Genomic DNA, 141,526 nt, shown 5'->3' with positions numbered 1-141,526 from the left:
TCCAAAAGAAATAGCAGCAAATAATATAAATAGACAAGTTAGAGAAAATCAAAAAACTTTGAAAGTAAATTTTTTGTTTTAAACAAAAAGTTTTGAAGGTATTTGATCTTTAGAATTTATTCATGCTGCTTTTCATCCCCAGAGCCTCCAATCCTACTTGATCTTTTTTTTTTTTTTTGCGGTATGCGGGCCTCTCACTGTTGTGGCCTCTCCCGTTGCGGAGCACAGGCTCCGGACGCACAGGCTCAGCGGCCATGGCCCACGGGCTTAGTTGCTCCGCGGCATGTGGGATCTTCCCGGACCAGGGCACGAACCCGTGTCTCCTGCATCGGCAGGCGGATTCTCAACCACTGCGCCACCAGGGAAGCCCCTACTTGATCTTTTAATTGCCTGATATCTTTGCCATTTTACTCTCTGGTTAGTTTAACTGGAAGCTGAGTTAATGAGATGCCAGTGTGACTTTGAGCCCCATCAGAATTTGCCACTTCTTGAGAAGAAGAACTGTTTCATATCACTGAACTCTGACAAGCTGCTTCACAAGTGTGTGCCATTATTCTCAGAAAATCTGAGAGAAATGTGGCTGGGTCGTTGCAAACTGCTGAGAAAGCTCTAAGCACAATATCCAACTGATATTGTTATAAAATTATCTTCAAAATAATAGGCATCAGCACTATCAGCCTTGGAGTGACATTTTTCCTTAAAAGTGCACATTCAATTTCCTTTGTTTATTTATTTATTTTTGGCTGCAGCACGCAGCTTGCAGGATCTTATTTCCTCAGCCAGGGAGTGAACCCATAGCCCCTGCATTAACTCTTGACTGTAATAAGAACCATTGTAGCGCTTCCTCGGTGGCGCAGTGGTTGAGAGTCCGCCTGCCGATGCAGGGGACACGGGTTCGTGCCCCGGTCCGAGAAGATCCTAAATGCCGCGGAGCAGCTGGGCCCGTGAGCCATGGCCGCTGAGTCTGCGCGTCCGGAGCCTGTGCTCTGCAACGGGAGAGGCCACAACAGTGAGACGCCCGCGTACAGCAAAAGAAAAAAAAAGGACCATTGTGTACTGAAGTAATTTTAAGTGCTTCACGGAGGAGCTGAGAAGTGCATTTTTCCCCCACACGGCGCGCAGCTTGCAGAATCTTAGTTCCCAGCCTTCGGCAGTGAAAACACGGAGTCCTAACCATTGGACCACCAGGGAATTCCCTCAATTTCCTTAATTTAATACACACATGTGGAGTGTTTAATGTGTATAAAACTCTGTGGTTGGACCCTACCCTCAGGAAAATCATATTTAATTAATTAATTTATTTAGGATTCTGTATCTTTAATATTTTTTAAATTTATTTTTTATTGAAGTGTAGTTGATTTACAAAGTTGTGCTGATTTCTGCTGTGTAGCAAAGTGACTCAGTTATACACACATTCTTTTTTATATTCTTTTCCATTATGGTTCATCCCAGGATATTGGATATAGTTCCCTGTGCTATACAGTAGGATCTTGTTGTTTAAGGAAAATCATCTTTTAGAGAGAAAGACTCAGAATAAGAGCTTAATGGTCCAAGGACAGTGTCTAACTTGGCATCTTATATTCGGTTACTACCCTGTTATTAATCCACAAACTATAGTAAAAGTTGCTACATAATAACTGATACTTATATAGTCAAGTATTCCTTCAGTCAAAATTAAGTGTCTTCTACATACCAGGCACCGTCCTGCACGTTGGGGATTTGATAAGGAATAAGATGCAGTTCTTACTCTCAAGGGATTGGTGAGGAATTATAATTTATAAGACTTTTTTTTTTTTTTTTTTTTTTGTGGTATGCGGGCCTCTCACTGTTGTGGCCTCTCCCGTTGCGGAGCACAGGCTCCGGACGCGCAGGCTCAGCGGCCATGGCTCACGGGCCCAGTCGCTCCGCGGCATGTGGGATCTTCCCGGACCGGGACACGAACCTGTGTCCCCTGCATCCGCAGGCGGATTCTCAACCACTGCGCCACCAGGGAAGCCCTATAAGGCATTTTTATATATATTGTCTTCCTTGATTCTCACAGAAGTCTTGTGAGGTAATCATAAAGAGACAGAGGCTCAGAGAGTGCCAAGAATTGCCCAAGGTCAATGATCAAATAAATCACACAGTATTCACACCGAGGTTTTCAAAGACAAAGCTCATGATATATACAATAAGGATTTAGTATCTGAACTTGGGAGAGAATCGGGAGATCTTACTTAGTTCTCTGTATTTCCTGTCTTGTTATGGTAGGCAAAGGAAAATTTTTATTCTTAGCTGGTAGTGCATTTGTACTTAATTTTTTGGAGAACCAGCAGTGTTCTGGCTGTTTATCTCTTGAGACTACTTAGACAACAATCTTGGAAAGGTCTTCAATGATAGCATAAACGCTCCAAAGTGCTCTCGTTGGAATTTGTGTTGGTGTCATAAAACTAAAGTAAATTCTGTCCAGTGGAGTAGAGATTTCTTACATTTTTCTCTTTGTCTGCAATGTGTAGCGAAGGCATATATTTCACTTTCCCTTGGGGTTACAGCCACACACACAAAAAAAACAGCTTTTATTGCCTTGAGCTTCTGGAGTACAGGAAACTCATCTCATTCACCTCTGCTTTTTACCTCTTTCCCAACTTGGCAAAACGCATAGGAGGTATATGATAGATCTTCGTTAAAACGTCAAGTTGAAAAGAGTTAGGAAAGAGAAACTGAATTATGGAAACTCTCTTTTTGGGTAGACAACAACATTCTTCAGGCTTAATATTTCAGATAATTTAGTTAATCCCATATTTGCAATTTAAAAAATTAGGTAAGGGATCTATGAATTTCTTTCCACATTTATTGAAGACAAAATGGCTTCCTGCGTGTTAAAAAGAGCATTCTGGTTTGGGTTTTGTTTTGTTTTGGTCTTTGAAAAACTCTTCAAGAAGGAAAGAGCTTTGACTGCGGGAAGAGGAGGTATAGAGGTTGAGCAGTGTCGTCAACATGACTGTTTATACTGGCCCAAGGCTTGTCTGACGTTGGCCAACCCAGTAAGTTGGAAGCAGAAATAAATCTGCCTGTGGAGACTTCACTCCACAATAACTATACTTGCCCTTTGACATAAGCACAGAGAGGGAGACAAGGGGCCACTAGATTCCTGAGGACTCTAATCCTGAAACTGAGCAGAGGTCTCAACTGTTGCTGGTTCAGTTTCCCCAAAACAATCAGAGGCCAAGAACCAAATGGCTCATTTGTGGCTTGCAGAAAGTATGAGATATAGTAGCCAACCCTCTTCATAAGTATGTGCAGATATTTGAGTGCTCACAAGTATTTGACAAATATTGGAGTGCTCATATGTAAAGGTTCTAGTGTACCGCAGTGAAAAAAGACAGGCAAGGTCTCTGTTCTGAAAATCCATTCTAAAATTTTAATCCACCTGTGTGCATGTTGACTGAATCATCATTGTCTATTTTCTGTCTCTAAGCACCCTTTTGTCTTTTACTAACTCACCATGGAAAAGAACAATCTGAGAGCAGAAAACATGAATAGTATCTGATTCTAGCTGATTAAATGGATTAGTATCCCTTTCCTTACTTGGAAAAGTGATCACTCTCCTTTCTACTGCCTGGAAAGAATGAACACCAAGAGCTGCAAGTAAAAGCTATATACATGCAACATTAAAGAGTTTTGTTTCTGTGCTTTTCCATTTCTACCATGTGTCCTCAATTGCATTTTGGAATATAAATTCCTTCAACTGTGATTTCTACATTGTATATACCAGTGTGATATCAAGTAGGTAGTTGGCAAACTTTCTGTAAAGAACTAGATAGTAAATATATTAGGCTTTGCAGGCTATAGGGTCTCTGTCATGACTACTCAACTCTGCTGTTACAATGCAAAAGCAACCAGAGAGCCTACCTAGATGGATAAGTAGGATTGTGTTCCAATTTAAATTTATTTATGAACACTGAAATTTGCATTTTATGTAATTTTCCCATTTCACAAAATATTCTTCTCCTTTTGATTTTTTCAACCATCTAAAAATGTAGAAACCATTCTTAGCTTGTGGGCTATCCAAAAAAAAAAAAAAAAAACCCTGAAAACCCCCCCAAAAAAACCAAGCAATATTTAGCCCATGAGTCATACTTTGCTAATCCCTGATATAAAGGACTAGTTAGTTCAGTTAATTAGGACCTGGTGATGAGGCCAAGTCTGTGGATTTAATCCTCATGTGAATGATCAAACCAGCTTTTCACTGGTGAACCTGTAGCAATCTCAAGTTCCACCCTCAGTGCTGGCTGCTGACTTGAAGATGTGGGCACCAGGACAAGCCAGCAAAACATGCCATTTCCTCATGCTTTCATTTCTAGTGTAGCTTGCTGATGATTATTCACACTTTTCCTGTCACTTGAAAGTTTTTTTTTTGTTTGTTTGTTTTTTTTTTTTTTTTTTTTTTTTTGCGGTATGCGGGCCTCTCACTGTTGTGGCCTCTCCCGTTGCGGAGCACAGGCTCCGGACGCGCAGGCTCAGCGGCCATGGCTCACGGGCTCAGTTGCTCCGCGGCATGTGGGATCTTCCCGGACCAGGGCACGAACCCGTGTCTCCTGCATCGGCAGGCGGATTCTCAACCACTGCGCCACCAGGGAAGCCCTGAAAGTTTTTGAATTCCACTTTTTCAGAGTAGGGTGACACAAATTGTAGTGTGCACTTATCTTACCCCCTTCTTAAGGTAATAAAGACAGAAATCCATGGGGTTTTCTTGTTGTCATGTAGGAAAACTGGCTCATAAGCATTTTGGATAATTTTCTGAGAAAGCCCAACAGCTGTGTTGTGCATATTTAATATTAATCTTGAACTTTTTATTGACCAGGATCATTTCATTCTGTGAATGCCCTAAGCAATTCCCTTAATTTTGCTCTTGCGGTAGGGAATAAGAGGAGTACTGCTGTTTCTTGTTTAGGTCAGTTTTGATCAGTTTTGTAAGACCCAGAGTTCTATTTACCTTAGCTAAGCATTGCAGATAGCTTTGCCCTATTTTCTTATGAGACAGCGTTAGCTTTCCTGACCTAGATTCTCATGCCTCTTTCACACCTCTTAATTCTGTTTTTGAAATGGCTTTGTAGTTGAGGTGAAGCAACTGGCCATGGGGGATTTGTGAAGCATTTAGAGCCCTTGGAGGAGACATAAACAAAGCCACTCTTTGTCAGTTATAATTGTAAACTGGCTTAAATTCCTCCAGTAGAAATGATTTTTTTTGATTACAGGTGTAAGTAGGTTCAAGGCTATTACAGAAAAGTTTTCACATGGAATATTCACATGGAATAGTTCCTAAACTTTATGTTACTATTTTAAGGTTTGAAGGATTGACTCCTGCCGGGTTCTCTGTGTGATCAATTATAGCAAAAAGTTTGTGTAAAATATCTGGAACCATGCTTGATACTGTCTTTTGCTTCAACCCCAATCCCATGAAAGAACCCTGTCAAATCTACCTTCAAAATGTATGCAAAATCAGGGCTTCCCTGGTGGCGCAGTGCTTGAGAGTCCGCCTGCCGATGCAGGGGACGCGGGTTCGTGCCCCGGTCCGGGAAGATCCCACATGCCGCGGAGCGGCTGGGCCCGTGAGCCATGGCCACTGAGCCTGCGCGTCCGAAGCCTGTGCTCCGCAACGGGAGAGGCCACAACAGTGAGAGACCCGCGTACCGCAAAAACAAACAAACAAAAACTTAAGTCAGGGTCTTAATCAGAGGAGTGGCAAGATGGCAGAGTAGGAAGACACAGAGCTCACCACCTCCCATGGGTACACCTAAATTACAATTATTTACAGAGCAACTACTAGTGAGAAAGACCTGAAGACTAGCAGAAAACATCTTCTACAGCTAAAGATATAAAGAAGGAACCACAATGAGGTGGCAGGAGGGGCAGAGTTGTGGTATAGTCAAGACCCATACCCCCAGGTGGACGACCCACAAACGGGAGGATAATCACAATGGCAGAGGTTCTCCATAAGGAGAAAGGGGTCTGAGCCACATATCAGTCTCCCCAGCCCAGAGCCTCAGTCACCCCAGCCCAGAGCCTCCAGAACATTTGGCTTAGAAGGACAGTGGGGCTTACTTTGGGGAGAGCTGGAGGGCTGTAGGAAATAGAAACTCCCCTCTTAAAAAACTCACTCATGGGGAGTGGTGGCCTGGTGGCCTAGTGGTTAGGATGCTGGCCTTTCACTGCCATGGCCTGGGTTCAGTCCCTGGTTGGGGAACTGAAATCCCACAATCTGTGTGGCATGGCCATAAAAACAAAAACAAAAACAAAACTCACTCACAAAGTCTTACATGCTCTGAGACCCAGGGCAGAAGCAGTAACTTGAAAGAAGCCCGAGTCAGACCCACCTGCTGATCTTGGAGAGCCTCCTATAGAGGCAGGAGGCAACTGGAGCTCACCCTGGGGACATAGATGCTGGTGGCAGCCATTTTGGGAGCTCACTCTATCACTGGTGCTGACAAGCCCCATTCTGGAATCTTCCTCTAGCTTATTAGTGCTGTGACCCGGCCCCACCCACCAGCCTGTTGGCACCATAACTGGGACACCTCAGGCCAAGCATCTAGCCAGGTGGGGACATAGCCACACCCACCAGCAGGCCGACTGCCTTAGGACTCCTTGAGTTGTCCTGCTGCCCCAGGAACCAGCCTGATCCACCAGAGGGCCCAGGACCTGGACCTGCCCAACAGTGCACAGGCACTACCCCTGGGTCCTTCAGGGCCCTGCAGCCAGAGACTCCAGGACCCAGCTTTGCCCACCAGCAGCCAGCAATAGCTCTGGGAACACGTGGGCCCCAGCCCTGCCCACCAGCAGATGGACAACAGCCCCAGGACCACCTCATCCCTGCAGCCTGCCATGTCAGAACCCAGGCCACCCACCAGCAAGCCAGCATCAGCCCTAGGACCCCCTGGGCCCTGACCACACCTACCAGTTGGCCAATGCCAGCTCTGGGACATTTTGGGCCCCTCAGCCAGTGACCCTGGTATCCAGCCCAACCCACCAGCAGGCAGATACAGCTTCAGGACGCCCCAGACCCCACATCCAGCAATGTCAAGAACTGGCCCTGCCTACCATTAGGCCAATACTAGCTCTAGAACCTCCAGGGCTCTGTAGCCAAAGACCCTGGGATCTGGCCCCACCCACAAGCAGCTGGCAGCCTCTGCACAAGGCAGGGCCTGGCAAGCAACTGGACCGGGGGCAGCCACACCTATCAGACTGCCATATTCTATGAGGCTGGCATCACCCTGTTACCAAAACTAGACAAAGATATCACACACACACACAAACAAATTACAGGCCAGTATCACTGATGAACAAAGATGCAAAAATCCTCAACAAAATATTAGCAAGACAAATTCAACAGTACATTAAAAGGATCCCACACCATGATCAAATGAGATTTATTCCAGGGATGCAGGGATGATTCAATATGTGAAAATCAATCAGTGTAATACACAACATTAACAATTGAAGAATAAAAGATCATCTCAATAGATGCAGAAACAAGCTTTTGACAAAGCTCAACTTTCATTTATGATAAAAACTCTCTACAAATGTGGGTATAGAGGTAACATACATCAACATAATAAAGGCCATATGTGACAAGCCCACAGCTAATGTCATACTCAGTGGTGGTGAAAAGCTGAAAAAACATTCCCTCTAAGATCAGGAATAAGACAAGGATGTCCACTCTCACCACTTTTATTTAACATGTTATTGGCAGTCCTAGACACAGCAATCAGACAAGAAAAAGAAATAAAAGAAATCCAAATTTCAAAGGACGAAGTAATACTGTCACTGTTTGCAGATGACATAATACTATACATAGAAAATCCTAAAGATGTCACCAAACAACTACTAGAGCTCATCAATTGGTAAAGCTCAGAATACAAAATTAATATAGACAAATCTGTTGTATTCCTATACACTAACAACAAACTATCAGAAAGAGAAATTAAGAAAACAATCCCATTGACAATTGCATCAAAAAGAATAAAATACCTAGGAATAAATCTAACTAAGGAGGTAAAAGACCTGTACTCAAAAAACTGTAAGACACTGATGAAAGAAATTGAAGAAAACACATACACACACAAAAAAGAAGTTATACCCTGCCCATGGATTGGAAGAATTAATATTGTTAAAATGACCATACTACCCAAGACAATCTACAGGTTCATTGAAATTCCTATCAAAATACCGATGACGTTTTCACAGAACCAGACAAATAATCCTAAAATTTTTATGGAAACACAAAAGATCCCAAATAGGCAAAACAATCTTGAGGAACAACAAAGCTGGAGTATCACACGCCCTGATTACAAACTATATTACAAAGCTACAGTAATTAAAACAGTATGGTATTGGCACAAAAACAGACACATAGATGGATGGAACAGAATAGAGAGCTCAGAAATAAACCTACACTTAAACAGACAATTAATATATGACAAAGGAGGCAAGAATGGGGAAAAGACAGCCTCTTCAATAAATGTTGTCGGGAAAACGGGACAGCTACCTGCAAAAGAATCAAACTGAACTTTCTCTCACATCATGTATAAAAATAAATTTGAAAAGGATTAAATCCTTAAATGTAAGACTCAAAACCATAAAACTTCTAGAAGAAAACATAGGCAGTATGCTCTTTTTTTTTTTTTTTTTTGCAGTACGCAGTCCTCTCACTGTTGTGGCCTCTCCCGTTGTGGAGCACATGCTCCGGACGTGCAGACCCAGCGGCCATGGCTCACGGGCCCAGCCGCTCCGTGGCATGTGGGATCCTCCTGGACTGGGACACGAACCCGTATCCCCTGCATCGGCAGGCGGACCCTCAACCACTGCACCACCAGGGAAGCCTGGCAGTATGCTCTTTGACATCAGTCTTAGGAAAAAAATTTTGGATATGCCTCCTTAAGCAAGGGAAACAAAAGCAACAATAATCAAATGGGTTGACATCAAACTAAAAAGCTTTTGCACAGCAAAGGAAACTATCAACAAAACAAAAATGCCACCTACTGAATGTGAGAAGATATTTGCAAATTATATAAGGGGTTAAGATCCAAAATATACAAAGACCTCACACAACTCAATATCAAAAAAATAAACAACCTGATTAAAAAATGGGCAGAGGATCTGAAGAGATATTTTTCTAAAGAAGACATACAGACGGCCAACAGATGCATGAGTTTCTTTGCTCAACGTCACTAATCGTCAGGGAAAAGCAAATCAAAATCACAATGAGGGGCTTCTCTGGAGGCGCAGTGGTTGAGAGTCCGTCTGTCGATGCAGGGGACACAGGTATGTGCCCCGGTCCGGGAGGATCCCATGTGCTGTGGAGTGGCTGGGCCCATGATCCATGGCCACTGAGCCTGTGAGTCCAGAGCCTGTGCTCTGCAATGGGAGAGACCACAACAGTGAGAGGGCTGCGTACCACAAAAACAAAACAAAACAAAACCAAAAAAACCCCACAATGAGACATGACCTCATACCTGTCAGAATGCCTATTATCAAAAAGGCAACAAATAATAAGTGTTGGCAACAGATGTGAAGAAAAGAGATCCCTCACACACTGTTGGTGGGAATGAAAATTTGTGCATCCACTATGGAAAACAGTATGGAGATTCCTCAAAAAATTTAAAATATGGGAATTCCCTGGTGGTCCAGGGGTTAGGGCTCAGTGCTTTCACTGCTGGGGCCTGGGTTCAATCTCTGGTCAGGGAACTAAGATCCCACAAGCCACGCATTGAGGCCCAAAATAAAAATTTTTTAAAAAAAATAAATAAATAATAGAGCTACCAACCAAGCAAAGAGGAGATTGGTTCAAGATGGCAGAGTAGAAGGAGGTGTAATCACTCCCTCTTGTGAGAGCACCAGAATCACAACTAACTGCTGAACAATCATCGACAGGAAGACACTGGAACTCACCAAAAAAGATACCCCACAACCAAAGACAAAGGAGAAGCCACAGTGAGACGGTAGGAGGGGCGTAATCACAATAAAATCAAATACCATAACTGCTGGGTGGGTGACTCACAGACTGGACAACACTTATACCACAGAAGTCCACCCACTGGAGTGAAGGTTCTGAGCCCCATGTCAGGCTTCCCAACCTGGGGGTCGGGCAATGGGAGGAGGAATTCCTAGAGTATCAGACTTTGAAGGCTAGCAGGATTTGATTGCAGCACTTTGACAGGACTGGGGGAAACAGAGACTCCATTCTTGGAGGGCACACACAAAGTAGTGTGTGCATCAGGAACCAGGGGAAGGAGCAGTGAGCCCACAGGAGACTGTACTAGACCTACCTGCTAGTGTTGGAGGGTCTCCTGCAGAGGTAGGGGGTGGCTGTGGCTCACCATGGGGACAAGGACACTGGCAGCAGAAGTTCTGGGAGTACTCCTTGATGTGAGCCCTCCCAGAGTCCGCCATTAGCCCCACCAAAGAGCCGGGTAGGCTCCACTGCTGGGTCACCTCAGGCCAAACAACTAACAGGGAGGGAACCCAGCCCCACCCATCAGCAGACAAGCAGGTTAAAGTTTTACTGAGCTCTGCCCACCAGAGCAACAGCCAGCTCTACCCCCCACCAGTCCCTCCCATCAGGAAACTTGCACAAGCCTCTTAGATAGCCTCATCTATCAGAGGGCAGACAGCAGAAGCAAGAAGAACTTCAATTCAGCAGCCTGTGGAAGGAAAACCACATTCACAGAAAGATAGACAAGATGAAAAGGCAGAAAGCTATGTACCAGATGAAGGAACAAGATAAAACCCCAGAAAAACAACTAAGTGAAGTGGAGATAGGCAACCTTCCAGAAAAAATTCAGAATAATGATAGTGAAGATGATCCAGGACCTTGGAAAAAGAATGGAGGCAAAGATCGAGAAGATGCAAGAAATGTTTAACAAAGACCTAGAAGAATTAAAGAACAAACAAACAGAGATGAATAATACAGAGGAAGGAACACTCCCAAACTCATTCTATGAGGCCACCATCACCCTGATAACAAAACCAGACAAAGATACTACACAAAAAAGAAAATTACAGACCATTATCACTGATGAATATAGATGCAAAAATCCTCAACAAAATACTAGCAAACAGAATCCAACAACACGTTAAAAGGATCATACACCATGATCAAGTGGAATTTATGCCAGGGATGCAAGGATTCTTCAAAATACGCAAATCAATCAATGTGATACACCACATTAACAAACTGAAGAATAAAAACCATATGATCATCTCAATAGATGCAGAAAAAGCTTTTGACAAAATTCAACACCCATTTATGATAAAAACTCTACAGAAAGTGGGCATAGAGGGAACCTACCTCAACATAATAAAGGCAATATATGACAAACCCACAGCAAACATCATTCTCAATGGTGAAAAACAAAGCATTTCCTCTAAGATCAGGAACAAGACAAGGATGCCCACTCTAGCCACTATTATTGAACATAGTTTTGGAAGTTCTAGCCACAGCAATCAGAGAAAAAAAGGAAATAAAAGGAATCCAAACCGGAAAAGAGGAAGTAAAGCTGTCACTGTTTGCAGATGACATGATACTATACATAGAGAAACCCAAAGATGCTACCAGAAAACTACTAGAGCTAATCAATGAATTTGGTAAAGTTGCAGGATACAAAATTAATGCACAGAAATCTCTGGCATTCTTATACACTAATGATGAAAAATCTGAGAGTGAAATTAAAAAAACACTCCCATTTACAATTGCAACAAAAAGAATAAAATATCTAGGAATAAACCTACCTAATGAGACAAAAGACTTGTATGCAGAAAATTATAAGACACTGATGAAAGAAATTAAATATGATACAAACAGATGGAGAGATATACCATGTTCTTGGATTGGAAGAATCAATATTGTGAAAATGACTATACTACCCAAAGCAATCTACAGATTCAATGCAATCCCTATCAAATTACCAATGGCATTTTTAATAGAACTAGAACAAAAAATCTTAAAATTTGTATGGAGACACAAAAGACCCCAAATAGCCAAAGCAGTCTTGAGGGAAAACAACAGAGCTGGAGGAATCAGACTCCCTGACTTCAGACTATGCTACAAAGCTACAGTAATCAAGACAGTATGGTACTGGCACAAAAACACAAATATAGATCAATGGAACAGGATAGAAAGTCCAGAGATAAACCCACACACCTATGGTCAACTAATCTATGACAAAGGAGGCAAGGATATACAATGGAGAAAAGACAGTCTCTTCAATAAGTGGTGCTGGGAAAACTAGACAGCTACATGTAAAAGAATGAAATTAGAACACTCCCTAATACCATACACAAAAATAAACTCGAATTGGGTTAGAGAACTAAATGTAAGACCGGACACTATAAAACTCTTAGAGGAAAACATAGAAAGAACACTCTTTGACATAAATCCCAGCAAGATCTTTTTTGATCCACCTCCTAGAATAATGGAAATAAAAACATAAATAAACAAATGGGACCTAATGGAACTTAAAAGCTTTTGCAAAGCAAAGGAAACTACAAACAAGATGAGAAGACAACTCTCAGAATGGGAGAAAATGTTTGCAAACGAATCAAGAGACAAAGGATTAATCGCCAAAATATATAAACAGCTCATGCAGCTCAATATTAAAAAAAAAAACCAACCCAATCCAAAAATGGGCAGAAGACCTAAATAGACATTTCTCCAAAGAAAACATACAGATGGCCAAGAAGCACATGAAAAGCTGCTCAACATCACTAATTATTAGAGAAATGCAAATCAAAACTACAATAAGGTATCACCTCACATCAGTTAGAATGGGCATCATGAGAAAATCTACAAACAATAAATGCTGGAGAGGGTGTGGAGAAAAGGGAACCCTCTTGCACTGTTGGTGGGAATGTAAATTGATGCAGCCACTACGGAGAACAGTATGGAGGTTAAAAAACTAAAAATAGAATTACCATATGACCCAGCAGTCCCACTACTGGGCATATACCCAGAGAAAACCATAATTCAAAAAGACACATGCACCCCAATGTTCACTGCAGCACTATTTACAATAACCAGGTCATGGAAGCAAGCTAAATGCCCATCTACAGATGAATGGATAAAGAAGATGTGGTACATATATACAATGGAATATTACTCAGCCATAAAAAGGAAAGAAATTGGGTCATTTGTTGAGATGTGGATGGATCTAGAGACTGTCATACAGAGTGAAGTAAGTCAGAAAGAGAAAAACAAATATCGTATATTAATGCATATATGTGGAACCTAGAAAAATGGTACAGATGAACCAGTTTGCAGGGCAGAAATTGAGACACAGATGTAGAGAACAAACGTATGGACACCAAGGGGGGAAAGCAGCGGAGGGTGGTGGTGGTGGTGTGATGAATTGGGAGATTGGGATTGACATGTATACACTGATGTGTATAAAATGGATGACTAATAAGAACCTGCTGTATAAAAAATAAATAAAATAAAATTCAAAAATTCAAAAAAAAAAAAAGAAAGGTAAAACACAGGGAGAGGATAAGGGATACACAACAAAAAGTAATTTTTAGGTAAAAACTAAGGTAGAATTTAAGTGTCAGAATGTAGACATGAGAAATGAAATGGGTAGAGGATTTTGAGAAATACAGGAGCATGAAAACAGTGATAAGAAATAATGCAAATTTCTCAACTATAATCTCAGTTAGGGTAGGAACTGGCACAGTTGGAAATAATGTTTATTGAGTACATACTATGTATTTGGTATTTAATTTGTTTTTTTCATATAGTACTTGCAACAAGTATTTAGGTATTATTGGCCTCATTATTTATTAGAAGTCAGGAAATTGAGGCTCAAAGGGCTACAAAATTTGTTCACAGATGATGAGTGGAAGAGCTGAGATTTCTACCCAGATCTGACTTTAAAGACAAGATTATCCTCCTGTTTGGTGATAACTCCCTCCCCTGAAAGCCTACAGTTAATACTATCTGTGCCATTCATCATAACAGAATATTTTACTACTTTATTACTTGATTTTTTTTTGGCCATGCCCCACGGCTTGTGGGATTTTAGTTCCCCGATCAGGAATCAAATCTGGGCCCTGGCAATTAAAGCACTGAGTCCTAACCAATGGACTGCCAGGGGATTCCCACTACTTCATTACTCATTTGATCTTATCACTTCATTATCTGCAGGTTAAGGTCCAAAAGGCAGGTTTAGCTCCCTATGGCATGCAATGCCCTTCACAATCTGACTCTCACCATCTTTCCAGCCTTCTCTCTTCCCATTCTAAGACATCCTTGGTGCCAGAATTATTTTTTTTGGTCAAAATCTAATTCTGGGGTACTTCCCTGGTGGCGCAGTGGTTAAGACTCTGCACTCCCAATGCAGGGGGCCCAGGTTCAATCCCTGCTCAGGGAACGAGATCCCACATGCATACCACAACTAAGGAGCCAGGAAGCCACAATTAAGGAGTTTGAACTTTATCAGAAACGTTGTGGGGTGAGCAAAGTTTTGAACCAGGAGTTTTGATCAGAATTAGATTTTTTTAAAAATATTTATTTATTTATTTACTTGGTTGCACCATGTCTTATTTGCAGTGGGTGGGCTCAGCAACAACAGTAACAGTGATTTGTTAACAACAACAGTAATTTGCCTATTTGCCAGGATCTGTGCCATGTACTTGGCATACAGGATCATAACCTCAGTCCCCAGAGGATCTGGGAGCTTTAAGCAAATCATTCAAGTCATGTAGGTGGTAATGGGCAGGAGTGAATTTTGTACCCAGGTTGTGTAATTTCAAATTCTGTGTTCCTATCCACTCGGCTACGTCGTTGCCATATTGTTGATGCTTTTTGACCCTAGAATCTGACTCCTAGAAAGGAAACCTAAGGAAACACTTTAACTGTAGAAAAACACTATGTTGCAGTGTTAGAAAAGGGAAAAATTGACACCATGTTATTGTCTAACAATAGAAGAATGCCTGTAGTATGTTGCAACTATGTTATGGAATATCACAGAGACATTAAGAAAGATAATGGAGACTCTAGGAATATGAAAAATTTTCAGATAAAATATTCAGTGAAAAAAGCAGAATATGGATGGTTATCAATTGCCACAGCATAAAAATATGTATGTATAGGAAATACAATTGAAGGTATTTGTGGATCGTGGTTGTTCAAATTGAACTGGCTGAAATTTTTTCCCTCAAGACTGTTCTTAGTTTTTTGTTTTTGGTTTTTTGCGGTACGCGGGCCTCTCACTGCTGTGGCCTCTCCCATTGCGGAGCACAGGCTCCGGACGCGCAGGCTCAGCGGCCATGGCTCACGGGCCCAGCCTCTCCGCGGCATGTGGGATCCTCCCGGACCGGGGCACGAACCCGCGTCCCCTGCATCGGCAGGCGGACTCTCAACCACTGCGCCACCAGGGAAGCCCTGTTCTTAGTTTTAAAACAGTTATCGGAAATGAACAATTTTATCACATAATCCCCTTCTCAAAACACTGGCTCCAGTCCAATTTCTTCCCTACCTGTACCTCTTCTGCTCAGAACAACTCCCCGTTTCCATTTGCTTCTGCTGAGCTCTGTAGCATGAGCTCTTGCCACTCAGGTCCATGTGCACAGATTGGCCCAAAAAGAAACTGCACATTTCCAAGAAAAAGAAAAAGGAGAAAGAAAAAAAAGAAAAGAAACTGCACATGTCCAGAAGTCACTTCACCATTTCTTCTGTCTGTTGTGATCAGTAGTGTTGAGCTGCATATTTTTTGAAGAATTTGTTCTTTTTCTTTCCCCACAAAACAGGGTCTTGCCCCCGTCCCTGTTATAACAATATTCCTCTGAGCATAGCTGTCACCTTTATACACCTGTATACAGCTGTTGGCCACAGGGCTTCTCAACCTCAGCATTATTGATATGTCAGCTCAGATAATTCTTTGTTCTATGTGTCCTGTGTATTGTAGGATGCTTAACAGAATCCCTGGCCTCTTCATACTAGATGTCAGTAGCATCACCCCCCAAAAGTGTGACAAGCAAAAACATCTCCAGATATTGCTAAATGTTCCCTGGGGCTGGGGGGCAAAATCGCTCTTGATTGAGCAACTGGAGGGATGTTGGTGGCATAGTGAGAACCTGTAGCTGACTGGTTATGCCCCTATTTAGCCACAAGAGGTCTCCCTAGACCCCGTTATGGTTCTATTCTGAAACATACAGGCCTATGGCCACTACCAACTAGGTTAATTGTCATGACTTGGTGGGTGACGACAGCAAAAGGTTTATGAACAAAAGCATTTGATCAATCTTCTGTGCGGAAGAATTCCAAATAAACTACGTAGATATGCCACTCTAAAGGAGGGGAGCTTAATTCCCATAGTGTAGTTTGTACATACTAATTTGCTGCCAAAGAAAGGGGAGTGTGGAGTAACTGCAGTGGAGAAACCTGACAAACACGACCTCAGCCAGGTGACAGAGGTCAACATCAACACTGAATCATAATGATAGTATGAACCTTTGACATAGGTGATGAAAATGGCACTTTACCCCTGTGGTCCTCCTCCCCAAACCTCATGACCCCAGTCTAATCATGAGAAAAACATCAGACAAATTCCAATAGAGGGGCATCCTACAAATACCTGACCAGGACTGCCCAAAACTGTTAAGGTCATTAAAAATAAGGGAAGTCTGAGAAACTGTTGTAGCCAAGAGGAGCTCGGAGACATGACAACTAAAGATAAGGTGGTAACTGAATGAGATTCTGGAACAGAAAAAGGGCACTAGGTAAAACATAAGGAAACCTGAATAACTATAAACTTTAATTAATAATAAAATGTCAACATGGGTGCATTAATTATAACAAATGTACCATACTAATAAAAATTTTTAATAAAAGGGGAAACTGTGCAGGGGAAGGATTATATGGGAACTCTGTCCTATGCTTAATTTTCCTGTAAATCTAAAACTGCTCTAAAAATTACATCTATTAATTTTTTAAAAAGCACCTGGGGACTTTCCTGGCGATCCAGTGGGTCCAGCCGTTAAGACTCTGTGCTTCCACTGTAGGGGGCATGGGTTCGATCCCTGGTCAGGGAACTAAGATCCCACATGCCATGTGGTATGGCTAAAAAAAAAAAAAAAAGCACCTGATAAAGCCCTGCCTTGGTAAAATAAACGAAGAAAAATTTAAAATGGTGGATTTGCTAGAATTCTGATTTCTGATTTAAAAGGAATCGTTTGATAACTGTAGTGAGAAATGCCACTATCAAGTACCAATCAAGCCCCTCATTTTCTGCAGAGTATCAGGTAAGAAAACCAAAGATTGATACTGCAGAAAACTTTGAATAAAGGACCCCAACTACTTTAAATAATTCTTTAAAAAAAAATTATTTATTTATTTATTTTGGGCTGCGTTGGGTCTTTGCTGCTGCGCATGGGCTCTCAGAGTTGTAGCAAGCAGGGGCTATTCTTTGTTGTGGTGTGTGGATTTCTCATTGCAGTGGCTTCTCTTGCTGTGGAGCGTGGGCTCTAGGCACGTGGGCTTCAGTAGTTGTGGCTCACAGGCTCTAGAGCGCAGGCTCAGTAGTTGTGGCTCACGGGCTTAGTTGCTCCATGGCATGTCGGATCTTCCCGGACCAGGGATTGAACCCGTGTCCCCTGCATTGGCGGGAGGATCCTTAACCACTGCGCCACCAGGGAAGTCCCAACTTTAAATAATTCTTAGAAATTATTTCTATCCTCACAAGTAGGTAAATGTGTCATGATCATATAATGAGAGTATCAACAATTATATCTCACTGATACCCCTTTGAAGGTGGTATTCCAGGACTATATCCGGTAGAGGAAAATTGAGTCTCAGAGAGATTATATATCTGCCCAATATCATAAAACTAATATGTGAGAAAACTAAAACTCAAATTTTTACATCTGATTTTACAATCTTTGCTTTTAACTCCTGTGCAATATTTCCTCCCTGTATGTGACAGCTGAGGTTATGCATGTCACTGTAGAGTATATATTACATAATTTTAAAAGTGCTAAACAGGGGCTTCCCTGGTGGCACAGTGGTTAAGAATCCGCCTTCCAATGCAGGGGACACGGGTTCAAGCCCTGGTCTGAGAAGATCCCACATGCTGCAGAGCAACTAAGCCCGTGCGCCACAGCTACTGAGCCTGCGTGCCACAACTATTGAAGCCTGTTGCAGAGCCCGTGCTCTGCAATAAGAGAAGCCACCACAATGAGAAGCCCGTGCACCGCAATGACGAATAGTCCCCTCTCGCCACAACGAGAGAAAGCCCGAGTGCAGCAACGAAGACCCAATGCCGACAAAAAAAAAAAAAAAAAGTGCTGAACAAAACCCAGAAGTCTGTGTCCTCAGTTGGCTCAGGATACCAATTTCCCTACCAGAAAATTGTGGATAATAATACCTGTCGTGTTTACCTCACTGGGTTATTTTGAGTCAAAGGAAAGAATATATGAGAAAATGTCTTGGAACCTGTGAAGTGTGGCATTGTATCATTGACACATGTTTACTTGTGCAGCTTTTTGCAAATATGTCTGTGAGCTAATTGCAACACGGAATTTGTGGAGATGATGGAGGGAGCTCTAGACTAGAAGCTTTTTTCTAGCTTTAGTTTCGAATAGAATTGTACCAGCCTCAAATCCTCCCTTGGAGGATAAGATCCCAAGTGTGTGGTCTTCACCACTGACTGCACTTATCACCTGGGGAGCTTTTAAAGGCATCCATGCCCAGGTTCCACCCCAGACTAATTAAATCACAATTGCTAGGAGTTCAGCACAGGCATTGCTATGTTTGAAAAGCTCTCCAGGTGACTCTAATATGCAACCGAGGCTGAGAACGCCTGGCAGTCCTAATTGATCTAAAGTCAGCCCAGTTTCATGGGGCCCACCCTACCTTTTCTGCATAGGCTGCTCTTCACTCCTAGAAATTGCTGGAGTTGGAATATTGCCAACAGGCAGTGAGGCAAAAATAAAAGTCTGGTCAGCCAAGCTGCTGAGACAGCTGATGATATTGTCATTTGACTAAAGGAAATGGATCTATGTCAGTTTTATTCAAAGAAGGAAGAGTCCGGGAGGGAGAATGCTCCGGGGGCTGGCTGTGCAATCGTCTAGCAGTCTGCTGCAGCAGCAGGCCAGGAGAGCAGAGAAGCAGCTTGGAGCCTATGTAAACTCAGCTCTGCGGGTCAGTTTATCTTGGCTATTGTGTTGTCTGAAGAGCCTTTGTTGGGAGCCTGGGCCTTGGTGCCTGGCAGACCAAAGCAACAATCAGCTTTCAAGTTAGTGAATTAACACTGTTCAAAAACTGAGAGCACAGAAGAAAAAGCTGTTGAGCAAGAATAGCATTAGATGTGCTACAGAATGAATACAATTCAGAGCTAGAAACTCCCTTCTTTTAGAAACAAGGCCCAGGTTCCTATATGTATTACTTTTCAGGGTCTTCGGTAAAAGAATTTAGGTTACAGCACTTCCAGGAGAGAGTACTGAGATGAAGTCATCTGGGGAAACTGAGGGTCCCTGTCTTCTAGGGTCTGGGCATCACTCTGACAAATCCAGGAATTCCTTTTGTCACAACACTTAGAGGTGAACAGTCTCTCGGGGTTGGACCCACATTAACTAAGCTCACAAGAGTCCAATATTGGAATAATGCAATGACCAGGCATTGACACTGTATGGTACGTTCTCAAACATCTGTAAGAAAGACAACATGCAGAGACACATCAGAACCATAAATTATACTTGAAAATCAAGAATATAATTAAGGGGGGGCTTCCCTGGTGGCGCAGTGGTTGAGAGTCCGCCTGCCGATGCAGGGGACATGGGTTCGTGCCCTGGTCCAGGAAGATCCCACATGCCACAGAGTGGCTGGGCCCGTGAGCCATGGCCGCTGGGCCTGCGCGTCCGGAGCCTGTGCTCCGCAACGGGAACGGGAGAGGCCACAACACTGAGAGGCCCACGGACTGCAAAAAAAAAAAAAACCACCACCAACAAAAAAAGAATATAATTAAGGGGACTTCCCTGGAGGTTCAGTGGTTAAGACTCCGCACTTCCAATGAAGGGGGAGCGGGTTCAATTCCTGGTCAGGGAACTAAGATCCCATATGACGCGTGGCGTGGCCAAAAAATAAAAAGAATATAATCGAGAAATGAGTTAGGAGATCTTACAAGACGGTATCATCAAGCTACAGTAGCTGGATTCATTCAGCCTCTCTGTAGGGGTGACCCGTTAAGCAGAATAAAATATCCCAAATTCTGGCTGAGCACCTTCTGTCTGAACCAGATTGGAGAGTCGCTGACAAATTCTTGCTCTTCAGGGGTCATTTTTTCAAACCAGGGGTCTCCAAACATTTCTGGTTATACGTTCCTAACAGCAAGAACAATAAAAAAAAAGTAAATCCATGTTTTCAAATCATCTGTGGATAATTTTGAATTTTTTTGGTTTCATCTTCTTGTCAGATCCGACAAGAAGGTTATTGCTTTCTACTGAGTAATGTGGCTGACAACTTATATTAAAGATAAGAGGGGCTTCCCTGGTGGCGCAGTGGTTGAGAGTCCGCCTGCCGATGCAGGGGACGCGGGTTCGTGCCCCGGTCCGGGAGGATCCCACGTGCCGCGGAGCGGCTGGGCCCGTGAGCCATGGCCAGTGAGCCTGCGCGTCCGGAGCCTGTGCTCCGCAGCGGGAGAGGCCACAACAGTGGGAGGCCCGCGTACCGCAAAAAAAAAAAAAAAAAAAAAAAAAGATAAGAGAAATGTCAACCCCACCACTTTCTTGCTGGCTTGGGCTTTAATTATTAGCATTATCTTTAATTTGCTGTTTCTTTGCAGGACCCTCGGGATGCTCTTGTCCATTTTATGAGGGTTAACTTAGTGAAAACTGAACACTGTAGTATAATACAATCTGTAAATCCATTAAACAGGGCACATTCAACTGCAAGTTTCCCCAGGCTCTGCTGAGAGGAAACCATTGAGTGAGGTGCCACTGTCAACCCTCCAGTCGTGGAATTCCCATTCTTTGCCGGGATATCTCAGTAATAAAGGAGGCTATTCTTCAGACAATATATAACACAATGCATTCACTCAGAGACTAGAATATTTTACAGCTTTGGATACAACAGCAATACGTATACAATCGTTCTTACTTAGAAATTATGCCCCAATCCCTAATTGGGTATGGACACTCCTAAATCTCTATCTACCCATTTGCTGACGAAGGGAGTCTTTTGTGTAGATTTCCAATCTCTTCCATCACATTTGGGTTCTACTTATTGTTACTGCTGGAGGGGAACTTTACCTGAAGTTCTGAGGCTGCCTAAGGATTGTACTGTTCCACACAGAAGCACAGAGTGAGTATGAGAGAGCTATAGTCATCATCTCATTTTACTACTGGGAGAAGGGTTTTATTTAAACTCAGAAGCAAAACAGCTAAAAACAGAGCTAATTTGGTTGAAAGGATCAGGATGAACTAGCTTCACCCCTCTCTCTTCAGAGACTTCCATTCCTGAAGCTTTCCACTGGCTTTGAAAATTATGGTTCTGGAACATTTAAAAATTGGCTGAGATGGAATTTTGTTGTAATTGGTGTTGTGCTATAGGTGAGTCTGCAGGAACTTGAGACAAAGGAGATGCCATGCACAGTTTGTCTGCGATGAATTAAGAACAAAAGGAAGTCTTCTGATCCATGGCTTTCTCCCAAAGATATCATAGCGTAGGGTTTTAGTGTTTGGACTCTACAGTCATACTGTGTTGGATTGTTCTTTTTATTTCCTCCGTAGAGAAGTTAACTTTATTTTTTAATAGGTAATACATACACATGATACTGAATGGTGAGCCTCCCTCCCATTCCTCACCCCCAGGCTCCTGGTTCTTCTCCCAGCAGCAATCACAGGTACCAGCTTCTTGAGCTTTCTCCTAGAGATAGTAAAGGCATATTCAAGCATACTTCTATACATTCTCTCTATATTTATATTTTTAAAAATAAATGGTGGCATACTTTGTACCATAGTTCTGCCCCATGCCTTTTTCTCCCCCTGAATTCTTGGAGTTTGTTCATTCAATTCATTCATTTAACATATATTTATTGAGCATAATGCTAGATTGAAATATTGTTCTCCACTCCTCATAAGAGGGTTATACATCCTGTTCTCTGCCATGTGACTTTTGAGGCTCTTTCTGTAAAGAAGGTGAAGTATACTTCTCTTCTCTCTTGACTTTGGACTTGGCCATATGATTTTCTTTGACCAGTGGATTGCAGGCCTAAATGATAATGTGTCACTCAAAGTAGAGGCTTTAAGAGGCATTGTATTAACATATACTTCTTATACATCAGTGGTCCCTAAACAAGAAGACACTAGAAGACAACCTCAACCCAGCCTGTGACCCTCAGCCTGGAGCAGTGCCACCATAGCTACCTGACATATCCATGAGAAAATAATAAATGTGTTTTGTGTGTATGTGTGGGTTAGCCACTGATATTTTGGAATTGTTTGTTATCACAGCCAGAAGCAAACTAAGAACACTATGTGCCCAGGCACTATTCTAGGTGCTTAGGTTCATGGGGGAACCAAACACAGATCTTGCCCCCATGGAGTAGCTATGTATAAACCTGCCTCTTTTTAAAGGTTGCATAGTATTCCTTCATGTAGAGGCATTGTAATGTATTCAACCAGTCCTTTACGGATGGATTTAGGTTATTTCAAAGCATTGGTTTTTAAAAGATGAAAATCTTACTTCCAATATAAATGCACAGAAACTATATATTAAAGTTTTATTTAACTCATCAATGAAGAAACCACCAAGATGACAAGTGAGTTCAAAACACAATATGCAAGTTGAAAATCGTAAAGTCAGTGGATAAAAAGAAACTCTGGGGCTTCCTTGGTGGCGCAGTGGTTGAGAGTCCGCCTGCCGATGCAGGGGACACGGGTTCGTGCCCCGGTGCGGGAAGATCCCACGTGCCGCGGAGCGGCTGGTCCCATGAACCATGGCCGCTGGGCCTGCGCGTCCGGAGCCTATGCTCCGCAACGGGAGAGGCCACAACAGTGAGAGGCCCGCGTACTGAAAAAAAAAAAAAAAAAAAAAAAGAAATTCTGAAGTAACTCTGCTAATTTTGGTAGGTAACTGGCTAATGTCCTATAGCGTGAAAATAATAACATTTGAGGTTCTCTTCTATTGAACAGAAAAAATAATCATCCCCCATTATCAGTTTTAGAGCGTTGTAAAATTTCTGGGCTTTAATCAACTGCAAAGTTACATATCCCAGAGAGTCAGAGTTTTTGCTAATACTAACAATGTTACAATATACTTTATTTTTTTTTTTATTTTTTATTTTTTTTGTGGTACGCGGGCCTCTCACTGTCGTGGCCTCTCCCATTGCGGAGCGCAGGCTCCGGACGCGCAGGCTCAGCGGCCATGGCTCACGGGCCCAGCCGCTCCGCGGCACGTGGGATCCTCCCGGACCGGGGCACGAACCCGCGTCCCCTACATCGGCAGGCGGACTCCCAACCACTGCGCCACCAGGGAAGCCCTACAATATACTTTAATATTCACTTTGTGCACATGCGTGAGTCTATCTTAAAGACAAATTCCTACAAGTGAAATTTCTGAGTATATTAATTTCTTATTTTGAGAGAGGTTATCAAATTGCCCTTCATAGAAATTGTACCAAATTACCTTACTGCAAACAACGTATGAGTGGCTGTTTTGTCACATCTTCTCCAACACAGTGTTATTGAGCTTTTTACTACTTTCCAATCTGATAAGATAAAAATAGTACCTCATTGTAATTTTAATTTACTTTTTTTTCTTGTTATAACTATAGCTGAATATTTTTTCACACCTTTACAAGTTATTTCTTTTTCCTCTACTGTGAATTGTCACTTCCTATTTTTGCCTTCAGAAGAATTAGCCCTTAGTCTGTCACATGTGTTCCAAATATTTTTTTTCACAGATTCAGACATATTTCTAACTGTAGTTCTACTATTTACTAGCTGTGTCACTTTGGGCAAGTTACTTAACCTCTCTGAACCTAAGTTACTTATCTGTAAAGTAGGCATAATAATATAGTCCTCAGTCCCATATCTGAAACCCTGGCATAGATGTGTTTTAGATTCTAGAAACTTTCAGTGCATATACCGTATATTACATAAAACACTAGGGAGTATGAGCTCTTCCGAACATTAATATTCCTCTAAGAAACATATGAACATACTAGATGAGATTAATAAAGCCTATGAATGACCTCATGTCAGCTGAAGTTTGCCATCAAATGAGCTATGTCAAATTTTTTTTTTAAAGTGGAGCATAAGAAAATCTTCTATGGTTTATTACATCAATTTAAAAATTGTGCAGGGAACTTCCCCGGTGGCACAGTGGTTAAGAATCTGCCTGCCAATGCAGGGGACACGGGTTTGATCCCTGGCCCGGGAAGATCCCACATGCCACGGAGCAACTAAGCCCGTGGGCCACAGCTACTGAGCCTGTGTTCTAGAGCCCGTGAGCCACAACTACTGAGCCCAAGTGCCACAACTACTGAAGCCTGCGCACCTAGACCCTGTGCTCCGCAACGATAGAAGCCACCACAATGAGAAGCTCGTGCAGTGCAATGAAGAGTAGCCCCCACTCGCCACAACTAGAGAAAGCCCGCACGCAGCAATGAAGACCCAATGCAGCCAAAAATAAAAATAAAAAAATTTTTTTTTAATTGTGCAGAAGAGAGACATCTTCAATGGTACTGTAACTGATTATGATGTAAAACATATTGATTAGACAAATACTGAGACTAGCTCACATGGGAAGGACTGGAAATTAAAAGATCCTCAATGAGAGTACTATTAGTAGCTTGTGAAAATAAAGAAGGAAAGTACAATTCCTTGTATCCTCCCCAATATTTTTTACCCTAAAGATTTTAGTTATTTTATTTTTTATAAATTTATTATTTATTTTTGGCTGCGTTGGGTCTTCGTTGCCATGCGTGGGCTTCTCATTTTGTGGCTTCTCTTGTTGCAGAGCATGGGTGCACCGGCTTCAATACTGTATCACTCAGGCTCAGGAGTTGTGGCGCATGGGCTTAGCTGTTCCGTGGCATGTGGGATCTTCCCGGACCAGGGCTCGAACCCATGTCCCCTTCATTGGTAGGTGGGTTCTTAACCACTGCACCACCAGGGAAATCCCCAGATTTTGGTTATTGAATACTACTGACTTGTTATTGTTCCATATGAGCTGTGTCAAACTTACTTTTAATTTTTAGAGCTTTTTGGATTTTGGAACTGTGGTTAAGGTATGTAGACCCAGTGGTATCTTCCTCATAAGGTTGTTGTGAAGATTGGATTAAGCAATGCATGTAAAGATTGGATTAAGCAATGCATGTAAAGTGTCTGTACCAACTCCTAGAACATAGGAAACACCACGTAAATATTATAGTTTCTATTGTTGTTTTTAGGATGGAAGTGCTAAGCCCTTACACCTCTTGTTTCTGGGCACTCTGAATTTTGCTTTGTTGGGTAGTCTGATGTTTGGATGAGTTTCCTTGTAAAAGGGATTGGGATATTTGAAGAGAAGAGGAGAGAAGCATTTGTTCTCTTTGATGGTGTAGAAGAAAGAGAATGAATGGGATTTGAAGCCAGATAGATCAGGGTTCAAATTCCATAGGATCAGCTTCTTTAAAAAATGGGGGAAAATACCTATCTTGCAGGTTGCGTTGAGGATTAAATATAACAAGATAGTATAGAAACTGCTCTGTCCACAACGTGTTCTCAATAAATTAGAGCAGCTGTTTTGTTCAGAGTGTGTTCAGGAGGGCTGATGTATAACCCTTACCCACTTACAGTCTGAAAAGCACATAATCAGCCACTTCCATGACTGAAAGTGAGGAACTTGGACAAGGATCAGAGAAAGCATTTATTGTACATAAAGAAACAAAGCACTGTTGCCATGATGTGTCTGCAGGAAAATGGCACCTGGCCCTCCTCTGTGATGTAATGTCATGGGACTTTCCTTGTGGGGGGAGATGGGAGTGAAGCCTGGGAGGAGCAACCCCCCCCCCCCCAGACAGGCAGAGGGGAATGTTTTCCCAGGTGGTATGGTAGTGTGAGAGCCTGTAGCCTTTAGCGTTCAGGAAGTTTCCATTGGGCTGTGATTTTAAAATGTAGGCAGCTCCTTTCACTATAGAATATCCTAAAGTTTCAGGTTAATTTTGTCATACTATGAAGTAAGACTGTTATCTGTTAATCAGTGGACTCTGAGGACAGAACCTATCCATTCCTGCTTGGATCCCTACTGGATCCAACTCAAATATAAACCTGGAGGGAGGGCCTGCCATGTGCCAGGTGCTAAACATACAAAGATGATCTGATAAGGTTCCAGCCCAGGAGGAACTGGCAGAGAGAATGGATAACTGAGAACTCTTACTAAGGAGTGCAGAGTGTCCAGTGATGTAATAGAGTTATGAATACAGCGCTATGGAAGGTATTGAGAAGAGAAAGATTAGGTTTTCTAGAGAGGTTAGGGAAACTCTTCCAGAAAAGTGACATTTGATCTGATCTTTGGATTGAGTCATCAAGCAAAAGGCTTTGAGATGGAATGAGGAAAGAGCAAAGAGGGAAAGGAGATAAAGGAAAGTGAAAGAAACTACAGGAGAGGGTGTAGGAGGTGATGCGCATATTCATTAATTTGTTCAGTTATTTATTCAACAAGTATCGGTCGAGTGCCAGACACTGTTGGCTGGCAGTAGGGATACAACAGGAAGCAAGACAGACAAAGTCCTGGAGGCTCTCATGGAGTTTACACTTCAGAGGTGGGTGAGACAGAAAACAAATAAAAACACAAAGAAAGTAATTTCAGGGAGACATATGTGTTATGCAAAGTTGGGGGACTTCCCTGGTAGTGCAGTGGTTAAGAATCCGCTTGCCAATGCAGGGGACACAGGTTCGAGCCCTGGTCCGGGAGGATCCCACACGCCGTGGACCAACTAAGCCCGTGCGCCACAAGTACTGAGCCTGCAAGCCACAATTACTGAATCCAGAGCCCCTAGAGCCCGTGCTCCGCAACAAGAGAAGCCATGGCAGTGAGAAGCCAGTGCACCGCAACTAGAGAAAGCCCACACGCAGCAACGAAGACCCAACGCAGCCAAAAATAAATGAATAAATGAATAAATAAATAAATAAAATTTAAAAAGAAAGAAAAGTTGGGAGTAGGTAGAATAGACGGTATGTAAGTATCAGGGGGACCTCTATGGAGCAAATGTTTGACCTGAAAACCAAGTGGTGAGGAGGCAGCCTTCTGGAGACAGTGTTCTAGGTGGAGGGAACAGCAAATACAAACACTATAACAAGACCAGGCCCAGTGTATCTGAGGAACAGAAAGGTGGCCAGATCGACTGGACCAGCATGAACAAAGGAGCAACAGGGAAAGACCAGAGCGGCTGGCTAAGTAGGGCCTTGTGGCCATTGTAAGGAGTTTGTTTTGAGGAACTACCATCTGGCTGCTGTGTAGAGACTGGAAGCAGGGAGGTGAGTTGGCAGGCTGTTGCAGCATCTAGACAGAGGTGTTGGTGGCTCTGACAAGGGTGGTAGCAGCAGAGACAGACATGTTCAGAGCAAATATATATTTTTGAAGTAGAGTTGACAGGAGCTGCTGATGCACTGGCGGTGGGGGGGTGAGGGAAAGGAGGATGTAATCATGTCAAATGCTATGAGAGGTTAAGATGAGCACATAAAAGTGACCTTTTCACGGTAGTAGTGATGTCATTGTGGCAACAGTAGGAATGTGGGATTGGAGAAAGGGGATGCTGGAAAAGAACTGCTGTGAAGGCTTTGGGAATGAATGAATCTGGTCACACACAGAGGCGACAAGGGTCCTGGGCCACTGACAAAGCCAAGCTGATAACCTGTCTGTGAGGCTAGGAACTTCTCAAACTTTTACTGCTAGGGGACAAAAAAAAGCTCTCTGGCTAAATCTGAACAAATTTACTTACTTCTCTCCCTATATTTTTCCACCTCTTTTTTTGCCCTACGGGATAAATATCTGTCCATTCTCACACACTCTCCCTAGGCCTCAGGGTCACTCCTCTTGGTAGATTCTTCAGAAAACTACCCCAGCCAAGCCAAGCAGGAAATTCTGCACAGAATAGGCCCTGAGTAAATGTGTACTGAGGGGCCATTAGAGGTGCTTTCAGAGAGGAAGAGAAGTTGCTTCTACTACTTTGTTTCACTTCTACCTTCTGGCCTAACAACTCACAGTGCATGGCTCTTTTGACTGGGAGGAGGCACCATCAGCCTTATTACATCCTTTTTTTGGTTGGTTGCCGGCTGGTTCTATTGTCTCCAGGTATTGCAAGGCCCAATGCCTCTTCTAGTTCCCTGCATACACACGGCAGGCCTGCAGGGGTCCTCACATCTCCCTCTTGAACCACCCCACCAGGCTTGTCCTCCTTAGCTCACATTATCTTTTATTTAAACAGAAAACAGTAGCCACCAATCTTGTTACATAACATATCAATATCCTAGGGTGTGAAACTAATGCAACATCTACTGTTGGGGAGTGGTGATCTGGCAACATGAATATTCACTAGGAGAATATTGCTGAAACATTTTAACGAGTTTGAGGTAAGGGACTTTAGAGATCATCCTATTTCAATTTTCTTTGTTTTAAACCGTGGAAACCAAGGCCTAGAGAGACAAAGAAATTTGCCCAAGAGGCAGATGAGCGCAGAAATCAAACTCTAAAGAGTCCACCACCTCTTCATAGATTAAGTATTAAACGTTTCTTGTTCATGATTCTTTCTTACCTGAAAAGAATTTTTAAAAAATCTGTTTTAAACTTTCCAACTTTGTCAACTGTGAACAGTGACAAGGTGTTCTTGCTTACACTGAAACTGCTTACACTGAGACTGATACATGTGTATGATACCGACTTTTGGAGGTATTTTTTGTTGTTTTTACTAACATTTTATTAACATTAGGACTGGAATCACATCCAACCATGCAAGGTATATTAACTGGATACAATTTGAATGCAAAATATATTAACTGAATCAAATATCTATCTATCTCCGACCAGGGATCAAACCCGTGCCCCCTGCATTGGGAGTACAGTCTTAACCCCTGGACCATCTGGGAAGTCTTTGAATCAAATATATTTTAAAGACTGCCGGGTGGAGTTGCGGTGAAGTTTGAGCCACCTGGGGACCTACCCCGTACCATTCTCCATTTATATGGAAACCAGTGGGGAAGGGGGCTGAAGTCAGCAGCACCCCCAGAGAAGCATCTCACATTCTCACAGCAGCTCAATAAAACATCGCATTTCCTACCGCTCTCTGAGGAACTGCAGAACTAACAGTGGCCAGCTGAAAAGGCTGGGTTGCTCTCTGCCCCTGATCCCTGGCAGCATTCTTTCTCAAACTGACCTGTTTTCTTGCTGGGAGATTGCCCCACTCCACCCACCTGGTGCCTCCCTAGATTTCCTGACTGCCCTGGGCTTATTTTTTTAACCTTCTCTTCCTTGAAAAGCACCACTCCACTGACCCAGAACGTGGGCGCCTCCCCTACGATCACTGACCATCCTACTCTCCGGGGCGTATCATTTCTCGTTAAAAGCCTTGGAAAATCAGCAGCAGCTGGGGGCTAGGTACCTTCCAATTCCTGTAATGCCTCGTTCCTACTTTTAATTCGCCAAATTTGAGCAGAGCAGAGAGAAAAGGGGAAATGCCTTGCTGCTGAGTAGGTCCTGGCTGGGCCCCGTCGGGCTGGCACTGTCTTATTGAATTCAACTGCCCCGGTTCCCTAGAGCTTCCTCAGGAAACTTGGACTCTGAGTTAGGGATACCTAAGGTGGGAGGAGGAAGGAGTTAGAGAGTAGAAAAAGCACTATAAAGCTTCCCCCATCCCTACCCCGGGTTCTGGAAATCCCAGCCTTGAAGCGGGGACAAACTCCAAACCCAAATAGACGGTCTCCTCCCGGGCGCCGAGAGCCTACCCATCCTCATCACCCTTTCTCCCTCTTCCTCCGGCCAGTTGCCCTGCTTGGCCAGGCTCCGCTGGCTGAGCCTCATAGGGCCTGGCCCGGCACTCGCCACACTCCCCTCACCCCAGCCCGGCCAGGGCCGAGAGGTGGGGGGTGGGAGGTAGGGAAAGCAGGGGGCGGAGTTCCGTCCTTCGCTGATTGGCTCAAGACGGATGGGCTGCGGCCGGGCCTAGCCAACCCGCGGCGTGTTGCTATGTGCTGAGCCGAGGGGATAGGCGCGGGGGCGCGTCCGTCACCAGGCAGCCCCCGGCCCCGACCCCGAGGGATGCGGAGTGGCGGCGGCGGCAGTGGCGGAGACTGTGGCTTTAAGAGCGCTCCCAGAGCCCGGGATCCGGCCTGGCGGTCCTTTGCTGCGGCGCACCCCCGCGGAGCCGAGCTCGGAGCTGGCCGGACCGGGCTGCCTGCTGCCGGGTAAGCAGACGTGAGCACTGCGCGAGCCGGGCGTGCGTGGGCGTGGGGCGCGCTGTCAGCGCGGGTGCCCGACCCCCGTCACTGGGCGCAGGTCCCGTGGTCCCTGCGGCCCGGCTCCCCCAGAGCGCGTGGCACCCTCTGCCCAGCGCGGCCGAGGCGGTGTCCGGTGGGGGTCACCCTGGGGGCCGCGGGCACAGGGGGCGGGGAGCGGGCCGCCGGGGCCACGTGACCGGTTTGTTTACAAACACTGCCGGGGCCCTGGCGGCGGCCCGCGGCGGGAGCCGAGAAGGCATGGGTTCCCGGGTCGGGAGCCGGGGACCTGTGCGAGGAGCGGGGCTAGTCGGGCGCGCGCGGTTTGGCGGGGCGGTGGGGGGGCGGGGAACCTGGAGACCTGGTCGCTGCTTCTTCCTGAGCATAGTTCCCGCGGTTTCGGAGTCTGTGGGGGGCAGGGTGGGAGCTTCGGGCGTTTTCTGTCCCTGGTGTCGCTGGGTGTCCGCTGGAGACACTGGGTCCGGGGGCGCCGCCCTCGGTGCCCCCGCCTTTGGGGGACTGGCTGCCCTCAAGACTCCGAGGAGCGTTTGGCGGGCCCTGGGCCGAGGTAACCGCAGCCGAGTTCCTGCCTGGCCGCTTCCCGGCGCCTCCCCAGCGCCCTTGCCAAAGGGGTGGGCGCGAGTTCACTCCTGCCCGACGGAATTAAGGGGCCTCTCCAGCGAGTACCTTTCGGGAACTTGCGCTGAGGGGCAGCGCCGATCTCTCACTGCTTCCAGTTCACCCTCCTTGGCCGCTGACTTCCTCTGGATGTCTTTACCCAAGTGGTGGCTTTTCTCTCGTTGGCGGGTGGGGGGAACCACCTGTTCTTTTGGACGCAGCCCAGGAGACTGCCACCTCTGACTTCACTCTCAGCTTACGAGAGCTTACAAAGCCAAGTGAGTGAGTGTCCTCCGTTTTTTTCTGTTATGTACCTGACCCTCCCGCAGTCCCGCGGCTGTGAATGGCACGGGAAAACGCTCCTGGTCTTCGCTGGGTTTTTTGCTCTCTGGCCTCCTTGTCAGCTTGCTCTCCTCGGGTCTTGAGGCTCTTTTCAGTAAGTCCTTGCTTCTGGTGAGTCTGAAAGCTAACAACACAGCTAGCTACCATCTTTTTCCCTTGCCCTTCCTCCCATGTTCCTCTCTTCTGGTCCGGCAAGATGTGCAAGATGGGACTCCCTGTCTTAGAGCACTGGGCAAGAAGGGAAGCTGTCTGATTGCCTGTGCCCCACTTGCTCCCAGAACATTAGCCATGCATGGAACCTAGGGGAGTGAGAGGTTACGAGACTTGCCCAAGGCAACTCATGTCGCTGGTTCTGGGGTGAGACTTGACCATTCACCCTTTCCTGACTTTCCTTTGACCTGGTCACTGCCACAGGACTGCAAAGATGGGCTGAACCTGAGTTCTGTCTATCCCTTATACTGGGACTGAGCCTCCTCTGACCCCCCCACTCCCCACCATGGGGAACATTTTAATTCCTCTAAACGGTGACAATGAGTGGCTACAGGTTCTTTACCAAGGAACAGGTCCAGCTTGAGGAGAGTTGTGCAGATTTCTCTTTGGCACCTTTCCTTATCACCAGCTCCATGATAAGGGTCTCAGGCAGGAGCAGAGTGTCAGCCTTGGGCTCATCCCTCTCCTCAGTTTGGCTTTGCCTTATCAATTTAGGATTTGATAACAGCCTTTCTGTGTTGATATCTTGTGCTTGAACTAAACTCCAGAAGCTTGGAATTAGAGGTGAAAAATGAAAATAAACGCATGTGCAAGAATATCGTTTTCCTTTTTGCCTCTAGAATAGTGGTTTTCAAACTCTGAGTGGGATCCACAGTGAGGAATACATTTTACATCCCTGCACAGAGGTCCACAAGTGCATAAGTTCCCAGAAACAAGAATTGCCCTGACTACCTGCAGTGTGTTCTATTTATAATTTTTTCCTACTTTAAAAAAAAATCAACTGTTGGTCATGACTCATTAATTTGGTTTCTTGACCAAACGGGTCACGGCCCACAGTTTAAGAAACATTGCTGTAGAGCAGAGGTCCTCAAACTTAAATGTGCATAAAGATGACCCAGGTAGTGTTTAAAAATGCAGTTTGTAAGTCCAGTCTGGAGATGTTTATTCTCAGTGGGGCACATTTTTAATAAATGGGCCATGATGTTGTGAGACAGGTGGTTGATAAGAAACCCTGAACTAGTGGGAATTGGGGGCAATGAACAATGAAAGGCATTAACTTAGAGATGAAGAATGCAAAGCCTAAATCAGATATGTGAGCCATACTCTATGCAAACCCAGGATCCCTCATCTGTCACACTAGCCCAGGCTAGTCTAAGGGTATAGTGTTGTTTGATTTCGCTGTCATGAGGCATTGGCCCTAAGAGATAGCCCCCCTTCCCTCCCCACATCACTCCACTCCAGCCCACTTGAGGGCTGCTGTTTATGGTTCTGTGCCACTGGATGTTTCTAGGTGTGTGGGGTTAGGGTCGTGAGTAGTGCTGTTGAGCCTGCTGTATTTTCACGGATTTATGTGAATTTTCACTATTTTAATGATTTTAATGGTTTTGAGTCAATGATACAGTCATTGTGCCTGGGACATTAACAGTTTGGGCAGCAGAAAAGGTTGATTTTAATATCTGGGTATTCCAGGCTGTGTAATCTAGGGGAAGGGCAGACTGTTGATTTTATTTTTGTTAGGCGTGGGGAGGAGAGCTAGGGGCTTGTCTGTCAACAGTTATTAAGAAGAGGTGCAAGTTTCCCCACCTCCTTGCCTGCCTCAGCCCTGGTTATTTCCTGTGTAACAGCTCAGCTCCTGTGTGCAGGTGGATCTTGTTAGTATTCTGGTTTCTGATGCTGTTACCTCTGTCTCTACTTTCAAGCATAAACATACACACACCTGATGCTTCCACATGTTGTATGTTTCCCTCTTAGTTATTGTGTCCAAACATGTTGGTAAAAGAAATTTCCTTGAATTTATCGAAGCTGCAATTTAGCTTCCAAAAGAACTCTAAATTATCCAAATTCAAATTCAACTGTGGTCCTTCCTGCCAAGGGTATGCCTTATATGGGAACACTAACTGTAGGACTGTTGAAATTAACTTTAATAATGTTCAGTTTGATCAAGCAGCTCACATTAACGTTTAGTTTTGAGCCTATGGAAAAAAAGGAAACAACAAAAGGATGGCATATCCTAGGATAGGAAAAGCAGGTAGGATTCAAATTGAGGTCTGGATCAGTTTTCTTTGTAAATTATCTTGGCATTTCCCTAGGGTCTGTCAACCAAACCACTGGTTGCTCTGACGGTTGCATTCCCTTAGCATGATGAGGGGTTATAAAGCTCTGGAAAAGGAAGTGTCTTTTGGAATTTTAGCATCCAATGATGGAAAGCCAGGACCTACAGGCTAAAGGGATTCTGTTAAGAGTTGATAGTTGAGTGATATTATCCCTAACCAAAGGTGATACTGCACCTACCTGAATTTCCCTGGGAGCTATGAATATAGCCCTGGAGGTTTATAAAGTAAATAGGATTATGCCACTCCCATGTTTACAACTTTCACATTGCCCTTCAGAAATAATCCACCCCCTTTCCCTGTAGGCATTGCAGGCCCCCCACCCCCACCCCCGCCCCATCCCATCCTGTCCCAACTTCTCCCACCCCAGGTCCTACCAGTCCTCACCTGGTCCATTCTGCTTCAGTCCAGCTCCAGCTGCACTAGCTGTCCTGAGATTTCTCAAACATGTAAGATTTGTTTTTGTCCTTGGGCCTTTCTACTGGTAGTCACTGGTCTCCAGATTTTTGCATGATTGGCTTCCTATACTTGGGTCTCAGAGAGCCCCTCCCTGACCTGTTATCTAGAACAGTCCTCCATCCCTGCCCCTCAGCCCTTCTTAATCCCCTTAATTTTTTTTTTTTTTCAAAGCACTTTAATACCATCTGGAAATGCATTGTCTACTTGATGGCTGGATTGGAAGCCCCTCTGTCTTGCTCACTGCTGACAGTGCCTAGCAGGGAGTAGCACAGGATAAATATCTAATTGTTGGTGGAATGAATGAATGACCAAGAGAGCCAAGGTTTAGAGTCTTTAAGAGTAAGAAATAATATTTTCAAGAGAAGAGGAGGAAAAGAAATTTTCTCTTTTCCTCGGAATTCCTGTTCCCTTGGAATTACTTTCTTTTGAGATTTCTGCTTTTCCAATATTTTTCATCCTTTTATTTTTTTTATGGGTTGCCAAAGTCTCTAAAAGCTCCATTGTTATTTTGTTGTTGTTAATAACTCTTGCCTCCCCTACAAGCCTTATTCTAGGCTTCACTGTTCTCCTGACAAGCATTTCTATCAGTAATCACATTTCATTAATACTAGGCACTATAAGTAGAGCTAAGAGCCTTGGCTTTGGAACCAGAAAGATCTGAATAATTAGCTCTGTGACCTAGGACAATTTGCTAAAATTCTCTACATCTCTGTTCCTTATTTGTAAAATGGGACTAATAATAGTTACTATCACACAGGATTGATGGGAAGATTAAATGAGAGAATGCACAGGAACCCAGACACAGAGCCTGGCACATAAGCGCTTGGTATTAGCTATTAATAACAAGACTAATATTAATAGTTAGATTCCCTCTCTCACTGGCAGGAATTCCCTATCCATTGATTTGGGAGTGGGCAGTAAAAGAGGGGGAAAACTCCCAAATTTTAAATTAGTGTAAGTAAGTGAAGGCCAAAAATGTCACTTAGATTTATCAGAACTGGAATGGAATTTAGAAGTCATCTAATTGCACACTGCTACCCAACTCTTAATAAACATCCATGTGGAAGAAGTAATATTTATAGAAGTGTTTGGAAGAATATGTTGTCTACCTGGTCTTAGTTTTATCCTTGAATTAAGCCAAGCCAACTGAAAGCTGCATACTTGGGCCATGTTAGCTCAGCCCTTCCAGAATTGTTTTCACTGAGATGAACTTGGGTGTCCTGTCCTTTGCTTTATGGAGGGACACTGTCCAAAATAGCTTTATATAACTTGCTACTACATTTCTTATAAGAATTTATATTGTTGCAGACTTAAGCTACAACTTCACTTAATGTCTCTGTTAAGTTAATCAGAGAAATTGCTTTCAGAACCCAGTGCTAGGAAAACCTTTGCCTCTCCCAAGGAACTGGCATGATTTTTCTTTGTGGACAATTGGATACAACTGATCATATTTCTCTTTTTTTCTTTGGCTGCCAGGAAGCAGAGAAACAAATTTGTGGCTTGACTTTAGTAACTGTCGGGCCCTGCATCCCAATTTTTTCCAGTGTTAAACCTTATAATTTTATTTTCTCTACTTTCAAGTTAATGGTTTATAACTCTCTATTGATTAGATATATGCTGGATTGGGTATTCAAATCCATTTTAGGTGTTACATTTTAGAGATATAAATATTGAGGCTCAAACAGGCAAAGAGGACTTGCTTAGGACAGAACTAATTTGGGCAAAGCACAGACTGTAAACCATATCTTTTATTTCTCAGGTCCAAGGCTCTTACTACTCCTGTACATTCTGGAAAAGTACCAACTTCTGACTTAAACTCTAAATAACCCATAACATCTCAATACTAGGCAAAGCCTACCTTCCCTCTGTGATGGGACAAAGCGCAACATCTGCCAATGAGGTGTGGCACTGCCACTCACATTCCTGTTTCCTGGCTGGGTCAGCAGCACTGAGCTCTCCCGTCTCCTGAGTTGCAGGGCAGTCAGGCTTCCCCCATGGTCTTGAGAATGTAGTATGTCCAGACTTAGTAGGTTTTATGTGAAATTAGCTTGTCTGCTCAGAATGAAATTAGCCTCTAGTGTCTGGAGTTCCCTTGGCTATTTCTTGCCACGAAAGGAAGGCTTGATATCCAGATGGCGTATGGATGCCACTGAGGCTCAAACAGGGTCTGCTGGGTATGAACAGTGGTTGAGTTTGGTTGGGCAGAAGAAAGTGGTTTTATTCTCTCTGATATGAAATTTAGTTATAGGAAGTATTGACCTGCCTAATGATTTGTTTTGTTTTCCCATGGTGTTCTGGGTGGGAGTACCTGGGGCAAGAGAGCATAGGCTTGGAACATATCCTGCCTGAGTCAGGAAAATTTTGATTCCTATTTTGAGATAGAGAAGAGGAACCTCTGGCCTGGGGCTGAAACTCAACCTTGTTTTATTTTATTTTTGTTTTGTTTTATTTTCCTGGGTATTCATCATTCAACAGATAATAAGACCTTTGGGAGAAAAAGGTAAGTCATAATATGGCCCCTGCCCCTAAGAGCATATCCTCAAATAAGAGTGATTAAGACATCTATGTCAATAACCAGAGTACAAGGTAGAAAGAGTTTAAGGTCACTACAGAGATACAGAAAGAAGGGTAGGCATTTTGGAGATGGGGCTGGGGAGAATGAAAATGATTTAAACATGCAGAAACACGCCAGGGGGAAGAGTGTGTACCAAGGCACCAAGGTAATGACATGACAGGTAATGTATGAGGAATGCTCAGGAGGCATATGAGATGCAGGAAGGAGATATTGCTTGGGCTACCATTGCTACAGTTTAGAGGAGCTCCATAGATGTGGACTGTGACTGACATTCACAGTAGAACTCTGGAGGATGAAGGCTAGCCGATGTAGATAATAGGCATCCTCAAAAGTGAGACTATCCCTAGGGATTCTCAAGTCTGGTTGCCTTAAGAATTCCTGGCCCAGCCAAAAGCCTATAAAATCAGAATGTAATCCCTACATTTCCCCCCCACCCCAATTTCCCAGGTTTTCCAAATGCAGACCACCCCACACATGGCTGAGGTCTGGAAATCACTAAGGTAGTTGCTGTCTCTGGCAGATACCAACTACTAAACATCCTTAACCTTTGGCCTCCTTTCCCTTAGTTTCTATTTTTGCCTCTTCCTTTTCTTCTTTTGTTTGTATGTTCCTGTGTTGTCATCCATTATATTTGTTTTCCCTTTAGCTCTTCTTTTATCACCATTTTGGTCTTTGTCTGTTGGGGGTCCCTACCTAAGGTGACCCACCACCAAATGGATCTAAAGTAGAAATGAATTCTCTTTCAGCATTCGCTGTGCTAATGGTATAAACATGTGTATTATGTAAATGTAAATTAGATAGGGCTTTTGGTTAGTTTTGCTTACATGATTCTTAATTTGTTTTCTTTAGGATTTGAGGGAAAAAGTATCTCTGCACATGACTGCAGCCTAAAGCTAAATATCCCATTAGCATGAAGAGATGATAAGAACTGAAAACTAGCTTTTTCTTGTGCCTAATCTGTTGTCCCACCTTCCGGTTCAGGTTATTCCCTTCCCTCATTTGTTTTCTCAGGTTTCTGCAATTAAAAGTTGATGCATTGAGCCAACCCTGACAGCCTGAAGATGTTTTAAGAGAACTTGACATCTTTGTTTTGCATTGTAATTAATTGACTTAGACACTCCCTCTGGGAGATATTCTGCTTGTTTTAGAGGGCTCAAGTACCAAGGATGCACATCTTCAGACCTCTCTCTCATGGCTTGGTTGAAGGATCCCCTGGGGGCTGGAGGTTGAGGGGGGCTGTTCCCAGGATCCCAGTTATGGTACTTTCTAGTAGAGTGACCTTGGGCAAATTGCTTAACTTCTCTTGAGCTTTTTCCTCATCTTTCAAATAGGAGTAATCATAATAATGCCTGCCCCTCGGGGTTGTTGTGAGGATTGAGATAATGCATATCAAGTACTTGGCCCCTTATGGGCCCATAGTACGAAATTAATAAATTGTAGAGTCCTGGAGGCTTCCTGACAGTTGCTGAAGGGCCTCAGATGACTCTCCCTATCTCCTCCCCTCCTTTCCCACCCTCCTTCAACCAACACTTTCTGAGCTCTTAGTGCCAGTGGGGCTTTGGGCTAGCTACGATGGGTGATTAACCAGACGTGGTCTCTGGATGTGGTCAGGAACGGCACACAATCTAGTGGGAAGATTGACCCATAAACTACTAGCTTTGTGGAGGTTTCTAAATTATATGAAAAAGCTGCACTGGCAATGCGCATGGCTCCTCTTAGTGTGCCAGGCCTGAAAGGAAAAGAAGCTGTCTTTCTTATTAAAATCTATCTCCCATTCCCATAATAGGAGAAATCCAGAAATTTGCTCTAGAATCAGTCTGTCTTCCCCACCCTATTCCTTTTCCACTGCTTCAATAAATGGCCACGCTAGATGACAGTTTAATTCTTAGAACGAAATGCATCCATCTTTGGCTTGGTGACGGCTGGGACTTTGGACATACAACAGGCATCCTTTTGAAAGTGCCTCTGCCTTTTTTTTCTCTTGAGTTTTAAGTTCAATTTCCAAATTCCAATCGTGGAAAGGCAGGGAGCCCAGCCACAGATGTGAGAGTCTAGAGTTTTGGATTTATTTGAAATGGGAGATTAAAGTGAGAAAGCCAAAGGCATGCTGACAGCTGAACAATAGAATTGTATTGGCAGATTTGGGGTGGATGGTTTGTAATTAATTGGGGCCCCAGCTGTGCCCTCGGGGAGCAGCAGTTAAAGAGAAATCAAGGTCACACAGTGCCCGTATTCCAAAAGACATTCATTTAGTCAGTAAATAATATTGGATATTTGAGTGTGTGGGACACAGATGACAGTCAAATAATCATCTCAATAAAACTACAACTGTGAAAAGTGCTGTGCCTCTGGAATTGGGGGGCCTGACTTAGTGGGGGTTGGAGGAGGCTAAAGGGAGTGTTCCCTGATGAAGTAACCTGAAGACTGGCCATCTCTTACTCTGCTTTTCAAGACGTTGTTTTCTTGATAGATCTTCTAAGTGGCTGTTTTTACATTACAGTTCAAGTGTAGCCTTGTCTGGGGACAGAGGAATGAACCCAATCTCTCTTTGGGTCCCAGATCATGGGAAGAAAGTATTCGCTTTGTTTTAACCAGGATTATCATCTTCGACCACGGTCAAATACAAACTGCAGGACTGACCTGAGGGTGGCAGTCTCTGAGGGCTGCAGAAAAGGGTGGATCTGGTTTCTTTGAACTGTGGAGCAGAGGCAGGACGGAGGGACCCCTACCCTCCTAGCCTGCATCAAGTCTACCACTGCATTTTCCCTGGCTCAGTCTTGCCTAGAACAGCAGCTCAGACTGCCGTGGGGGGTTCGTGGGGATCAACCTGGAAGGGTTTCTCTAGGGGTCCAGAAGTCACTGCCAGCCTGGGGAGGGTCCCTGGGGAAACTGCCCTAGGTGACACACAGAAATGGTGGGAAGGGCCAGGTGAGACAGAATGGGAAATGTTTCTGCCATCAGACAGCAGCTGGGTAGAACCATCAGAGGTTCCTGTGGTGTGGCCCATCGGAGATATGGCTCCACAGTCCTGAGTTGCAGACTCTACCTGCCAGCCCAAGTAAGGTGACATCATAAGAGTTTGCTAGTTTTCAAACTTCGTGGAGCGTTACTGGTGTGTGAGTCCCACGTAATGCTCAGAAATCAGTATTTTAAATTGTACCGGATAGTGGCAAAGTAAGGAGACTAAAAAAGGTCAGCTTTACAGGGCAGCACAGTGCCAGTGACTATCATTCATTTCACTCAGTTAATTAACATTTATCAAGAATCTCCAATGTGCTGGATACTAGGAGTCCTGGGGAACCAAGGGGGGTAAAGACTGGACTTCCGACTGCAGGAATTTTCCAGTCTGGGAGACACACAACAACGGTGTGTTAAAGTGCCATTCCAGAGAATAGGTTTTTGCATGCTGGAAGAAGGGGGTCCCCAGCTCTGCTTAGGGTCTTATTGGAGCTGGATATTAAGGGATGAGCAGGCATTTACTGGGCAGAGAAGACAGGTGAAGGCTTCGCAGGAGGCTGAAATAACTTGAGAAAAGGTAGTGAACGAGCTTGGTCAGCTGGGGAAGCAGGCTTGGAGTGGGGTGGGAAGGTGATGAGAAGATAAGGAGAATTGGGCCCAGGTTCTCAGTGCCACCTAACGGGTTGGACCTTGTCCTGTAGGCTGCTAGGAAACCACTGGAGGCTTTGAAACACGAGAGAGATGTGATCAGATTGTGCTGTATAAATAGAATTCTAGAATGGGCTGGAGAGGCAAGAGCTGAGTCAGGGAGACCAGCTCAGGAGGTTCAGGATGAGAGAGGACGGGGCTCACACGATGTGCTGGCTGTGGCTGGGGATGGCATCGGGAGGGTAGACTGAGAGGCACAGCCAACTGTCTAGGGGACAGATGGAGTGTGACATAGAAGGGAGAGAGAATAAAGGGTGTTTCCTGCTTGGGCAGCTGGGCCTTCAGGAGGAAGGAACAGAAGGGGGTGAAGGGGATAGGATCAGGGGGAAGGGAAAAGACGGTGCTGGCTTTGGGAGTTTGAAGTGCCTTCCTAGGAGCCAGAAAGAGGCCCCGTTTAGAAAGGAATCCAGGGTTCAGGAGCAAGAGACAGAGGTGTTTAGAAGACTTGGGTATGGGTGAGAATGCTGGGGGCGGGGAGCACTTAGGCATATGGTGGAAGCATCTCGAAGGAGGAGGAGGATGGAAGAGCAGCCACGGAGGTTGAGGCTCAGTCAGAGACACGGCAGAACCCAGAGAGACAAGATGAGGCCCATAAGGGAGAGTTTCAGAGAAAAAACAGCCCATGAGAGAGCTGAATGCAGCACCAGGGCCAAATAGTGTTAGCATTCAAAAGTATTAGTGTTTGGACTTGGCATGTTGGAGGCTGCCCATATTTTTGTTACTCAAAAGCCTGGTTGTGATAAATGATATTCATGGAGCGTTGCCAGAAGGCTCTGTAGCTCTTCCATTCCTCTGGAGAGTTGATATCACTGGATCCAGCCAGACTGTCAGGATCTGGGTCCTTGGGCTGCCACGTCCTTGGGCTGCCCTGATTTGACCCCATGTAGAATCCCTTTTACTGGATTGCCCTTTGGTGTTCATTACGCTGTCCGTTTTCATGGAGGGGCCTCTGAGAAAGTCTTGCAAGAGGGTTACGTGGTGGGAAGGGCTGATGTGCGCTGGGGCTCTGTCCACTGGGGTGCTCATTGTCTCCTGTGACCACCCACAGGAGAAATAAATGTCTCTCAGAAAATCTGTATCCTGAACAACCAAGATGCTTTTATTTCATAGGAAATATAAACCTTATAACTGCTGGTATTTTCTTTCCTGCCTTGGTTACTGGGGAGCTCAAAGCCAAATTTGCAGTTGAAATTCAGTAAATATTAAGCAATTTAATAGTGTGCATTTCTGTGTCCTAACCCTCCTTTTGTTCTTTTATTCCTCCTACCGTAATTTCTTAATCTATTTTAATAGTATAGTATTGTTTATGTTTTTGTAAGCCACCTTAAATCCTTTTTGGATCTTGGAGTTGTATAAGAAAAAGAAGGAAGCCATTGATGAACTTTAGCCAAGTGTCCTTGGTAATAAATCTTCAGACAGATCATTTTTGGTTGAAATTGTAGAAACAACCCAAAGTGATATCTGATCTCTTCATAGCCAGCTAGCAACAGCTACTTCTATGTAATAACTAGTAAATTACATGCAAGTTTCAGAATGTTCAAGGGGAAGTGCCTCTTCTCTATGCCATGTTGTAACAGATGTAAGCCTCGTATGGGGGCCTCGCAGGCAGAGTGCTGAACTAAGGACCATGTGATAAATATATTGCTTTGCTAACAGATGTTGCAAAGCACCGTCCAGCCATATCCAAGTGGACTCTGCGAGACTGGCAGGTCCTGTGACCTCGCTGAAATCAAGGTCTTAACAGAGTAAAGGTGGGTGGGTGGGTACTCAGTTCTGGGGCAGGGTTCAGCTGGCAGAGACATCATTACAACATGAAATCAGGACTTCAGGAGCTGAAGGAATCCTAGAGATCATGTAGGATTATCATCTGATAGATAATCCCCCTGAAATCAAGACTTGGCCCTGTATCCAGCATAGACATGAATGGTTGGTTTTGTTTATGAAAGAGAGTGGTTTCTCTTTTTTTAAAATTAATTAATTTATTTTTATTTGTTGATTTTTGTCTGCATTGGGTCTTCGTTGCTGCGTGCGGGCTTTCTCAAGTTGTGGCAAGCGGGGGCTACTCTTCGTTGTGGTGCGCGGGCTTCTCATTGCGGTGGCTTCTCTTGTTTTGGAGCTCGGTCTCTAGATGCGCGGGCTTCGGTAGTTGTGGCATGTGGGCTCAATAGTTGTGGCTCGCGGGGTCAAGAGCGCAGACTCAGTAGTCGTGGCACACGGGCTTAGTCGCTCCACGGCATGTGGGATCTTCCTGGACCACAGCTCAAATCTGTATCCCCTGCATTGGCAGGCAGATTCTTAACCACTGTGTCACCAGGGAAGCCCGAGAGTGGTTCCTTGACTATCCAAACTGGTTTCTATTATCAACTGGATGGATTTGAAGTACCGCCTGGGTCCAGAGCTATAAAGTTGTTAACTATGAAGTGATAGCATTGCTTTCCCAGTACGTCTTGCACATCAGATCGTGGCAGTTTTGATAGCAGAGTTTCAGTAAAGTTTTCAATAGTGGCCTCATCCTGGGATTAGTAGAGTCAGTGCAGACTGCAGAGGTAACTTCCACTGCACTAAGTGATGGAGTGGTCTGTTGTTTGGAATGATATTGCAATAATGTCAGATCCCCAGCTAAGCCACCAAAACCTACTAAAACCACAGTATACCTTTAAGTGGATTAATTTAGGCCTAATCCTCTAGCCACCAAGAGTCAACCTGGCAGACAGGAGCACTGTTCATTTGGGTCTTGTGAACAGGAACAGTTACCGTGCTTTTTCTCCCTTGCTGGTAAGGATGATCACAGCTAATCAAGGTTATTGAGGACTAATGACGTGCCAGGTGCTATGCTGAATGCTTCACTTGCTTTATGTCATTTGATGCTTTTGTCTCCTCCATGAAGTAGGCACTTGTTATTCCCTTTCAGGCAACTTGCCCAGTGGTGATGCAGCTAGTGAGAAGAACTAAAACAGAATCCAAGTCCATCTGTCTCTAATCCTGTCCTCCTCACCAGTGGACAACACCACCACCCACTTCTCTTTGTGGCAGCCCAGGGAAACTGGGTCTCTCTGCTCCCTGGTCAGAGTCCAGGATTCTGGTGAGATTAGGAATTGGGAAGGAGGACTGCCCTCTTGGGATAGGGGCTTTCCACAGCCATTCTGTCTCTTTTTTGTGTCCAGTCCCAGAAATGGCTTTACCTATCCCCTTTCCACTGCCACCTATTTATTGCCTCCAATCAGGGCTTCTCTCTTTGCTCCTGGAACAGACTGCTCAGTCATGCTCCTACCTTCCTGTCCTTAAAGTCAGCATAAAGTCCTCTTCAGGCTTTCTAAGAGTTCCTACAATAAGTAAGAGATGGGGAAAGCGGGAAAATGGTTAAGCTGTTACCTCAACAGATATATATATATATATATATATGTGTGTGTGTGTGTGTGTGTGTGTGTGTGTGTATCTATATATATAAATATTTACTATAGTATATTTTAACCTAGACCCTGTGAGTGTGAAAAATGGGCATGGATGACAATGACAGGCCTTTGATTAACATCCAGGGCTTAAAAAAATCTTCTGTTGCCCAGAAGAACTGTAGTTATGGGCATCTCAGCACAGGATCTGAGTGGGCTATCAGGTAGAATAGGGTCCCATGGGGCCAGAGTCATTCCGCGTCCTGCCTTGTTACTGGCAGGGTGAAGGGAGGAGCCTCAGTCATTTGTGCTACCTACATGGATGAGTAGACTGGTCTAGTCAGCAGCCCAAGGGGAAGCAGGGGTCGCTCAGTCCAGCAGTGGCTGCTACTGTGTGCTCTGTGCTGCTGAGTTCAGGGGGTACAGAAACAACTAAAATGTGGTCCCTACTCTTGGCACTTACCTCTAGTAGAGGATACGGAGGCAGAAGAGAATAATCTCAGTTTTCAATAGGGTAAATGTTAAGATGGAGGTGAGCACAGAGGATGGGTCAATAAGTCCAATCAATGCTGAGGGGATATTTGAGCTGGGTCTTAATGGACAAGTAAGGGCCTGGTGAGGAGGTGGGAAGGATGTGTCAGATGGAGGGAATGGCATCAGCAAAACCATGGAAAGGTGAAATGCAGGTGTGGTGTATTCGGGGGAACTACAGAGAGTTTGGTTGGCAAATCTGAACACTAAGGAGACTGTTCCTGACACACAATAGACGCTTAAATATCAGTTCAAAGATGGAGTATATAGAGTATTAGAGATGAGTCTCTCATGGATGCCATTCATGGCTGTCAATGGTTGTCAGCAATAATACACACTTGGAATTGATTGTGTGCTTACTACATGCCAGGTGCATATGCTGAGTACTGTATATGTATTAGCTTAGTTAATTCTCACAAGAGCCTTATGAGGTCAATACTAGTGTTCCTAGGTTTTGATGAGGAGAGCAAGGTCCAGAGAGGTTAAGTAAGTTGTTCAAGGTCACACAGCTAGAAAATTATAGAACTGAGATTTGAAACCCTCAGAGTGCGATTTCAGAACCCGTCTTTTTTAAATTCAGTTATAATTAACATGCAATAGTATATTAATTTCCTGTGTACAACATAGTGATTCAATATGTTTATACATTATGAAATGATCACCACAAGAAGACCTGTTACCATCCGTCACCATACAAAGTAATTACAGTATTGTTGACTATATTCCCTATGTGTACATTTCATCCTCATGACATTTATTTTATAGCTGGAAGTTTGTACCTCACCTATTTCATTTGTCCCCCCACTCCTCTCCTCTCTGGCAACCACCAGTTTGTTCTCTGTATCTATGACTCTGTTTTATTATATTGGTTTATTTGCTTTGTTTTTTAGACATGTAAGTGAAATCATATGGTATTTGTTTTTCTCTGACTTATTTTACCTTGCACAATACCCTCCAGGTCCAATTGTGTAGCTGCAAATGGCAAGGTTTCATTTGTTTCTATGGCTGAGTAATATTCCATTTTATATATATATACATACACCACATTCCTATTCATCTGTCGATGGAAATTTACATTGGTTCCATGTCTTGGCTATTGTAAATAGTGTTGCAATGAACATAGAGGTACATAGATCTTTTTGAATTAGTGTTTTTGTTTTCTTTAGTTAAATATCCAGAACCCATCTGCTTACCCACTGTCCCATATTGCCTTTCTGAAGGACATGAAAGTGATGACATGGTGAGATCTGCTTTTTTTTTTTTCCCTCCTCCTTTAGTTCTTTCTTTCTTTTTAATGTTTTTATTGGAGTATAATTGCTTTACAATGGTGTGTTAGTTTCTGCTTTATAACAAAGTGAATCAGCTATACATACACATATATCCCCATATCTCCTCCCTCTCACGTCTCCCTCCCACCCTCCCTATCCCACCCTTCTAGGTGGTCACAGAACACCAAGCTGATCTCCCTGTGCTATGCAGCTGTTTCCCACTAGCTATCTGTTTTACATTTGGTAGTGTATGTATGTCCATGCCACTCTCTCACTTTGTCCCAGCTTACCCTTCCCTCTCCATGTCCTCAAGTCCATTCTCTACATCTGCGTCTTTATTTTTGTCCTGCCCCTAGGTTCTTCACAACCATTTTTTCCCCCCTTTTTTTAGATTCCATATATATGTGTTAGCATACAGTATTTGTTTTTCTCTTTCTGACTTACTTCACTCTGTATGACAGATTCTAGGGCATCCACCTCACTACAAATAACTCAATTTCATTCTTTTTATGGCTGAGTAATATTCCATTGTATATTGAAGATGTGTGACATCTTCTTTATCCATTCAGCTGTTAATGGACACTTAGGTTGCTTATGTGTCCTGGCTATTGTAAATAGAGCTGCAGTGAACATGGTGGTACATGACTCTTTTTGAATTATGGTTTCCTCAGGGTATATGCTCAGTAGTGGGATTGCTGGGTCATATAGTAATTCTATTTTTAGTTTTTTAAGGAATCTCCATACTGTTCTCCATAGTGGCTGTATCAATTTACATTCCCACCAACAGTGTATGAGGGTTCCCTTTTCTCCACACCCTCTCCAGCATTTATTGTTTGTGAGATCTGCTTTTTATTTTTTATTTTATTTATTTATTTTTTTGTGGGCCTCTCACTGTTGTGGCCTCTCCCGTTGCGGAGCACAGGCTCCGGACGCGCAGGCGCAGCGGCCATGGCTCACGGGCTTAGTTGCTCCGCAGCATGTGGGACGCGGCATTCCTGGACGGGGGCACGAACCCGTGTCTCCTGCATCAGCAGGCGGATTCTCAACCACTGCGCCACCAGGGAAGCCCAGATCTGCTTTTTAAATACATAACACTGGCTGAAATGCAGAGGGTAGATTTAAGGGGGGAAGGAGACTCAGGGGTCTGCCAGGGCTGTGTGAATCAGAGATGCTGTGTTCCTGGCAGTGCTTAAGGACCTTTGGGAGCATGGCCACTGGGGAAGCCGCCTCTTAGGGGGATCCTCCTATGGTTCCTCCAGTGTCGTCATCACCTTGTCTTACCTTGAGAAGAGAATTCTAGGTTTAGAGAAATGCCATCCCAATAGTACCATCTACCTTGCTTAAAGACAAGCTAGAGAGTCCTAATGGAAGTGGCAGGAAAACTATGTATGTCTCTGCACTCTTTGGCCTCCTTTTTCTTTTTCTTTTCTTTTAAGTAGCAACATATATTTTTAAAAATTCATTCACCACTAAAAATAATAATAGCCACAGTTTTGGTGTGTTTTGTGTGCCAGCACTGTGTATGTACTTACGTCAATCTCATTTAATCCTCATAACCCTGTGTATGTTGGTTTTCTTAGAATTGGGGAAGCTGAGGGTCAGAGTGGTTGAATAACTTGCCAAAGTCACTCAGCTAGAACGGAGTGGAACTGGCTTCTGATTCCAGAGCCCACTTCTTTTCCAGACAGTCTTTACCTACCCTCCTCCAATACACCCCACAAAAACAGCAACACTGAGGCACATGTAGGGGTGGTCCTGTCCTGTGGCTGGAGGTGTCACTTCCCCTGGCAAGTTCTGGCTGCTCGGTTTCTGTGGCTCCGTGTGTGGCGGTACGATCTTGTTCCCACATCATTTTTCCAGTTCCTTCCTGACTTATCTGAGGAATTCGTACCTCCTACCCCTCCATCCTGGGGACACTCCGAAGGTTCTGTTTTGAGTTTCACCTGCAATTGTGGCTCCTTGTGGAAAAGGCCAGTCCGTGAGGTGGGATGGCCAGGTTTGCCTATGTGTTTGGCTCTCAGAGTGGTGTATATAAGGTCTTTGTTTTTAATCATAATAGTTCACATCTTTGCTTTCCATGCTGCCCAGCGGGAGCCAGCTGGAGGTGGTAGCAAATCTTCCTTTAATTTCCACTGTGATGGATTATTACTTCATTTAAAATGGTGTTTAATTTGTACACGTGCCCTGAGGCTTTAAAAAAGTGAGCTCATTTGATTATTGTTGGAAATCAATTTAGACTCCACAATATGTTCAGCGGGTTGGACTCATGAAGCCCCATGGAGCCTGTGGCCCCATTAACAGGTACCAGAGTCCAAAAATTAAAATGTGGTGAGTTCTACAACCCCATACCCTTAATTTCTTCCATAAAAAAACCCCAAAAACATCTGTTTCATCTTCCTTCCTAAAAACTGATTTCTTTTTTACTTCCTTTTAAAAAACAGACTTCTTTTTAAAGAAGCAGCTTTTAATATTTTCCCTTAAGAGGGAAGAAGACAGTAATAGGTGATTATTTTTCGGTCCCTAGCTCTCACCTTTTTTCTCTCACTCAGCCCGTTCTCTCCTTTATTCTCAGGCACAAGGACCCCCTCTTGGTCCTCCTTCACTTTGCTTTGCACTTTCCCTCTCTCATTCCTTCTTGATTGCCCTCTACCAGTGGAACAAGATTCATATTTCAGCAAGCCACTTTTTCTTTTCTTCCTTCTTCGGTAAGGAGTCACTTTTGTGGGTGCCTGTCAATTCCTAGGAAACAGTGAGAGGGACGGAATGACCAAAGGGCAAAGTCCAAGGCCTGCCTGCAGCCTAGGCTCTCTGGGGCTTTTCTAGCACCAGGCATCCTGGGATGTTGCTTGCATGGTCTCTTTTTCTCTCTCTCTCTTTTTTTATTTATTTATTTGCGGAACGCGGGTCTCTCACTGTTGTAGCCTCTCCCGCTGCGGAGCACAGGCTCCGCACGCGCAGGCTCAGCGGCCATGGCTCACGGGCCCAGCCGCTCCGCGGCATGTGGGATCTTCCCAGACCGGGGCACGAACCCGTGTCCCCTGCATCGGCAGGCGGACTCTCAACCACTGAACCACCAGGGAAACCCTCTTTTTTTCTTTTTAAGTTCTGAGCTGTGGTGTGCAATGGATGTGTTTGTGACATACTCACATTTAATGCAGACTATGAATGCTGATTTCTCCAAAGGTCGCTTTGAATAAGTTTTGAGATTCACATTTGAAGCTGTGCATAACCAGAAACCCCTGCCGGTGAACTGTTTTTGGGTTTCCTACAGAAGAGAAGTGAGAAAAGAAATAATTCTACTCTGAGGAAAGGCATAATTTAGAAGACGTCTGCATGTGTAAGAAAACAGACTCTGTGGCTGCTCTATAAACCCAGACTGGCAGCCAAGGCTCATTGTTTCCTTTCCTTCCTTCAGTGTTTGTATAAGGCGAATGGGGGCCAGTGTCCCTCCTGCTCCCCACCGGGCAGCTGAGGCTGTGGACTTCAGAAGGGGCTGGCCTGGGGCAAGCCTCCCGCTCGCTTCCCCTGCCTCCGTCTTTCCTGTTCCTTACCCCCTGACCTATCACCCCTTCCTTTCCTGGAAATACTGTCCTTCCTGAGAGTGGAACAGGAGTATTGGAAGGTTCAAGGACATTTCAGGAAACCCCAAGTGGGGTATTTAGGTCTTTCTACCACCTCTTACACTTCAACCCCCAGCAACATTGGTCTACCGTGGGCTTTGGTTTTGACCACTCACCTTCCACTTCCACTGTGTGCCTGGGTGAGACGCAGGGGTTCTGATCCCAGGGGTCGTGTTATCTCTTGTTATGGCCAGGCCTACCTCCGAGGCAAAGCTGGGGAGGTTAATTCTCACCCCCGTATTCTTGAAGTATTTCTGTGATGTTCAATTTAATCTGATTACTCATCTTTAAAATTAGCGGTGGGAGACCGAGCAGGGAAGACATTATGCCTAGGCCCCTCTAGGTCTGAATCCCTCCAACAGTTGGACATCTTGTGTAATTGGTCACCCTGGATGTGGAGCTTGCTTGGCTCAGTTCCCCAAGGGACATGCAGGGTAAAGGATAGTGACCACTGCTGTCCTTCTTCAGCCTAGTGCTGGCCAGTGGTGTTGGCCACTCAGGAGGCTATGCGGAGTCCCAGGGGCACAGTGGCCTTCAGTGACATTATGGTGGGAAGGATGTCGGGGAAGAGGGCAGCTTCCCTGCTGAAGATTTGGTTCCAGTGAGGTTCAGAGGAAAAGGAGGACTGTGATTTGTGGGCTTTCTCCAAACATCCAGATGGATCCCAGGCGTAATCCAGCAAGGAAGATCTGATTTTGTTTGTCTTCCTCCCCTGTCTCTCTAAATAATTTTATCTTCAAAGCATGACGCAGGCGTTAATTAACACTCTGGCTCTCCTGGGAGGTAGGCAAGTGGGAACACCACCCCCGTTAGTGAAGCCCAGGGAATAGGTAGGTCCAGAAGCCTCAGGTATGTGAGCCACAGAGAAGCGGAGTGGATTTCAGACCTTGGGGTTTTGCCCTCAGACCTTTACTTGGACATGGTGGCCCTAGGAGCCACCCCTCTTATCTCAGTGTCCTTCTTTCCCATTAGAATAAAAAAGCTGAGGCTATGGAAGGAAAAATGCTTGGTACTGTGGGATGAGTAATGGAAAATTTGAGAGCTGAAGAGAAATTCTGGTCAGATTCACTGTCGTTGTGTATTTTAGATGCAGGGTCCTGATTATGCCATTAGTTTCATTAATTTACTTGCTTAAAAAAAAAAAATGTGCTGAGCATCTACTTCTGGGTAAGGTATTACAAACAGAATCACTTCTAGAAGTACTGGCTAGCCATGAGGGATCCTGCTGGTTGGGAACTTGATCCTTTGTATCCCATGCTTAGTTCATAAGCAAAAGATGGTGTGGGGTTTGTTGCCTCTTCAGATGGTGGTTTCAAGTGCTGGAGGACTCCTGGCATCTGGAAATGGATGAGAAATCCACTTGTGATTCTTGATGTAGCAAATCTCTAGAAACTAAACTTTTTAAACCATTTATCTTGGTTGAATCAGGAGAAGAGTACCCTTAGAGTCCTCTCCCTGGGGTTGGAGGTAGCATATCTTTAAGCCTGGCCTTTTCTTTTTTTTTTTTTTTTTTTTTTTTTTTTGCGGTACGCGGGCCTCTCACTGTCGTGGCCTCTCCCGTTGCGGAGCACAGGCTCTGGACACGCAGGCTCAGCGGCCATGGCTCACGGGCCCAGCCGCTCTGCGGCATGTGGGATCTTCCCGGACCGGGGCACGAACCCGTGACCCCTGCATTGGCAGGCGGATTCTCAACCACTGCGCCACCAGGGAAGCCCCGAAGCCTGGCCTTTTCTAGGGCTCCCTAAGAATGGTGATCAGGCCCGTTTGCTGGATGTTGGTAGGGTAACTCCTGAGAGCCCTGAGTTGATACTGAAACTCCAACTCTAGAATTGCAGCAATGTTGGGATCTCCATTGGTTTCTTTCTTATTCATGGGGCATCTTGGCACAGTGTAAGAACAGAGAAGGGGGGTCATTTTATCCTGTAAATGTTGCCCTCTCTCGGGTGGCAGTTGGACTCTACTTGTACTGGCTTTGCAGGAAGCCCAGCTCCATCAGCTAATGATATTCCTTATCTTGGCACTGCAGGCTGCTGAGAACCAGCCCTAGACCTCTGCTTGAGTGTCCTTCCTCTGAAGACATCACCAGTGTGTGGAGCCCGCCCCACACCCACCCCCTGCCAAACCACGGCCTTTACCTGTGTCTTCCGGTGTTTCCCGTGCGACCCATCCTGTGGGAGTGCCTCGTGGGCCGCCCCAGAGTTCACCCCACACTCAGCAGCGCCAATGGTGAAGATGACGAGATCCAAGACTTTCCAGGCATATCTGCCCTCTTGCCACCGGACCTACAGCTGCATTCACTGCAGAGCCCACTTGGCCAATCATGATGAACTTATTTCCAAGGTACATGTTCCCTGCAGGCCTTCCTTGCCTACCTTGGGGGAGGGCACTTCTGGCTCCTAGGTTTGCAGACGTTTATGAGTTCTGCCAAAGGGCCCGGCACATTTGTATTCCTTCTTTTGTCCAGGGAGGGCTGACCCAAATGGCTGTCTCACTCAGCTGAGAAATAACTCAGAGTTAGGGGGAGAGTGTACTCATTTAGTCTGTAACTTTAGAAAGTAAATGTCATCCCTGTTGAATCTGTGGGGGCTGGGGGCTCACGAGCCGGTGGGGAGAGGGGCTGAAAAGGGATTGGAGCCTTGCGCGCTGCTTGCCTGGGCTGAGTTGGCAGATGCATGCGATGTAGGGTCCTGCCTGCCTAGAAAGGAATTCTGAGAAAGGTGGTGTCTCGTAGGGGAGGTTACTGGCTGAAATGAGAGAGGGGAATATTGCTTTTAAAGCCCCTAGGGAAGGTTACCAGATGGTTTAGTTATTAAAATGGGTGGCCTTTGGAGGACCAAAAGTGGCTTGGTGAAGAGCTGACCCACTGGCTTGTCGGGACCTCTCGGGCTTCTACGTGAGGTGAAATGGCATGACGTTTGGTCACAATCAGAAGAAAGAGTGGAACCCCATTTTCCCTGAGGAGCCTTGGCACCTGCTTCCTGAAGTTGGGGTGGGGGGATTATTAACAAATAAAGAAACCTAATGTCCCGTTGAGCAGTCCAGACACTGGCTCCTTCAGGCAGCATTCAAAGGGGAGCTGCTCCCTCCTGGCCCCAAGCTCCTTGCCAAGGGAGGAGAAACAGCTTTACTAGGCTGCAGGAAAAGGAGAAAGAGCTCCTGGGGGACTTTTCGCTTTAAAAAGCATCCTTCTTCAGAACCTGGACTCCATGCCATTAAAGTAAAAAAAAAAAAAAAAAAAAACCACCTTTATGCGAACTCGGACAAAGTTTAAAAAAAAAAAAATTTAGTGTTCTTGATCTGTTTACAAGAACTGCTAGAAAAGGTGGCATCACTTTCCCTGCCTCTGGCCCGGTAGCCCCGGGCAGACCCGGAGGAAGGATCAGCAGTTACAAAACAGTCCTGTCCAGCTGGCTGATCTGACAGGAAGTGGAGAAGCTGCTTGAACAACCACGTCTGTTAGTGGGGATTCTCAAATCAGGACTGCAGATGGAAGAACTCCTCCTTCTAAAGCCTCTTCTAGGGTATAGGGTTACCAAAAGGCTTGAACCCCGCAGCCCTCAGAGTCCTGGTCTCTGGCCCACTTTCCCTTCTCTAGGTTTCTGCTAATTACTCTCCTCTATGCTATTTGTGTTCCAGCCAGCCTATAGCTTCCTTCTCTGTCAGCTAACTCATCTTGTCTCAGATTCCTCTTGGACCTTTGGGGAACCCCTGGACCCTGGAAGTTTGGATGTGGGGAGGCTATGTCAGTGAGAGGAGAGGGGGGTCAGTCCTCTTCGCTTTGGAAGCTTGGAGGGAAAATGTGAGTTGTCCTACTTCTGGAAATCTCCAGAGGAGTAGAAGCCAAGACATCTTTTTAATATCCAGAAGTACTGTGGGGATTTCCCTGGTGGCGCAGTGGTTAAGAGTCTGCCTGCCAATGCAGGGGACACGGGTTTGAGCCCTGGTCCGGGAAGATCCCACATGCCGCGGAGCAACTAAGCCCGTGCGCCACACCTGCTGAGCCTGCACTCTAGAGCCTGCGAGCCACAACTACTGAGCCCACGTGCCACAACTACTGAAGCCCACGCACCTAGAGCCCATGCTCTGCAACAAGAGAAGCCACCACAATGAGAAGCCCGTGCACCGCAATGAAGAGTAGCTCCCGCTCGCCGCAACTAGAGAGAAAGCCCGCGTGCAGCAACAAAGACCCAACGCGGCCAAAAATAAATAAATAAATTTATTAAAAGAAAAATAAAAAGCACTGTGTATCGTAAGAAGTGGAGGTAACCATAAACTGTATTTAAGCACCTTCTGTGTACTAAAAACTGCTACTTAACACTTTATAAATATTATCTCACTTAACCCTCATAAGAAGCCTTTAAGGTAGGTGATGTTAGTCATATATTATATGGATGGAGAAGCTGAGACTCATACAAGTTGTCCAAGAACTCAGGTCTTGAGTTCTCAAAGAAGAGAGAGCAATTACTTTGAGCGTGTTCAAGAAAAATTTCTGGAAGAGGTGGTATTTGAGCTGTGCCATGTGAAATGGTCAGAAGGGAATATGTGGGGATGACAATGGCCTTCAGAGTTGATGTCTTACCTCTTTGGCTTGGTACACAGGGCCTTGGATGATCTGGCAGAGCCTAGCTTTTGAGTTAGGGTCCCTGCCGCTTCCTTGCTTTATGTTCCAACCACTTGGAACTAAGCAACATTTCCCTGAATATGCAGATAGGGGTGTTTCGGGCCTCTGTGCTTCAGCCCAAAGCATCTGTTTTTCTTTACCGCCTTCCTCTCTCACAGGAGCTCTTACACATCTTTTCCTCCTGGGGCCATGTCCTATTAGCTTTGTATCTCTGGGTCAGAATCTGACCATGGCAAGAGCTCAATAAATGGTCAGGTAAACAGATGGATGGCTCTTGAGCCTTGGGAGAAGACAAGTGATGAGCAAAAAAGACTGTTGGCCTCATGTCCTCCTTTCTGCCCCTTTTGGGGCAGAAAGGCTCCTTCACAAGTCCAGGCCAAAGTCAGCACAGGCTGCAGTTTCATCGGCTACAACCGGTGCACAGATGGGGTGCATTAGAGCTTGATGATTAAAGAGTTGTGTTAAATGCCTGACCGTGGGGAGAGAGTGAGGGAACTGTGGCTGGCATTGCACAAAGATTCCTTTATTTCATTCCACAGCCACCCCCAGCGTTAAATAATCTATAGATTCTTATGCAGGTCCACTTAATGGAAAGATCATTGCCCCAGCCCCCTCCTTGGAAAATGGGCCTTTCATTTTGTTCCCCTCTTCCATTTAAGAAAGTTCAGGGAGAGAATGTTTCTCCTGTTCTCCCCTCTTGACATAATCTCCTATGCGGTTTCAGAATCCACCCAGTGGGAGTTAGGAGCTAGGAAGCAGCTAACTGGAGCAGCAGTGTAATTAAATGATACTTTGTACTTGTAACAGAGCCTTTCATCTGGAAGCTTGACATTCCATTGTTTGTTGTTTTTTTTTTTTTTTTTTAAAAAAAGTGAGTCTGCCTTCATTATGGAGAAGCCAACACAAAGGTCCAGAGAACTAAAGCTCAGAGCACGTGGCTAGCAGAGAACTGGGAACAGAATCAGGACTTCGGGCTCCCTTCTTATCAGCATGGCTAAGCCGCGGTGGAAATGTGTAGTTGTCAAGTTTTAAACAGTTAGGGTCTGTACTGATGTGGTGGAAAGACTCCTGCACTAGGCCTTCTGTCTTCCCAGCTTGCTTCAGATTCCTAGAGGCCTGGAATCAGCTGTCCAACCTCTGAGTCTCAGCTTCTCACTAATAAAATGAGTTAAATAATATTTGCTGTGTCTAATGGCTGGTAGTTAGCACTCGTGTGCTTACCCTGTGCCATGGCCGGAGCAGTCCTAGGAGGTAGCCCTACCTCATTTGAGTGTGGGGGGAGTCCGCTTACCTCATTGGGTTGTTAGGAGGCTGGATGAGATCATCCGTGTGTGGGTGGCTTGCAAATCACAAAGCTCTATGCAAATGTAAAGTAGTGCCTTTGCTTCTTTTGGCCTTGATGTCCAAAAAAAAAAAAAAAAAAAAACAAGGAGGTGGGGTGGAGGGGATTGTTACTGCCTAAGCAAATTTACTTTAGCCAAGATAGTTTCACTTTAGAACCTGGAGCACAGGAGTTGGATTTGAGAGAATAAGGCAATGGAAGAGAAGGACTTCCAAGTTGTGTGTGTTGGCAGAAAGGTAAGAGCATTTGCTCTGTAGGACGCTGGGGGGTGCGGGCCGTTGGGGGTGCTTTTTGAATCGATGACAGAACTATCTAGGGAATGTGCTGAGGCCTCCTACAATTTCTTTCTTCGGGGATGCTGTGGTCTGAATGCTGAAGCGTTTGCACGCAGAGGTATTTTGAGTTGGCACGAGGAATTGCTCATGCTGTTGTTTCTCACTTAATGGTGCAAGTCACAGTATAAAAATATACTTTGGTTATAAAATAATAATAGTTTCAATTGGAACAGTTAGTTGCCCCCAGTGAAAACAATCTAATGCTCATTTCAGTGGATACTATCTATTATGGAAACCTGGATCTTTGCAAAACTTTCCATAAAAATTATCTGTAGTCAGTCCTTCCCTTGCCTCCCTCCTGCTAGCCCTTCAGTGGTGTTGCAAGTAGGCCATTGGGGGCTTCCCTGGTGGCGCAGTGGTTGAGAGTCTGCCTGCCGATGCAGGGCACACGGGTTCGTGCCCCGGTCCGGGAAGATCCCACATGCCGCGGAGCGGCTGGGCCCGTGAGCCATGGCCGCTGAGCCTGCGCGTCCGGAGCCTGTGCTCCGCAACGGGAGAGGTGAATTGGATTAATCTATCATGAACCCACAATGGGAACGGTGGCTTCATTCCAAGACACGGGTTGCTCTAAGTGCCCTGGGTCCTTCGAGGGAAGGTGTTGGAGGCTGTGGAGTGGGCAACTCAGTGACAGCTGAGGTTACACAGCCTCAGGGCCGGGCTTCTCTGCCTCACACCCCTCAACTGTTGTCTGTGTGAGGAGCTGGGCCTCCTTCTGAGGCTGCAGTCTAATTAGGGGGCAGGTTCTTTTTGTTCCCTGTGGGGTTCCATTGGGCTCACAGTGGTGACGTTTTTGGTTTTTCCTTCCTGCCTAGACATTAGCTGCAGCGTAACTTTGAGAAAAGCGTCAGGGAGGAAGATGCTGTGAAGCCTGAACACTTGTATTGATCTGGTGGCTGCTGAGAGGCCTGCTCTGCCCCCGGCCTCCCACCTCTGCTTCTGAGCACTAGCGTTCTACACCAGTGACTCTCAAAAAGTCTTGTGCCCCAACACAGTGACTTAGAGGTTGTGGACAAAGAGGGAGCACCATTCCATCCTGTCAACTCTATGTGTCAGGGATTTGTTTCTCTTAATCCCCACCACCCACCAGCTTGTCTTCACCGTGCAATAAAACTAACTTTCTAAAATATTAATGCAGTTATTTGTGTCCTGAAAAAACTTCATGAAAAAAATAAATACAGGAACAGAACTTCTAAAAATCTACTCATTTCTTTTCCTCTAGGTGCCTTGGGAAATGTTACAGTGAGCATTAGATTGTATGAGCTGTGTTAGTGACCCTCTGTGTCACATTAAAAGGCATAATTCCTAAAGAACGTATCCAATAAGATACGGCTTTTGAAGATAATTCTGTGAGCTTATCTATCTTGCAAAATATATGTCATATTGTAGTTTTATTAATTGAGAGGTTTTGGTATCCAGTGGATGACAGTTATTTTTACAAAAACCATAATTCAGTAAAATTAGTTCTTCTATTCTAGCAGGAGGGGAAAAAAGTCCAGATTGCATGTAAACCTATAAATGTCTGTCTCATTAGAAGTGTCCATTTTTTTGTTTCCAAAATAGTGGAAACCTAGGGCCAGAGTGATTGTTGGGTTTTAAGAAACAAAAGGTTGAGAACAATCACCGTTGCAGGACCCATACCATATAGCGGGCACCTTTCTGCTTCTTTTGCAATGTTTGCAAGACACTGTTGTGTGTTTGTCAGTTTCCTAAAGAGCATTTCTGAGGTGCAGTAAAGGCAGAATTAATAAATTATGGAAGAGTTCCAACATACACCAATAAGCCCAGTTTAAAAACGCATTCAATCAATTTAGCTTTTGTAAAGAAAATCACATATCCAACCTAAAACTACTTACTTCTTTCCCTCAGCTATTTGATCTTTGAAAGCCCTAATCTCTTACTAATGAAGTGTTAGTTCTGGAGGGGTACAGATGAGCTATCTGTCGACCACCCAGGAAGGGTGACAGGTGAACCACGTCTACAGCAAATCTCCAAAGGAATGTGGTTAGATTACAGTGTTTCTTGGTGAAAAGAAACTATTTATAGTTTGTAAGATAGAACATCTTATGATATCTTCTCCTCATGGGCGCAGAGATTGAATCAAGTCAGGGTGAAATAAACCATAAATTAGGCTGGTACCATTTGTACAGCATAATTGTTCAAAGCTGGGACCACCTTAACTGGATCTCAGAGGCCTCTGGTACATGTGGGTGATGGCAGTGGGGACTGTGCCTATAACTTGCTCTTTGTCTCATTGGCTCTGTTCTATTATTGCACTAATACAAAATATGTAATGGGGTGGGGTGCACTGTACTAGATATGATACTACCTTCGAGGATTTTACCCTCAAGAACTTTCACTCTAGTAGGGGAGATAATAGGTTCATAAGTCATCCCTTTTTTTTTCCCCTTAGAACAATATATACACATGTATAGCTCCTGAGATGTTACAACAAATTTAAAATATGTAGATCAACATGATCCAAATCGTTTCCAAGACACCGTTATGGTGGTTCAACAACCATTTTACAGTGTATACTGAATGGATGTCCACATCGTGCCACAAAACCCTACTCTTTGTTTCCAAATTTGAAAGCTAGTCCTCCAGAGCAGGGGGCCAGTCAGCCTCTATAGACACAACATCCAGCTCAGGAATGTCTGCAGTCACATTAATCAGAGTCAGTGTTCAGCTTGGTTCTTCCAAAGCCTCCATGTACGAACTCTTTATTGTAGGTTCCACCTTGAGTCTTTAGATTGAGGCAAAAGCGATGCTCATCCACATAGCATGTCTCCATAGAGTGAATGGTGTGAGTTCTCACAGCTAAGGGCTTGTGGTAAAGGACCCGTAAAGGTGTTTTCTGGGCGCTCCTCAAGTCCCATCTGGTTGTGGTTCCTTCTTTATACGTTTAGTTGTAGAAGATCCTTTCTGCTAGTCTTCAGGTCATTCCCCAGGTCATTATAGCTGCTCTGTAAATAGTTGTAATTTAGGTGTGCCCATAGGAGGAGGTGAGCACAGGGTCTTCCTACTCCACCGTCTTGGCCACTCCCCCATAAGTTGTCCCTTCTTGAAGTTTGTATGGGCAACCCTCTGTATCCACAGTTCCACATCTGAGGATTCAGCCAACAGTGGATCAAAAATAATTCAGGAAAAAAATTCCAGAAAGTTCCAAAAAGCAAAACTTGAATTTGCTACATGCACGCTGGCAACTATTTACATAGCATTTACATTGTATTAGGTGTTATAAATAATCTAGAGATGATTTAAAGTATAGTAGTTTATATGTAAATACCATGTCATCTTATATAAGGGACTTGAGCATCCTTGAATTTTGGTATCTGAGGTGGGTTCTGGGACCAATCCCCTGTGGACACAGCGGGATGACTGTCTTTCACCTTATGGTTCTCTTAGGTGGTCTCTCTCTTTTTTTTTTGGCCACACTGCACAGCTTATGGGAACTTAGGTCCCCAACCAGGGATTGAACCCGGGCCCTGGCAATGAAAGCACAGAGTCCTAACCACTGGATGGCCAGGAAATTCCCCACCTTATGTTTCTCTTAAACCATTTATCACAGTATAACGATGAATGTCTTCCATTAGCCTGTGAACTACTTGTGGAGATAATTGTGACATCATCTTTGTGTCTCTAACACCCAGCACAGCTCCTAAAGACTGGTAAATTTTCAATGAATATCTGAGCAAATAACTGTTAGCTCTCTAAGATAGAGACAGAATAAGGGGCTCTTAATCTGGGGTCCATGGGCTGGCTTCAAGGGATTTCTGAAATTGTATGTTTAATTCTATGTGTATGTATATTTTTCTAGGGAGGTTCGGGTCCATGGGCTGGCTTCAAGGGATTTCTGAAATTGTATGTTTAATTCTATGTGTATGTATATTTTTCTAGGGAGGTTCCATAGCTTTCATTAGGTTCTCAAAGGATTGTTGATCAAAAAAACCCCCTTAAGATCCATCTCTCTATGGGCTTCCCTGGTGGCGCAGTGGTTGAGAATCCGCCTGCCGATGCAGGGGACACGGGTTCGTGCCCCGGTCCGGGAAGATCCCACATACTGCGGAGTGGCTGGGCCCGTGAGCCATGGCCGCTGAGCCTGTGCATCCGGAGCCTGTGCTCCGCAACGGGAGAGGCCACAACAGTGAGAGGCCCGCGTGCCGCAAAAAAAAAAAAAAAAAAAAAAAAAAAAAAGATCCATCTCTCTAGAAACAGAAGTTCTGGGAAGACTTGGTGGAAGTGACACTGAGATATACTTTGAGGCAAGAACCTAGACGTGTGGAAATGGATGGGGAGGGGCTGGTAAAAGGAGCATCACAAACAAAGAAGTAGAGGCCAGGAGTGTGTGGGGAGGAGTCACTCTTTTGGGTAACATTGAGAACTGTGTGAAAACGGATTGAAAGAGTAGGCTGAAGCCAGGTTGTTGGGAGAATAGAAGTTCGGACTTTATTTTGCTGGCAGTTGGGCGCGACTGAGGACTTTTTTTTTTTTTAATTAATTAATTAGGTTGCTCTAGGTCTTAGTTGCAGCAGGCGGGCTCCTTAGCTGCAGCTCACCAGCTCCTTAGTTGTGGCATGCAAACTTTTAGTTGTGGCATGCAAACTCTTAGTTGCGGCATGCGTCTGGGATCTAGTTCCCTGACCAGGGATTGAACCTGGGCCCCCTGCATTGGGAGCGCGGAGTCTTAATCACTGCACCATCAGGGAAGTCCCATCACTGAAGACTTTTGAGCAAGTAGTGACATGACCAGAGCTTTGCTTTCAGATGGCAGATGTCGTGGTATCCTAGGCGAACTGCTGCAGAAGGGACTAGAATTGGGGAAACGAGTGTATATGCACCTCAGTGGTCTGCAGGTGGTCCAGGGCACATGGTGGTCATTCAGTACATACTTGTTGATCACCACTTGGGAAAGAACTACAAGCATTCTAGGGCTTATAAAAAAAATCTCTCTATCATTTATAGCCGTGAACAAGAGGAACTGAGTTCAGGAAGTCACACTCTTTGGATGGGAGGCAGACCTGTCCTACAGTCTGTGAAAATTAATGATCTGGGTAGGCATAAGTAGAATTGTTCACCAATTTATTACCGAAGGAGCTGCTAGGGACCAAGTCGAGTGAATCAGCTGTGTTTTTTGCTGCGGACTGCAGGCAGCTGAAGCACAAATCTGCTAAAATGTGGTCCTTTCTATGTGGTTGCTTTAAATACCAAAAGGGAATGTTGACTTGAGCTATGAGGCCTACCCTGAAAATTAATTCTGTGGTTTGCACATGCCCGTAAGATTCCAGTCCTAAGATTGGTTTGTACGTTTGTTCGTGCCTCAGCATTCAGCAAGGCCGCTGTGTTCCTCGTGAAAATCCAGACTCTTTTCAGCAGGATGTTCTCCCTGGGAAGCAAGAAGTAGGTGCAGAGCCCCTGCCCCTGTGTTTTTATTTGAGCACCAGCACTCCTAGGTCTCTGGAATGGTAAAGCTGCACCATTGCTTCTTTGGCTGTTTGTATTTTGGGGTCTGACTGGAATCTACCATTATACACTAATTGTTCAGTTCAATAATATATATATATATTTGTATTTTAAGGATATACATTAAATTTTTATTATGACATATACAGAAAAAGATGCATAGAACACAAATGTGTGGCTTAAAGAATTGCTTATCTAACCACTACCCAGTTGAAGTAACTGAATGTAGATCATTGACAGAACTCTAAAAGCTGACAGTTATTCTCAACCTTCCCCTTGAATGTTACCATTATCCTGATTTGTGTAGGAATGTCCTCCTTTCCCTCCATATTTTAACCACCAGGGTGTATATTCAGTACTTTAACATTTAGATGTGCCTGTTTCTGAAATGTACATAAATAAAATTATTCTGTATAAATCTTTCATGTCTTACTTCCTTTGCCCAATATTACATTTTAAAGATTTATTCGTCTTGTCATGTGTAGCTATAGCTTTTGGTTGTTGGTGGCGATGCTGTATAGAGTTCAGTAATATTTTTTGTGTTTCAAACAACATGCCAGGCCTAGGCTGGGTGCTAGGGATAGAGAGAAGCCAACATGATTCCTACACTCAGAGAGCCTGTGATCTTTGGGGTACATGGGAATGTAAGGCTCACTACAGAGGGCAGAAGAATGGTACAGATGAGGTTGTACTGGTGCCAGGATGAAAAACACAGGATGAAAAATCTACATGGCTGCTATTAACTACTGTTTATTGAAGATCTACTGTGTGTTAGGGACTCCTTACTTTACAACATCCCTTCAAGGTGGGGATTAAGTGACTTGCCTAAAGCCATGGGGTAGCAAAAAGCCATATGGGATACAGGTCTAGATAGGTCTGTGCCCTCTTTATCATAGCTTGACCTGGGTAGCTCCTTTTGGCATTGACTGTTTTCTGGGTCTCAGTACTACTGGTGGTAAATCCTACCCCTTCTCCCCTCCTATCATTGCTCTTGCCTGGAGAATGCTTCTTTTTCTCTATCCAACTTATACCCATTCTTGAAGACCCGCTTAAGTATTTTTTTCTAGGACGTCTTCCTGGACTATAGGAATCCCTCCCTCCACTCAACGTCTGTAGTACTCACTGCCTGGTTGTTCATTTGGCAAAAATTAGTAATGACTCTTGTAATAACATGGTCTATGTTATTGTGGTTACATGCACTTTTACGTGTAATTGTCTTGTTTCCTAATAAGATTCTAAATGACCTGGAGTCACAGACTTTCCGAATGCCTTTGGCCCTGGGCTTTTCTAGCTCAACTCCTCATTTTACAGATTAGGAAACCGAGTGCCTCTTAACTTTGTACTTTGCCACCTCCTCCCTGCCACACACGCCACCTACTGCCTTACACATAAGGGGTGCTTGAAAATGCTAGAGGCAGCCCTGGAGGAGAGGGCTGGCAGCCGGGATAATGAAAGTATCAAGCTGTGAGATCTTGGGCAAGATTGTTCTCTCAGGCTCTCCCTTTTCTTCATCCATCCATCCAAATGAGGCATTAGATTAGACTCTCATTAAAGGTTCCTTCCACCTCCCCCATCCCCTGATTCTAATATGGCAGCAGAAGATGATACAAGACAACATAACTTAGTGGTTAACAGTGTAACGTCTGACTCTGGCTACCTGGGTTCAAACCTTGGCTTCTTTGCCTATTATCCAAGTTAAGTAACCTCTCTGTGTCTTGGTGCCCTCATTGGGAAAAGGGGAATCATATTAATCTTAGATACCTATAAGATTTTTGTGGCAATTAAGTGAGGCAATCAATATAAAGTACTTTTCACAGTGCCTGACATATAGTAAGTGCTCAGTAAATGTTCTATCTATGAATATCGTTAAGCAAAAAACAGAAAGTGGCACTCAAACATAATCAGGTCCTGCCACCCATAACAGCTCTGGTATATTTGCTCCTTCCTTTTTTTGAGTCTCAGGTATTGCCCTTTAGCTATACGGTGTTGTCAGTGGTCTTCTGAGACCTGTCTAAGTCCCTGGTTCTTTATAGTAATTCCAAAGGGACCAACTCGGTTCTGGAGGTAATTTAATATCAGCAGCAACAGCTTCCATTCTGCCCTTGGGGGGGCCTTACCTGCAAGTAGCTGGGAGGCCTCTCTAGAATTTAAATGGAAAAATCTGCCCCCTACCCCCTTCCCTTCCAGTCTGCCAGGTGGTTATTTTGGCTGTGAACCACACATTAACCAGTTACAGAAACCTCAAACTACCATGACAACAGCAGCCCAGGCAGCTGGAAGAGAATTCCGGGCCTGAGTGTTGCAGCAGTAGCTGAGAATTGCTTCTCAGTTTGGTTCACCCTGTGATATGCTCCACCGTGGGGGGGTGGGGCGAGGTTCTTTGAATGAAGCCATTTTTCTTTCTTTCCTTTTTTTCTTTTTGTTACAGAAAGGTTGTTTTTTATTATTTATTTATTTATTTAGGCTGCGTTGGGTCTTCGTTGCTGCGTGCAGGCTTTTCTCTAGTTGAGGTGAGTGGGGGCTACTCTTTGTTGAGATGCACAGGCTTCGTTCGCTTTGTGGTGGCTTCTCTTGTTGCGGAGCACGGGCTCTAGGTGCGTGGGCTTTAATAGTTGTAGTTCTTGGGCTCATTAGTTGTGGCTCGCAGGCTCCAGAGCGCAGGCTCAGTAGTTGTGGCGCATGGGCTTAGTTGCTCCACGGCATGTGGGATCTTCCCGGACCAGGTCTTGAACCCATGTCCACTGCATTGGCAGGTGGATACTTAACCACTGTGCCACCAGGGAAGTCCCTGCCACTTTTCTTATCTTTAAAAACAAACCCCAAAAAGAATCTCTGATGCCTTTGTTTCCAAAGCACTCAGCCAACTCCTGAGGGGAGGGTTTGACCTGGTGACCCAGAGTATTATCTCTGGGGTCAGGGCTGCTTAGCCAAGGAGAACCTTAGCTCTCTGCTTCCCTCCCCTCCCTGCCTGTTGCTGGTGGCTGGACAGTGACTCAGGGGAGGAGGAGGGAGGAGAGGAAGAGAGGAGGAGACAGCTCCACCAGCTGCTGCTAAAAACAACAACATCTAATCAGTCCATAAACTCCCTCCCCTCTAGAGCACAGTGATGTCAAGAGGCAGAGCAGGTGGCATGGACTCTCCCCTCCCCCTAGCCCCTAATGCCTTTGGATCTTTGAAGGAACAATTGATGGCTGTCAAAAGGAAAATTCTCTCTCTTTGGGGGGGGGGGTGACAGGAAATTCCTTTTCTTCCCTTTTAGGACTGGTCCCACCAAGAGCATTCACTGTAACTTCAACTGTAACAGATAAATGAGGGACCTGGAAGAGCATTCCCTTGCCAAAACAAAAGATCCTGGTGTGAAGCCTACTGCACTAAGCCCAACCAGTTCTGCTTTCAGTGAGCGCCTGTGACCTGTTAGATGCTAGGGATACGGTGGCAAATAGATGTATAACTTGCCCTCACCCAACTTGTACCCAGAATCCAGTCTGAAGAAGCAGCTGGCAGCAGTACAAGTGGGGAGATCCATCCTGAGCCTGGTACCCGGGGTTGTCTGGAGCAGCTGAGAAGCCAACACATTGTTCCATATTGTTTTCTACCCAATTTGCCTGATTTTCATGAGATGCCCAAATGTGTACAGCTCTCCCCCTGATTCCCCCTGCTTCCCCTGCAGTGTCAGCCCAAGCTGTAAAACTGCCAGCTGGGCTCTTGGAAGCTTGAGGTGGCCAGCGAATCAGACCCGCTGTTCTCTGACATGTCTTTGGAGGAATGTCTGTTCTTAGGACCAGGCCTCTCGGCATTGGGTGGTGGCTGCTTTGCTTACTTTACTCACAGCTGGTCCCTCCCCTTTACGTGCTGAATGTTCCAAATGACAGGTAAGGCTCTGAGGAAACTTTAAGGTTCATCCTAGACAGATTCACCCAGGAAACCTAAGGAGAGAGGAGGTGAGAAAAAATAGACTTCTTGGAGCTCCTTTAAGCTCCAAGTTGCCATATATCTTGATCCTCCCCTTAGTGGGAGAAAGAAAAACAGCAAAGTGTATGGGTGGGGGAGGAGTGTTCCTCCCAGTCTGTCTCCTTCTCTGGAAGAACAACAGGCCCGTCTGCCCTGGGCACTGTGGGGCCAGGTGCTGGGTAAGTACACGAGGAAGGAAAGCTGATAAGATAAGGTCTGAGAAATCTAGGTCACCAGGCTGCTCCAGGCACCTTTGTGACTAGTCACCTTGAAACGGACAGGAGGGAGGATGGACTTTTGTTCAGGGCACAGACTAGCTGACTTCCCAGGCCTTTGCTTGTTTGTTTATTTATTTAATACACATTTCTTGATCACCATGAAATGCCAGGTCATGTGCTTAGGTGTTCCAGGCCCCTGTGTGTCTCTGGTAGGCAAAATCTCCTCCTGGATCCCAGGCCTGTAACCGGTGCTAAAAAAAAAGAAATGACATCATGCAAAAGCCAGTTGGTCCACTAACTTCCAGAGTGGGAGCAGCCAGACTCTTGGTAGAAGGGAAGGGCTGTTTGGAGTCCTCATGCCCTTCAGCTCAATCAGGGGTCAGCAAAACTTTACCTGTAAAAGCCAGATAATAGTATTTTAGGCTTTGCTGGCCATAGGGTTTCAACTCTGCAGCCGTAGTGAATACATAAACAAATGAGCCTGACTATGTTCTAGTAACACTTTACTTACAAAACAGGTGAGAGGCCCCACTTGGCCCTAGTGCATTGTTTGCTGACCCCTGAATAGAAGATTGGAATGACAGTTGTGAAATGGGTGTTGGAGAAATGAGTTGATGTGATTTCAGGAGGCATCCCAGATCAACACAAGGGCTTCATTTGGTAGGGACAGTATAGGAGTTGATGCAGTATATGCTCAATCGCAAGATCTGATTGACACCAGAGAATTCTACTGCACAGGCCAAACTTTAACCTCAGCCATCTAGCACACTGGTTCCCACCAAAGGTTACAGGGTAACCAAGCCAGACAGAGCACACAATTTCATACAGTCACTTATGTGGGAAAACAATATGGGACCCTGTGGATGGCAAGTCATTGGCACCACCTTAAAAGCCCTGAATAAAGGGGTCAGGCTACCTGTGCACTAGGGCCTGGCTCTCCCACTAACTTATTTATTTATCAGGTCTTAGTTGCGGCTCGTGGGATCTTCGTTGTGGCGTGCAGGGTCTTTCATTGTGGCACGTGGGCTCTTCATTGTGGCACATGGGAGCTTCTCTCTAGTTGTGGCGCATGGGCTTAGTTGTCCCGTGGCATGTGGGATCTTAGTTCCCTGACCAGGGATCGAACTCACGTCCCCTGCATTGGAAGGTGGATTCTTAACCACTGGACCACCAGGGAAATCCCGCCGCTAACTGTGGAGGGTGGCATTGGATAATGACCGCTCTCTGACCATTTAGCATATACTGAGTGCTACTGTATGGGGCACTGGGGATACAGAAATGGACACAACGAAATTCTTGCCCTTAAGTAGCTCATGATCTAGTGGGGAAGACAAACAGGTGAACTATTATACGATGTAGTGAAACACAGGCTTTGAGTAGGTGATTATTCAGGCTGCTACGGGGGCAAAGAGCAAGATGAGTGTTTATTAAGTGAAGAAGAAAGGGGAGTCCATTCTGAGCAGAGGCATAGACACATTCTAGAGGAGATCCAGCCTAGGGGACCACAGGTAAGAGATGGAGAGGGCGTGTAGAGGGAAGCAGGAGGTCAGCAGGGATGGGTCACGTAGGGCCCAGAAGGCCCAGCTAAGGTGTTTAGACTCAATTTTGTATGCTGCGTGCTCCGGGGAGCCACGAGAAGTTTTTAAGCAAAAGGGAGTAATAGCATTTGGTTCATATTGCACTCAACTTCTCTCTAACTCCTACAAACTGTATATCCATGAGCTTTGTGTGAAGAGGAATGTTGATATTGTATAAAGTTAATAAGCACTGATAATTAAGCCAGTGGCTGTAATTAATAACCAGGGTCAGTCCCTTCCTGGTGATGCCTTCAGCTAAACAGCAACCAGATAAATCATTGGCAAACACCAGGCACCCATAACTGAGAAGAGGACCTTTCAGAGTACTCCAGGACCTGGATTCCCTGCTTTTCTGGGTAAGATACTCCCTCTCATGTGACCCTCCTGGCTTCTTGAGGCTCACTCACTGAGTCATCATAAGCTGGCAGTTGCAACCCCACATGTCTGAGTTTCTCTGTTACTTTAAAGGGAGAGCTGAGCTGCAGAATTCAGATGCCTTTGGTGTAGTTTTGAAGTTTAGAAAAGTGAAGGCGGAAAATAAGTGGCTTCTGCAATCGTCATGTCTTTTAGGGCCTAAGAGTAGTTGAAACTGGCATTGGAAAATGGGGATTCTTAGGCAGCGATTCCCGAATCTGACAGTACATCAGAATAAGCTGGGATAAAAAGGCTGGTTTTTATCAAAAGGTCCCACCTCCAGAAATTCCTATTCTGTAGGTCTGAATGTGACTGGAAATCAGAGCCTCTAGTAGGGGAAGGAAACCAGTCACCTAGGACACCAGATTTAAGGAGGCACTCACTCCATTATATGTCATTACAGGATATTGAGTGTAGTTCCCTGTGCTATACAATAGGTCCTTGTTGTTTACCTATTCTATATGTAGTAGTGTGTATCTGTTAATCCCCTATTCCTAATTTATCTCACTCACCCCCCCACCCCCGCTATCCCCTTAAGTAGCCATAAGTTTGTTTTCTCTGAGTCTATTTCTGTTTTGTAAATAAGTTTATTTGTATCATGTTTTTAGATTCCACATGTAAATGATATCGTATGGTATTTGTCTTTCTCTGACTTGCTTCACTCAGCATAAAGCCTCCAAGTTTATCCGTGTTGCTGCAAATGGCGTTGTTTCATTATTTCCTTGTTGCTGAGTAGTATTCCGTTGATTCCCAGTCAATGTGCTTTCCAGGCACATTCAGACCTACAGAATAGGAATTTCTGGAGGTGGGACCTTTTGAAAAAAAACCAGCCTTTTTATCCCAGCTTATTCTGATGTACTGTCAGATTCGGGAATCACTGCCGAAGAACCCCCGTTTTCCAATGCCAGTTTCCATTGTATATATGTTCCACATCTTCTTTATCCATTCATTTGTCGTGGACATTTAGGTTGCTTCCATGTCTTGGCTATTGTAGATAGTGCTGCTCTGGACGCTGGGGTGCATGCATCTTTTTGAATTAGAATTTTCTCCAGATATATGCCCAGGAGTGGGATTGCTGGATCTTACAGCAACTCTGTTTTTGGTTTGAAATTTTAAGGAACCTCCGTACTGTTTTCTATAGTGGCTGCACCAATTTACATTTCCCACCAACAGTGTAGAAGGGTTCCCTTTTCTCCTGTTGTTTTCATTTTCAGATGCAGAAAGTGAGGCTTAGGCAAATTGAGTTGATCAAGGGGACTCCGCTAGGAAATGGTAGAACCAGAGTTGGAACTCAGCTGGGACCCACCAGGCCACTCTCCTAAGTGCTCTACCACAGGGCCTATTTCTTGCTCTGAATTAGCAAAGGGACTTAGCCCAGCCCCCTCTCTTGGTCCTTCCCAGGCTGTCTGCCTGGCTCTGAAATCTCCAGGTAACTTCCTACACCTGAGGTTTAGCACTTGGACCAAACACGACACCCCAGCTTTCCTCTGGGTGTTTTTTTGTGTATGTTAATGGGTTTCCTGACATGTACAGCCATGGCAAACTGGGGAAGGGGCAGAGGAAGGGCACAGGTGATCTTTGGCAGGGGCAGAAGAAGAGTTATTCTTTCTGAAGCTGTTTACTGATTAACTCCCTTTGCTCCTGAAACCAGAAAGAAGAGGAACTCAAGACTCAGCAGGGGGCTTCCCTGGTGGCGCAGTGGTTGAGAGGGGACACGGGTTCGTGCCCGGGTCCGGGAAGATCCCACATGCCGCGGGGCGGCTGGACCCGTGAGCCATGGCCGCTGAGCCTGCGCGTCGGGAGCCTGTGCTCCGCAACGGGGAAAGGCCACAACAGTGAGAGGCCCGCGTACCGCAAAAAAAAAAAAAAAAAAAAAAAAAAAGACTCAGCAGGGCTCAGAAGCCCCAATTGATTTGTGGTCCAACTGGGTCAGGGGGAGTGACCCTGTGCAGTGGCCTTTCTTTCCTTCCCCCCAGGGACCTGTATGCCACAGCTCACTAGAGCAGAGTTCCATGCCACCGAGGGGAGGGATTCCAGCCCTGCTCCCTCCCGCCCCACTCCCAGCCCCCCAGCCCAGAGGGGTTAGATCTCCTGTGAGGCGCATGTCTACCTATTCAGTCCCTTCCTCCCTGGCCCTCTGGCTGAGCTCCTACTGGTGTTAAGTTGCCCCAAATACCCAGTCTCTTGTTTCACATCCTCAGGCAAAGATCCCACAGCCAAGGTGCCCTTTCAGCTTCGCTTTCCCATCGGCTGCTCACTGACAGATAAGCTTCTAAGAGGAGGAAAGAGGGAGGGTGGAGAGGTGGGTAAAACCTGGGGCAGACCCCTTTGTCCCTTTGTCATGGGGTGCAGTGGGTCCTGTAGCTCCCCAGTTTTTGTGTTTGGAGGGGCAAGCCCTGGGTGGTGGCTAGCTGCCCGGCCCCGGTCCTTTATTGGCAAATGGAACTTGATTTGGCTGAGGCACACTTGTACATATGCTAAGCTTTACCTTAGGCTAGAAATTGGAGGCTGAAAGTTTGTAAGTGTCAAGAGACAAGGAAACTCTGTGTTCAGTGAGTGGGCTGGGAGAATGCAGGGGTTCCTGAGCCAGGCTCTGTTTCTGTATAATCTGCAATGGTCGTGCCAGACTCCCTGTCAGACCTCGCAGAGATGTTTCATTCCTCCGGCTGGATGGAACTGAGACACGAGTGCTGCTGCGAGTTGGGAGGGGGAAGAAGCCAGTGGACAAAACGTTCCTGCGCCTGGGTGGACCAGCACAGCACAGGCTGGGTCCCTGGGAGGAGAGATGAAGCCTTTCTCCTTTTGTGTGTGTGTGTGTGTGTGTGTGTGTGTGTGTGTGTGTGTGTGTGTGTGCGCGCGTTACGTGGGCCTCTCACTGTTGTGGCCTCTCCCGTTGCGGGAGAGGAGCACAGGCTCCGGACACGCAGGCCTAGCAGCCATGGCTCACGGGCCCAGCCGCTCCGCGGCATGTGGGATCCTCCCGGACTGGGGCACGAACCCACGTGCCGTGCATCGGCAGGCGGACTCTCAACCACTGCGCCACCAGGGAAGTCCCCTTTCTCCTTTCTTTAGCCAGTCCACATCTTGAGTCACAAATGAGTTACTGCCAGATGAACTGGTGTTAATTTACCTTTCTGAAGTGATAAATGCACTTAAAATAAAAATGAGAGTGACCAGGAAGTTTGCACAGTTAGCTTTGCCTTTCTCATTGCTTTGGGAAATGAACCCTGGAGTTAGTACCCTCACTCCATTATAGAACTGGGCCTCTGTGTACAAGTTGGTGTCCAGAATATATTTTAAATGATATCCAGAGTATCCAGAGACTATTTTAAAAATGTGTACAGAAAGGTAGCAATTAAATCTTTCTCTTGGAATAAGCCTGGCCTCTGCATTCTCCCAGGAACCCTTGCCTAGGGAAGATGATTAAAAATAGATCTGAGTAGCACTTCCTGCTTGGCAGATGGCTGATAGCAAATGCTAGGGCTTGCAGCTGACCTTTCCTTTCTGAAATCTGCTCTGTGTTTCCATGATGTTAATTGAGTCCCTCTCTAGACCTAATCAAAGTGCTGGTTGCAAAAAAACCGTGGCTTGCTGTCCAGGCTGGGCTCAGTTCAGGGAGCAACTTGAAAGTGCTGGGATTTGCATGGGAACACCCACTCTGTGGTCCAACTGGCTGATCCTTGTTTAAAAACTAACAAGTTCTGCTTTCAAATTTGCTGTCTAGTGCTGTTAAGGATCCCACACCCTCTCCACCCCCATCAACAGGAAAGATCAGTGGATAGGGGAGTGATGCGTACACAATGGACAATGCTCACACACACTTCCAAATGAAGTAGCTGCCCAAAAGAGAAACAGGGCCTTTTTGCGATTTAACTTCCAGGTGTGGCTCTGTCCCCATCGGCTGCCTTATAAAATGGGGATAATACCTGAGACAATGCCCTGATGTGGTATCAAACTATGGGAGATACAAGATATCACTGTTCTTCTTCTTATGTAGCCAATATTTAGGGACCACTGCTGACTTCTCACTGAGTTATTATCCTCCCCTGGGAAAGAGATGGGCATATAGACAGGCTGTGCTGAGGCTATGCTAAGTCCTCACCGTCTTCTTCACCCTACTTTCTCTCCCAGGAGAGCCCTCTGCTGGAATTTAAGCATCTTCTGGGCAGAGCTGCTCACGACACACTCTGGGGCTGAGCAAGGTCTGGGACATTAAATATTTGTTGATTTAGATCTCCCCCTGCCCCCCCCCCCCCATTTAAAAACTATCATAGACTGCTTTAGTGTGACAAAACCTTTTTGCCTGGGAGATGATTTTCTAGTGCCTGATGTTTCACAATGTGCCTCAGGCTTTTCTGTTGGCGGGGGGGGGGGGGGGGGGGGGGGGGGGGGGGGGGATGTTGAGCACAAGAATAGGTGAAAGGGATTTAAGTCTCTATGTCTTGAGGATGAGTCTTAGCCAGGACTTAGATTAAGATAGACCCGCTGACGAGCAGAGAAGACCTTTTATGCAGATAAACAGGAAGTTTAAAAAATACAAGAAAAGAGGCCTAACTCTGACTCAGAAATGTTCATTTAATGTGCAAGGCGTCTACTCTCTTGGGAATATGGCCTCATGGAATATTCACCCTCGTAAGAAACCTCACTCAACCCCCTCTTTTCACAGATGATGCAACTGCCAGTTCAGAGGATCAGGGGTCTGCCTAAGGAAGCCATGCTGGTCGGAGGCAGATGATCTAGCCTTGCCTGGCAGGGGTGGGAGGGAGTCAGCTTGTTGTTCTGACCCAGTCGTGTTCTGTTTCTAGAGGGAATGCTGAGAATCACCAGTGCCCAACTTTTGCACGTTGGCAAGCCCTTTGTGCTCACATCTTTCTAACATTCGTATGCTCAAGTCTCTTTCATAAGAGCTCTTTGGCTGTGATTTCTTCAAGCCCTTTTAAATAACGTTGTCTCTTCCTTCGTAACTATTTCATATAACTCTCTACTCCTAACTCAGCCCCGTCCCTGGGGGTATATGAATACAGAGGTTAAATGTAGATATATGCTAATACGCCACAGGTGGAAAGTCTAGTGCTGGATATCTGCAATGAGGGGTGGGGGAGAACACAGTTCTTGGCCTACTTCAGTTTGTATGTACAACCTGAAGCCTGACTGTTTAAGCAAGGCCTTGTGCTTTGATTAGCATTTCCAGGAGAGGAAAGTGCTGAAAGCTTTTAGGGAACACTTAGTATGAAATGAAAAATCAGGTTAAAAACACGGTAGTTTTTTACTTCCCCAGTGAAGGGGGCCCGGGTTCGATTCCTGGTCAGGGAACTAGATCCCGCATGCTGCAACTAAGAGTTCCCATGCTGCAGCTGAGGATCCTGCATGCCTCAACGAAGATCACACGTGCCGCAGCTAAGACCCAATGCAGCCAAATAAATAAGTAAAACAAAACAACAACAAAAAAAAACACAGTGGTAGACTCAACGAGGGTGAAACCGTGCTGTGTACAGGAAATTTGAAGGACCTGGTAGAAGGAAGGATGCTACCGCTTCTCGAGGGCCTGGCGTATGCCAGGCACTTTACTGTCTGTGAGGTGGGTGTTATTAGCCCATTTGACAGGTGAGGAACTTTAGAACAGAGAGGTGAATGTACCTAAGAGCATACAATAGAGAAAGTGCCAGAACTGGGATTTGAATCTAATTCATCTATTAAACTAGGAGAAGCTTAGCCCACAGAAGGAGACCTTGGTATGGGCAAGACAAAAGCTGTAAAGTTATTTGGTACCAAAGATGTAAAGATGAAAGATTCAGGGAGGTCTCAGGAGTTGAGCTCATGGAAGGAGTTTTGGTACTGTCAGAAGGGCTGGTAGTGGAATGGGCTTCCTGAGGAGGCATTCCCTATCCCTGAAAGTATTTAAGCAGAGGTTTGGTAGAAATGTGGACAAGAGCTTTGCATCAGGTGTGTAATTGACCTTGGGGCTCCTCAAATTCCAGTGGCCTATGAAATTAAAACTGGATAAAGGCATAAGTGTATTTTGTTTGTTCTGAGATCCTCCACTCTACCCAACCTGCAATCCACTGCATGGGATTCCTGCAGACTGCAATTAGTTAAGTATTTCTCTTTTTGAAAACTCCCCAAAGCATTCTTCTGGGTTCTCTGCTCATTCTCTGCCATGACATCCAGGTGCCCAAAAAAGGGGGGGGGGTGGATTTTAAAGGGCTCCTTTGCTTTAATTATTTTTTTCCCACGAGTTTTGAAATGAGAATCATTCATTCAGTAGTTAGCTGGGAAGGCTGTTTTCAGGTTAGGCTGCAGAGAACATTCTCTTGGTGGTCCTGTCAGCCTTAAGCATTGTAAGTTTACAAATTAAATTTTATGCATTCACCCAAGAGTGACCAAGCTCTGCTGAAGTGATTCACGCTAACACAACTCGTAGGAAGCTAATTGGTCGGCCAGAATTCTAATTCATTTACAGTGGAGCGGATAATCCCGAAAGCTTGGACTGTATGTTATCTTCCTTGAAGGTAAACCCACTGAGTGCGAGAATTAAATTTAGGCAGTTGCTAAGTAAATATGGAGTCAGGGCAGAGGAAGGTGAATAGCCTAAGAGACTTTCATCAGTTCTGACAGCTTAATCCATTCTTCTTCTTCAAAAAGACAGAGTTTCCAAGTGAACACATTCTAGAACAATCTTGGGATCTGGAGTCAGAAGCTGTAGGTTTAAGTTCTGACCTTGACTTACAAGCTTTGTGAAACTGGGTAAGTCACTCAACAGCTCTGGACCTCAGATTCCTCCTCTGTTGGTTTGAAGGTTAATCAGTTAATATATGTGAAAGTGCTTTGTACGTTCTGAGGTCCTGTAAACGTGTCAGTATTAGTCTAATTCTGTTGAGCTCCTTTCTTTTAGGAAGTCACTTGGACAACACCCTTGTCATCCCATCTTCATTTTTTCCTAGATTTTGGAGCCACACTGCCTGCGTCTCTGTCATGTATTGGTATTTGATGCTGGGCATATATGTCTTAACCTCTCTTTGCCTTGCTTTCCTCATCTGTAAAATGGGAACGATGAAAGTACCTCCCTCATCAGATTGTTGAGAGGATCAAATTACTTGGCTTATGTAAAACAGTTTGAATCTGTCTGGCATATAGTAAGCACTATATAAATGTGAGCTGTGACTGTTGTTATTTCACCATTTCCAATTTATTTTAATGAACCACCTCAATCTCATCTGTAAACTGCCTCCAATTTCACTGTAGTGATTGCATGTTAGAAAATATTTAAAAAGCAATCCGCTCCATGGCATGTGGCTTTAGTCTTGGAGGAAAACCTTTTCTGGCCTTTTTGCCTGGATTGGTTACAGGGAAAGACTTGCCTTGAGAGTCTAGGTTTTGCCCACTGACTTTCCAGAAATCCTTTGTAGTGTCAGGACATTTTCATTTGCCAATACCCAGTTGGCTTTGGGAGCAGAAGTGTAGATTGAAACATAAGTCCAGGAAATTAATTATGTTCTTCCTAGGTGTATTAACTTGCATTGTCTTCTTAACTTCAGCAGTTCATAGTGAATTGTTTTCAAAGGCTTGATGATTTTCAAAAGTTTCACACACATGATTTCATATAATCCCATAATAACCCTTAAAAAAAAAAATCCTACCCCTATATTGCCCCTTCTCCCTTCCTCTCCCCACTGGTAACCACTAGTTTGTTCTCTATATCTGTGAGTCTGCTTCTTTTTTGTTTTATTTGCTAGTTTGTTGTGTTTTTAAGATTCCACATGTAAGTGATATACAGTATTTGTCTTTTTCTGTCTGACTTACTTCACTTAGAATAATACACTCCAAGTCCATCCATGTTGCTGCAAATGGCAAAATTTCATTCTTTTTTTACAGCTGAGTAGTATTCCATTGTGTATCTATATCACATCTTCTTTTTTTAACGTCTTTATTGGAGTATAATTACTTTACAATGGTGTGTTAGTTTCTGCTTTATAACAAAGTGAATCAGCTATACGTATACATATATCCCCATATCACCTCCCTCTTGCATCTCCCTCCCACCCTCCCTATCCCACCCCTCTAGGTGGACACAAAGCACCCAGCTGATCTCCCTGTGCTATGCGGCTGCTTCCCACTAGCTATCTATTTTACATTTGGTAGTGTATATATGTCCATGCCACTCTCTCACTTCATCCCAGCTTACCCTTCCCCCTCCCCGTGTCCTCAAGTATATTCTCTACATCTGTGTCTTTATTCCTGTCCTGCCCCTAGGTCCTTCAGAACAATTTTTTTTTTTTTTAGATTCCATATGTATACCACATCTTCTTTATCCATTCATCTGTTGATGGACACTTAGATTGCTTCCATACCTTGGCTATGGCAGATAATGCTGCTATGAACATTGGGGTGCAGGTATCTTTTCAAATTCGTGTTTTGGTTTTTTCAAATATATACCTGATGGTGGAAGTGGAAGGGCCTGGTGGTTTGTTTGTTGTTTTTTAAAATAAATTTATTTATTCATTTAATTTAATTTTTTGTTTTTTGGCTGCATTGTGTCTTCACTTGCATGTGGGTTTTCTCTAGTTGCTGAGGGGGGGGGCTACTCTTTGTTGTGGTGTGCGATGGCTTCTCTTGTTGTAGAGCACAGCCTCTAGGCATGTGGGCTTCAGTAGTTGTGGCGCACGGGCTTCAGTAGTTGGGGCTCGCAGGCTCTATAGAGCGCAGGCTCAGTAGTGGTGGGGCACAGACTTAGTCGCTCCGCGGCATGTGAGATCTTCCCGGACCAGGGCTCGAACCTGTGTCCCTTGCATTGGCAGGCGGATTCTTCACCACTGCGCCACCAGGGAAGCCCGGCCTGATGGTTTTGAGAGAAATTTGAGCTCCATTATTTCAGCCCCTAAAAGTTTTAGTTTTATATTTGAACTGCAAAGGACCCAGCTGTTAATGACTGGCTGCCATTACATCCTGATTCCACCGGTTCACTCTCTAACTCAGAAGCCAGTCTCCCGGAACAGACATGTCAGCCTTTCTTCTGTAGAGGATGGGGCTTGTCTGCTCATACGAATCCCCTGCTCTTTATCCCTGTGGAGGATGCATGTTTTCCAGGCCTTCTCTATGGAGAACTGGAGGGAGTGCAGGTTGTTGAGAGCTGACTGGCATCTGCTGAATTGAAAGGTCTGATTGTTAAGTGACTTAGATCCCGAAATCTCCACATTTCAGCAATTAAATGTGGCCCCCAGGCCCTACACCACCTTTTGTTTTTGCCATTCAGTTCCTTGCATAGTTTGCATGTGTATGCTCCCATGCCCTTGGAATTTTATGACTCCACACAGCAGATATTTCCTCCTTTAGAGCCAGTCCCTTCCCTGCCCCTCCCTCCATCTGTTTCAGGAATGGGAGAGCGAGTTGAGATCTACCAAAGCTCAAAGCCAGCCAAAGAGGGCTGGAAGCAGCCATGCTTCTGCCCCTAGGCAACACACATGGCTTTTTACCCCATCTTGAAGTTTCTAGACAGATGTGTGAAAACATTTTGTAAGCCATGAACACATACAAATGGCTTTGTTCTCTCCTAGTCTTTCCTGGTGACCTGTGTCCTAGTGTGGAAGTCATACAGAGTCAGGAAATTCTTCCCTTATAATTAACCCAAGTCTCTCTTATTTCCGTCTATTTCCTCTTGTTCTTAGTGCAGAGAAGATGGAAGAAATCCCCTTTAATCTTCTTTCCTCTTAGCTAACTGTTCCGTTTCTTTAAACTGCACCAGGTTCTAACTGGAAGTTTTCATCATTTTCATTGTTCTTTATTACCACCCTTCCCACTTTCTCCATATGCTTCCTCAAGGGTGAAATCCAAACAAGATCCAGTATTATTTTGCTTGGGTTTCAGCTCTTTGGAATGGAGCCTGTGGTTTACTTTGACCCTGAATAGCAAACTCCACCAGGCTTAACCATGGACGCAGAAAGGAATGAGAAAGGAAAAGGGACTGCCCTGACCTTCCCCAGCAAAATGTTGAGGTGGGATATTTAGCCAACACCCCAAGGCAGGAGTTTTACAAATCCTCCATTGTATCTCTATCTAATACCTCTGTTACCTTCTCACTGAGATGGTACATAATATAGCATATAGTACCTTGAGCAAATCCATAGAGACAGAAAGCAGGTTTATGGTTGCCAGGGACAGGGGAAATGGAAGTTAATGATGCAAGATTTCTTTTTGGGGTGTGAAAATGCTCTGGAATTAGATAGTGGTGTGGTTGCACAATCTTGTGAATATACCAAGAGCCCCTGAATTGTATACATTAAGGGCGACTTTTGGGACTTCTCTGGTGGTCCAGTGGTTAAGACTCTGAGCTCCCAATGCAGGGGGCCCGGGTTTGATCCCTGGTCAGGGAACTAAGATCCCACATACTGCAACTAAGCCTGCGCTCCACAGCTACTGAGCCTGTGTGCTCTAGAGCCTGCGTGCCGCAACTAGAGAAGTCTGTGTGCTGCAGTGAAGACCCAGCACAGCCAAAATAAATAAATAAATAAATATTTTTAAAAGGTAACTTTTTATGGTAAGGTTCTATCTGTCTATCATACCTTGAAGTTTATGAAGTACCTCTTTCATATATAGGATCTCATTTATTTCTTATACAAATCTGGTGTGAGTGTGAATACTATATTATTGTGCCCATTTTACAGATTAGGAAATTGAGTCTCAGAGAAATTAATTGGCTTTTGACCAAGTTAGTAACATAGCGAGTATATGGCCAAGCCGGAGCTCAACCTCTGGCAGTCCTGCCTCTTCAAAGCCCATGTAGTGAACACTGTACCTATGGATGGTAGGTTGGAAAAGTAAGCACCAGATGCTTTAAATTATTACACGTGGAAAGGATCATGGGGAGCTTCAGTTCCATCCCTACATTTTTATGGATATTGAGTTACAAAGAGTGGAAGAGTGGCCTTATGCGGTAATATAGAGAAAGAGGGACACCAAAGTCACTGAAGAAAAGAATTTTGAAGAACCAAATAGATTAGAGTCAACCTTTTCTTCTCTCTTCTCCAGGCTCCTGAAAAGGCCAAAAAGGGAAGGTAGGGAACTGATCTTTTTACTCTGCGCTTTTATTTACCTTGTTTTACTTCTTGTTCTCAACAACTTGGAAAATAGGCATGGTTTCCATCTGCAGATGTAAAAGATGTGGAAGCCGAGAGAGGCTAAATAATTCTCCCAGGGTCAAGTAGCTATTAAGCTGAAGTTGCAAAACCAGGGTTTTATCCTGAATTTCTGAGCCAAGATGAGATCCTCTTATCATACGAAGATATGCAAGGGCTCCTCTAGCTCCCAGATGTTGCAGCTGAGTCGTCAGGTGGGCCTCTGCTTCCCTCATCTCTGGGCACTTCCTGGGGCACATACTCGGTTGATAATGGTTGACGTTTCCAGAGAGAGGAGATTGAGAGGCTCTGTTTCATGCTAGGAGGACTTCACGCCTGAGCCTGTTCAAGTGAAGGAGGAACCCACATGTTTGCTCTGTTGCCACCTCCCCCCCACAAGTATTCCTTTTTTTCAATGGTCCTCCTACTTTTAAAAGGCATTGCTGCCTTCCAGACTTTCAAAGGGGCCAGAAATCAGTGGTTTTGGCTACTAAACAGGAAACTCAAAGCCCTTTCCGTTGCTTTGAGCTGGCTGGAAGGGCTGGACCTGGAACTATTACCTTCCGTTAAAGGACAGAAGAAAAGTTTTGAATAATTTAAAAAACAAAAACAAAAAAACCTTTTCTGGAGTCCTGAATACCAGCCTTCATTGATATACAACATGGAAAAGAGCTGCCTTGTTGCCTGGCAGTAATGACAGCAAACAAATGTGTCCGACAGTCTGTTTGGGATCTCCTGGTCTGAACTTCTGTTTGCTTCTTTCTAATTGCTTCCTTCACTTGCTTTCAGTCTCCCCACCTTGGGTACCACCGTCACTCAAGAGCGCCAGACAGTGCCTCGTTGTGCCAGGCTGGGCTGGGGCCCACAGGAGACAGCGACCCAGCCGGGCTATTCTTGTCCCTGTCTATTTGCAAGATGCCTGTTGTCCTCTGTGAATGTTTGTCTCATCATAAATGTTGGCTTGGCAGGGGCCCAGTGTGGAAGCCATGGTGGAAAAAGCTTCCAGGATCCTGAAGCCCCAGAGATTCAGCTGGTCCTGAGTGCCAGGCTGAGGAGACAGGCTCATAGATACTGTCGCTGGGGAGGTACCCCTGTAGGTATTGCCACCGAGACAGCCCTGATTGGGTTCGGCACCCTTTGCAGAGTGTGGACCTCTGCCAGCACTCTCTCTCGAAGAACAGGCCTGGAGGAACCGTGGTGGCCTTGTGAGGCGCCTCTGGGCCTGACTGGCAACTCTCTTCCCTGCCATGTGCCCTCCCCCACCCTACTCTCTAGGAATTCGAATCTGTGTCAGGCCAGAGAAAGTGACTCTCAGGCCCTGCCTGAAACAGATGGGAACCCCCAGAACAGTGACCTCCAAACCTTTAAAATCACATACCCCTGCCAGTAAAGTGTTTGAGCATGTATTCCTAATATGTCTACTTACCTATAAATGGTATACATGGATTGCTATGTAATACCTACATTATAAACAAATATTAGAAAATTTTAATAGTTTCTGTAATTTAAAAGGATGGAAGAAAAAATAAAACAATTGTAAATTTGCTTTTAATCTTATTTTATTGAAGGTATATATGATTGAATATGCTCTCTTTTTAGGAAAAAAAAAAATCTTGGTTTATCACTTTGTGGTTCAGTAATTCAGAGGTGTGTCCCTAGGAGAGTATACTTCTATACTTCATTTTAACAGCTGCCCTTAATGAAAACTTCCTTACAAAGGTAGATTCAAATGGAACATTTGTATCCTTGAGCTTACAAAAATCATGATCCCCATTTTCCAACCCACCCACCAGTTATACAAAGGTTTTTGCTGAACTTTGTAGTTTAGAAAAGTACCTTTTAACGAGACTTCAAACTCCTCTGAAGCTCTTTGTTTGGAATACTTTTAAATAGATCAGGAAATTTTTTACAGTTCCTAATTGTACAAATATAGGAGTACGGTGTTCAGATATAGGAGAGTTTAGAGATGGCTTATCTTAACATTTTTATTGGATTTCACCAACAAGAGTGAATTTTACTGTATGTAAAATTAAAACTAAAAAAATCCAATGAGTTTTGATAAATGCATAGTCTTATGCACCACTGAAATCAAGATAAGAAAATTCCAACTCCTGTGTTACCCCTATGTAGTCACACTTTCCTCTTACCTATAACCTTTGGCAACCCATGATCTTAGCTAAAGCATTTCAGATTCATCCATGTTATGTGTATTAACATAGGTTTTCATTACGTTTGAGTAATTGAAACTGCCAAACTCTTATCCAAATGGCTGTGCCATTTTGCAGTGTCTGAATTCCAGTTGCTATACATTCTTGAGTGCACTTAGTTTTGTCAGTTAAAAAAATTTTTTGGACCATTTTAATGTGTATATAGTGATATCTCAATTATGTTTTTCAATTTGCATTCCCCTAATGACTAGTGATGTTGAGCATCTTTTCATGGGCCTGTTTCCCATCTGTTTATATTTGGTGAAGTCTGTTCAAATCTTTGCCCATTTTAAAATTGGGTTTCTTGTTTTATTATTGAGTTTTGAGAGTTCTTTGTATATTTTAGATACAAGTCCTTTGTTAGACAAGTGATTTGTATATATTTTCTCCCAGTCTATGGCTTATCTTTTCATTCTCTTAAGGGTGTTTTTCAGAGCAAGAGTTTAAAATTTTGATGAAATTTAGCAGTTTTTTCTTTTATAAATTGTGTTCCTGGTGTAGTATCTAAGAAATCTTTTCTAACGCAAGGTCACAAAGATTTTTCTCCTGCATTTTCTTCTGAATATCCTGCCTTTTAATTTTTGTACAGGCATATCAGTTCTGAACTACAAAGATCATATAAAACGAAAGCATTGCTAAATACTGTTGAGTGAAACTTTTTTTTAAAGATAAAATTAAATAGATAAAATTTCTAGTATTTTCCCCCTACCCTGAAGGATTGTCTTGTGTACCTTCTGGGGGGACTGCTGCCCTGAAAAGCTCTCCCTGAATTCCCATTAGCAGATAGCAGGTGATCTGTGAGTCTTTGAGAAGTGAACGTAACGTTTCCTGCCATAAATGGTGAAGCTGTGTTACTTCATGTTGTCGTTTTCCAGTCTGCTCTCTTCTAGAATTTGTTTTCCCATAACCACCTTCTTCTAAGCTCTAGCTTGAAGATCTTGATAAAAGTTTCCTCGAGGGTGGCACTCCCAATTATCCATAATGTAGGACCACAGAATTATATGACAATATAATTTTGGAGCTGGAAGGAGACTTGGAGGTCAACTAGTCCAAATCCCTTATTAAAATCAAACCAAAAATAAATTAGCTCTGGTAGATTCACAGACTGGAATATGACTCAGCAATGAGAAGAGAATGAACTATTGATATATACAGCAACATAGATGAACCTTAAAAGAATTATGCTGTGTGAAAGAAGCCAGGCAAGAAACACTACATGCTGTATGATTTCATTTATTATAAATTATGGAAAATACAAACTACAGTGACAGTAGACAGTGGCTGCCTGAGGATGAGTGGGAAGCGAGTGAGGAGGGAAGAGATGGCTGGATTGAGGGACATGAGGAAACTTTTGGATGTGACAGATAGTCTGTAATATTGGTTGTGGTGATGATTTCACAGGTATATGCAGGTATCAAAACTCATCAAATAGTACACTTTAAATATACACACTTTATTATTGTATGTCAGATATATACCAATAAAGCCATTTAAAGAAAGAAAAAAAGGAAATTAGAGGCAATTGACTCATGCAATAAATATTTTATAAATGATGCCAGATTCACGCTATGTGTTGTGGGTTCAGAAAGAGATTGAAGACCTGGTTCATGCCTTCAGGGAGCTCACAATCTAGTGAGTGAGTTAGACAGAGAGACAATTTAAATCCAGTATGCCAAGAGCTATGAAAAAGGAACAGGCAGGGAACAAGAGGAGTCCAGTACATGGGCACCAGTGGGTACCTCTTCCTGAGGAGGTCAGAGAAAGCCTTACGAAAGAGAGGAAGCTGAGCTGAGGCTTAGGATTGGTCAAGTGGAGGAGCCTCCCCATCTCAGGGAAGATGGTGGTCAGAGTTGGTGAAATGCAAGTTCCAGGAATTGCACATGGTTCAGCCTGACTAGAGCAAAGGACACAGTGGGAAAGTAGCAAGAGAAGAGACCGCAGAGGTTGGCGGGACCAGATCGTGATGCTTTTGCTATCCTGGCGGTGCTTGGATGTCTTGCGCTCCCAAGTAGAACTAACAGGTTGGCCAAATATAGGGTCTGTGTTGCTGGGACATTGTCTCATCCAGACACTTGGCATGGACTTCCAGGTTCCAGGTTTCGAGGCTGTGACACTCCTGTTCATGCTCAGTGCTAGCCTGGAGCTGTTATGTTCCAGGGGATGTTTCAAGACCCAAAGGACCTGTTAACCAAGTCTCCCATAGATTTCTCCAGCCACTGAATAGCAGAGGTCATGGGAGAGTCCCTTATTTGTTGGTTTATTTATTTTAAGAGTGGTCTTCAGAGCAGACCAGGATGTTTAATTCAGGGTACAGTTGTCAGGCCACATTAAAAATGCAGGCAGAAATGCAGTACATGGACGGCTCATGTCAGCCAGACGTTTCAGTGTAACCAGAGGAGGAAAACACGGATAGGGCCTGTGTTAATGGAAGTAGATGCCAAATCGCACGGCAAGCTCTGGCTCCAGTTTCTCCTGTTCCCTGCCCTCCTCCAGCCAGAAGAAAGAAGCTCCTCTTTAAGCTAGAAGTTAAAGTGGGATTCCTGCTTAACGAGCATTCCTGTGATCTAGCGATGAAGTTGCTTACACCTCAAAAGGAGAACTTTCGTGCCGCCATTTAGGAGGATGGTAACTATTCTGGCAGTTAGGATCTCCAAGAAAGCACGACCAGTGAGAAGTGTGGGTTTGGTGGTTTATTCTTACCTTGGGGATTCTTTGCTGTCTTCTGCAGGGTTGAACCAAGAGGGCAAGCAGAGGTGCTTGTGCTGGTTTCCATGCCCCAGCCGACTTGAAAGCTGTGGGCAGTACAGGTGGCTGAAATCAAGTGGGTCCAGGAAAGGCCAGTGTGGATTAATGATATTTTCTTACCTGGGCTGGTGAAAACAGTCCGAGTGTGGGCTGACCCGGGCTCTGTAGCTCTGTTTATTCTGCCTTCTCCTCCTCCCACCATGCCATCTGCTAGCTGGAGGGTTAACTGGCTCACTGCTCCCTTTTAGCCGTGTCAGCCCTGCAAGGTCATGATTGTTGTGCTTTGGGGCTGGTTTCCCAAATGGGTGGGTGAAATGGATCTCTAACTATCGATTTGTCTTCTTGCATTTCAGTCGTTCCAAGGAAGTCAAGGACGAGCATACCTCTTTAACTCAGTGTGAGTGTCTCTGAATGGTACATCCATTATTCGGTGCAAATTTTGAGGGGTGGGGAAAAGCAACGCTCAATGATAATTGAACAACGGAGCCTGTCCTCTCTGACACACACACACACACACACACTCCCATGGAGCATTATTTACCACAAGTGGTAGCCAGTCATCCTTGGGGGCTTTGGGGGGGCATCATCTTTGGCTAAAAATAATATAGTCACTACCCCCAAGTAAGTACAGAGGGCTGTAGTCTCCTAGGGAAGAAACTGAAGTGCTTCTGAGAGCTTCAACACGGGAGGTCTCATAACTAGACCGGAGATGTGTCTCTGGGGGAGAGAAGGGGGGCGAACAGAGGACACCAGGATCTGCTGGAGGCCTAAGGTTGGAGGAGCCTTCATAAAGTGGAGTTAGTGAAGAGCCTCCATCCCCTCCTACAGATGCACAGTCTGCCACAGCCCTCAGCATGATTTACAGCTTTCTCTAGGAAAGCAAGCCGGGTGAACTGTGAAAATGGAAATCTAGCGTGTTCAGTCTAAAATACTAGGTGCTCTGTGAAGGAGTCTATGTATTTGATAGATGGGGCTCACCCATCCTTGGGATCAGGACAGGACTGTGCCGTCATGATTGACACCTCTGGCTGCAATCAGTCCTCGGGAATCTCTGAGGACCTGTGCTCATGGCTGTGGACTTCAATGTGGTTGTCAGTTTGTCCCCTTAAATCACAAGGCTAAAAGCATTTGTTAGAAAAATTCTGAGCCAAGTCTCAACCATAAAGACTTCTTTTAGTAGACTCATTGAATCAGAACTTGCAGATCTGAAATGCATCTCAACGGAGACGTTTCCATGTGGCTACCTCTTCGGAGGTTATTCCTGGTTTGCAGTTAGAGATGATGCTCTTCTCAGTGTTGGCTTCCCTTCAGGCAGCTGTACTCAGTTAATTTTTTGCTGGAAGTCCAGCTTGAACAACTGGTGGTAAGCATGTGCCTGACGCCCCGCTCTCTCTCTCTGTCCCTTGGCACAGAGTTAACGTGGGCTGCGGGCCGGCAGAAGAGCGCGTGTTGCTAACAGGACTGCACGCCGTCGCAGACATTTACTGTGAAAACTGCAAAACCACGCTGGGCTGGAAATATGTAAGTACCAAGGAGTCTGACTGGTGGAGAGAGGGCCATGAAGGAACTAGCTGAGAGCCAGACATTAGAAGAATGTTTTCTTCTACTTGCCTCCCGTGGCCTTGTGGGAATATCTTTGACCAGGATGGGAAACTGAGCTCAAAGAGCAGTTCCTGGCGCACTTCTGTTTGCCATGCTCCTCCCCTTTTCACTGACAGTCCACTCCTCCTACTCCTTTCTTCACCTGCTCCTGATACACGTGCGTGGGCGCGTGCACACACACACGCACCCTCTCAATTTAATTAATAATAATAATAGTAATAATAACAATGGCACATAACATTTCCTGACAATTTACTGCATTCCAGACATACATGATTTTATTTACTCTTCACAGAATCCTCAGCGGGTACGGATTTACCCATTTTAATCCCTAGTTTATGGATGAGGAAGCTGAGGCGTAGGGAGGTTAATAGTATGTCCAGTGTTGTCTAGCCATTACGTGGCCAGACGAGGATAGGAGTCCAGGTGGTGGTCCGACTGCAGAGCCCATGTTCTTTGATGCTCCAGTAAATGTCCCCCAAACATCTCTTAGGTCCCAGACCCTGTGCTAGGCATCATCAAATATTGTGTTAATTATATGTCCACTGTCAGATATAGTCATGGCTGGACTTGCCCAACTGGACATTTATTCCTGCACTGTTTAACTCAGATATTTTTAACATCTCCTTGGTACCTAGGAGAGTGGGCAGTCCCTTGCCAGGGTGAGAGGAAGTATATGTGTTCAGTGAAAGTCAACTTGTATTATTGTTGTTATTATCATTGGCAGATCTTTTCACAGTGCTTTTCTCTGCCCTCTCTCTCATTGTGGGAATATTGAAAAATGAGTCTTCCTGTTTCTGGGAGGGCAGTTTATTCCATGTAAAATGCCTCAAATCCCCTGTCCTGTCAGTTGCAAAGCCTCAGTGTGGGGCTGGCTCCTAGGACCTGCCGTTAGCTAGCTTGGCATGAGGGTGCATCAGTGTAGGTTTGTTGACTGCAGTAAATGCACCACACTCTGCAGGACTTTGATCGTGGGGGAGCTTGTGCATACGTGGGAGCAGGGAGCCTTAGGGGAAATCTCTGTGTCTCCTGCTCCTTTTTGTGATGAACCTAAAACTGCTCTAAAAATATGAGTGTATGTGAAAAAAGATGTTGAGCCAAAGAAGCCAGACATGAAAGTATGATTCCATTTAAATAAAGTTAAAAAACGTGCAGATCTTGGGGAGTTACCTGGTGGCTTAGTGGTTAGGATTCCGGGCTTTCACTGCCATGGCCCGGGTTCAGTCCCTGGCTGGGGAACTGAGATCCCACGAGTTCCGTGGCTTGGCCAAAAAAAAAGAAAAGTGCAGATCTAAAAAACTGCTGCAGGTGGAGTCTGCAGTGCAGCACCATGGCCTTTAGATTCCATCTTTTCACGTCTTCCTTGAAATGTTCAGAATGAGAACGAAAAAACCTGGACACTGTGTTTCATGATGCCAGGAAGGTTTAACCACAGCTTCCTACGGGAGAAACTGGCTTGGCCCTTCTCCCCCTGTATGGCCACTGGCCCCCTCTGAGTGATCTGGGGGCCACAGTTCTGGTTTTGATTATCCAAAAGTGTTCTGCTTCTTCTTTGTTTCCCAACTTCTTGGCTGTCTTATTCCTTGAACATGTGCTGGATTTATAGACAGAAGATAAATCTGACTTGGTTGGTTTTGCTCCTTTCTTCAGGTAAAATGATTCAGTCCTTTGACAAAGCTTTATTGAGAACCTTTGTGCTGGATGCAAAAGTGAATGAGATCTAGTTCTTGCCCTCAGGGTGTTTATAGACATGATACCAAGGGGGAAAACCACAGGTGAAGTTACAGCAGCAGCTGGACAGGACAACAGACGAACATCCATCTCCCCAAACATTCATCGATCACCTCTCACATGCCAGGCCCAGTGCTCCAACCTTTCATTCTATTATTCCTTCCGACCCTTATAATAACCCTGTGAAGTACTTGAAATTATCCCAATTTTGTAAATAGAAAGTTTATAATTTTGTTAATTGTAAAAGGAAGTCAGATGCTTAAATGATGCTTCTGATGCTAGGAAGCAGTAGCCGTGGGGTTTAGGGGGGATGTTTGTTTCAATTCCACATCTAGCGCTGTCTACTGGAATCCAGTTGTGACATTTTGCAAGTGCCCTGTGGCTTGGGGGGTGTTGACTTTTTTCTTTCTTTCTTTTTGTTTAATAGGGACACACTGTCACTTTGCTAGTTTTGTTTTTTCCTCCTCTCTATCCTGAATACACTACTATGGAACAATAGGTCCTATTCCCAAACCGCATTCCTCTGGTTGTGTACACATCGCACACACACACACACAGACACACACACATAGACACACACACAAACGGAGCTGGGGAATAATGAGGTGTCAGGGAAATTACTGCTGAGCCCACAGCTCTCGTATGTGTGTGGTGTGTTTGCACTTTCTCTCGGTGCCCCTCCCCTCTCTGCTGTGTGGAATGATTCCTCTCTCAACAAGAGGCTCAAGTCTGACCTCTTGTTCTGAGACCCGGAGCCCCTGAGCTCTAGAACAGAAGATACAGTCCATACAAATGCTGCCCAGAATCTATCGACAGTAGGATTTATTTAGCTCCTTCCTAATTTAGGGACTCGGGAGGGAGAGCTGATGTCCACTGCTCTGCACATTGAGCTTTGCCATCCGATGACCCTGATACCCAGTGTTTTTCAGATGATACACCAAGATGGTTTTTTGTATCTGTGTCTGCAAATAGAATGTCACCTTGATCCTACACCTAGGCAGGACTTATTTCTGTGGGGCTTATTAGCTGGGAGAGCCGGCAGTGCTGTAAGTTTCAACGGGTAACCTCCCAGCTGGTTTGCATTGGGTTTGCCCTTCTCTGGAGGCCTGGTAGCTGGGTAGGGCTCAAGGACTGCTAGGTCCTTCAGCCTGGAGTTCATACAGCTCCTTTTTCCCTGGAGAAAAGCAATGATGGAAAAACAAACTTAACACATCTGACATGGAAATAGCAAGATAAGAAATAAAAGAGAGACCTGGTTGGCCTCACAATATATTTTGTTTCTGTCCCTGAATGTCTTTTCTCTAAGCCTAACAAGCACAGTTTAAAATAATGACACAGTGGGAATTCCCTGGCAGTCCAGTGTTTAGGACTCCGGGCCTTCACTGCCAAGGGCTCGAGTTTAATCTCTGGTTGGGGAACTAAGATCCCAGAAGCCATACAGACTGGCCAAAAAATAATAATAAAATAAAATAAAATAATGACACAGAAACTTTATGGATACCTCCATAGGGCAGATTTCCAAGTGCCCCTAAGATTTTACACACACACACACACTCACGCACACACACACACACACACACACACATACACACACATATATATATAGATGGATCTATCAGTGAACAAAACATGAAGTTTATCTTGCGGTATAGTGGGAGACAGACAAAACACAAAATAGATATGCAAGTTATACAGCATGTTTGAATGTGGTAAGCGCTGTGGAGAAAAATAAAGCAGGAAAAGAGCGGGGCGGGGAGGGATTGCTGCCTGGGAAGTTGTGATTTTCAGTAAAGACCTTACTGAGATGGTGACGTTTGGCCAGAGACTTGAATGAGCAAAGATCCTGAAGAAACGCTATTGCAAATACTGAGAAAATATTTAGAATGTTGAAATTTAAAAATATTTAAATTCTATTGTAAATATTGAGAAAGTCCTGCTGATGCCTCAGTGCTGTGCAGTTAAGCCAAGGGGACATAGTGTGCTGAGTGGTAGGAATTCTCAGTGAGTCTGGGTGACGCCGGAGCCAGACTTCGGTGGTCCCGATATACCTGTCATCGGCCCCGCCTTGGCTCCTATGCTCCAAAAGTCATCTGCTTGTCTTTGGTCATTCAGTGTCTTTTCTCTTCCTTTGTGTTTCCTAGGAACATGCCTTTGAAAGCAGCCAGAAATATAAAGAAGGCAAATACATCATTGAGCTAGCACACATGATCAAGGATAATGGCTGGGACTGATTGGAGAGCATCCACCCACCCCAGTGTCCACGTGAATCCATCCAACCGAACATCCTACCCAAGCGTGAGAGAGTGACTGAACACTTGGTTCCATCCATTTAGGGGCCTTGCCATCTGGGGCATTCTCCCACCCTGCCACCATCTTTCTGGTGACCAGCCTCTAAATCGCTGTCTCTCTGTCTCTTTGCTTTGTATCTGTTTGTGAGTTGACCCTGGCTTCTCTCTCTGTTCTAGTGTTGGCTGAAAGCAAAACAACAAAAGGAACAGATGCCTGCCCGCATGGCGGCAGCCCACTCGGATAAAGGCCCCAGGGCCCTTGAAGAGCTGCCTGATGGCCTCTTGTCAGGAGAACAGTGGCACGGCGCAGGGGTGTGAGGAAGAGGGGAACCAGGAGGGTCCCGGGTGGGTAGGGGGGACGGGAGGGTAGAGGTAGGAACAAACTTGTGCTGCTCCTGGAGACCTGGGAACTTAGGCTTGAAATAATCGACTTGTCTAAAAGGACAAAGAGAAAAAAAAAAAAATACCTCATGACTGCATTCTCTCTGATCAGAAGCTTCTGTTCCTGACACCAAATGTGCCAGGTTAGCAAATGAGCACAAGAAGTGGCCCTAATTCTAGCTGGCAGGGCCGGGGCCGGCCTGGTTCCCCTGGGCCGAGCTGCGGAGTATCCTGGCAGCAGTGAGTGGCTCGGGAAAAGTCCAGATGGTATCGGTGACTCTGATGCCTCACTGCTCCTCTGGGTAATCGTCTCTGCCTCTTCGGCCACTGTAGGTGACAGGAGAGGGGACTGCCATTTGCAATGGGTGCAAGATCCAAACGTCCCAAAGGCTTTGACCAGCACCCAAGTAAAATCAGTGGTTGAGGATCACAGGGAACAAAGGGGGAGGCAGTTTAGGAGCTCCTGCAGAAATGGCTCTGATACTGGGCCAGAGGAAATAAAAAGTAGAACCAGTTAGCAGTTCTGACTGACCTTTTTTTCTGAACCGCAGGAAGAGAAGAGCATTGTGTCAAGAAAGGGGGGGTGGGGCGGGGCAGCGCGGGGAATAGTTTAGGTTTGAACCATAACAGGTTAAGTGCGTCTTTTCTTCTTTGGTGTGCAGCGGCTTCACTGAGATCAGCAATTCTTTGTACGTCGAGTGTTGGGTGTTTTTCTCCAGTTCTATCATTGTAGATCGTGGAAAACAAAGTCCCAAGGCTTCGAGCTTGGTGATAACCTGGCCGGTAGATTCCGCATGCCCCTCCCTAGCTGTTCTCTTTTACTTGAATGTGTTGTGTGGAGACAAATCTGTCGATGTGATCCAGCAATGGGAAGGTCTCAGATTTGATGTCAAAAGGCAAGTTATAAACTCCAGTATTACACCCCACTCCCCGCCTCCCCGTCCAAAGTTCATTATATTAGGGAAGTGAACAAATCCCTGTAAGGCTCTTGAGAGAGAGGAGTTTGTTACGTTTAATCAACACTGTGAAGTCTGTTCTACAGCAATTTAGCCAGTACACGGTGCATGACCGAAACTCATTTAACTGAGTCAATTTCATTGCTTAGACTGAAAATATTATTAACGCGAAGGTATGTGTAGGTTATGTTAGGTAATTCTCAGCATCTCATTCCCCAAGTAGGCTGATCCCATAGGAAAATTCACCTTAGAAGTCACAAAAGAGTGAGTTCATGGAGATGAGAACCTGTAAAATTCTTAACCAAGATTAAAGCGGCCAACCCAGGACATTTTCAGAATTGAGCCAAATTCCCGGAGGAGGTGAGTCTGTTGTGGAAATGCCTTTTTGAGTCTCTGTGTGCTGATTGTGGAGCGAGGGGCTGAGATGGGTGTGGTCCTGCCCAGCCTCACGTTTAGCCGCAGACAGCTTCTGTAAGACAAAGAGGATTCTTAAAAATCGAATTTTGTTCCGGAAGGCTTCTTGCCCACATCTTTTGGTGCTTTTAGTAGCCTGGGAGATTAAGTTGTTCTCTCCACGTTACTAAAAAGCAGACTGAGGTTCAGAAGAAGTCTTTTCATTTCTGATCCCAGAGAAATAGTTCCTCTGGCTCCCAGGCCCCAGATCTCAATAAAAAAAAAAAAAAAATTTCAACTTTCACATTCCTAAGCTGGCTTGCCAGCATAGAAATCATAGATTCCTCTCCCCATCCCTGCTGAAGGCAGTGGCCCTCGTTTCTGTATTTTGATTAGCCCCTTGACTCAGGAAACGTCCTGGCTATTGATCCTTTCCATAAAAAGAAGATGGTATGGGGGGTTGGGGAGGACATGGGTTGGTGTGTAAAAACGGAGCATGGTGACATAGAAACTGGACATGAGGTGCCCTAGAACTTTCAAGAGGCAGAGGAGACTGATGTGCCACTGTGTCTGTGGGGATGGGGCCTCCGACTCTTACATGGATCAGAGCAGGCTCCAGTTAGACCCTGGTTCTGGTATTTTTTTCAGTTACTATCCATTGAGCATCCAATGGGCGCATGGCACCGTACTTGGTGCCAGAGATCTGAGAAGAATGTTGCGACAGGGGAAGAAAACCCAACTCATTAGGCTTTCCCTTTGTGTCAACCAAAAGTGCTTCTTATAACTTTAGCTTCATTCATGGCTTGTCTATCTACCGTCTATAGTATTGGAGAGACCGCAGCTGAGCGATGGAGATGCATCAACTCAAGGCCTCAGTCAGTTCATTTCTTAACTTCCTCACCAAATTATTGACTCAGAGCATAACCAAAGACCTCATCCATTCACCCCTGGGAGGTTCGGGGAATTGGAGTTCAAGGATAAAGCTAGGGTGGCGTGCAGGGAGTAGGGAAAGGGGAGAAGAAGTGAGAAAGGAAAAGGTATAAAACCTTTTATTTATACTGAGGTTCAGAAGAAGTTTTATATCTCAGCCAGTAGCTGCCTTCATTTTCAACGGAAGTCCAACCGGCAGACTCTAGTTCCATCTCCCCTGTACCTCCCTAGGTCATGTGGCCTCGGCGGTCCTGGATTACACCCAGCCTGCCGGACGGGATATTAGTCTCAGGCTGCTGATGTCCACCGATCGTCAGCTGGGCCTGCCTGAGTGCTCCCCCAATTCCCCTGACAGCAGAGTAAAACTTTACTGGCGGATCAGTGTGTAAAAAAGAGAGGTGTCCCCTTGACAAAAAGATTTTCAAGTGGATATAGGAGAAACAGTTGCTTGTGAAATATACTTTTGTAAATAATATTTAATTTTTTAAATAATATATTTGGTGCTGTTTTCTCAGATCCCCTGAGAGCACTTTTTATTTTCATTTTTAAATGCTGTGGTTTCCTCTGCATTTCTTGAAGTATATCTTAAGGGAAACAGTGATCACCAATATACTCTTAGAAAAAAGAAAAAAGAAAAAAAAAGATCTCCATCACTTTAGTCTGGACGGAGGCAATAAAGCAGTGCCTCTCTGCATTTCTTCCCAATGGAACAGACTCTGCAGTACATTACCAAGTTGAGAATTGAAATATTTTCTTGCACCACCATTGGCTAGAAAAGAAAATAGATAAAATCAAATAAATTTAGTAACAAATTAGAGTGATTCCTCTTGTTGGAAGAATTTCCAACAGATTGGAGTCTTGGAGGCTTGTTTTTAATTTGTGTGTGTGTGTGTGTGTGTGTGTGTGTGTGTGTGCGCGCGCGCAAAGCACTTTGGATTGTGCCTCCTGTTTTCATTTTTATTTGGGACACTGTACCTACAGTTTACACCTTGGGCACATAAGATTTTTCTTCTCTTTTTCTCTGGTGGTTTTGTTTCTGAGTGGACCAACAGCACAACCCTCGAGGATTTTGTTTTCCTGAGCATGGAGCTGTTGCCTGTTTGCTCCTTTTTCTTTGTGTGCTCAACTTTTACAGACTGTAAAGGAAATCTGTTGTTGTGAAGATCAAAACTGTGTTTCTCGCTGAGATGTGAGTGTATTCATCATGAACCCAGGGCTCCAGCTGTTGTGGAAGCCGCATCATGTTAAACATTAAACTGGTTTGGGTAGAAAGAACGTCAGTAAAATAATACACATACCTTGGAGGTAAACACCTTTTTTTTTTTTTTTTAAGGTCAGATTGCCTCAGGTTCAGGAAGAGGCTGGGAAATCAAATCTTGAACACAATCATCTTACATATTTTTAAAAAAGAGTCTGCTCAAATGAGAAAACATGCTAGTGGTCTAGTTCAAGGAAAGAGATATATTTAATATTTAAAAATAAAATACAGTCGTGAAATTGGCCAGCAGTGAAAGGTAAAGCCAAGAAGAAACAAGCTGTTCTCATATTACCAAATTCTATCTGTCCGTGTGTTTTTGTATACCATTTTGGTGAAAGTGAGAGTCAGGTCCCTTTTCCAACCTGCAGAGACTATCTTTCAATACAGACTCTATTTATGCTTGTGTTTACAAACTGTATTTGTTGGGTTTGGGTTTTGTTTTTCTTTTTTTTTTTTAATTAAAAAAATTTTTTTTTCAGTGGCATTTTCAGGTCACTTTGCTTCAATAACAAAGATAATTATTTTCAAGTAATTTGTCTTCACCTTTTCCTGTATTTGTACATAGTGATTCAATATTAGAGAAAAGTGCATTGTTTCTGTCATATTTCCAATCTGTGTTGGTGCTCATTTGAGAAAATAAAGTTTTCAAATATTAATTCTTTGCAGGGCTCATCTGTCTTAATTGACCCAGCATGTTTTATCTTGACATTTAACATTTAAAGTAACTGACAGACCTGTAGGTTGTCATCTGTCTAACCCTATTCACAGATCTGTCAACTGAGGCCCTGAGGGGTTATTTTCCCTAAGAACACTTGGCTGATTGATGAATACAGATCAGGTCTTCTGTTTATCTACAAACATTTCTCCTGGCTTTGGAGATCAGAAATGCAGAAATGTATCATTTCTGTCCACTAAGCCCCATATTCTTAGACTCTGCAAGCTTTTCTGTTTATACCAATTTTCTTTAGAGATAGAATTACATTAGGTGAAGGGATAAAAAAGTAAAACAACAAAGTAATGTCAAAAAGAGGCAACATTATCTCTGAATGGTTGGCTAACAGAGGGAGATAAATGTTCAGTTATAATGTATGGAAAATCAAGTCTTCTCACTCACTGGACAAATATTAAACATCTGTTAGGTTCTAGCCACTGAGTACGGCAATTCGACCATCCTAATAAAGCAGCTGTTTTTTTCCCCAAGTACCTTTCCTCTAGTCTCGTCCATATGCACATACAACCTTGCATAGCCAGTCATTGTAAGTACGGTTTTAACAAGGCTAAACATATTTGCCTAGACATCATCAATTTATACTATATTCTAAGCACTTTTTCCAAAGCTTGCATCCATAACTTATAGAGTTCCCACCTTGTGCAGGCGACCAAAATAGCAAAGAGGATATTAAAGCCACCCAAGTGTATGTGTTCGTGAGTTTTCACATTGGTGATAATATTTGAAAAGCCTATTCCCTATAAAATAGGAAATACCTTCTCTACTTCCCTAGACTTTTTACTTACCTATTCTGGGCCCAGCTACAGTTAACTTTTATTTGTCCTTGGGTGCATTATCTTATTCCTGTGACCTGTTTTGCTTCAGTGTCTATGCCTGTTATCATTTCATTCTTGTTTGGCTTTGGCAGGCAGGGAGGAGAGAAAAGATAACATGTGCAGGAGACAACCAGTCTCAAACCAGCAGCCCTTGGATCCTCCTCACCTTTCCAAGCTCTCCTAGCTCCACAGTGGCTGTCCAGGAGATCACGCCGGAAGAAAGGGAGAGCAAAGATGTTCATGGAGTGCTTGGTTTGCGTGAGACCCTGTGTTGGGTGCTTTGCTTCTGTGACCTCATGTAGGATCTTCACAACGAGGTACTTCCTTATATCATTCTAGGAGTCCTTCCCACCCTGTGGGAAAACAGTGACAAATGCTGATCATCCTTATTTTGTAGATGACAGAATTGAGGTTTGCTAGGGACAGGATCAGGAATCATAGTCCATCTGACTTCACAGCCCTATGTTCTTTGTTCTTTCCCTACACCATGTTCCAAATTTCAGCCTCTCTCTACTCCAGCCTTCTTTCTTTTTTTTTGTTTTTTTTGGTTGTTGTTTTTTTTTTGGTGGGGGGGCTGGAGGGCCACGCCATGTGGCATGCAGGATGTTAGTTCCCAGACCAGGGATTGAACCCATGCCCCCTACAGTGGAAGCGTGGAGTCGTAACCACTGGACCGCCAGGGAATTCCTCTCTAGCCTTAATTCTAGTGTGGCTTCAGAAGACACCTTCCCAGTACTGATGAACATATTTGCAGGGTGGGAAAAGAGACAGACGTAGAGAACAGACTTGTGGACCCGGGAGCAGGGGAGTGGGGGGGAATGAATTGAGAGAGTAGCATGGACATATATACACTACCATGTGTAAAATAGATAGCTAGTGGGAAGCTGCTGTATAGCAAAGGGAGCTCAGCTCTGTGCTCTGTGACCACCTAGAGGGGTGGGATAGGGGGAGTGGGAGGGAGTCTCAAGAGGGAGGGAGGATATATGTATACGTATAGCTGATTCACTTTGTTGTACAGCAGAAACTAACACAACATTGTATGTAAAACAATTATACTCCAGAAAAAAAAAATGACACTTTCCCAGTCTGCCCACCATGACTACCTAATAAACAGGGTTCAGGGAATGCAAATTAGAAAATTAAACAAAGCCCCAAAGGTCAATGCTACCTAAAAAGTACTGTGTATTCCACAGCTGAATATAAGCAGGGCTTTGTTGTTTTTTAATACTCGGTAATGGATTACATATGTAATCCTTGGCCCCTTGATTAATAGTAGGTACTTAATAAGTGCTTGGTGAGCACTGAATTAATGTGGAGACTTAACAGGTTAAGAAAAAAGCCTCTTTAACATGTTAGTTTCCCTAAGAGAAGAATGGAGAAGAGGTTAGCATTAAATATTACATAAAGTAAATGGTTACATCATGAGCAGTCAGTTTACTAATTTGCATTTATTTATTCAGCAAGTACTTTGGGGGCATCTATTATGTGCCTAGTCTAGTCAGGAAACCAACCCCAGGGAGCAGAAAAGCAGGGGTACTAATTGTGCTGAGTGAGAACAAAGGATTATGCATGGCTTTCCCTACTGTTGGCCAATTATCTAGCCACATGGACCACGACCCTCAGGCAGCTGTTTCCTGCAGAAGCAATGGCTCATAAATCCTTTAATCTGAACCCAATAGTAGTGTACCAGAGCAGGGCACAGGGCAAGCCCTGGAATTAGAACACGTGGTTTCAAATACTGGTTTCCCCTAATAAAAAGGGAATCTATGGAAAGGGCTAGCCCAGTGCCAGTAAAGAGTCAATGATAAGAAAATGATTGTTATCATTATGAATTGCTCAAGTCTGTTTTGCATTTGGAGTGGGGTAAAGAAGACTATTGTGTTTTGCTCTTCATGTATATTTTTTGTTTAATTTCAAAACAATCCCACGAATCATCCCCATTTTACAGAGGAAGAAACTGAGGTTCAGAGAGCATAAATAACATGTCCAGGGAAGAGCTGGGATTTTTTTTTTTAACTCTTATTCTGATTCTGAAGCCCACACCATATCTGTGTCCACAGCCTGCTGTTCAGGAAAAACGAATAACTACCAAATAGGAAACTTTCTGGCAGATCTGACTAAGCACACACCCAAAATGTCATGGCTATTTTGCTCTCTCATATTTTATTCTTTTTTCATGAAATGGAAACCCTGGCTTTTCCACTGGGAGCCAAGAGCTTAGAACTGAGGAAGAGTTGTTGTATTATACCTTTATTTTACAGGATTTCACGGCGTTGATGGCAGCACTATTATTTTTCATTTCTTTTGAGGGGAAAAAAAAAGTGTTACTTTCAGTTGTTCAGACTGATTTAAAAGATAGAAACCCAAAAACTTACCCACACAGAAGTGACTAAAGTATCCTAACACATGGCATTTCTATGGGGCCATTGGGGGTGATGCTCCAGGCCAGCTTGAACAAGCCAAGGATTAAAAGTTCGTGTTGCGGGGCTTCCCCGGTGGCGCAGTGGTTGAGAATCCGCCTGCCGATGCAGGAGACACGGGTTCGTGCCCTGGTCCGGGAAGATCCCACATGCCGTGGAGCAACTAAGCCCGTGAGCCATGGCCGCTAGGCCTGCGCGTCCGGAGCCTGTGCTCCGCAATGGGAGAGGCCACAACAGTGAGAGGCGCGCATACCGCAAAAAAAAACAAAAAAAAGTTCGTGTTGCATGAAGATTCTTCTAATTCCCAAGTGATGTGGGATCATTTTTTTATGAGAGACAGAATAGCTAGAGAAGCTGAATTTTTCAAGGCATGAGCAAATTATTTGAAAACTATGACAGAACTAGCGAGTTATATTTATTTTGAATTAAAATCATGTTAATGATTTATCCCAAGCTCAGATATTAGCAAGGTCGAATAGAAAGAAGGTTACTTTGGAGTTGGACAGATGGGGATTTGAAGCCTGACTGCATGCTGATCCATTGATCACTTTGAGGAAGTCACTGCAATTCTCAGGACTAGTTTGCACCATTTGTAAATTGGGGGTACCAGCAACGATGCATTAAGTTACTGTGAGGATCAAATAACAGGCATAAAGGGCCCAGCACATTGCCCAGACCAAATAGGCCTTAACATGTGTCACTTGTCTTTTTTTATTTGCTGAGTGATTGGAACTCACTGTTATGGGCACTACTAGCACATAGGATATTTAGGGTCAAACAGTCATCCCTCCACAAAGGAGGCTGACACCCAGGGAGGTTAAGGAACCAACACTTGGTCACGGGCCTGGTGAGTATCCAGAACTGGAACTGAAACCCAGGGCACCTAGGCAATCAGGTGAGTGGTCCCTGCATCACGCTGCTTGCTTTTATTTCGAGAGGAGAGTGTGTACGTTTATGGAAAAAAAAAAAAAAAAAAGTAAGGGTGTCAGCTAGAAAAACATCCTTGCGTTTTAGGATCCTGTTTGAAACATTTGTAGTAACCATCTTTGGGCGTCTGCAGAAAAGCAAATTTTTCTCATTATCCTTACACCCTGGACTGATGTGCTAGCAACTTGCGGGAGAAGAAGCAGGAGGTTCTCAGATGAGCTCACCTCCCCAGCCTCCCTGGACTGCCTGCCTCCAATTCGGAGCCACTTCTCCAAAGCACGCGGCCACACAAGTACAGCCACGAAGCAGCTGAATCGGGGATGTTTTATTTATGGCTTTAATAATGGAGTCTCTTGGGAACACTTTGGTTTCCCATTCCCAGAAGCAAAAATTCATCTACAGAATGTTCTTGAAATTTATTACTGTTTACGTTTGTTTCTTTTTTCTACCATAGTCTTTGAGCCACCTTAATAGTGTTTAAAACATCCCTTCACAAAAGAAGGATAATTTGAGCTGATGTTCATTGGGCTGGTTATGTTCTGAACCAAGCCAGCGCAGTGTCAGAAATTGAGAATCTAGGTTGACCACACTGCTGATGACACAGTCCTATACTGAACATGGTATTCATTACCGAAACTGCTATGAGTCCAACAGGGGCTTGTTTTAGCTTTGTCCAGTTCCCAGACCCTTATTTCCACGGCCATTGGAAGAATAGCACCCACATCTCCTGGAGGCACTCAGGCTTGAAGTCGTTTCCATGGTGACGAGACACAGCCAGGGCTCAGGTTTCATTTCGTGTATATATCTCAACAATATTATAGAGAAATAGTACCAGCGAGAATGTCAGCCACGTGAGGGAGGCAGGTTGAGGAAAGGGAAAGCCACTAACCTTCTGGGGCCCCCGGCTGTAGGAGGGAGCTCTGGGAGTTTCTGCTTAACCAGGGGGTGTTGAATAGTCATCTTGCAAAGAAAACGTCAGAGTTACCACCGACATAACTGGTTTGGACCCGTTGTGTCCAACGTATCAGATATTTCATCTTGCCTTGGGTAGAGCTAGATTCAGCCTGAGGTAGACTTACCTGAAAAAGCAGATAAGGCAGGCGGAACTCAACAGGGGAATGCCTGGAGAGATCTTTTCTGCCTGTGGGCGTTGAAACTACCAGGCACTTGGGAATTAAAAGGCAGGCTTCCAGGCTCTAGTTAGCTGTGTGACCTTGGATAGGTTGGTTAGCTTTTGAGGCTCAGCTGACTCATCTGTAAAAGAGGGTTGTTGTAAAGACTATGTGAGATGACGTGCATTAAACGCCTGGCAACCCAGAGCTAAAGAAATGTTGGTTATTGTTGCTTAAATAGTGGTAAAGGCAAAGCACGGATGTGTGCTATTCAAAGTGGAAAAATGCACGTGCACCAATAGTCAGACGACAAGAATTATTAGTAGGCTGGTTTATAATTATCCTTTTTCTTTGCATGCACTTTCGGAATGTTTTAGTTTATATTTCTTTATTTCTGTATATTTGGCAAATATTAAATATCCCCAAGGACAATAACTTACCCATTCTTTCAACAAGTCTTTTTTTTCTTTTATAAATTTATTTGTTTTAATTATTTTATTTTTGGCTGCATTGGGTCCTGGTTGCTGCGTTGCAAGCTTTCTCTAGTTGCGGCGAGCGGGGGCTACTCTTCGCTGCGGTGCGCGGGCATCTCATTGCGGTGTCTCCTCTTGTTGCAGAGCACACGCTCTAGGCGCGCGGGCTTCAGTAGCTGTGGCACGTGGGCTCAGTAGTTGTGGCTTGCGGGCTCTGGAGCACAGGCTCAGTAGTTGTGGCACACGGGCTTAGTTGCTCTGCGGCATGTGGGATCTTCCCGGACCAGGGCTCGAACCTGTGTCCCCTGCATTGGCAGGGGGACTCTTAACTACTGCGCCATCAGGGAAGCCCCAGCAAGTCTTTTTGAGCCAGGCATTGTGCTAGGGATAACTAGACTAGGTCCCTGCCCTCAGGGAGTTTTCTCAGTCTCTTCAGGGAGTGCTTGTGTAACAAGGGAGAGAGAGGGTTGCCCAGCAAAGAAAAGCTCAGAGTTACCACAGCAATTACTGGCTTGAACTAGAAAGTATAGTTCTAGAAAGGCTTCACAGCGGCCCCTTGCTGCCTGTCTCCCACTGGGTCCTTGTAGCACTTGACTCAGGCCACTTCAATGGCCCTTACGAAGTTTATTGTCTATCTCCTTCCTTAGGACTCCTTCCTGGGCAGGGACCCAGACTCTTTATAGCCGAGCAGTGAATGTTTAATGAACAAATAATCGTGGGGAGTTTCCCTGGTGGCCTAGTGGTTAGGATTCCGGGCTTTCACAGCCATGGCCCGGGTTCAATACCTGATGGGGGAGCTGAGATCCTGCAAGCCGCATGGCCAAAAAAAAAAAAAAAAAATTGTGTGGATGTAAGGGATGGTCAGCCAGTCAACAAAAGTATTATTCCTTTCAATCCCAACCCAAAAGGAAACACGATATTTATTGAACGTACGTGGAGGAAAGGAAAGATTGCTTCACCTTTTACCTTCCTTTCACTAGAAGGTAAATGAGAGTTTACTTATTATGTATTTATTTATTTGTTTTCTGCCACACCATGAGGCTTGCAGGATCTTAGTTCCCAGATCAGGAATTGAACCCAGGCCCTCGGCAGTGACAGCATGGAGTCCTAACCACTGGACCACCAGGGAATTCCTGAGAAAAGTTCAGAAGACAGGAAAGGTAACTAAAGTGGGCGTGTTTCACATCTCCTGGTGGGAGTGAAGGTTCTTAAATGGTTTCATTCAGTCTAATCAAGGACAAGTGGTGGGGAGCATAGGGTGGCGGGCAGTCACTCATGTAATGGCAAGGCAGGAGGATTTCTCCACCTGGGGTAAGCCAGACAGAGAGCTGGGCAAAGTCTTGGCAGAGCAAACATGAGTCATTTCAGCCGTCTAGCCAGAGGGCGATGAGCAATCTGCTGCCCAAGGAAAGTCCTCACCAGTATGGCCTGGATGCCAACAAGTTGTGGTTCTCTATCACTCAGTCATAGTCTGGGAAGCTGGTGAGCAGGGACTCTAATCCTTCTTGTGGGTCCCATTAAGTTCAGCCTCTACATCTGCAGGCCCCGCTAATCATTTCCTGTTCCTCTCTCTTCCCTCTCTCTCAGGGTCTAGGGAATCCCTTTCAAGTGAAGGACAGAAGTGAGGAAATCTTGCTTTCATTTATGGTATTTTCACCCACATACCTTGTTCTTGCCTAAAGTCCTTTTTTCTTACCCTTGATGACCTAGGATTTTGAAACTCGAAACTCAAAAGCTAAAGAAATACAAATATTTTTTCAAATCAGATGTAATTTACAGACAGCAAAATTTACTTTGTTAGGTATACAGTTCTATGAGTTTTGACAAATGTGTACGGTCATGAAACTAATCATCACCGCAATCAAGATAGAGAATATTTCCATCACCTCAAAAAGTTCCTTCATGTCCCTTGGGCTTCCCTGGTGGCGCAGTGGTTGAGAGTCCGCCTGCCGATGCAGGGGATACGGGTTCGTGCCCCGGTCTGGGAGGATCCCGCGTGCCGCGGAGCGGCTGGGCCCATGAGCCATGGCCGCTGAGCCTGTGCGTCCGGAGCCTGCACTCTGCAGGGGGAGAGGCCACAGCAGTGAGAGGCCCGCGTACCACAAAAAAAAAAAAAAAAAAAAAAAGTTCCTTCATGTCCCTCTTCTAATGAACCCACTTCTCCCATCCCCAGCCCCTGACAACCACTGATCTGTTTTCTGTTCCTATAGTTTTGCCTTTTCCAGAAGGCCGTGTAGTAAGTAGCCTTCTGAATCTGGCTTCTTTCCTGATGCTTTAACATAATACTTTAGAGGTTCATCCACGCTATTGCATGTATCTGTAAGTCATTCGTTTTCATTGCTTAATAGTATTTCATTCTATGGATATACCACAGTATTTTCACCAGCTGATGAACATTTGTGTTGTTTCCAGTTTCTGGCTGTTATGAAAAAGCTGCTATTAACATCTGTGGACAGGTTTTGTTATGTATTTTGTGTATATTTTCACTTTTCTTGGGTAAATGCTTAGATGTAAGATTGTTAGGTCATATGGCAAGTGGGTGTTTAAGTTTAGAAGAAACCATCAAACTTTTTCCAGAGGGGCTGTGCCATCGTGCCTTCCCGCCAGCAGCGCGCGAGAGATCTGGTTGCTCCGCATCCGTGTCAGTACTCAGCATTGTCCGTCTGTTTGTTTATTTTTCAGTTTAGTCATTCTGATAGACGTGGATACTCATTTTTTTTTTTTCTTTCTGATTTCTACTGACACATTTCTCCTTTGGGATGAACGTGCAGAAAATCCTATCTGACCAAATAAAGCCAAGAGGAAATTTAACAGTAAATTTACATAGTAAGCAAAAATATATGTTGCTTCATAAGAAAACACAAAGATAAGAATGAAAAAATGAAGATGTGAGGAGCAGGTAAGAGGGCCCGAGGTATGGGGTCTCATAACCTTTCCAGTATGGTTCCTTTTTGTTACCCATCTAGGTAGGACACATACCTTTGGCCAAATTTTCTGATTAATCCATTTGGAAAAATTCACTTCTGCTCTCAGCATAGATTATAAAACCCACCACTTTTTGTTAACTCCTGTTTTCCACCTTAGTCTCCTTTAAACCAGAAATGCCAGCTCTCACAGAAAGATGGGTGGGACAATGGCATTGTTAAAATAGCCACATGGAAAATGATTATAAAAGATTACACATTCAAAGGAAGACCTCACCCTTGACCCCAAATTATGTTATTTTTTAGTTCTTTAGAAAGTGATTTGACATGAAGAGTCTTTGAATTCTTTTGAGGACTCATTTTTATTCTTTTCCTTGTCACTCCTCATTCACTTCATTGGCACACATGTTTTCAGGATAATCTTGCAATTTATATCTCGGCCATTTAGTTCCATGCTCCACTGAGACTATTATGGCCTCTGAAAGAGGCTGTTTGAATCGAGATCCAGAAAACTCAGGTCTGAAATAGAGACTACAACCCCCTCCTTATGCATGAAAATTGAAAGGAAGGCATTTCTTCCAGCTGTATTTGGGACACACACCAGGGGCTTTGTTTATCCGTGGTTGCTTTGTACACCTCTGTGCAGCCAACAAAAGGAACAAAACACCCCACATCCTACCCTGACAGTCTATGTCTCACTCCCTTTCATCCAAGGAGAAATTGCTGCTTGTATCCAAAGCTGCTTACACCCATCACCTCCCTTTTACCAAATGCAAGGGACAACAAGGGGGCAGAGGGGTGGGAAGTTTGAAGAATTCAGGTAATCTGCTGACTGGTTGGCAAGGCTTATTTTTGGTTTCTAGGTAATAAATCATGACTTACAAGCAGAAGGCTACTCCTGGCTTCAGCCATCATCTGCAACCATACTCCCTAAGGCCCTGTATCCAGGGTGACCCAATACTTTGGCAAATGAAGAGCATGCTGAAACTGAGCGTTCAAGTTTAAGAACCAAACTCTAGACATTTGGTTCAAAAAGTGATAGTGACAGAGTGGGGTCAAGCGATGCTGTCAGGAAAATAGCTACTACTAATAATAGCTCATATGTATTGAGCACTTGCTCCGTGGTGCCAGCCACCAGACGCTCCACATGGTCTTTTTTTTTTTTTTTGGCCACGCCACACGGCTTATGGGATTTTACTTCCCTGACTAGGGATCGAACCTGGGGCCCAGGCAGTGAGAGCGTTGAGTCCTAACCACTGGACCGACAGGGAATTCCCATGTTCTTTTTTTAAAAAATCTATTTATTTATTTATTTATTTTTGGCTGTGTTGGGTCTTCGTTTCTGTGCGAGGGCTTTCTCTAGTTGCGGCAAGCAGGGGGCCACTCTTCATCGCGGTGCGCGGGCCTCTCACTATCGTGGCTTCTCTTGTTGCGGACCAAGGGCTCTAGGCACTTGGGCTTCAGTGGTTGTGGCTCACGGGCTCCAGACGCGCAGGCTCAGTAGTTGTGGCTCACGGGCCTAGTTGCTCCGCGGCATGTGGGATCCTCCCAGACTGGGGCTCGAACCCGTGTCCCCTGCATTGGCAGGCAGATTCTCAACCACTGCGCCACCAGGGAAGCCCACCTTTTTTTTTTTTTTTTTTTTTTTTTTTTTAATTAGCCCTCTCTCATTAGCCCTATGATAGGTCCTATTGATATTATTAACTCAGTTTTACTGAGGCTTAGTGAGAGAGTAACTTTTACCTAAGGGCCCATAGCAGATGGTAGAGCCAAGTTAAAACTAGGTAAGTGAGGGACTTCCCTGGTGGCCCAGTGGGTAAGGCTCTGTGCTCCCAATGCAGGGAGCCCGGGTTCAATCCCTGGTCGGGGAACTAGATCCTGCAGGCATGCTGCAACTAAGACCCGGTGCAGCCAAAATACATAAATAAATAATTTTTAAAAAATGTTAAAAACCAGGTGATATGAGTCTTCATTCTTAACTACTAAATTCTATCTCAACTAGAGCCCCATTGCAGCAAAAATCCACAGGTATATAAGTCTAACAATGGGAAAATGTGAGGACCAAAATTTCCCAGATTTTGAATTCTACTTTGAAAATCAATTCATTTCAACAAGTCATTCATGTATTCATTTAACAAAGATTTATGAACATGTACAGATGCTGGGCATACAATAATAACAAGATAACTGTGGTTCCCGCCATCGTGGACCTTACAATCTTAAAGAGAAACATTTTGTAAAGAGACAATTACTGTAAAAAATGATGTATTTTTATCAGAGCTATGAAGGCACAATGCCAAAGAGAAGGAAGAGGAGCCTACGTCTGACTGGGAGAGTGAGGAAAAGCAGCTGAGTCTCAAAGAATGAAGAGAAATCACCCAATAGACAAAGTGTGTATTTGTGTGTGTGCCTGCACACATGTGTGCGCACAGGTGCTTGTGCATATGGGGTGGGGTATTGCACAGAGGGGAAAAAGGAAGCATAGTATTCATACCTGAGAGCAGTTGTTTGGTGTGCCTGGAACACAGGGTTCAAGGGAAACAGCAGGAGAGGAGGATGAGGCTGCACAAGGAGGTCAGGACCAGGTCTTTGAAGGGCCTTATAAGGGCCTTTAACTCACAGGCAACAAGAAACCATGAAAGGATTTTGAGCAGAAGCATGGCATAGTCAGATGGGTATCAAGGGAATTCCCTGCTGGTCTAGTGGTTAGGACTCTGCGCTTTCACTACTGTGCGCCCGGGTTCAATCCCTGGTTGGGGAACTAAGATCCAGCAAGTCAAATGGTGCGGCCAAAAAAAAAAAAAAAAAAAGGGATGGGTATCAAATTCCAACTTGGTCAGTTATGGAAGGAGGCATGGGGGCAGGGAGATAATGTAGGACGATGGGGCAATTTCTAAGATGAGAAAAGATAAAATGCCTAACCTGGGGCAGTGCCCCTGGGGACGGGGAGGAGGAGACAATGGGAGTATGATTAAGGAGACAGAATCCCTGGAGTTGAGGACTGTTTCACCATGAGGTAATGTAGTGGTTAACTGTATGTGGCTCCAGACTGCACTGGTTGCATACACTTCACAGCAATGTGACTTGGCCAAGGTATTAATACTTAAACCCATCTGCCTCGGTCTTCTCAGCTGTAACATGAGGACCCAGTAGTACTTACAGCAAAGGGTTGTGGCTAACATCAGATGAGATCCATGCATCAGGAACAGTGTCTGGCACACTAAGTGCTCAACAAGTGTTCTTTTTTTTTTTTTTTTTTTTTTTGTGGTATGTGGGCCTCTCACTGTTGTGGCCTCTCCCGTTGCGGAGCGCAGGCTCCGGACGCGCAGGCTCAGCGGCCATGGCTCACGGGCCCAGCCGCTCCGCGGCACGTGGGATCCTCCCGGACCGGGGCACGAACCCGCGTCCCCTGCATCGGCAGGCGGACTCTCAACCACTGCGCCACCAGGGAAGCCCTCAACAAGTGTTCTGTATGCATCATTTTAGTATGAGAAGGGGAGGAATCTAGGCTGGGTCCCGGGTTCCTGACCTGGGTCACTGTCATCGTCAACTAGGTGCAGGCTACCCTCCCTGAGAAGGTTGTAATCTAATAGAGCACCTACTGAAAAGACATTGTGAAACTGTTCCCAATGGGCCACAACTAAGATTTGATGTACGTGTTGAGCCACGGAAGTAATAAGTGGCACTCCTGAGGAGCTCCATGTTCTGGGCTGCCTGACTCATAGCAAGATTGTCTGCCTTTGTTCTCAGAAGATATTTTTCTTTTTTTTTTTTTTTTTTTTTGTGCTATGCGGGCCTCACTGTTGTGGCCTCTCCCCTGCGGAGCACAGGCTCCGGACGCGCAGGCCCAGCGGCCATGGCTCACGGGCCCAGCCGCTCCGCGGCACGCGGGATCCTCCCAGACCGGGGCACGAACCCGTGTCCCCTGCATCGGCAGGCGGACTCTCAACCACTGCGCCACCAGGGAAGCCCAGAAGATATTTTTCAAATATCAAAAATATTTCATGTGATCCTAATGCTCTTAAAGTAATCCCAGATCACTGAAAAAAGTACTAGGTACTAGGAAATGCTCCCTGAAAAGATAATTTCTTCAACTATCTAAGTTTTTAAAAAAAAATTTAACAAAGCTTTCTAGAACTTTCTATGTCTCCTCCGTGCCCCTCCCCGCCACCAAGTGAATTCTATCTCCTCTGAATTCCTGGGAATAACTTTAGTGGGAAATTATGCTTGGCTCTTCTATTTTTTCCTTTCAGGAGTAGAACTGAATCTACTCCTTCCAGTTTGAATCTCTTTTACTTTCAGAGAGACACTATGGTATAAATGATTTTCAGCATGTGGTGTTGCCTTCTAGCCGTGCATCTATTCATCCATCCTTGGATCCATCCACCCATCCATATACCCACCCAGACTCTTTGACTCTGTGGTACACTGGTGAAGAGCCTAGAGTTTGGAGCCAGAAACACCACTATTAAACTTTACCACTTAGTACCTATGAGACCTTGAGGCTGTCATGTGACCTCTCTGAACCCAACTCCTTGTTTGTAAAATGAGGACACAAACAAGTATCTCCTCGCATTTCTCTTGTGAGGATTAAATGAGAATGACTATGAAGCATGAAGCACAGCACTGGGCACGGACTACACGCTCAGTCATTGGTATGTGGTTGCCTTTATTATTCTGCAAACCAGACATTGTACCAGTCACTGAGCACACAGCAGTGAACAAGAGAGTCAGAGGCCCGGCCTTCATGGAATGTATAGTCTAGAAGAGGAGAAAGACATGGAATTAGTCATTTCTCCCAAACAATCCCATCTCATTAAACGGTACTACTATTCTCCCAGTTTATTAGGTTCAAAATCTAGGAGTCATCTTTGGTTCCTATCAAACCCCCCCTTCCCCCTCCCTGCACACCCAGCCTCCATATCTAAGTCCTGTTAGCTGTACCCTCAAAAGATATCTCAAATCCGGACAGTTTTTACCATCTCCTCTTGCCTGGACTCATGGCAACGACCTCCTTAACTGGTCTCCTTACTTTCATTCATGCACCTTAGAGCACATTTCCAAGAATAGCCACAGGGATCTTTGCAAAGCTTAAATCAGGGACTTCCCTGGTGGCGCAGTGCTTAAGAATCTGCCTGCAAATGCAAGGGACAGGGGTTTGGGCCCTGGTCCAGGAAGATCCCACATGCCGCGGAGCGACTAAGCCCGTGCGCCACAACTACTGAGCCTGCTCTCTAGAGCCCACGAGCCACAACTACTGAGCCCGCGAGCCACAACTACTGAAGCCCATGCACCTAGAGCCTGTGCTCCACAACAAGAGAAGCTACTGCAAGGAGAAGCCTGCGCACCGCAACGAAGCGTAGCCCCGGCTCGCCGCAGCTACAGAAAGCCCGTGCACAGCAACAAAGACCCAACGCAGCCAAGAAAAAAAAAAAAAAAAGCATAAATCAGATGTTGCCGGTCCTCTGCTTAAAACCCTGCAGTTAGAATAAAATTCAACCTTCAAGGCCCTACTTGCTCTCATACCTGTGGTCGCACTACCACAGCCACCTGGACAATCATTCTGCGCCTTGAAGCATGAAGCTCTTCCCATCCTCCTATGCCTGCCTCCTCCTTACCCACCAGGTCTCTGCTCAGATGGCATCTCCTCAAAGGGGCGTTCTCTGACCACTGCACCTCATTACCCCCACCCCCATCACTCTATCCTCTTACCTTGTTTTATTTTCTTGATATCACTTCTCTTTTTTTCTCTATTTCTCCCTCCCACCCTTCCTTCCTTCCTTCCTTTTTCTCCCTCCCTCTTTTAAAAATCTCTACGTATAACTGGTCTCCATGAGGGACAGGACTTTGTCATCTTGCCTCCATATCTGTGTGCCTTGAATAGTACTCGGTACATAGTAACTGCTCCATAAATATTTTCTGAATTAATGATTGAAGGACTGAATGAATAGTAAAGTCTGTGTGATTACAAGAACAGTATGGCTGGGGCGGTGTGGTGATGCCTGCTCAACTATGTACTGGAAAAGACTTCCATCTGTCTCAAACTGAAATTCAGTCCTGCCTGATAACAAGAACTTGGACTAGAATTTTCTTAGGATTCCTTCCAATCCGAGATTCTGGGTCCATGCCTTTTACTGTGTCCTGAAGTGTCCTCCTTTCACCTGGTTCTTAGCAATACTCGTATTAAAGAGCTGCTATGGCCAAATGGTTGGTGAAATGGAGACCTGGCCGCCATTCTTGAAAGAGCAATGGATCACCTTCCTAAAAGAGGCACTGCCAAAACTACTGAGGTTATTTTATAGCTGATATCATAACAAAGGCTCCCATTTGTAGTGCACTACTACATTTTCATCCACCTTGCCTCCCTCTTGGCTAATTCTTACTTCCAGTCTACAGAGTAAGCAATTTCCCCCTCCTCGTCTTGCATGTAAGGAACCTGAGGCCCAGAGAAGACTCCTGACTTGCCCAAGGTCACAGAGCTGGTTAAAGTGGGGAGCTGGGGGGCTTCCCTGGCCCAGTGGGTAAGACTCTGTGCTCCCAAGGCAGGGGGACTGGATCCCTCATGCATGCGGCAACTAAGAGTCCACATGCTGCAACTAAGAGTCCACATGCTGCAACTAAGAGTCCACATGCTGCAACTAAAAGATCCCACATGCTGCAAGGAATATCCCGTGTGCTGCAACTAAGACCTGGGGCAAACAAAATAAATATTAAAAATAAATATATCTTTTTAAAAAGTGGGGAGCTGGGATTCAAATCCATGTCTGTCTGGCTCTGATATCTGGGCTGGTTCCCCAACAGTCTAGAGCAGGGGTCCCCAACCCCCAGCTGGGGACCAGTAAGGGTCTGCAGCCTGTTAGGAACCAGGCCGCACCGCAGGAGGTGAGTGGTGTGCCGGCAAAGCAAAGATTCCCCTGCCACTCCCCATTGCTCACATTACTGCCTGAACCATTGCCCCCGCTCCGTCTGTGAAAAAATTGTCTTCTACGAAACCGGTCCCTGGTGCCAGAAAGGTTGGAGACCGCTGGTCTGGAAGGCCAACTCCTTAATGTAGGCGGTAGATGGTACTGATGTCAACCTAGCTGATACTAATTTAGAAAAACAATCCTGAGATACAGAGTTGGAGAAAGAAGACTCTGTAATTAGCCTGCTGGCCCAGCAGGAATGATGGTTTTATCTATTGCAGGTCAGAGCTGTTTGGCTTCTGGAGATTCAAGGACAGGCCTGTGTGGACCTTGGAGAAAACTGTTTTCAAAGACAGTGAGCCTGTGATGGGCTCCTCTGGGCTGTGGCCGTGGTGGCCAAATGTCCTCACCGTAATGAGAACCTGTCAGGTGAGAGGAACAAGAAAGGGTTTGTAGGGAAACATGTGTGCCAGGAAGGCCCTGGACAGAGGACAAATGGGTGCTGGGGTGCAGGAGAGGGAAGAGAAGTAGATATGCCCACAGTATCGACTTCTTTTGTAATCCCCTTCCTTCTCCCAGAATGTTCTTCACTGCATCCCTGGCTGAGGTACCCTTTTGTTCTTATAGTCTTTCATTAGGAGAGAAGGCAACCCGCTGAGCAGTGAGGGGGAAACTCCATAGACAATTGCCACCGAGATCCCATCAAGTTTTTAAATGTCACCTCCTCAGAGTGGCCTCCCTTGACCTTCTCCTCTAAATAAGACACCCCTCACCCTCACCATCATTCTCTCTCTCTCTCTCTTTTTTTTTTTTTTTTTTTTTTTTTTTTGCCGAGCTGAGCAGCTTGTGGGATCTTAGTTCCCTGACCAGGGATTGAATCTGGGCCCTCGGCCGTGAAAGCCTGGAGTCCTAACCACTGGACCGCCAGGGAACTCCCCCCACTATCATTCTCTATTACTGCACCCGAGCACTTCTCTTACCACCATTTCTCACAACTGGAATTACATACTTGCTAATTTTCACATTCTGGGTCTGATTCTCCCCCCCTAGGGCAAAGACCATCATTTTTAAAAATTCACCAGTGTGTAGGGCTTCCCTGGTGGCGCAGTGGTTGAGAGTCCGCCTGCCGATGCAGGGGACACGGGTTCGTGCCCCGGTCCGGGAAGATCCCACATGCCGCGGAGCGGCTGGGCCCGTGAGCCATGGCCACTGAGCCTGCGCGTCCAGAGCCTGTGCTCCGCAACGGGAGAGGCCACAACAGTGAGAGGCCCGCGTACCGCAAAAAAAAAAAAAATAAAATAAAATAAAATTCACCAGTGTGTGTTCGGAACCCAGAACGGGGCTGGTGCGAGGGCAGCGTTCAAAAACTATTTGTTGCATGAGCGAAGGAGTGAACGGTGTCTGGGTGGCGGATCCTCAGACGGGTGGTCTCTGTGGCATGGAAACAAATCACAGTTTGTTCATTCCCCTCGACGTCTGCGTATGAGTAAAATCATGTTAGCTTAATACCAAGGATAGGTCCAAAGGAGAAGTCAGGACCACTCCCCAAGAGGTGTCTGAGGAAGTCCTACCCCTTTGCCTACTGAGGTTCAGGGGATTGGGGGCTGCTTTTATGGAAACGAGCCCAAGTCAACTCAGCCCTGGTCTCTCCTCCCCACACCAGCCCCCACTCAGTGCCCAGAGGGGGGCAGGTCATGCTGGGGCCTGCCCCACTTTGTGCTGCCAGGAGCTCCCGCCAGCTCCTATCAGATATATGCCGGCTGTTGGCAAACGAGAAGGAAGCAAGCTGCTGCAAGAACAAAGTCTGTCACCCTCCTAGACTGCAAGTAGCAGCTGAGGGAAGCCAGCTGGTACTGGGTTAAGGGGACCATTATTTGCCATCTTACAAGCAGGTGTTTGAGGGTCAGATTATTTCTCAGCAGGTTGAAAAATGGGGCAGGCATGATGTTTTGTTTCTCCTTTGGCCTTCCTGAGGGCAGGGTTCGCCCACGAGGTCTGATTGACCTGGTTCTTTTAAGGGGGACCTTGAAATGTAGCTGAGCATACAGACCCTACACTGTGCCTACCCGTTCTTCCCAGTACCATCCTTTGTTTATCAACTGTGAGACCTCTGATAAATGTCATGAGAGAAGATAAATGGAGCCAGGAGATTCCTCACTATGGCCTCAGCAAGATGCATCACAGTCCAGATTGGGCCTCTCTTTGGGACTTCTAAATGGTAGGAATCTAAGGAAGGGAAACAAAGTTCTGCTTGTTCTTATGGGCTTTCATATCAGAGATGTTCCCATCGTGGGTCTGCACATTTAGAGATGATGGTCATTTTTTTCCCCACTAGTGTGAGGGGCTTGGATGACCTTGATTTGCCCTCACATTTTATTTTCTTTTAATTTAAAAAATTTTTATTTTATTTTATTTATTTATTTTTGGCTGCATTGGGTCTTCGTTGCTGTGCATGGGCTTTTCTCTAGTTGCGGAGAGCAGGGGCTACTCGTCGTTGCGGTGTGTGGGCTTCTCATTGCAGTGGCCTCTTGCTGTGGAGCATGGGCTCTAGGCACGTGGGCTTCAGTAGTTGTGGCATGCGGGCTCAGTAGTTGTGGCGCACGGGCTTAGTTGTTCTGCAGCACGTGGGATCTTCCCGGACCAGGGTTTGAACCCGTGTGCCCTGCATTGGCAGGTGGATTCCCAACCACTGCGCCACCAGGGAAGCCCCACATTTTATTTTCTGGAAATAAAGTTAAGACTGTTTATTGATCACCTACTATATTCCAGGCACTGTACTAGGCATATTTTCCAAAGTTGTCTCACTTCACTGGTATAAAACCATTTCAGGATAGATTATTATTTCTTTTATATACATGAGAAGATGGAGGTTCAGAAAAATAAAATAAATTTACTAAGCCCCTTAGCTGAGAGACTGAGTCATAATTTGTACTCAGGTTGCCTGGCTCCTAAATTTGTGTGTTCTTCCCATCCAGGACCCATGAAGAACAAGAATGCTGGAACAAATTACAGGGTACCCCAAATACATTACTCATCAGTATGAATCTAACACTAAAGATTATTTAGCTGTTTGCTTTTACTGGGGAGTGACAGAGGAGGGGTAGGAGGGGGGCATTTTTCTTTTGCTGGGGTTCAATCTGCTCTCGGCACCCTGTCCCGTCCAGACAACCCGAGTCTCTCTAAGTAGGCCACCTTGCTACTGTAGTGTCAGAGAAAAGGTGACTTCGGTAGGGACTAATGTTAACTTGGCCCAAACTTCCGTCCAAGGTAGCTGAAGGATCTGCATCATTGGATAAGAACCATACTTTTTCAGTCCAGGAATATCTGCCCAGGAATATCTGTAGGGATAAGAGCTCCAATAAAGTGAAAGTTAGCCTGTATTATTGTCTCCTGCCCTAAACCAGAGGCAGCTCAGCAAGACAGAAACCCCAAAGCAGTGTCTTGTCTCGGAGACCAGTGACTTAGTCACCTGGACCTCTATCCTTCAGCAGAAGACAAGCCTCTGCCTCTGCCTTCTGGGATAGAGCCTGAGCTCTCCCAGCCCTCGGCAGCCCAGCTCCAGGAAGTTTGCTGCTTCCTTATTTGAGATGTATTATTATACTGTAATCATACTGTGAGAGGAGCCAGCCAAAGCAGTGGCTATTAATAGGGAGGTGAAGAAAGCTGACTCAGGAGGAAGCTGACTTAGACTGGAGGGGCGAGCCTGGCCACCTTGGCCTACAATCCTTGGCCAGAGGTCAGCGCGCGAGAGAGACCTGAGCTCTTTTCGTTCCTGGGCCAGAGACAGCACTGTCTGGATTTCTCAACTTTGGAAATAGAAACCTGAAGCAGTCCTGATCAAAGGGATATACAGCTGTCTTTCCAGGTCCTTGGGGAGTCTCAGAGCCCTGAGAACAAATAAATAGCTACGACTCAGCAGAGCAGCAACTCTTCCCTCACGATAGCATCAGTTGGTGCGTCTCGGAAAGGTGCTGGGGCTACATTTCTGTGGTCTCCCTCCACTGAGAAGCCAGTGCTGACCCAGCCCTTGGCTCGCCAGACCTTCCCATTGGCAGAGACGTCAGAGCAGGCAGATTCTATTTCTGGCTTCTTGATAAGGCTTGGGGAAGTGGGCGTTACAGAAAGGTGCAAGGAGAGAATGAAGGGCCTGATAATGTGGGAGAAAGTTTTCAGTAATTTCTGTTGATGTAATGCCTTCTTCAGGGAGTTAAGGCTTTAGCCATTTGGTAGACTTGCCATCCTCTGGCAGCTGGAAGCAGGATAGATTCCAAAATCTGGCCATGGCATGCCACAGGAAAAATAGAACTGCTCCTGGGTGCTGGGTTCAGCGTATCCCTTACTCTGTACCAGGCACTGAAAGAACACATGTTCTGCATATGTTGCTACATTTAGTCTGCACCAGCCCCCACAGGGGGGTATTATTACCCCTCTTCTAAGGGGAAAAAAAGTGAGATTCAGAAAGGTAAAGTGACTTGGTCACACAGTAAGTGACAAAGATAGTACTAAAACCTAGGCCTGTCTGAGGCCAGAGAAGAGCCAGGCTTCCTGCCTTCGTGCCCAAAGCACTTCCCTATCTTTTCTGCTTCTTCTACCTTGACCCAGCTGTCTCCCCTCTGTTGCTACTCCAGTACTCATAACTGAGGTCAAGGTGGTAAAGGTCTGTATGTGTGTTGCTGGGAGGTGCTGAGAAGTGGGGGAGTGATATGTTATAATCTTCTCACCTTTCTTTTAGTTGGTTAGGCATGCCTAGGTATGTTTCCTCAAAGTAGAAGATTCATTTTGGTTCCTGGATCTCTGAAGAAGGAGGTTCAGATGCAGATAGGATGTGGGAGACTTTTTTCCCCTTCCTTCCTAAATATATTTATTAAGCACCTATTGGGCTCAGCTCTGGGTGGCCTGGGCACTTTCAGATTATAGGACAATTGAATGACACCATTGATCTGGTATTTTTCTCTGCTGTTTTTCACATATCCTAGGAACTATCCATATGTGTATATCTCTTTAGAGTTACAAAGGTGTCATAATCTACACAGTTATATGTATCTATAAAATACTTCTTCACAGAAGAGAAAGAAGTGACTTTCCTTCCACTGATTGTCATATGGGCCACTTCCTGAACTTGAAAGAAATTCCGGGATCCCAAACACCAGGTCCTAAACTCTAGCACTTACATGAGGGAAGAGTTTCAGGCCCCAGCAGTCAGGACAGCCTAAATACAGAGGTGGGACCAGACCAAGCTTGACAGTTTCCAAGCCCTCAGGCAGTAGATCATCTAGGCTCTTGTTTTGGGGTCTTATGTACTCTTTTGGTCAATTCTTTTTTCTTCCTTTTTTGGAAAGGCAAACAAGTAGCCTACCAGCAGTAATAGTCAACAGGATGATGGCAGCATCTAGGTTCAGAGAGCAGCCTCCTCTCACTGTAGTCAAAGTTAATTAATTCCACTGTACCTTGAACTAGGTCACCTGTGGGTCTGTGGGGGCGGGGGCGGGGCCGGGCCTGACCTGACTGTCAGGAGAGGGCATTTCTAGTCTGGCTCTTGGTGCACTGTCCTGGGCAGGGGTGAGTGGAGAAGTGGGTATATTTCACCTTTGCGTGGGGTTGTCTCTCCTCTTCGGGGTTGTCTCTCCTCTTCTCCTCCAGGGAGGTGACCATTTTCAGATCTGTGGGTGGGGAGGAAAATCTTCTCTTCCAGAAATAATCTCTTTCTGCAGCGGGGTTTGAAGCTGGACCAAGCTGCTAGTGCTATTTTTACCCAGCTTGCAGTTCAGGGTGTAAATAGCAGCTCTGGCTGTTTTTTCCCACAGCTGACAACAGAGTCGACCTCTTCGAGGCAAAGGCATTCTGGTGTTTTGCAGAGAGGAAACAACAAAGGTTGTCCTCGGGCCCAGGGGATGATTCCTTGACCACTGGGTCAGTATAGAAACAGGGGCGGCATCTCCATGGTTCTGTTGTCCCGGGCTCGGCTGTAAACACCAGGCCCCGTGATAGCTGCTCAGCTGAGGCTGATTTAAAGAAGCTCGATGTGGAATCAGGAGGGGAAGTCTTGGCCTGAGCTGCTGAGGGCTCCAGGAGCCTGAGCAGCTCCAGGCTCCCCCTGACCGCCCCCTTGCCCCACCTCTTGCATTAGCAAGCACTTCCTCCGAGGTTGCTGTCCTTGGAGGCTTTCTTGCCCCAGACCCACCAGATCAGGACCTGAAGAAAGATAGAACAACAAAAAAAATCCACTCGAGGCTGCCCAGATGACAGAATGTCTCTATAAATATCAGCCTCCTGGTTCTCAAGTGATTGGAGGCCCCGCAGTCTTCAGTGTTGGAAGTGTCATTTAGAGGGCGTTGGTGAGAGGGCTGGCTCCCTCCATGCCACGTGTGAGCAGAAGCTCAGAAACTCACCAAAGCCTTGGGTTATGTCTCCACGTGGCTTGGGTGAGGTGGGTGGGAAGTTCATCTTCACAGAAGGCCCTCCTTGGGATGGCTGATGAGCAATTCTCTATTGCTTTTCTTCGGGGGAACAAATAAACTTCAGTGGCTTTTCTCTGAGGCCAAGGTTTTTACCCAAATCTTTCCCTGAGGGTTTTGGTCTGAAATTAGAAAGGAGTTATGAGTCAGCTCCTTGTTATAAATTACACAGCAACTCCTTATGGAACTGCCCATTCCTTTCCTTAGGTACACATCAATCAGAGAATTTCTCAAAGATCTACCACACACTCAGAACTGGGCATGTAGGCACATGGTTCAAGTTTCAGGTTCTTCCAGCAGATGATGTGTGGGGTAGGAAAAGGATTGAGGAAAGGCAAGCAGTGAGTAATCCCCAAATGTGCTTTTTTGGAACTGGTTTCTATGTAACTCCTTGAAATTGATTCTGGGCTGCTGTTAATTGCAAAACTCACTGCCAATTATCGATAGCTAAAGTGATATTGGAGAGCTTCTCATGGTAAAAATAGGGGCAGGTAATAGATGAGAAAACAGCTTTGCGTTTGAGAAGAGAGGATGGGAACATATTGTTTCAATCTGGGTTTCCACTGTGAGCTTGGGTTCTCTCCGAGGACTGGCCAATGAAACCTGCTTCCTGACCTCCAGCAGGAAGTCGGCCAGAGAGCTTCTCAGGATGAGATCAAAGCTTTGTCTTAGCAGCCTGACCAGAAGAGATCCATGCTGGGTTCAGGGCATCCTGATCCTAACTGTGCTCAGTCGCATTAAACAGCCAACACCACCGCTTGCAGTAAAACCGGCTGAATTTTACATGTATTATTGGCTAATTTGGGGGATTATTGTTGTCCAGTTGATGTGGTAATTTTTTTGTCCACCAAACTTCAAATTTACAAACAATGGGGTTTTGGGAATGCCTCTTGAAGCCTGAATGGTAAATGTTTACCTTAAAAAACAAACAAAAAGGGTCTTCCCTGGTGGCGCAGTGGTTGAGAGTCCGACTGCCGATGCAGGGGACACGGGTTCGTGACCCGGTCCGGGAAGATCCCACATGCCGCGGAGCGGCTGGGCCCGTGAGCCGTGGCCGCTGAGCTTGCGCCTCCGGAGCCTGTGCTCCGCAACGGGAGAGGACACAGCAGTGAGAGGCCAGCGTACCGCAAAAACAAACAAACAAACAAACAAACAAAAAACCTGGAGCAGGAAGAAGTGCCCTGGTGAATAAAATGAAAAGCATGTGCAGACAGTCATATTGCTAAACTGACCATTTGTTTCGGAAAATGCTTCCAGCTCCAGCCTTGACATTGGGCAAGTTGGGAAAACTGTAACAGACTTCCTGTCTAATATTTCCCTAGATTCCTGGAATCCAATTTGAAGTGCCGTTTCCCCTACGCCACCAAGGAGTTAAACTTTGGCTCTGCTCTCTGGTGACTAATAGGCACCGTGTGGCTCTGAGATCAGCGAGAAAGAAACTGACAGTCGGCGTGGGAAGTGTGTGAGATTTCAGTGCTCTTGAAACGCCTTTGATGGGCGTGGTGTGCAAGCACAAGGATGATTGCCATGTAGTGCCCTCGATTGTGTACTTTTATCATGAATTCTTGGTTCTTCCTTTGAACTTTGCATGATTTTAAATGAAGATCTTTAAGTCCTTTGGGAGCTTGATATTACTGTGGTGTGTGAGGTAATTCCATCGAGAATGATATTTTAGACAGCAAACATATTTCATCACTTTGAAAAAGAACCCATTTTGATGGAAAAGAAAGCAGAATCAGGGCTTCCCCGGTGGCGCAGTGGTTGAGAATCCGCCTGCCGATGCAGGGGACGCAGGTTCGAGCCCCGGTCTGGGAAGATCCCACGTGCCGCGGAGCAGCTAGGCCCGTGAGCCTCAACTACTGAGCCTGCGCGTCTGGAGCCTGTGCTCCGCAACAAGAGAGGCCGCGACAGTGAGAGGCCCGCGCACCGCGATGAAGCGTGGCCCCGGCTTGCCACAACCAGAGGAAGCCCTAGCATAGAAACGAAGACCCAACACAGTCAAAAATAAATAAATAAAATTTAGAAAAAAAAAGCAGAATCAACTGACCTGACCAAACCACACTTCACTTGTGCTAGAGAGATGTCTTTCCACTCTTGCTGTTTTCTCCCTGGTGAAAGAAGCCCAATTAGCATAACGCTCCCGATTGCTCTCCACCCCCTCATTCTTCCCTGGGAAGGAGGAGTGGTTTAATAGGACTGTGGAGTTTCGAAGGAGAATCTGTACCTCTTCAACATCTCCTCTTCCTTTCCTCTTGGGAGCCCGCACTGCTCCTGCAGGGTGGGAAAGGGTGGCCCATTTTGGCCCAGCTGCGAGTCACTGAGTGGCCGGGTCTGTCTAATGCTGAGTTTGAGTATTGGGAAGCTCATGTACCTGACAATATAAGCCACATTCTCTAAATATCAGGTTTATTAGTTAGAAAGGGCATTTTTGGTCCTCATCTAGTTTACTGTTATCTTACCTCTGATTTGGTTCAAAAACTTGTGGAGAAAAGGCGGCGATTGCTATCTTGGGGCCTCCTCAAAGCCCCCAACATTTACTGGGAGACTTCCTGGTGGTTAGAAAAAGCCTTGTGTTGGGTTGAGATCCTGGTGTCGAGATCCACATCACTACTTTCCTACAGATCACCAGGTTCCTTAGCTGTCAAATGAGTAAAGGAGAGTTTATAGGGTGTTCCTCCCAGCTGAAATGTGTCCATTCAAAATTTGTTTATTGAATGTCTCCTACGTGCCAAGGGTGATCAAGATGGACCCTCTCTGTTGTCACACCGTTTAGAACGTAACTAGGGTGTATCAATTAGAAATTTAATGTTCCAAGTGAAATGAAACAACTTCAGACAAGCTTAAGCAGTAAAGAAAATTTATTGGCTCACTGGGGATTCAGGCACAATTTGATCCAGGAATCAAACAACAGGGCTCCATTGCTTGGCTCTGCTTCCCCTGGGCAGGATGCGTCCTGTTGCTGCCGCATGACGGAACCCCTCCCCTCTCCTGGCGGCTTCAACCTTTCCACTACGGCTGCAGCAGAAATAGGATACGTCATTTACCACTGGGCCTGAGAAGAGCACAAGTCCCAGCATCCCCTGCACACCTCTGAGGTCCACTCTGATGAGACCATTCTAGGTCACAGGCCATCCTTAAAGCAACGACCGGGCTCAGTGTGATGGGATGCACTGATGGGCTTAAACGCAGTGGGGCCCATCCCACATGACTCAGAAATTCGTGGACCCTACCCTCAGTGAGGCTGGGCACAGGGGGCGAGGAGCTGCGGGCGCGGTGAGACAGCCGGAGTCCAGGTGGCTGCGAGCAGGGCGCCCTCCGCCGTTGTAGTGAGCGCGATGGTGGGGCTCAGGCTGGGCTGTGGGGGGCTCTCGGAGGGGGGGTCTCAGGAGCCCCTGGGGCCACCGGAGGGGCGGGAGCGCCTGCTTAGGAATGGGATGGGCCCAAGGGCCTTCCTTGAGGCAGCATGGGAGGGTATGGCCCCAGGGAGTGCTCCAGGCTTTTTAAAATTTTATTTATGCTTTATTTTTGGATGCTTTTGGGTCTTCGTTGCTGCACATGGGCTTTTCTCTGGTTGCTACTCTTCATTGTGGTGCACAGGCTTCTCATTGAGGTGGCTTCTCTTGTTGGGAGTACGGGCTCTAGGCACGCGGGCTTCAGTAGTTGTGGCGCACGGGCTTAGTTGCTCCACGGCATGTGGGATCTTCCGGGACCAGGGCTCAAACCCGTGTCTTCTGCATTGGTAGGCGGATTCTTAACCACTGTGCCACCAGGGAAGCCGGTGCTCCAGGCTTTGTCTCCTCCCTTCCCGTGGGTGTAAAAAGAAAAAAAAAAAAAAAAAGAAGGAAGGAAGGAAGAAAAATTTGGGCACCTGTTAGGAAGAGAGAAGGGGCAACAGCCGATAACTGTCCATAATATTGTAGAAGGAAAAGAAAATACATAAAATGATTCTGCTCGGAGGGAACCATTCAGCTTGCAGAAAACACAGATATCCTGTTATTACCTGGTGAGTCAAGCACAGGCCTAGGAATCAGAGATCTGGATTCTGAATTCTGTTCAGGGCCCCATTACAAAACAGGCCCCTTAAGTCATGGAGGTTAATAGACTTTGCTCCTCGATTTGGCCCCTTAGGAACTGCCCTCCAGTTGGATTCTCCTACTTCGTGGTCCCCTTTCTCTTTATGGAAAGGAGGATAAGGTGCCTGCGGGGACTGAGATGATAGCCACAAAGCACCTGTCACTAAATAAACCCAAGCTATCTGTTGGCCTCTGCTTGTTATTCTTTCAGATTTATGGACATTCAGCCAGCGGTTTAGGGGTTAAACATTAACCACACTGGAGCAGATTAGCACTATAGGAGCCACAGGACTTCAGTGTACTAAGTTCAAAAGATCTGTGTGAAAAAATATATAACCCCAATGAGTTGAAGACGGACAGAAATGACCTCAAACATGCAGGGTAGGAAGAGTGCTCCAGCTAAGTACCCAGCTACTTCTCAAGAGGTCTCAGTACTTGCCAAGCAACTCAAGAGTATCACTGGGGCCTAAGCAATCCTTTACTTCCTCATTCAATGAACATTTTGGGGGTACTTTCTATACAAGAAGCTAAGGTAAAAACACATAATCAGTTACGAGGCTGCCACTTAAATCCTTTTTGGAAGAAAGAAGGAATCCCCATTTTCGAATAGGTAAATTATCATAAGAAACCAATATTACTATATGCAAAGCTAAAATGATCTAAAGATCTACTATTGTACCAGAGACAGAAAGTAAAACTAGTTTTATTTGGGGGCGAAAGTTGGAGAAGGAGTGGGCCATGGCTGGATTTAAGTGAATCTCGTTTTAAGACATAAACAAATATATAGGGTTACATTGAAAGATTGCAATCAATTACAGTCTCAGTCCTTTGAACACCCAACAGCAACAGTTTATTTGCACCTTTCTTATCGTTCTTATTCTGACTCGTATCACAGTCAGTTATTTATTTATTCAGTTATTTGGTCAGCCTCTCATTGAACATTTAAGGGAGGCTTGCTATGCACCAAGTACAGTGTCAAAGGCCAGTGTACAAAACAAAGTGAGATGTGGCCCCTACATTCCAGGGACTCAGTCCAGGACGGACTGAGGGCTTCCCTGGTGGCGCAGTGGTTGAGAGTCCGCCTGCCGATGCAGGGGACACGGGTTCGTGCCCCGGTCTGGGAAGATCCCACATGCCGCAGAGCGGCTGGGCCCGTGAGCCATGGCCGCTGAGCCTGCGTGTCTGGAGCCTGTGCTCCACAATGGGAGAGGCCACAACAGTGAGAGGCCCGCGTACTGCAAACTACAACAACAACAACAAAAAACTATAACATGAGAGGTACCGTAACAGAAGCATGCACTAAGTGTTTGGAGGTGAAGTCTTTACAAAGGAGGTTACATTTGATCTTGAAGATAACAGGAGTTTTCTAGGCTGAAATTCCAGATTATCTGGAAAGTCCGTGAAGGAGGAGCCAGCATGGTGTGTGAGGAAATGGGAAATAGTTTGGTATGGAGGGATCTTGAGGTATGTAGGGAGAGTGTCAGAAGAGGAGGTTGGAAAGGTAGGTGGGGTAAGAGGTAAGCTGCCAGAGCTTCATGCATAGATCTCGCTATGGGCTTTGGACTTTATTTTACAGATAAAAGGGATTTGTTGAAGGACTTTAAGTAAAGGAAGGATAATATTAGGTTTGGGCTTTAGAAAGACATTGTGGCAGCAGTCTGAAGGAAGGGTTATTGTGGGGAGGAACTGGAGGCAAAGAAATCAACAGGAAAATATTTCAGCAGGTAAATCAACAGGGAGGTGAGAAGTGATAAGGTCTGGATAGTTGAAAAGAGGGAACAGAATGGGTTCAAGGAAGAACTGAGAGACTGACTCAAACAATGAGACTTGATGATTGATGGGAGTTGACGTGGGAAAGGAAGAAGTTAAGGATGACTCAAGAAGTTAAACCTGGACTTCCCTGGTGACACAGTGGTTAAGAATCTGCCTGCCAACACAGGGGACATGGGTTCGAGCCCTGGTCCGGGGAGATCCCACATGCCGCGGAGCAACTAAGCCCGTGTGCCACAATTACTAAGCCTGTGCTCTAGAGCCTGCAACCCACAACTACTGAGCCTGCGGGCCACAACTACTGAAGCCTGTGCTCTGCAACAAGAGAAGCCACCACAATGAGAAGCCTGTGCACTGCAACGAAGGGTAGTCCCCTGCTCCGCAACTGGAGAAAGCCCACACGCAGCCACGAAGAAACAACGCAGACAAAAATAAATAAATTAATTAAAAGAAAAAAGAAGTTAAACCTGCTGTATAAAAAATAAAAAAATTAAAAAGTTAAGAATCAGTAGCCAGGGCGGCTGAGGAAATGAGGGTTGCATTAACTACAGTAGGTAATAGAAGAAGAACAGGTTTGGGAGGAAAGTTAAAAACATGCTGCCTTTAAGATGCCCACATGATATTCAGATAGGCAAGTCCATCTGTTAGAAACATCTGTCTAGAGTTGAGCCTAGAGGTGGACTAAGGTTTAGGTAGGTGCCGAGACCATGGAATTAAATGGCACAGACCAGACCACTGAAGGGCAAAGCTTTTGACATTAGCAGCTTGATAGTCCCCCAAACCCCTGGCAAAGTACTTTTGCATAAAGCAGGCAGTATGTATGTAAAATCTACAGAAACATACATAGACATACAAATTTGGAAATTGCTAGTAATAGCTAGATGCCCAGAGACCTCAAATTTGGAGCCACTGCAATTTTAAAGACTTATTTTAGGGCAAAGGGGCAATAAGAAGAGTACAACTAACAAACTATTCTGTATAAAATAACTAAGGAACAAGGATATACTGTACAGCACAGGGAAACAAAGCCATTATTTTGTAACAGTTTTTTGGCCACACACTGTGGCTTGTGGGATCTTAGTTCCCTGATCAGGGATTGAACCTGAGCCCTTGGCGGAGTCCTAACCATTGGACCACCAGGGAATTCCCTATTTTGTAATAATTTTAAATGGAGTATAATCTATAAAAACTTTTGAATAATTATGTCATACACCGAAACTAATATAATATTGTAAATCAACTATACTTCAATAAAAAAGAGTACAGGGGGCTTCCCTGGTGGCGCAGTGGTTGAGAGTCCGCCTGCCAATGTAGGGGACGCTGGTTCGTGCCCCGGTCCGGGAAGATCCCACATGCCGCGGAGCAGCTGGGCCCGTGAGCCATGGCCGCTGAGCCTGCGTGTCCCGAGCCTGTGCTCCGCAACGGGAGAGGCCACAACAGTGGGAGGCCCACGTACTGAAAAAGAAAAAAAAAAAAAAAAAAAAGAGTACAGCTAGCATACTAATATTCAAAGAGATTCTAGCCTTCCCCCAAATTCCATTAAAAAGTACTGTTATCACCTTTGCAGTGGTCTTTCAGAGAAGATGAATGGTTAATAATATAAAACGAAGAAGCTGGGGAAACACAGTTTATCAGAATAAGGGAGTTCATTCACAGATGCTGGAACACAGAAATTGCTGTCAATGTGTTTGACCTTCAGCAAAGTCATTCTGAGGGCAACTTCACGGTGTTTTAGGAACTAAGCAATGTCTTCATCAAATGTCATACAATGCGGGACTTCCCTGGTAGCACAGTGGTTAAGAATCCACCTGCCAATGCAGGGGACATGGGTTCGAGCCCTGATCTGGGAAGATGCCACATGCCGTGGAGCAACTAAGCCCATGCGCTCACAACTACTGAGCCTGCATGTCACGACTACTGAAGCCTGTGCACCTAGAGCCCGTGCTCTGCAACAAGGGAGGCTACTGCAATAAGCTTGTGCACCGCAACGAAGAGTAGACCCAATGCAGCCCAAAACAATAAGTTAATTAATTAACTAATTTTTAAAATGTCATACAATGTTACAGTTCTTTTGCATTTACTCATTCTTCTAACACTGAGCACTTCACATGTTCTAGCTGCTGTGCTAGGGACAAAAGACATCTTCCCATCCCTCAAAGAGCTCATAGTCAGTACAGTAGAGGTGGGTAGGGAGATATAGAGACGGGAATACAATTCAAATATACTGTGAAGTGCTATGATAGAGGTAAGCACCATATGCAATTAAAGACAGAGAAGGACACCTGAACGCAGAGAGTAGGAAGTGAGGGTGGTGACATGGTTAGAGTTTTTCCAGAAGAGACAACACTTGGGCCATGTGATACAAAGGAGGAGGTGAGGTTGCAGATCAAGGGGAGAGCAACTGTAAAGGCAAAGGAAGAACAGAATTCATTATGGCTGAACATAGACTACATGGAGGGGAAAGGCAAGAGATGAGCTAGGAGACGTGGACAGGACTTTATTAGGCCCCTAGAAGCCCTTCTGTGGAGTCTGAACTTTTAGCCTGAAAGCAACAGAGCCATTGAAGGATTCTTATAGAGGACTTCAAAGTAAGTCTTTTGCTTTTGACATTTTTCTTATTTCCCATTCTCTCTCCCTGTCTCTTTCTCTTCCTCTCTCCCTCTCTCCCCTCTTCCCTTCCTTTTTCTTCCTTTCCTCCTCCCTCCCTCCTTTTCTCCCTCCCTCCCTTCCTCCCCCCCTTCCTTCCCTCCTTCCCACAAGCATGCTTTTGGAAATTGCAGCTGATCTGGCCTATACCTAAAGAATAAGGGAATTATTTATGATTTGTCCATGCTTGGGCTAGAGAAAAAGGAGTTATAGATCCCTGAGTCCTAACCTTTGTTGGCAAACAGAGTGAGAGGATCCCAGAAATAATTCATATCACCTAGAGACTTTCCTTCTAGTAAAATCTGGAGATGTGTTCGGTTTTAATAAAGGTACTGTTACCTCCAAGGTGTGGACAGGAAACTTAACTGAAGAGAGGTCTATACTCTTGCTGCTTAAAATGAGGTCCCCGGTCTGGCGGGTTCAGCATCACCAGGGAGCTGGTTAGAGAAATAGAATCTCAAGCACCACCCCAAACCTGAATGAGAATCTGCACTATTTACAAGATGCCTCGGGGACTTGCCTGGTGGTCCAGTGGTTAAGAATCCTCCTTCCAATGCAGGGGACGCAGGTTCGATCCCTGGTTGGGGAACTAAGATCCCACATGCCACGGGGCAACTACTGAGCCCGTGAGCTCCAGAGCGCAAGCGCCACAACTGGAGAGAAGCCCGTGCGCCACAGCGAAGATCCCGCAAGCCACAGCTAAGACCCAGTGCAGCCAAATAATTAAATAAATAAATATTAAACAAACAAACAAACAAAAAGAAAACAAGATGCCCTGGTGATTCCCAGGTGCATTCAAGTTTGAAAAGTCCTGATTTACAAGATAGGAAAACTGCTTCGCTGGTAGAACTTGTCACTATGTTGCAATCTTAAGTTTTTTTGCAGGGCTAAGTGATATGTAATCAGTTTGTCAACCCCTATGATTATGATTATGTCCAAAAGTAAACTCAGTCAGGGGTTAAACCGTTTGTACTCCACTAAACATTTCCAAGAAATCTCCTTGGAGTCAATGAGGTTGAGATCCCTTTTTTTTTTTTTTTTTTTTTTTTTTTTTTTGTGGTATGCGGGCCTCACTGTTGTGGCCTCTCCCGTTGCGGAGCACAGGCTCCGGACGCACAGGCTCAGCGGCCATGGCTCACGGGCCCAGCCGCTCCGCGGCATGTGGGATTTTCCCGGACTGGGGCACGAACCCGTGTCCCCTGCATCGGCAGGCAGATTCTCAACCACTGCACCACCAGGGAAGCCCTGAGATCCCTTTAAATGAAGGGCTTGCCCTCTGGCTGATGGGTGAAAGATTCATCTTTTCTCGCCACTGTGACAAAATAAACATAACATACATTTACCGTTTTAACAATTTTTAAGTGTACAATTCAGTAGCAATAAGTACATTCACATTGTTATGCAACCATCCCCCCATCTATCTCCAGAACGTTTTCATCTTCCCAAGCTGAAACTCTGTACCCACTAAACAATAACTCCCCTTTCCCCTGCCTCATGTCCCTTGGCAACCACCTTTCTGCTTTCTGTGTCTATGAGGTAGACTATTCTAGGTACTTCATATGAGTGGAATCATACAGTATTTGTGCTTTTGTGATTGGCTTTTTCACTTAGCATAATGTCTTCAAGGTTCATCCATGCTGTAGCTTGTATCAGAATTTCCTTCCTTTTTAAGGCTAAATAATATTCCATTATATGTATATACCATATTTTATTTATCATTTATCCATCGGTGGACATTTGGGATTTTTTCCTTATTCTTTTCATGGTTTATTTTTATTTTTTATTTTTTTTAACATCCTTATTGGAGTATAATTGCTTTACAATGGTGTGTTAGTTTCTGCTTTACAACAAAGTGAATCAGTTATACATATACGTATGTTCCCATATCTCTTCCCTCTTGCATCTCCCTCCCTCCCACCCTCCCTATCCCACCTCTCTAGGTGGTCACAAAGCACAGAGGTGAACTCCCTGTGCTATGCGGCTGCTTCACAACTAGCTATCTACCCTACGTTTGGTAGTGTATCTATGTCCATGCCACTCTCTCACTTCGTCACAGCTTACCCTTCCCCCTCCCCATATCCTCAAGTCCATGCTCTAGGAGGTCTGTGTTTTATTCCCATCCTACCCCTAGTCTCTTCATGACATTTTTTTTCTTAGATTCCGTATATATGTGTTAGCATATGGTATTGTTTTTCTCCTTCTGACTTACTTCACTCTGTATGACAGACTACAGGTCCATCCACCTCACTACAAATAACTCAGTTTCATTTCTTTTCTTTTTTTTTTTTTTCAGTACACGGGCCTCTCTCTGTTGTGGCCTCTCCTGTTGCGGCGGAGCACAGGCTCAGCGGCCATGGCTCACGGGCCCAGCCTCTCCGCGGCATGTGGGATCTTCCCGGACCAGGGCACAAACCCGTGTCCCCTGCATCAGCAGGCGGACTCTCAACCACTGCACCACCAGGTAAGCCCAGTTTCATTTCTTTTTATGGCTGAGTAATATTCCATTGTATATATGTGCCACATCTTCTTTATCCATTCATCTGTTGATGGACACTTAGGTTGCTTCCATGTCCTGGCTATCGTAAATAGAGCTGCAATGAACATTTTGGTACATGACTCTTTTTGAATTATGGTTTTCTCAGGGTATATGCCCAGTAGTGGGATTGCGGGGTCGTATGGTAGTTCTATTTGTAGTTTTTTAAGGAACCTCCATGCTGTTCTCCATAGTGGCTGTATCAATTTACATTCCCACCAGCAGTGCAAGAGGGTTCCCTTTTCTCCACACCCTCTCCAGCATTTATTGTTTCTAGAGTTTTTGATGATGGCCATTCTGACCGGTGTGAGATGATATCATTTTAGTTTTGATTTGCATTTCTCTAATGATTAATGATGTTGAGCATTCTTTCATGTGTTTGTTGGCAATCTGTATATCTTCTTTGGAGAAATGTCTATTTAGGTCTTCTGCGCATTTTTGCATTGGGTTGTTTGTTTTTTTGTTATTGAGCTGCATGAGTTGCTTATAAATTTTGGAGATTAATCCTTTGTCAGTTGCTTCATTTGCAACTATTTTCTCCCATTCTGAGGGTTGTCTTTGGGTCTTGTTTATGGTTTTCTTTGCTGTGCAAAAGCTTTTAAGTTTCATTAGGTCCCATTTGTTTATTTTTGTTTTTATTCCCATTTCTCTAGGAGGTGGGTCAAAAAGGATCTTGCTGTGATTTATGTCATAGAGTGTTCTGCTTATGTTTTCCTCTAAGAGTTTGATAGTGTCTGGCCTTACATTTAGGTCTTTAACCCATTTTGCGTTTATTTTTGTGTATGGTGTTAGGGAGTGTTCTAATTTCATACTTTTACATGTACCTGTCCAGTTTTCCCAGATATTATAGCTATTGTGAATAATGCTGCTATGAACATGGATGTACAAAGATTCATTCTTATAACCAGGCATTCATGCCAGGCAGGCAGCTCTCCTTTTCCAGCTTGTCCACATTATTTCCTAGAAGCATACCACAAGGAACATTATGAAATTCACAGTTAATGGATGTTCTAAATGAATTTTCTTTAATATGTCAAGTCTCTAGTTGACTCCTCATTAAGAAAAGGGAATTTGCTGTTGTTTGGAGCGAAATGTCTGTTCCATTTAGCATCTCTGTCTGGGAGCAATGGCCTCCTGAATACAAACTGAGAGTCAGAGCCAAGGCATTAATTTGTAAAGCTCAAGTATTGATTTGGTGAAGCCATTCTCTCCCCTGATGCTATTCCTATCAACCCAAATTATCTCTTTGACTGTAGGAACCATTTTTTTCCCTGGGTGTGCTGGGCAGCTGGTGACAAGTTCCTGATAGGCTCTGACAGAGATGAACAGTCAGCTGCTCCTGGGCAATCGGGGTCTTCCCTGCCAGAGCGTTGCTGGGCAGAGGAATTTGCAGCCCTGAAGCCAAGAGGTAGATGCCCACCCGGACAGACTCAGGGCTCCATCCTGATTTCAGTGACCCGTACCAGGGCTCAGATAAGGGGAAGAGTCCTTGAGCTTACGGTGGAACTAGTCTAAAGAATTATTTAAAGCGTATTAGCTCCTCACAATGAGCATATTTCTCTCCTGGAGTCTCCAGTTTACTTGTGCCACTTCAGGAAGCTGGGGATTGGGGCGGGGGAAAGGGCGAGGGGGGCAGGTTCTCCTTAAGCGCTTTCCCACAGGCCTCCAGTGGGGGCACTCTCATAACCCTCCATCTCATTCCCACTGTTTCATCCCTGGAACAACTCTGGTTTATCCGATATGCCTGTGAAGAGGAGAGGGTTACAATCACACCAGCTCATTTGGAAAATGAACACTGAAACTCTGGATTTCATCTTCTGTGCAATCACTTTTGCTTTGCAAACTAAATCTAGACATAAAGACAGGGGAAGCGCTAAGTCCCCCATTTTCGTGTTAATTCCTGGCCTTCAAGGATGATTAACTTTACCTAGAAACTGTAAACATATTTGGGCTAATCGTTTATGAGATCTGATTAAGAGCTTTACAGAGAAGATTTGCACCACATTAGAAAGGCTCTAGCAATTCTGGAGAGTGCACATGTAAGGAATTTCCTTTTACCCAATTATAAAAGAAGAGCTAGAAATCACAGCCAACTCCCCAAGAAAGGGGTGAGGATCTCCTGCCTTTCTGAATCCAAAGGAAAGAAAGTTTGCGTATTGGTGAGAACATTTGAAGAATTCCCATGAAAACCATTGATTAAACGAAAATACGTAACATGAGATGAGATTATATGTGTGTGCGGCCACAGCAACCTGTGACGTGCTGGAAGGATCCAGTGAGAGTCCGGAGACAGGCATAAGGTAATAAAGTATCTATAGGCCACTGCCCAGAGTTTACAATTTGCCCCCATCTGTCCAAAAGAAAGGCCTTTCCCTCTCCATTCATATTCATACATACTTATCAAATTTTCACCACTCGTGGGAAGACTGCCCAGGCTGACCCCTCTTAACTGTAATCATCCTTTTACATGCTCTCAAAATATGTGTCCTAGGGCTTCCCTGGTGGCGCAGTGGTTGAGAGTCCGCCTGCCGATGCAGGGGACGCGGGTTCGTGCCCCGGTCCGGGAAGATCCCACATGCCGCGGAGCGGCGGGGCCCGTGAGCCATGGCCGCTGAGCCTGCGCGTCCGGAGCCTGAGCTCCGCAACGGGAGAGGCCACAACAGTGAGAGGCCCATGTACCGAAAAAAAAAAAAAAAAATGTGTCCTAGGGCAGCCCACATGGCATTAATAACACTTTTTTTTTTTTTTTTTAGAGTATAGGATGTTTTATTTAAGGGATGAATGCAGTTCTCTGAGGAGTTCTTTTTTTTAAAATTTTACTTTTTATTTTTTTCTGTGTTGTGTCTTCATTGCTGCGCGCAGGCTTTCTCTAGCTGCGGCAAGTGGGAGCTACTCTTCGTTGTGGTGCACAGGCTTCTCACTGCGGTGGCTTCTCTTGTTGCGGAGCCCGGGCTCTTGGTGCGCGGGCTTCAGTGGTTGTGGTTCGTGGGCTCTAGAACGCAGGCTTAGTACTTATGGCGCACGGGCTTAGTTGCTCCACTGCATGTGGGATCTTCCCGGACCAGGGATCGAACCCGTGTCCCCTGCATTGGCAAGTGGATTCTTAACCACTGTGCCACCAGAGAAGTCCCAATAACACATTTCTTAATGGTCATTTGCATGACATTTTTCATGAAAAATGTGGTTTGAGCTGTTAAACAATCTATAAGCTCCCTGAGGTAGGGACTATTTGGGGAGAGGGAGGTGTTGTCTGTTGTTGATTTGGGCCTTTTTTCTAGGATGTCCTAAAGGAGCACTTCTCACACTTTAACATGCATGGGAATCAACAGGGGATCTTGCTAAAATGGAGATGTTGATTTAGCAGGAATGGGCTGGGCCGGAGATTCTCCACTTTTAACCAGCTTCCAGGTGTTGCTGCTGGTGGGAAGACCACAACTTGAGTGGCAAGGCCCTATAACACCCAGTAAGGTGTTTCAAAATAAACAAGTAACACTTTCTATTGGTAATAGTTCTGGGAAAATGCCTCTTCTGGGGCCTGACCCCTTCAAGCACATGCTACCTTGCAATAAGGCCTTACCCTTTGATCACTAGGCTGTCCCCTAAACCAATGGAAGCCTGAGGACATGATTATATTATAGTGCAGTTTGGATTTGTGTTTAAATTCTAGGAATATGAGCGGTTTTACTCATGTAATTTGAAAGGCTTGGTGAGTTATTTGGGTGTACATAGCCCAGCCCTGCCAAGCTAGGCCACCCTTGATAAGAGCCACAATTATACTATCTGGTCCCTTAAAAGGGAGCACACGTCAGACTGCACAGAGTGCTGAGAGCTGTTTCTCCCCTTCTGGAATAGGGGCCCTGAATTTTCTCCCCAGTGGTTTAGGTAGGTAGAAGCTGTGTTTACCTGTGTCCGGTAAGTCTCTGTTTCCTAAGTCCTGCTCTGTTACAGGCAGAGACACCCCTTTTCTTTTTAAAAAAATTTTTATTGGAGTATAGTGGATTTGCAATGTTGTATACAGCAAAGTGAATCAGTTATACATATACATATATCCACTGTTTTTTAGATTCTTTTCCCATATAGGCCATTACAGAGTATTGAGTAGAGTTCCCTGTGCTATACAGTAGGTCCTTATTAGTTATCTATTTTTTATATATGCCCCTTTTCATTTCACCTTCGAAACTAGGAAAATTAGTCTTTAACTATTCTAAGCAGACCTCAGTAAATGCTTTTTAACCAGAGGGGTAGGTCAGAAGGATAAGCTGGCACCACTGAAAGTGCAAGAACAGCTACCTGGACTCAAATCAAACCTCTCAAAACCTCGGTTTACTTATCATAGAGTCAAGGTGTTGGACTGGAAGGTTCTTATCAGCCCTTAAAGTCTGTGATTCTAATCAGCATATCAGGGAAAGGCACAGAAGGAGACAAGAATTCTACACCTGGCTACTTGAGGGCACAGTGTGACTGGGAGCCTCTTGGCTCTTATCCTCTGCCTGGTCTCAGCCCAAATGCTTGCCCTGAGATGGTGCTAAGTTATCCCTTCCTAGACAATTTGGTGCCTCACATCCGCCAGCCTGTTGTAGAAAGACTAGAAAAGATATGCCCTGTGCTGCCACCTAACGGTTCCTGTTCTATCAAGGTGATTCTTCAGCACCGTTTGGATATTGTACAATCTTTAGGCCCTTTTATACATAATCCATCAGCTATGAGAATCAACAAGAGAGAATAAAAATAGGGTACTTCCAGGTGCCATTTCATTAAGGGAATCAGGGACTATGACTGTAAGAACTATAAGGGTTTTTTAAACTTTGTCATTTCCTCCTTATTGTTATTTCCTGCCTGTTTCCCTGTAGTGATTAGCCGTAAAACTCTAAAAACAAAAAGGGCCAAGGTGTTTGTTTTCAAGGGCAGTAAGGAAGCAGGGAACTGGGGAAACTGAACTCCAGGGTTTGAGGTAAACAACTCCAGGAGATGGAGTGGGTGGAGGGAGCTGAATAGCTGAAAGGAAAGCAGGCTGAGTCCTCAGCCTTGCTTGAAAAAGGAAAGAGGGGGTGGGAGAATGAACTTGCCTTCTAGTTGGAATGAAGGGACCGGTCTTAATAGCATTGTTGTTCTTTCCTATTTTGTCTTCAGATGTACCAGTCTGTTTTCAAGCCCAGGAAATGAAGCAAATGTATAGCTAGTGTTGTAGTTTAGGGGCCTTTGTAGCAAATGATACACCTCTAGAGTAAGGATTCTAGATGCAAATGTCTACAGAAATGCCAGACAGATAAGGTACCTGGGTCGGGGCAGCCTGGGGTCAGGCTATAGGGAGTAGTGGGGACTGTGGTGAATTGGAGGGCACTTACTCCATCTAAGGAGGTAACAGCTACTCAGCCCCAGGTGGTTATGGCCCTAACCAAAATATGTACCCATATAGCCTGATCGTTCAAATGTTCAAGAGAAGCGGGAAATTTGAATTATTAGTGAAGTCTCCTTATTTTTTAATGTTGGCCGCTAATGCTGCTTTGAAAACAAACAGCAGCATTGTGTGTGCCAAATAAAACATGTTGATGAGACGTATTTAGCCCAAAGTCCAGCTCTTTGAAAAGTGGGATCTAGAGCAATTTGCATTCTGGAATCTAAAAGCACTAACATGCTCCTGGCAAGGTATGTGGTCTTCTGTCAACAATAGCAATCTACAGTCCAACAAGCAAATACCAGATAAATTGGGGAAGTGTAAAATGCTTTGTGTTTAGATTTGTTCATTTGTTAATTTTTCGTATCCAGCTGGAAAGCCTTGAGTGTATTCATTCAATAAATCAAGAAGCATTTATTGAGCACCTAATATGTGCTAAGTAATGATAAATAAAACTTTTTCTGTAAAGGGCCAGAGAGTAAATATTTTAGGCTTTGAGGGCCATACAGTCCCCCACAAAACTACTCAGCTCTGCCGATTAGAGTTGCAAAGCAGACTTAGACAGTATATAAACAGATGGGTATGGCTGTTTTCCAAAAAAACTTTATTTACAATGGGCAGCAGTTCAGATTTGGCCCATAGTCCATAGTTTACCAACCCTGATCTAGAATATCTGAAAGCTTGCAGCCTAATGCAACAGTTTTCTTTAAGGAGCCCTACATGTTTATGCTTTACCTATTAAGACACGGGTTTAGGGTGGTATCACTATGATTTTAAACTTATTTTTGTAAGTAAGATGTCCAAAATAGCTCTCTATTATCATTTAGTATAAGACAAACTATCATAACTATTCTGTAAACATAAGCAAGTTACTATAAACATTGGAAATAATTCTGGTCCTACCTAGCTACTGAAGTTAGCTTGGCAAGGCTATCTGAACATGAATTTAATGTAGGATAATTCTTCATAAAGAGAACCATTTACATAGGAGAACAGTGAATATTTGACTGAGCCACTTACCTTAGTGGAGTGATTCAATGCCTGTTTTTTTTTGGATTTGAAACTGTTGTGAAGAGGCAACGCAAACCTGAACACACCTGTTTGTTTCCTGAGTCCTAGGATTTACTACTTGGAACTTTCATAAGTATGTTCTAAAGAGGACAAATGAAGCAATATATCACTTTCATCTTTATATTCTCAGGGAAGTAATAGTACATAGAAGATGCTCAAAATTTTTTTGCTTTATGAATGGGAGGCATACAGATTGTGGCCAAGTTAATTTCTTCTGACGTAACTTTTATGAACTATCAACTAAAGATACCTAGCTGTTTATATGGCTGTAGATACTGTGTATTGGTTACTGAAATGTATTTGTAACCTCTTTCTCCTTTGCTTTCTTCTACTATAGACTCCCAGGTAGGTAAGGAGACCATATATTCCAATTCTGACCAATAAGTTATAAATACAAGTACCTGCTGGAATCTTCAAAGAAAGTTTCCTAATAGGGACTGATTCAGTTTGACCTCATATCCCTTCTCTTTTCTTCCTAATCTAGAACATAGATGCAGTACCTTAGCAGTTCAGTAGCATTTTGAAACCTTGAGGATAAAAGCAACAGACTGAGGATGGTGGAGTGGAAAGAAAGAGGAAGGTCTGATGATATCACTGAGCAGCTCCACTACCCCTTTGGGGTTTTTTTTTGTTTTTTGTTTTGGCTGTGCCATGCAGCATTCGGGATCTTAGTTCACCAACCAGAGATCAACCCCATGCCCCCTGCAGTGGAAGTACGGAGTCCTAAACACTGGACCGCCAGGGAAGTTCCAGCTCCACTAGCCCTGAACTGACCACCTTTGGGTTTCTTTTTTTAAAAATTTATTCTATTTATTTTATTATTATTATCTTTTTTGGCTGCATTGGCTCTTCGCTGCTGCACGCGGGCTTTCTCTAGTTGCGGCGAGCAGGGGCTACTCTTCGTTGTGGTGTGCAGGCTTCTCATTGCGGTGGCTTCTCTTGTTGCGGAGCACGGGCTCAGGACACGCGGCTTTCAGTAGTTGCGGCTCACGAACTCTAGAGCGCAGGCTCAGTAGCTGTGGTGCAGGGGCTTAGTTGCTCTGCGGCATGGGGGATCTTCCTGGACCAGGGATCGAACCGCTGTCCCCTGCATTGGCAAGCAGATTCTTAACCACTGCACCATCAGGGAAGTCTGGGTTTTTTATTACATAAGAAAAAAAAGTCCCTGAGGGGTAAAGCCATTATTATCTGGTTTTCTATTACTTGCAACCCAACCCAATCTTACCTAATTGGGGCTATTTAGAGTTTCTTTCTATCCTCATACTTCATCACCATTGCTCAGGAAATGAAATTTCTGGCATCCAATGTAGTCGTATTAATTCTCCAACTCTTCCTATGTCGCTTTAAAGAGTTGGGTTAAAGACATTTGAAATCTTGTTACAAACCCAAATAATATGTAATGATCAAAATTCATTGGTTTTCTTAGGAAGTCCTATTATAATACATCAACTTCAAAGAAAATGTTCTATAATACAGCTTCTAAGAAATCAAAGGTGTCAACAGATTCTTTCTGAACTAGTTAGGTAGCAAATATTTTTTTTTTTTTTTTTTTTTGCGGTATGCGGGCCTCTCACTGTTGTGGCCTCTCCCGTTGCGGAGCACAGGCTCCGGACGCGCAGGCCCAGCGGCCATGGCTCACGGGCTTAGTTGCTCCGCGGCATGTGGGATCCTCCCGGACCAGGGCACGAACCCGTGTCTCCTGCATCGGCAGGCGGATTCTCAACCACTGCGCCACCAGGGAAGCCCCGGTAGCAAATATTTTATGCTAAGAAACCATCCAAAAAGTTGTTAAAATATATGAGTATATTTTACATTTTAAAGTTTCATGGCCCCTAAAACCAACATATTTTGTGACATATACATTAGATTATTATAAAGACCTTTCAAATTTTGGTTTTTAAGAGCTCCCAGTTGCCAAATTTTGGACAATTTCAGCATAAAAAAATTAATGATGGTAATAGATTGTAACACATTAAAAGAAAAGTTAAAAAAAGTCTATGAATACACAGTGATTCACAAGCATGTCAGCTAATAAATGTAGACAAATGATCGAATTAGAGTTTGCAACTGCCAATATAATAATTGATTCAGGGTAGGATCATTAATGAATGCTAAAGCCTTTGAGTGAAAGGATTTTGGGGAACAAGATAATCATATGGTTTCAAAGTAGCATCCTACATTGGGAATTCCCTGGCTGTCCAGTGGTTAGGACTCTGCGCTTTCACTGTTAAGGGTCTGGGTTCAATCCCTGGTCCGGGAACTGAGATCCCTCAAGCTGCACGGCGTGGCCAAAAATAAATAAATAAATAAATAAAAATAAAAGCGGCAAAGTAGCATCCTTCAGGTCAATTAATAATTCCAGGGCTTCCCTGGTGGCGCAGTTGTTGAGAATCTGCCTGCCAATGCAGGGGACACGGGTTCATGTCCCGGTCCGAGAAGATCCCACATGCCGCGGAGCGGCTGGGCCCGTGAGCCGTAGCCGCTGAGCCTGCGCGTCCGGAGCCCGTGCTCCGCAACGGGAGAGGCCACAACAGTGAAAGGCCTGCTTACCGCAAAAAAAAAAAAAAAAAATTCCAAAAGGAAAATGTATCTTTACCATGGAAAGATCTGTCAGACATCATCTTAACCAAGAGCTAAAACTTAGCATCATCAATAGTAAGACAACAGGCAGTGTTCTGATCTTATGCACTAAGAGGTATACAATACCCCCTATGCAGAATTCTTTTTTTTTTTTTTTGCGGTTCGGAGGCCTCTCACTGTTGTGGCCTCTCCCGTTGCGGAGCACAGGCTCCAGACGCATAGGCTCAGCGGCTATGGCTCACGGGCCCAGCCGCTCCGCGGCACGTGGGATGTGGGTTCTTCCTCAACCGGGGCACGAACCCGTGACCCCTGCATTGGCAGGCGGACGGACTCTCAACCACTGCACCACCAGGGAAGCCCCTATGCAGAATTCTTGAATGCTTAACCTGAATCTAAACATAAGGAAACAATTAGGCAAACCCAGAATTTGGAAAAATCTGCAAGACAACTGGCTTGGATTCTCTGAAAAGTTCAATGTCACGGAAAACACCAAAAGGTGGAGATTTTTCTAGACTAAAAGAAACTAAGGAGATAATGACCAAATGCAACGTGTAAACCTTGATTAGACTTTGCATTAGGAGGGAAAAATCCAACTGTAAAATAAAATTTAAAGACCACTGGAGAAATCTGAATATAGGTAGGATATTAAAGTATATTATTAATTAATGTTAATTTTATGTTATGTTAATTTTATGTTAATTAATGTTAATTTTCTTAAGTGTGATAGTAATGGTATTGTGGTTATTTGCTAAAATGTCCTTTTTCTAGGAGATTCATATGGAGATATTTAGGGGTGAAGTGTCATGATGGCTGCATCCTACTTTTTAAAGTATGGTGTGTGTGTGTGTGTGTGTGTGTGTGTGTGTCAGAGAGGACAGAGATTTCCTGAGACATGGGACAGTCAAGGCTAAAATAGTCATAGTCCTGGGCAAACTGGAATGGCTGGTCATCCCAACTATTCTGCAACTTGTGTCACCTATGTGACCTTGAGCAAATCATCATTTAGCTTCCCAGAGTCTTGGTTTCCTCATCTATACAAAGGATATTATCTACATGCTACAGCATGGATATACCTTGAAAACATTATGCTAAGTGAAAGAAGCTAGTCACAAAAGCCACATATTGTATGATTCCATTTATATGAAATTTCCCAAATAGGCAAATCCATAGAGACAGAAAGCTGATTAGTGGTTGCCAGGGCCTGGAGGGAGAATATGGGGAATGACTGCTAAGGAGCATGAGATTTCTTTTTGGGGTGATGAAAATATTCTAGAATTAGATATTAGTGGTCACACAACTCTGTAAATGTACCACTGAATTGTACATTTTAAGAGGGTAAAGTTTGTGGCATATTGTTTATATCTCAATAAAGCTGTTATTTTAAAAATTCAGTAACATAAAGCTTCCGGGAATTCCCTGGTGGTCCAGTGGTTAAGACTCCACGCCTTCACTGCCGAGGGCCCAGGTTCAATCCCTGGCCCGGGAATTAAGATCCCACAAGCTGCAAGGTGCAGCCAAAAAAAATTAGCTGTTTAATAGTTTTATTAATATATAATTCACATACCATATAATTCGATTGACCCATTTAAGTAAAATTCAGTAGTTTTTACTATATTGATAGAGATGGACAACCATCACCACAATCAATTTTAGAACTTTTTTTTTTTTCGTATTTTGGCGGCATGCGGGATGGTTCCTCAACCAGGGATGGAACCCGGCCTCTGCGGTGAACGTGCCAAATCCTAACCACTAGGCCACCAGGGAACGTCCCAATTTTAGACCATTTTTATCGCTTCAGAAAGGAACCCCATGCCCATTAGCAGTCACTCCCCATTTTCCCCCATCTCTCCATGGCCCTAGGCGACAACTAATCTGCGTTCTGTCTCAATGGATTTGCCTATTCTCTTTTATTTATTTATTTATTTATTTTTGACTGCGTCTGGGTCTTTGTTGCTGTGTGTGGGCTTTCTCTAGTTGCAGTGAGCGGGGCTACTCTTCCTTGCAGTGTGCAGGCTTCTCATTGCGGTGGCTTCTCTTGTGGCGGAGCACGGGCACTAGGCGCGCGGGCTTCAGTAGCTGTGGCACGTGGGCTCAGTAGTTGTGGCTCACGGGCTCTAGAGGGCAGGCTCAGTAGTTGTGGTGCATGGGCTTGTTGCTCCTCAGCATGTGGGATCTTCCAGGTCCAATGCTTGAACCTGTGTCCCCTGCATTGCTAGGCGGATTCTTAACCTCTGTGCCACCAGGGAAGGCCCCGATATGCCTATTCTTAGGAGTGGAATTGCTGAATTGTTGAGTTATACGTTAAGTCTATGTTTTTTTTTTTTGGGGGGGGGGGCGCATGTCCTGCACCTTGTGGAATCTTAGTTCCCCAATCAGGGATTGAACCCAGGCCCTCTTCAGTGAAAGTGCCGATTCCTAACCACTGGACTGTCAGGGAATTCCCAAATGGATAATATTTTAAAAATATTTTTAGGCTAAAGAAAGGAGATTGAAATACTTGTGTGAGATCGAAATGAGTCTTTGATCTTATAACACCTCATGCCACCCTCCCCAACACACATTATCATATCAAATCACCACTCAGTATGGCTTTGTCTTGCCCTTAGATAATAACAACTTTCTAATTCACCCAAGGCCAGCTCCTGGGTGTTCAACTTGTGAGTCATACAAGATTCCACACTCAGAAGGGCCCTACATTTGGTTGAATGCTCTGCTGTCACCAAGTTGAAATTCTTTTCTTGTTGTTGGCTTTTTTGGTTTTGTTTTTGTTTTGAAATTCTTAATAATTTTTGAACAAGGTGCAGGCAGGCACCCCCATTTTCATTTTGCACTGGGCTCTGCAAATTTTGTAGCTGTCCTCAATCCACCTTTGTAACCCAGCGCTCAGCACAGTGCTGATGCTCTATGGGTGGTCAATAAAGGTTAATTCTCTTTCCTGGTCCCTGTACCCTGAGATGTCCCTCGGACAGTGCATTGATCTTCCACACAGATTTACCCAGAGCCTCATCTGTGCCAGAAACTGTGTCAGCAGCTGGAGATACAGTCAGGAGCCAAAGCAGGCAGCTGAGGCCCCCTCCCCCTTCACAGCAGGGGAACTGCTCAGAAGGCTGTTCACGCAGGCAGATGAACCCACCTAACCATTTGTCTGAAACGGCAATGACAGCGTCTGACTCATCTGTACTTTTAGTTAGAGAAAAACACATCACCTTGGGATCCTTAGTTTGCGAGCTCTGCTTTGTTACAGGAAATAGAAAGCTCTGATAACTGAGGATGGAACTTCAGTTCTTCTCCGTGGTGTGAATAAAAAGTCAACTTCGCCTTTTTCTGTATGTTTGTGGTGTCTATCACATCGACATCTGGTATTAAAGAAATCTGTCAGCACCTTTCAATTCAATTCCATTTCTATGTATAAAACACTGTGCTAGGCACTGCTGATAGGAAGATCCTTGCTGGATTTTTTTAAGCTCATCACACAAGCTCTTTGTTATTGTTGTTGTTGTTTAAATATTTATTTATTTTTCTGCACCACGTCTTAGCTGCAGACTCGGGATCTTCATTGCAGCATACGGGATCTTTTTAGTTGCGGCATGAGGGCCCTTAGTTGTAGCATGCATGCAGGAACTCTTCCTTGACGAGAGATTAAACCTGGGCCCCCTGCATTGGGAGTGTGGAGTCTTAACCACCGGACCACCAGGGAAGTCCCAGATCACACAAGCTCTTTGGACAAAGATTATGGTGGGCTACAACTTCATGGGGAGTCAGCAGAGAGCACTAGTCAAACTAAAATCTCTGATATAACTGGCTCCCACTTCCTAAATGTTTTTGACTAGCTCTGAGTCCCAGGGGCAATTCCTTAGTCTTTCTAAACTTCAGGGAGTTATTATTATTATTTTTTTGCGGTACGCGGGCCTCTCACTGTTGCGGCCTCTCCCGTTGCGGAGCAGCGGCCATGGCTCACCGGCCCAGCCGCTCCGCGGCATGTGGGATCCTCCCGGACCGAGGCACGAACCCGCGTCCCCTGCATCGGCAGGTGGACTCTCAAGCACTGCGCCACCAGGGAAGCCCTAAACTTCAGTTTTTTAATCATTTGATAGGACCCTGGTGTCAAAGGGCTGTTGTCAAGATGAGATGAGATAACGCACACACAGTGTCTGGCTCTTAGTAAGAAAGCCACAATAAAAACAAAACCTAAAACATCTTGTAAAATTGAGCTATTTTGCCTCATAATGGCGAAATGATACCGTTCCTGGCACATAGCCCTGAGTCATAAAATACCTCTGCCTGCAACTTCTATTTGTCCTGTTAGAGGTGAAGGCAAGCAACTTCAGCCAGCATCACCCAGCACTGTGAAGTCAGTGAGGCCCGCTTCTCCACTTTCAGACTCGGTAGTGACCCACACACTTCCAGGCACATACTGTCTTTTGTGGGGGAGGATGAGCAATGGGGCTGGAATGCCTGCAGCTGCTGGTATAGCTCCTTGGGGGGAGCAGGTTTGACCTGTCCTGGAATCTTTAGCTTCTTTGGAACCCAAAGCCCACTCCTTCCCAGCGCAGTCTGCTCACTGAGCACCTAAAGACTCAGGATCTGCCCCGCCACCCCACCTCCCATCACTGGCCAGTCATTAGAAGTGGCTATACCCCCAAGGACAGGCATGATCTTGGACAAGACAGGTGGGCAATTCTCCGGGAGACACTCATCTGAGAGCAGCTGGCCAACCCTCCCAGCAGGTAGAGGATTGAGTGCTCAGTTGTGAAAGGGGGAATCCAGGTAGGCAGTGTACCCCTGAATCCATTCCAATAACAAGAGGTAGGAATTTCTGTTCTACATTTCAGCCATTGCTAGGAGTTCTGGAATGGGGGCGGGTTTGGGGGGGAGAGAGAATTGGGAGATGGGCCATCTGCTAAATTTCATAGTTGATTATCTGGGAGAATTGATTGAAAACTGCACATATTATGGTTTTATGTATATATATATATATATTTTTTTAATTTATTTATTTAAAAAAGTTTTTGGCTGCGTTGGGTCTTTGCTGCTGCCCACGGGCTTTCTCTAGTTGCGGCAAGCGGGGGCTACTCTTCGTTGCGGTGCACGGGCTTCTCATTGCAGTGGCTTCTCTTGCTGCAGAGCAGGGGCTCTAGGTGCGTGGGCTTCAGTAGTTGTGGCCCACGGGCTCTAGAGTGCACGCTCGGTAGTTGTGGTGCACAGGCTTAGTTGCTCCGCAGCATGTGGCATCTTCCCAGACCAGGGATCGAACCCATATCCCCTGCATTAGCAGGCAGATTCTTAACCACTGTGCCACCAGGGAAGTCTGGTTTTATGTATATTTAACCAAACTTAGATTCAAGCAAAAAAATTTCTAAACAGATCAAGAAAAAGTACAAACAATGCCTTTATCATAAAATATACATTTACAAGAGTCTGCTTGTTTTCTTTTAAAATCTTTATTCTTATATAGACATAATGGTTACATAGTCAAAACACCCCAAAACACTAGGGCTCTGGAAATAGACCAAACTGGGTTTAAATCCCAGCTCCATGACTTATACCCTGAGTGACCTCTATTTAGTGACCTTTGTAATGAAGATAATATTACCTACCTCACTGGATTAATGAGATAATGAGATAATAAAATTTGTATTTATTTAGCAATTCGTAAAGCTTTAAAGTAGGTTGATATGAGAGAGAGTGTTGGTGGCTACTTAACACTGGGTAGCCAGAGATTTCCTTGAGGAGACGACTTTATGCTGAGGTCTGAATGACAAGCAAGAAGCAGGCAAGTGGGGACTTCCCTGGTGGTGCACTGGTTAAGAATCCTCCTGCCAATGCATAGGTTCAAGCCCTGGTCCGGGAAGATCCCACATGCCGTGGAGCAGCTAAACCCGTGCGCCACAACTACTGAGCCTGCGCTCTAGGGCCTGCAAGCCACAACTACTGAAGCCCACACACCTAGAGC

General features: G+C 45.0%; 1 protein-coding gene across 2 annotated transcripts; it reads left to right on the top strand.

Moving 5' to 3' along the window:
• The first annotated feature begins 30,179 nt into the window (after window positions 1-30,179).
• Window positions 30,180-92,002, top strand: YPEL2 (yippee like 2). 2 transcript variants are annotated; one of them, XM_059047787.2, is made up of 5 exons: window positions 30,180-30,408; window positions 51,254-51,567; window positions 83,559-83,602; window positions 84,618-84,726; window positions 88,680-92,002. In XM_059047787.2, exons 2-5 carry the CDS (start codon window positions 51,451-51,453, stop codon window positions 88,767-88,769), a joined length of 360 nt encoding a protein of 119 aa, XP_058903770.1. In that variant the 5' UTR covers window positions 30,180-30,408; window positions 51,254-51,450; the 3' UTR covers window positions 88,770-92,002. The 2 variants fall into 2 exon arrangements, with proteins under 2 accessions (XP_058903770.1, XP_058903775.1); XM_059047792.2 differs by lacking the exon at window positions 30,180-30,408 and adding an exon at window positions 31,071-31,334.
• The last annotated feature ends 49,524 nt before the right edge of the window (window positions 92,003-141,526 follow it).

This window comes from Kogia breviceps, chromosome 19 (assembly GCF_026419965.1).
Source record: "Kogia breviceps isolate mKogBre1 chromosome 19, mKogBre1 haplotype 1, whole genome shotgun sequence".
Taxonomy (NCBI): Eukaryota; Metazoa; Chordata; class Mammalia; order Artiodactyla; family Physeteridae; genus Kogia; species Kogia breviceps.
The sequence above is the reverse complement of the archived record's forward strand: the minus strand, read 5'-3'. Positions and strand labels throughout refer to the sequence as shown.

What these genes read in the sequence shown, in the direction of transcription:
- YPEL2 (XM_059047787.2), top strand. Translation starts at nt 51,451, where the DNA reads ATGGTGAAGATGACGAGATCCAAGACTTTCCAGGCATATCTGCCCTCT. An exon ending in ATGATGAACTTATTTCCAAG is followed by an intron (nt 51,568 to 83,558) that starts GTACATGTTCCC and finishes CTTGCATTTCAG; the next exon opens with TCGTTCCAAGGAAGTCAAGG. An exon ending in CCACGCTGGGCTGGAAATAT is followed by an intron (nt 84,727 to 88,679) that starts GTAAGTACCAAG and finishes TGTGTTTCCTAG; the next exon opens with GAACATGCCTTTGAAAGCAG.